The 144179-nt window shown below is 46.6% G+C and overlaps 2 protein-coding genes across 2 annotated transcripts; both read right to left on the bottom strand.

The window, feature by feature from the left end:
• Positions 1-25897: 25897 nt before the first annotated feature.
• On the bottom strand, positions 25898-32895 carry LOC116988518 (interferon-induced very large GTPase 1-like). The gene has a single exon (XM_033045354.1). The coding sequence runs from the start codon at positions 32813-32815 to the stop codon at positions 25898-25900; it is 6918 nt and encodes a 2305-aa protein (XP_032901245.1). The 5' UTR covers positions 32816-32895.
• A 4-nt stretch (positions 32896-32899) lies between these two features.
• LOC116988584 (up-regulator of cell proliferation-like) lies at positions 32900-75351 on the bottom strand (the record flags this gene model as incomplete). Its single annotated transcript, XM_033045477.1, has 2 exons — positions 75108-75351; positions 32900-34464 (listed from the first exon to the last, which is right to left on the bottom strand). A coding segment is annotated over exon 2 (1161 nt), but the record flags the coding sequence as incomplete, so codon positions are not given.
• Between the last annotated feature and the right edge of the window lie 68828 nt (positions 75352-144179).

Here is a 144179-nt window from a genome sequence, read left to right on the forward strand (position 1 = left end):
GTAAACATCGAAAATATTGGGAATTATCACGTTTGCTCACTGCATTTCATCAAGTAAGGTATTATTTGTCGGTACACAAAATTGCTGGAGAAACTCAGCGGGTGCAGCAGCATCTATGGAGCGAAGGAAATAGGCGACGTTTCGGGCCGAAACCCTTCTTCAGACTCGATGAACTCGTAATCTCCTCAAGGTATTATTTGTGTTTTTTCTTGATTACTTTGGCTTCTAAAAATAATGCCTTACTGTTGATGAAATGCAGTGAGCAAACGGCCAATGTTTGCAATACAGTACAATACAGTTTATTTGTCACATTGCACATAAAGTGCAAGTGGAATGAATATGTCAGCAGCGATAAAATGATAAAGAGCACACACAAAAACACAATAAAAATTAAACATAAACATCCACCACAGGATTCATCAGTGTGGTGGAAGGCACACAATTTGGCCAGTCCTCCTCCATTTTCCCCCGTGGTCGGGACCTCAACCCTCCGCAGCGGGCGTCCAGATGGTAAGGACAAGGTACGAGTCCAGGTAAGTCCAGAGTCGGCTCTTCCCCACCGGAGACCGCGGCTTTAAGTTGGTGTAGGCCGCTGGCCGCCGGTCGAAGATTTAAAGTTCCCTCCACGCCGCAGCCAGAAGCACCGCAGACGGCAGGGCCGGCGGTCGAAGCTCCCCTCCTGGGGTGATGTTAAGTCCATACCACGCCCGCGGTAGAAGATGGCCGTGGGCCGGTGGTGGAAGCTTCTTCTTACCCCGGGTCCCCCCCCCGAGGGATCCCGGGCTGTAGAAGCCGCGCCAACTGGAGCTGTGCAGACTGCGGCTTCAGGCTGCCGGCTGCTGCGGGCCAACGAAACGGAGCGCTCCCCCCCAGCGAGGGTTCACCTGCTCCATGCTGACAATCCACGCTGCACCCGCCGCTGGAGCCCCGAGCACGTCTCCGGGAAAGGCCGCGCTGATAGGCCACGGGGGAGGCGACCTGGAAAAAGTCATCTCTCCATGGAGGAGGCGACCAAAACGGTTTCCCCCTCACCCCCCACACAAAACACACAAATAAACATTAAAAACATACTTTAAAACATACTAAAAAAGTTGAAAAAACTAACGCGCTGCTGACAGGGCTGCCGCCATTGCAGCGCCCCCACCGACCGACCGACACTGCCAAGCACACTGTCTGTTGTTGTCCCTTAATAATAATAATAATGGATGGGATTTATATAGCGCCTTTCTAATACTCAAGGCGCTTTACATCGCATTATTCATTCACTCCTCAGTCACACTCGGTGGTGGTAAGCTACTTCTGTAGCCACAGCTGCCCTGGGGCAGACTGACGGAAGCGTGGCTGCCATTCTACGCCTACGGCCCCTCCGACCACCACCAATCACTCACACACATTCACACACAGGCAAAGGTGGGTGAAGTGTCTTGCCCAAGGACACAACGACAGTATGCACTCCAAGCGGGATTCGAACCGGCTACCTTCCGGTTGCCAGCCGAACACTTAGCCCATTGTGCTCTTCAGCTCTCGCATCTATCTACCATAATTTCTCCCCACTTTTGGAATTCTGAAGTAGGCTAAATGTCTCTCACGCTTATCCCGATTTCCATAATTATTTACAGCGCAAATTTGACAATTTCAGGCGGATTTAACGGGCCCACTACGCTGGAAACAATGGTAAGCGCCGACCTGCAGTTCATCGCGTGTACTCCACTTGGAGTAGCGTAGCAACAGTACGGGTCATGGGTCGTGACCCGATATGACACCTATTCCATTTCACCAGAGATGCTGCCTGACCTGCTGAGTTACTCCAGCATTTTGTGTCTATCGTCGGTTTAAACCAGCATCTGCAGTTCCTTCTTACACAAATCTACTTCGCCATTCAATGATTCAATCGTGGCTGATTGATCTCCCCCTCCCAACCCTATTCACCTGCCTTATCCCCATAACCCCTGACACTTGTACTCATCAATAACACCCGTACACATCAAGAACACTGGATGAGGTTTATAAGGAGTTTGACGCCAGTTTCCCCCACACACACACATACACGTGTAGGTAGTTTATTTATTTATTTATGTATGTATTTATGTGGTGATTTACCTCACTTCTCCCCCATATTGACCCAATCCCGCTGCGCTGCTGATTTACAACATTATTTACCTCAGGTCCGTCGGCAGCGACGTCACCAACTGCCGCTTCTCCGCCGCCATTTCCATGCGGTCGATGGGGAGACTCGGCCCGGGGCGGGACCGGGACTAAAGATCATAGAGCGGAGAGAGGGAAGGAACGGGCGATGTTTCAGGTAAAGATCTTGTAGTGAGTGAGTTTAGTATCTTTGGTTTCAGGGTCAGCAGCGGGACCGAGGAGCGGCCAATGGGAGCAGGTCCCGCCTCCCCGTGTGACGGACAGCGCCAACGGTCAATGGGAGCAAGTCCCGCCTCCCCCGGCCGAAGTCACATAGGACCAGGTCCCGCCCCCTCCTTGCGTCTGTCCCCCCCCCCCCCATGCTGAGCTGTCTCCTCCCATCCCCCCCATCCTCGGGCTCCTCCTCCTCCCTTTTTCCTTCCTTCTCCCCCCCCCACCTCCTATTAGTCTGAAGAAGGGTTGTTCAAAAGGGAACTGCAGATGCTGGAATATCGAAGGTACACAAAATTGCTGGGGAAACTCAGCGGGTGCAGCAGCATCTATGGAGCGAAGGAAATAGGCGACGATTCGGGCCGAAACACTTCTTCAGACTGATGGGGGGTGGGAGAAAGAAGGAAAAGGGGAGGAGGGGGAGGAGCCCGAGGGCGGGCGGATGGGAGGGTGGGAGGAGACAGCTAGAGGATTAAGGAAGAGGAGGAGACAGCAAGAGCTAGCAAAATTGGGAGAATTCAATGTTAATGCCATACGAACGCAAGGTCCCCAGACGGAATATGAGGTGCTGTTCCTCCAATTTCCGCTGTTGTTCACTCTGGCAATGGAGGAGACCCAGGACAGAGAGGTCGGATTGGGAATGGGAGGGGGAGTTGAAGTGCTGAGCCACCGGGAGTTCAGGTAGGTTATTGCGGACTGAGCGGAGGTGTTCGGCGAAACGATCGCCCAACCTACGCTTGGTCTCCCCGATGTAAATCAGCTGACATCTAGAGCAGCGGATGCAGTAGATGAGGTTGGAGGAGATACAGGTGAACCTTTGTCGCACCTGGAACGACTGCTTGGGTCCTTGAATGGAGTCGAGGGGGGAGGTGAAGGGACAGGTGTTGCATTTCTTGCGGTTGCAACGGAAAGTGCCCGGGGAGGGGGTGGTGCGGGAGGGAAGGGGAGAATTGACGAGGGAGTTGCGGAGGGAGCGGTCTTTGCGGAAGGCAGACATGGGGGGAGATGGGAAGATGTGGCGAGTGGTGGGGTCACGTTGGAGGTGGCGGAAATGGCGGAGGATTATGTGTTGTATTTGCCGGCTGGTGGGGTGAAAGGTGAGGACCAGAGGGACTCTGCCCTTGTTGCGAGTGCGGGGATGGGGAGAGAGAGCAGTGTTACGGGGTATGAATGAGACCCTGGTGTGAGCCGCATCTATGGTGGCGGAGGGGAATCCCCGTTCCCTGAAGAACGAGGACATTTCCGATGCCCTGGTATGGAATGTCTCATCCTGGGAACAGATGCGGCGTAGGCGGAGGAATTGGGAGTAGGGGATGGAGTCTTTACAGGGGGCAGGGTGGGAAGACGTGTAGTCCAGATAGCCATGTGAGTCAGTGGGTTTGTAATGTATGTCGGTCAGGAGTCTGTCCCCTGCGATGGAGATGGTGAGGTCAAGGAATGGTAGGGAAGTGTCGGAAATCGTCCAGGTGTATTGGAGTGCCGGATGGAAGTTGGTGGTGAAGTGGATGAAGTCAGTCAGTTGTGTGTAGGTGCAGGAGGTGGCCCCAAAGCAGTCGTCAATATAACGGAGGTAGAGGTCGGGGATGGGGCCCTGGTACGTCTCAAACAAGGATTGTTCAACGTACCCGACAAAGAGGCAGGCGTAGCTGGGGCCCATGCATGTGCCCATAGCTACTCCTTGTGTTTGGAGGAAATGGGAGGAGTCAAATGTAAAGTTGTTGAGGGTGAGGACCAACTCCGCTAAGCGGAGGAGAGTGTCAGTGGCTGGGTATAGGTTGCTCCTCTGGTCGAGGAAGAACCGGAGGGCTTCGAGGCCATCCTGGTGGGGGATGGAGGTGTAGAGTGACCGGACATCCATGGTGAAGATGAGGGGGTGAGGGCCCAGAGAATGGAATGCGTGGAGGTGGCGTAGAGTGTCTGAGGTGTCTAGAACATAGGTGGGGAGGGATTTGACCAAGGGGGATAGGATGGAGTCAAGGTCTGTGGAGATGAGTTCGGTGGGGCACGAACACGCAGAGACAATGGGTCTGCAGGGTGAGCCGGGTTTGTGGATTTTGGGGAGAAGGTAAAAACGGGCCGTGCGGGGCTGGGGAACGATGAGGTTGGAAGCTTGGTCGGGCAGGGCGTGGGAATTGATGAAGTCGGTGATGGTGCTAGAAATGGTGGCCTGGTGCTCGTCAGTGGGGTCATGGTCCAAGGGTAAGTAGGAGGAGGTGTCCGAGAGTTGGCGCGTGGCCTCAGCTTTGTAGAGATCGACGCGCCAGACTGCCACGGCACCTCCCTTGTCGGCTGGTTTGATGACCCAATCTGGGTTGTTGCGGAGTGATTCAATGGCAGTGCGTTCAGAGGGGGAAAGATTAGAGTGAGACAGGGGAGTCCCCCCCCCCACCCCCCATCAGTCTGAAGAAGGGTTTCGGCCCGAAACGTCGCCTATTTCCTTTGCTCCATAGATGCTGCTGCACCCGCTGAGTTTCCCCAGCAATTTTGTGTACCATCAAAGATTATATGTTCCTCTATAATCTTTGGGCAGCATCGATGGAGAGAAGGAATAGGTGACGATTCAGGTCGAGACCAAAGATCTTATACAGGTAGCGGGTCTTTAATCCACTATAAGATCTTTGGGTAAGACCCAGTGATAAGACCCACTGATAGAAAGCATCTCCATCTTCGTTGTGTCTCTAGAGGGTGATAGAGGAGGGACACCCTTTTCTGCGCAGAAATTTAATAAATGAGATAAACTTGTTTCTCTGACTTTGTCTCTGAGCATTTGTGAATTTGAATCTCACAACTTTGGGGGCTCGGTTTCCGGGATCAAATACTCTGGCCAGCTGACGGGAGTAGACGGACGAAGGGAAGGTGCACCCTGCTGAGTTCAGCGGTCTCAGACTCCTTGCTTGCCATCAGCTGTTTAAGCAGTAGTATCCGGACCACACAGAGACTCGAGAAACAAGTGATAACAAGTGGGAGTAGTTGGAAATTGAAGAAAAATCAATCGAGCAATTCCAGTGCACGGAACCCAGGTAGGAAAATGACTATTCAGTACTTCCTGGGCAATTCAAGAATATAAGACCTTGTACGGGCAAGGCAGGTATGATGAACACGGTATGATTTGTCAGCTATAAAAACCTGGATGCAACATAATTTCCTCAAACTCAACAGCGATAAGTCAGAATTCCTCCTCATAGGCTCCAAAGCCACACTCAGCAAAATCAATAACCCCACTCTCACCATCGACGGCACCACTGTCTCCCCATTTCCCCAGGCCCGCAACCTTGGCGTGATCTTTGATTCCACCCTCTCCCTTGAGCCTCACATCCGCCATGTCATTAAAACCTCCTTCTTTCATCTCCGCAACATCGCCAAACTCAGACCCTCTCTCACACCGCTTGCTGCTGAAAGACTCATGCATGCCTTCATCTCCTCCCGACTGGACTATTGCAACTCACTTCTCCTTGGCATCAGCTCCACCTACATCAACCGACTCCAACTGGTCCAGAACGCAGCCGCCCGACTCATCACCCACACCAAATCCTGGCATGTCATCACTCCAGTCCTCAAAAAACTTCGCTGGCTTCCCATCTCCCACCGGATCACCTACAAAATCCTGGTCCTCACCTACAAAGCCCTCCACCATCTGGCCCCCCCATATCTCACTGACCTCCTCTCCCCCTACCAACCCTCACGGTCCCTCAGATCCACATCAGCCGGTCTCCTCTCCATCCACAAGTCCAACCTCCGCAGTTTTGGGGACAGAGCCTTCTCCAGGGCAGCTCCCAGGCTCTGGAACTCCCTCCCCCAACTGATCCGCAATTCCGTGTCCCTCACCATCTTCCAGTCCCGCCTCAAGACCCATCTCTTCACCTCTGCCTATCCTTAGCCCCACGTCCCCGTCCCTTTTCATCTGTGCATTAATTGCCTCATACTGTGTTTTGTATTGAATTCTGTCTTTACTTTGTGTACTAGTCATGTCTCTACTATTAATTTCATTCCCCTTACATGTTTTTCATCTACATGCTCAATTTTTGTAAGGTGTCCTTGAGACTCTTGAAAGGCGCCCATAAATAAAATGTATTATTATTATTATTATGATGAACACGGTATTAAGAATAATGATAAACACGGTGTTAAGAAAAAGGGAGGGGAAAGGCTGTAGGCCAAATCCACGCATTATTCCCAATAGTCCGTTGGGGCAAATGCAGAGCCGCAGGGGGCCAAAATACCCAGGGAAGAGAGAAGCCAGGGGCCGGGGTGGATGAAGATTACCCGGCCACTAGGGGGCCAAAATACCCAGGGAAGAGGGAAGACGGGCCGGCCACCAGGATGGGGAGTCAAAAGGTCGGAAGGGAAAGAGAAAGAAGATCGGGAAAAATTAGACCCCTGAGGGAGGGACCTAGGAGAGGACCCCAAGGGGGAAGGGGGTTTGTTAATGTCCCCTTAACCAGTACCGAAGCGAGGAACTTCTGGAAGGAGATGAAAAAGCCTCCTTGAAGATCCTTTAGGTCTGACAAGAACAGTTAGATCAATTCCTTTGGCCAAACATTTATACATGGGAGGAGTTGATGGCCATCAAGGGTTAATCTCTTCACAGAAGGGAAAGAAAAAAAATTGAATAATCTATTTGAAGTAAGAATGGAACGAATGTGATTTGTATGTAAAAACCGGTTTGGAATGAAAGAGGAAGTTAATATATGTGATAATTATTTTGTTTATTGCATTTGTACATCACATTGTAAATGTTAGTAAAGTTAAAATAAACAAATTATAAAATTGAACACAGACGCCCCCCCCCCCATGGCAGAAACAAGAATTTCCAGTTAAAAATACTGCAAGCCATGGGGGATTACGAACAAACTGTAAAATTAACTCTTTGTATCCTCATAACCTGAAAAAGGGAAGTTGTAAAAATCAGCTTTTGATTTTCTTTTAATCTTTTCTTGATGTTCTTTTAGATTTCTTGTCAGTAAAGTTAATTTGGAAAATTGTTACTAGTGCTAGGAATTGGACATTTAAAATAGTGGTGAATATGGATTGAAATAATTGGAAATAAGTTAATTGATGAAACATGACCAGCTTTTATGGTTTGTTGTTTTACGGTAGACATTCAAGATGAGAAACACAGAAAGAGAGAGAGAGAGAGAGAGAGAGAGAGAGAGAGAGAGAGACACACACACACACACACACACACACACACACACACACACAGACACAGACACACACACAGACACACACACAGACACACATACAGACACACATACAGACACACAGACACACATACAGACACAGAAAGAGAGAGACAGACACAGAGAGATACAGACACAGAAACACAGAGAGGAAAGACAGAGACACAGTGAAGAGAGAGCGAGAGAGAGAGACAGAGAAACAGAAGTAGGAGACGACAGGATGACACAGATTACCCCTTTTGAGAGGGCTAAATTTTTTTTAAATAAATAAATAATAAAAATACCTCACCCTATATCCCTGATGGGGAAGGAAATGGATTAGCGCTTTGGAGGAGGAGAACGTGGGACAATTATTGGCCATGGAAGATTTGAAGGCACCATTGGTAAAAGCGATGGGAACCGCTAAGTGGCACATAAAGATGGATGATATAAACTTATACAGCCGGTCGGCAAAAGACTACAAACATTGCCGCCGCTCACAAACTTACCGGCAACAGCGCCACTGTCAGGTCAGCTGCCGTCACTGCAGCCTGACTACCGGCCACAGCACCATCTTCTGGTTGGATGCCGTCATTGCAGCCTGACTACCGGCCACATCACCATCTTCCAGGCGGATGTCGTCACTGCAGCCTGACTACCGGCCACAGTGCCATCTTCTGGATGGATGCCGTCATTACCCACTTAAGGTGAACCCCAAGGAACAAAGGGAAATACACAAGGAAAGGCAAATAATGTAGCCTATCCAATAAAAATATTAACGGCACCGCAAAAGGCATGACTTAAATAAAAATGTTGCATCAGAAAAAAAAAAAAAAGCTGACTACGCTTCCTCGCCAGGGCAGAGAGGGAGTGGGGGGTGGGCGGAGATGAGAGGGGTGGAGAGTTTGAGGTGTTGAGGGGGCGCGTCGTCAGACGTGAGGGCTGGTTCTTAAACGCAATAATCACTCGCTCCCTCACTGCAAGAAGACAGCGTGTTTTTTTTTCAAAGGCCTTGCGAGCAATGCGACTGGCAGTGTGTGTGGTTAGCAGCGGGAGGGATGTAGGGGGAGGCTCCCGGCTGCAGGATTCAGGCTTCAGGGCCTGAATAAGGGGGGGAGTGGTCGTTGGGAAAGAGGTGTGGGGAAGAGGAGGAGGAAGGGGAGAGAGGAGAAAGGGAGCGCGGAGTGGGGAGCATAACTGGCTGCGCATTGAAAGCCTGGGCAGCTGGTTGCGAGCAGCAAAGGCATTGTGAAGTCAGCAACTGGCCAGCGGCGACATTTGAAAAAAAACCAGCCAGTTTGGTGAACAATTTTAGTGAAAATATCGGGAAATGATTGACCAAATTTACAGAGGAGTGGATTTCTAAAATCATAAGATGAATCGCTACTGATATATGTAAATATTTCCTCGTTTCGATGTCTGGTTTTCGAGGAGATGTGAATCAAAGGAAAAGTTCAAGCAAGTATTCCTACAAGTAAACATCCAAGATCAGAGTTTTATAATGTAACTGGACCAAGGGGGGCCGTTGGTTCGCGTCCCCTCAATGCGCAGTTGCGGGGGGAGGGGGGGGGGGGGCTGCGACGTCACACACACACTACCAGCCCCCACACACACAGGGGGGAGGGAAGTGGGGGACAAAGAGGAGGGGGGGAAAGGGGGAGAGAGGGGAGGGAGGTGAAAGTGGGGAGTGGGGGAGATGGGAGTGGGGGGAGAAGGGGGAAGGAAGGGGGAGGGGAGAGGGGGAGATGGAGAGGGGAGGAAGGGGCAGAGAGGGGAGAGGGAGGAGGGGAGAGAGAGAGGTGTGGAGGGCTGAGAGAGGAGGAGGTGGGAGGGAGGGGAGAATTGAGAGATGGGGAGGGGGGAGAGTGGGGAGGGAGGGGGGAGAGGGGGAAGAGTGGGGAGGGTGGGGGAGAGGGAGAGGGGGAAGAGGGGATGGAGGGGAAGAAGGGTAGGGGAGGGATGGGAAGAGAGGTAGTGGGGAGGGAGAGGGGGAGGGGGTGGGCGTGGAGAGAGTGGGAGAGAAGGGGGCTGTGGGGGAGTGGGAGTGTGAGGGGGGCAGAGAGTGAGGGGGAGGGAGAGTTTGAGGGGTTGTCAGAGGTGAGGGCTGGTTCTTGAATGCATTAATCACTCGCTCCCTTACTTCAAGAAGAGAACCAGTCTTTTTTCAAAGGCCTTGCGAGCGAAGTGACAGGCAGCGCGTGTGGTTAGCAGCGGGAGGGAGGGGGCTGGGAGGTTCCCGGCTACAGGCTGAAGGACTCAGGCTTCAGGGCCCGAGTGGGGGGGGGGGGGAGTTGTCGAGTGAAAGAAGTGGAAAAACAGTCAGTTTGGTGAACAATTTCAGTGAAAATATCGGGAAATAATTGACCAAATTTACAGAGGAGTGGATTTTTAAAATCATAACACTAAGAAACACTAAGGGGCAGAAAACGCTAGTTGTACAGTCCACCCGACAGTAGTAGTGAAGTTGGGGTTGGCATCAAACAGGAAATTAGAAATGCATGCAAAAACGGTAAAACTGTTATAATGGGTGACTTCAATCTACATATAGATTGGGTGAATCAAATTGGCAGGGGTGCTGAGGAAGAGGATTTCTAGGGATGTATGCGGGATAGTTTTCTAAACCAACATGTAGAGGAACCAACGAGAGAGCAGGCTATTCTAGGCTGGGTATTGAGTAATGAGGAAGGGTTAGTTAGCAGTCTTGTTGTGCGTGGCCCCTTGGGCAAGAGCGACCATAATATGGTTGAGTTCTTCATTAGGATGGAGAGTGACATTGTTAATTCAGAAACAATGGTTCTGAACTTAAAGAAAGGTAACTTTGAGGGTATGAGACGTGGCAATTAATTCTTAATGGGTTGACGGTGGATATGCAATGGAAGGCATTTAAAGACTGCATGGATGAACTACAACAATTGTTCATCCCAGTTTGGCAAAATAATAAATCAGGGAAGGTAGTGCATCCGTGGATAACAAGGGAAATCAGGGATAGTATCAAAACAAAAGATGAAGCATACAAATTAGCCATAAAAAAACAGCCTACCAGAGGACTGGGAGAAATTCAGAGACCAGCAGAGGAGGACAAAGGGCTTAATTAGGAAAGGGAAAATAGATTATGAAAGAAAACTGGCAGGGAACATAAAAACTGACTGCAAAAGTTTTTATAGATATGTGAAGATAAAGAGATTAGTAAAAACAAATGTAGGTCCCTTGCAGTCAGAAAGAAGTGAATTGATCATGGGGAACAAGGACATGGCGGTCCAATTGAATAACTACTTTGGTTCTGTCTTCACCAAGGAAGACATAAATAATCTGCCGGAAATGGCAGTGGACATCAAATGGAGAAACTGAGTGAAATCCAGGTTAGCCGGGAAGTGGTGTTAGGTAAATTGAATGGATTAAAGGCCGATAAATCCTCAGGTCCAGAAGGCTGCATCCCAGAGTACTTAAGGAAGTAGCTCCAGAAATAGTGGATGCATTAGTGATAATGTTTCAAAACTCTTTAGATTCTGGAGTAGTTCCTGAGGATTGGAGGGTAGCTAATGTAACTCCACTTTTTAAAAAGGGAGGGAGAGAGAAAACGGGGAATTACAGACCAGTTAGTCTAACGTCGGTAGTGGGGAAACTGCTAGAGTCAGTTATTAAAGATGGGATAGCAGCACATTTGGAAAGTGGTGAAATCATTGGACAAAGTCAGCATGGATTTACGAAAGTTAAATCATGTCTGACGAATCTTAAGTAATTTTTTGTGGATGTAACTACTAGAGTGGACAGGGGAGAACCAGTGGATGTGTTATATCTGGACTTTCTGAAGGCTTTCGACAAGGCTTGACCCCTAGTTCTGGACCCCCCCCCAACATCAGGAACATGTTTCCTGCCTCTACCATGTCCAAACCCTTATTAATCGTATATGTTTCAATAAGATCCCCTCTCATCTTACTAAACTCCAGAGTATAAAAACCCAGCCGCTCTATTCTCGCAGCATATGACAGTCCCGCCATCCCGGGAGTTAACCTTGTAAACCTACACTGCACTCCCTCAATAGCAAGAATGTCCTTCCTCAAATTAGGGGAACAAAACTGCACACAGTATCCCAGGTGTGGTCTCACCAGGGCCCTATACAACTGCAGAAGGACCTCTTTACTCCTATGCTCAACTCCTCTTGTTATAAAGGCCAACATGTAATTCACTTTCTTCACTGCCTGATGCCTGCTGTACGTTAATTGATAGAAGAACAAGGACCCCCAGATCCCGTTGTATTTCTTCTTTTCCCAACGACACCATTTAGGTAGTAATCTGCCTTCCTGTTTTTGCTAACAAAGTGGATAACTTCACATTTATCCACATTAAACTGCCTCTGCCATGCATCTGCCCACTCACCCAACCTGTCCAAGTCACCTTGCATTTTCATAGCATCCTCTGAGGATCACACTGCCACCCAGCTTTGTGTCATCTGCAAATTTGCTAATGTTTCTTTGAATCCCTTCATCTAGATCGTTGATTTATATTGTAAATAGCTGCGGTCCCAGCACCGAGCCTTGCGGTACCCCACTAGTCACTGCCTGCCATTCCGAAAGGGACCCATTAATCCCTACTCTTTGTTTCCTGTCTGCCAACCAATATTCTATCCATGTCAGCACTCTACCCCCAATACCATGTGCCCAATTTTGCCCACAAATCTCCTATGTGGGACCTTATCAAATGCTTTCTGAAAGTCCCGGTACACTACATCCACTGGCTCTCCCTTGTCCATTTTCGTAGTTACATCCTCAAAAATTTCCAGAAGATTAGTCAAGCATGATTTCCCCTTTGTAAATCCAAGCTGACTCGGACCGATCCTGTTACTGCTATCCAAATGTGCCGCTATTACAGCTTTTATAATTGACTCCAGCATTTTCCCCACCACCGATGTCAGGCTATCTGGTCTATAATTCCCTGTTTTCTCTTTCCCGCCTTTCTTAAAAAGCAGGATAACATTAGCTATCCTCCAATCCACAGGAACTGATCCTGAATCTATTGAACATTGGAAGAAAATGGGTTAATTGTGGACAGTCAGCGTGGGTTTGTATGCGGCAGGTTGTGTCTTGCTAAACTACTCAAGTTGACCAGAGTAGGGGAATCGAGGACCGGAGGACATAGGTTTATGGTGAAGGGGAAAAGATTTAATAGGAATCTGAGGAGTAACTTTTTGACACAAAGAGTGGTGGATGTATGGAACAAGCTTCCAGAGGAGGTAGTTGAGGCAGAAACTATCCCATCGTTTAAGAAATAGTTAAACAGGTACATGGATAGGACAGATTTGGAGGGATATGGATCATAGAAACATAGAAAATAGTTGCAGGAGTAGGCCATTCGGCCCTTCGAGCCTGCACCGCCATTCAATATGATCATGGATCAAATGCAGGCAGGTGGAAAAAGGGTGACCAGATAGAGAGGGTGGGACACCTCAGTAATCAAAGCAGTCAACTCTGTGTGGAGCCACAGGAGATGGGCAAGGTCCTCAATGAGAATTACTCAATGAGAAAAACAGGAGGATGGAGGAACTTGGAGCAGTAAATGGAAGTGCCTTGTGAGCAGTCAGTGTTATGGTCTAAGAGCTGGTGATGGTACTATGGTGTATGAAGGTAGACAAATCTCCAGGGCCAGATCAGATATATCTGAGGACATTGTGGGAAACTAGAGAGGAAATTGCGGGAGCCCTGGATTACATTTTTACGAGTTGTCTTTAAATATAGGAGAGGTACTGAAAGACTGGAGGGTTGTGTCTCTATTGAAGATTTGCTGCAGGGCAAATGCTGGGAAGCCAGTGATCTTGTGGGCTGTAGTTGGAAAGTTACTAGAGGGTATTCTGAGGGATGGGATATACATGTATTTGGATGGACAAGGGCTGGTTAGGGATAGTCAGCCTGGTTTTGTACCATTTGCTTGAGTTTTTTGAAGAGGTGACCAAAAAGTTTGATGAGCTGTAGATGTTGGATATATGGACTTCAGCAAAGCATTTGACAAGGTTCCACATGGTAGGCTGCTCTGGAAGGTTAGATCGCATAGGATCCAAGGAGAGACAGCTGTATGGGTAGAAAATTGGCTTCATAGAAGATGGAAGGCTGCTTCTCGGACTGGAGGCCTGTGAATAGTAATGTGTCTCAACGGGCTGGGCCCGTTACTGTTTGTCATCTATATCAAAGATTTGGATGAGAACACATCTGGCAAGATCAGCAAGTTTGCTGATGATACAAAAGTAGGTGGTTTTGCAGGTAGTGAAGATGGTTGTCAAATATTGCAGCAGGATCTTGATTGATTGGCCAGGTGGTGGAGGAATGGTTGATGGAATTTAATACAGAGAAATGTGAGGTGTTGCATTTGGGGGTCTAACATGGACAGGACCGACACAGTGAATGGCAGGCCTCTGGGAAGTGTGAGGGTGGAGTCGCAGGTAGATCGGGTGGTCAAAAAATATTGAGTACTGAAGTTAGGAGTTAATGTTGCAGTAACGATACGATAGAACTTTATTTATCCAAGGAGGAAAATCAATCTGCCAACAGTCATAAAAACATAATATGCATGAAACATGAAATTAAAGTGACAAGTGAAAAGGATTGGGGATGTGCAAAGATTGGGGAAGGGGGAGAGTCAGTCTCGGTCTCAGTCTACCCCACGACAAAAGGGCGAGGAGTTGTACAGTTTGATAGCCACAGGGAAGAAGGATTCCCTGTGGCATTCTGTGTTTGTCCAGGATGCTCCAAAGATTGAGGAGCATCCTCCTCTCCATGACCACCACCCATGAATCCAACTCCACCTCCAGGATGGAGCCAGCCTTCCTGATGAGTTTGTTGATCCTATTGGCATCTGCAGCCTTCGCCCTGTTGCCCCAGCACACGGCATCGAAGAAGATGGCACTGGCAACCACCGATTGATAGAACATCTGCAACATCTCACTGCAGACATTGAAGGAGCGGAGCCTTCTCAAAATGTACAGCCAGCTCTGTCCCTTCTTGTACAGGGCCTCAGCGTTCCTGGGCCAGTCCAGTTTACTGTCCAGGTACACTCCAAGATATTTGTGCTACCTGGTAAACTGCATATCCACACCATTGATGGAGACAGGGGACAGGGTGTTCCTCTCCTCCTAAAGTCCACCATTAACTCCTTAGTCTTGTCAGTGTTGAGCTGCAGTTATATAAGAGGTTGGTGAGGCCACATTTAGCATATTGTGTTTAGTTCTGGGTACATGATTATAGGAAAGAAGGTCAAGCTGGAAAAGGTACAGAGAGGATTTACGAGGATGTTGCCAGACTTGAGAGTCTGAGCTATAGGGTGAGATTGAGTAGGCATGGACTCTATTTCTTGGAGCGCAGGAGGATGAGGGGTGATCTTACATCGGTATACAAAGTCATGAGAGGAATAGATCGGGTAGATGCACATTCTTGCCCAGAATAATTCTTGACAAGAGGACATCAGTTTAAAGGTGAAAAGATTTAATAGGAATGAGAGGGGTCAATTTTTCATACATAGGGTTGTGGGTGTATGTAACGAGCTGCCAGAGGATGTAGTTGAGGCAGGGATTATCCCAACATTTAAGAAGCATTTAGACAGGTACATGGAGAGGACGTTTGGAGGGATATGGGCCAAATGTTGGCTGGTGGGAAGAATGTAGCAGGGACATGTTGGCCGGTGTGGCCAAGTTGGGCCAAAGTGTCAGTTTCCAAGCTGTGTGACTCTGGGACACAAGGGCCAGATTTATAAGAATAGATTGGGCAGGCTAGGACTTTATTCCTTGACTTGTAGGAGGCTGAGGCCTTATGGAGTCATACAGCCAGAAACTCATGCTACTCTTTGTTCTCTGTGGCTCCACATGTCTGGTCCCTCTTTGTTCTTTCGGCTCCTACCCCCACCCGCCACGCCAGGACCCTCTTTGTTCTCGGCAGCCCCCAATGTTGGGTCCTGCTCTGTTCTCGATGGCTAACGGGGCTGACGCGGCCCGTCCTTGACTGACCTCCAGCACTCACCGACCGCCGGGGCTGCTGTGGCCCATCCTTGACCGACCGACCAACCGCAGGCATTCATGCAAGCGACGGCTCTCCGACACCCCTCCACTCTCACCGATGTCCCTCCTCACTCGACCGCCGGGCTCGTTCTTAATCACGGGAGCCACCGGCCGAGTCTGGCCTTAATCGACTCCGCGCCAGCCGGGAGCTCTATTATAACCTCTCCCTATAGCTCAGATCCTGGCAACATCCTCATAATTAGATCGTGATATTGTATAGGTGTCAAAATCATGAGGGAATTAGACAGGGTGAATGCCGTCTTTTACCCAGGATAGAGGAATCAAGATCTGGAGGAGGTAGGTTTAAGGTTAGAGGGGTAAGGTTTAATAAGACTACCTTTTCACTCAGAAGGTTGAGGATTATATAGAACAATATTGAACTTCCTGAGCCTTTCATAGAACAGTACGGATTATTTCATAGAACAATCTGATTCATTTTGTGATTCGTATCTTATTCTAGGAATTCACTGTCATTTCATTTAAACAACTTCCAATAATCCTATACCCTTTCTTAAACAAAGTGACCATACCTGTTCTATACAATTATAACCACACTCCTTGATACCTTTGTGTAGTGGCCATTTGGCCTGTTTTGCATGTCATTGATGATGGCATGTGCCTTTAAATTTTAGACTGCCCGTTGTATTGTGGGTGGGATTTATGACGTGTTTTTGGGCGTGTTTGGAGCTTAAATGCTTGCGCAGAAGTTTCGTTTTTAGCCCGGGTCACGTAGAAGCCCGGGTCGGGGACAAATGACAAGGGGACCCGGCTTGGGGGAACTGTGGGAGATGGCAACAAAAGAGGGAGCCGGCGTGCTTTGTAACTTTGTCAGCAATGTAGGTGGCCGCTATTTGTATACATAGTGTATGCAAACAAAAAATCTCACTGTACCTAGTCACATGGGACAATAAACTATTCCTATTCCATCCGAGTCAGGCAGCATCTCTGGAGAAAAGGAATAGGTGACATTTCGGGTCAGAACTATTCTTCAGAGTAAACAGGGATGCAACAGATGGCCTCAGGGAGGGTGGAGTCCATAATGGCCCATTGTTGGCCGGGTCCTCAGGGTAGAAACCCGCGGCTGAGGCCCGGATCGGCACCACGGAGGCGTGAAGTGGGGTGGCGCCAGCGGTGAGGCCTCGCAATGATGGGGCCTCAGCGGAGGTGAAGTCTCGTGGTGGCGGTGATGCCTCGAAGGTCGACGGTCGATGAGAGTGAGGAGGACCACTGTGAATGGGGGGTGGAAGAACAATGGAGGACTCAGCGTGAGGGAGGGGGGGAGGACAATGGACAATTGGGGGGGGGGGGGGACAAATGACAAGGGGACCCGGCTTGGGGGAACTGTTGGAGAGGGCAACAAAAGGGGGAGCCGGCTTTGTAACTTTGTCAGCGACGTGGGTGGCTGCTATTTGTATACATAGTGTATGCAAGCAGAAAATCTCACTGTACCTAGTCACATGGGACAATAAACTATTCCTATTCCATCCGAGTCAGGCAGCATCTCTGGAGAAAAGGAATAGGTGACATTTCGGGTCAGAACTATTCTTCAGAGTAAACAGGGATGCAACAGATGGCCTCAGGGAGGGTGGAGTTCATAATGGCCCATTGTTGGCCGGAGAAGACGTGTTAATGACAAGGTTACATGGGAAGCAAAAAGTGGAACTAGTGGGATAGACAATAGTTGCATGAGTAGGCCATTCGGCCCTTCGAGCCAGCACCACCATTCAATGTGATCATCCCCAATCAGTACCCCGTTCCTGCCTTCTCCCCATATCCCCTGACTGCGCTATTTTTAAGAGCCCTATCTAGCTCTCTCTTGAAAGCATCCAGAGAACCTACCTCCACCATCCTCTGAGGCAGAGAATTCTACAGACTCACCTCTCTGTGAGAAAAAGTGTTTCCTCGTCTCCGTTCTAAATGGCTTACTCCTTATTCTTAAATTGTGGCCCCTGGTCCTGGACTCCCCTAACATCGGGAACATGTTTCCTGCCTCGAGCGTGTCCAAACCCTTAACAGTCTTATATGTTTCAATGAGAAACCCTCTCATCCTTCTAAACTCCAGAGTGTACAAGCCCAGCTGCTCCAATCTCTCAGCATATGACAGCCCCGCCATCCCGGGAATTAACCTTGTAAACCTACGCTGCACTCCCTCAATAGCAAGAATATCCTTCCTCAAATTAGGGGACCAAAACTGCACACAATACTCCAGGTGTGTTCTCACTAGGGCTCTGTACAACTGCAGAAGGACCTCTTTGCTCCTATATTCGATTCCTCTTGGTATAAAGGCCAACATGCCATTCGCTTTCTTCACTGCCTGCTGTACCTGCATGCTTACTTTCATAGACTGATGTACAAGGACCCCCAGATTCCGTTGTACTTCCCCTTTTCCAAATTTGACGCCATTTAGATTTAGATAAGATGACGAGGGGAGGAGTATGGGGGGGTGGGGGGAATGCGGGAGTTACTTGAAAGTGCAGAAATGAATATTCATACAGCTGGATTGGAAGCTGCCCAAGCGAAATATGAGGTGCTGTTCCTTCCATTTGCATGTGGCCTCACTGTGACAGTGGAGGAGGTCCAGGACAGAAATGGGTCAGTATGGGACTGGGAATTAAAATGTTTGGCAACCGGGAGAGCACATAGGTCATAAGCCATTTGGACCATCAAGTCTACTCCACCATTCAATCATGGCTGATCTATCTCTGTTCCAACCTCATTCTCCTGCCTTCACCCCATAATCTGTGAGAGGCCAAGTTCGACTAAGTATGTGTTCAGTGAAATGATCATCAAGTCTATGCTTGGTCTCATTGATATAGGAGCGCACACATAGGGCAGAAATGAGGATTAATATAGCATTATTATAAAGAAGCTGCAGTTGAAGTGCCTTTGCACATCAAGCTATGTGATTGAAGGCTAATGGTGGAATTAATGAGATGGGTCCCCACTGGTCCACATGAACATGATGGGCTGATTGGCATGTCGTACGACAAGAATCAAACTAATTATGAACGTGTGAATTAATACCAAGCAATATTTATTATTTTAAGTGTGTATAAAATAAAATACATTTCTTAGCTGCGGCCAAATTAAATAAGCAGCGGGCTGGGACGTTCCCGACAAACATGCTCAGTTCTCCCACCACCGTCTTCAGCGGGACCGGGAACGCGCCCGAGTCTCGCCGTCGGTGGGACCTCGCACCACGGCTCGGTAGACAGAGTAACCGGGAGGGAGCTGGAGTGCGAGGGACTGGTAGGAGGGTGAACCACGGTAATGCCTCCAGTGCCTTCAAGGTCGGCTGCAGGTGTCCCCAGGCCACAAGGATGGTGAGGGGAGGAGAGGGGATGAGGGAGATAGAGAGGAGAAGAGGGATGGGGGGGAGGGGGTAGGTGAGTGGAGGGGGAAGGGAGGCGAGGTTCAGTGAAATTGGTTTGAGGGAACTGCTCCAGTATATCAAGCTCACAGGATGACCACATGTAATAATGCAAAATGAATTTTATTGTGCAGTTGTATACGTGACAAATAAAGCACTATTGAACTATTTAAAATATCATTTCTTTCCAAGCTCCATTGAATGACACTGTGCACTACTGTTTTGAAGGAGTGAGGGAGAGCATGAGGGGAGGGAATGAGGGGAGGGAGTGAGGGAGGGAGAGTGAGGAGGGGAGGGGCAGTGAGGGTATGTGAGGGGGAGGAAAGGGGTGGGTTGGGGTAAGGATGAGGAGAGTTGGGATGAAAGGGTGGGAGTTTAAGAAAGGCAGTAGAGAGAACTCAGGGAATTCTAGGCCTGTGAGTCTCGGGCAAACTATTGGAGAAAATTAATTGAGATAGGATTTATTTTCATTTTGAAGAGAATGGGCTAATTAGGGATAATCAACATGGCTTTGTAATCATAGTCATATTCGTAATTTATGAGCCACGTATGTTTTGCAACATACGAGGAATTTGATTTGCCATACAGTCATACCAATAAAAAGCAACAAGACACACAACTACATAAAATTTGGCATAAACATCCACCACAGCGGCTCCTCCACATTCCCCACTGTGATGGAAGGCAATAAAGTCTTATCTTCTTTTCTCTTTTTCTCCCGCGGTGGGGGAGTCGAACCATCCAGAGTCGGGGCGATTGAAGGTCCCGCAGCCAGTGATCGAAGCTCTCACGTTAGGGCAGTCGAAGCTCCTGCGTCTTGGAGCTCTCTAAAAGCGCTTTCTCACGGGGCGACTTGATGCAAGATGTAACCAGAGTGAAGTGGTCGTGGTCTAGCACGATATCACACGATATAACGGGGGGTAGATAAAGAGTTCCCACGGGTACTCGGCATTTCTGTTATTTGTGCGAGTGACTTGTCCGTCTCCCGAGCTTTCCCGTTAAATCTTGAATGAACATTGTGAATCCCCATTCATAAAAGAGAAGGTAATTGCGCAGAAGGGTTAATAATTGACAATCTGCTGCTGCCTGCCCGCTGAGTTAAAAAGTTCCCACGGTCACGATACACAGTGTATCGTGAGTCTTGCGTGGGAACTTTTTAACTCAGCGGGCAGGCAGCAGCAGATTGTCGCTCCCTTCAGTTTCACCCCACCTACACCCCTCTGCTTCCCGGCCATGTGTGTGACCCCTTCCCTCCCCTCTTCAGCTCCCCGCCCATTGCACCGGCGCGGGGGCTTTGCACTGTCTTCAAGTCGGCGATGCCAGCAGGTCAGTGCCTGTCACCGGAGACGTCAGGACCAACGGGACACCGACCCCCAGGCCCACTGCAAGCACTGAGATCCCAGAGACCCACAGCCAGCAGCAGCGCAGCCCCATTCCAACTCCAGAGGAACACGCTCCCTGTAGGGACAGAAGCTGATGGTGTGCAAGGTACGTCTTGTTCTTGGGGTTGCGGATGAGGGGGCGCAGCTCGGGCTGTGACGTCTCCGGCCACCCCCCTGTACAGGAGCTGAGACTGGGAACTGTGGGGTTGTTTGCAGTTGCAGAGGGAGGGGGCAAGGGCGGTACAGTTCACAGTCTCAGCTCCAGTCCAGGGGGGTGGCCGGAGACGTTAGGACCAACGGGACACCGACTGCAAGCACGGAGATCCCAGAGACTCACAGCCAGCAGCAACTAGCATAGCCCCGCTCCAACTTCAGAGGAACCCGGGTTGCGGATGAGGGGGCGCGGATTCCTCTGGAGTTGGAGGGACAGGGAGACACAGCGGCTTTTGAGAATGGTGGGCAATCACATCCAAAGTTCTGCCCACACAGTCAGTACACCTCTCCTACACTTGTCTCCTGCACTAAGATCATCTCGCAGAGAATGATCCCAGCCTAACAGCATGTTCATTCCAGATTACTCACCTTCTGTCCCCTCTGTCCAGCTTCCGGGTTTACCGTTCGCAGGAGTTCCCACGGTAACCGCAAGAGTTATTACGGATATCACACGGATATCGCACTGGCCACTACGTTCATATAATGTTTCAATGTTCAACCACAAGTGTACAAGTCACTCTTGGAGAAATTCAAGCTTGCTTGAATTTTCTCCCGAGTCACCAAGTTACACGATTACCTGCCGTTAGCGCCACGGTGGTCCACGGTGGTCCACGAAGCCGTACTGTTATCGCACGAGGTTCCCACGATGTTAAACTCTGGTTAACTCTTGCGTCAAGTCGCCCCGTGAGAAAGGCCTATAAGTCGGTCCCTAACTACGGAGCATGAGCTCACGATGTTAAAGCCTACAGGCTCCGGCAGTTGGAGCTTCCAAAGGTTAATTCCTGACAGGGATCACAAGCACCGCGATGTTAAGTCCGCAGGCTCCCGCGGTTGGAGCTCCCAAAGACGGTCTCCAGCAAGAGGCGGCCAGCTCCACCACGGTAGGTCGCAGTGTGTACATGGAGAAACGACTTGGAAATATTCACATGTCCGTTGAGGAGAGATGAAAAACATTCCCCCACACCCCCCGCACATAATACAAAACTAAAGATAAACTAAAAAATACATTTTACAACAAACTAAAAACAACAAAGAAGGAAATAGATGAGACAGACCGTTGGCGAGGCAGCCATCATTTGTGCCACCTGGTGTTCCTCAGGACGCGTCTTACTAATGAGCTTTTTGAGGTGGTGACGAAGGAGATTGATGAAGGTAGGGCAGTGGATGTTGTATACATGGATTTTAGTAAGGCTTTGGATTAGTTCCTCATGGTAGGCTGATCCAGAAGATTCAGATGTGACGGTATTCACAGTGACTTGGTCATATGGATTCAGAACTGGCTTATTCAGAGAATTCAGAGGGTTGTGGTGGAAGGTAGGTATTCCGACATGAGGTCTGTGACAAGTGGAGTTCCGTAGGGATCTGTGCTGGGACCTCTGCTGATTGTGATCCATATAAATAATGGCGGCTTGGTGGTGTAGTGGTAGAGCTACTGCCTTACAGCCCCAGAGACCTGGGTTAGATCCTGACTACGGGAGCTAGTCTGTACGGAGTTTGTACGTTCTCCCTGTGACTGGCATGGGTTTTCTCCAAGATCTTAGGTTTCCTCCCACATTCCAAAGACGTACACGTTAATTGGGTTGGTATAAATGTAAAATTGTCCACAGTGTGTGTAGGGTCGTGTTAATGTGTGGAGATCGCTGGTCGTTGGGATCCAGTGGGCCAAAGGGCCTGTTTCCGTGCTGCATCTCTAAACTAAACTAAAATGACCTAGAGGTAAATGCGGGTGGTTTGTGAGTAAGTTTGCTGATGATACCAAATTTGGAGGAGTTGCAGACAGCAAGGAAGGCTGTCAGAAGATGCAATGGGATATAGATCAGCTACAGAAATGGGCAGAGAAATGGCAGATGAGGTTTAACCCGAGCATGTGTGAGGTGTTGCACTTTGAGAGGTTGAATGTAAGGAAAGTATACAGTTAATGGCAAGATTCTTCAACAGCATCAATGTGCAGGGGGATCTTGATAAATAGGACGTACATGATAAATGGTAGGGAATTGAAGAATACAGTTGCACAGAGGGATCTGGGAATAACCGTGCATAGTTCCTTGAAGGTGGAATCTCATATAGATAGGGTGGTAAAGAAAGCTTTTGGTATGCTAGCCTTTATAAATCAGAGCATTGAGTATAGAAGCTGGGATGTAATGTTAAAATTGTACAAGGCATTGGTGAGACCAAATCTGGAGTATGGTGTACAATTTTGGTCGCCCAATTATAGGAAGGATGTCAACAAAATAGAGAGAGTACAGAGGAGATTTACTAGAATGTTGCCTGGGTTTCAACAACTAAGTTACAGAGATAGGTTGAATAAGTTAGGTCTTTATTCTCTGGAGCGCAGAAGGTTAAGGGGGGACTTGATAGAGGTCTTTAAAATGATGAGAGGGATAGACAGAGCTGATGTGATCAAGCTTTTCCCTTTGAGAATAGGGAAGATTCAAACAAGAGGACATGACTTCAGAATTAAGGGACAGAAGTTTAGGGGTAACATGAGGGGGAACTTCTTTTCTCAGAGAGTGGTAGCGGTGTGGAATGAGCTTCCAGTGGAAGTGGTGGCGGCAGGTTCGTTGGTATCATTTAAAAATAAATTGGATAGGCATATGGATGAGAAGGGAATGGAGGGTTATGGTATGAGTGCAGGCAGGTGGGACTAAGGGAAAAAAGTTGTTCGGCACGGACTTGTAGGGCCGAGATGGCCTGTTTCTGTGCTGTAATTGTTATATGGTTATATGTTATATGGTTATCTTGGAGTCCAAGGTCATAGTTCACTGAAGGTGGCAGCACAAGTAGATAGGGCGGTAAAGAACACATACGGTATGTTTCCCTTCATTGCTAGGGGTATTGAATATAAGAGTCAGGAAGTCAGGCAGTTGGACATTTGGGGTATTGCCTGTAGTTCTGGTCACCCCGTTACAGAAAAGATGTGGAGGCTTTGGAGGGGGTGCAGAGAAGGTTTACCAGAATGCTGCCTGGATTAGAGTGTTTCAACTACAGGGAGAGGTTGGATATACTTGGATTCATCAGTTCACAAGTTACAGGAATAGAATTAGGCCATTCTGCCCATCGAGTCTACTCTGCCATTCAATCATGGCTGCCTCTTAATCCCATTTTCCTGCCTTCTCCCCATAACCCTTGGCACCCGTTTTAATCAAAAATGTGTCCACCTCTGCCTTGAAAATATTCACTGACAGCCTCCACAGCCCTCTGTGGAAATGTTCCACAGATTAACTACCCTCTGGCTGAAGAGGTTCCACCTCACTTTTCTAAAAGAGCTCGCTTTAATTCTGAGGCTATGACTGGTCCTAGACTCTCCCGCCAGTGGAAACATCCTTTCCACATCCACTCTATTTCTGCCTTTCACAATTCTGTAAGTTCCAATGTCCCCCACCCTCAATGTTCAAAACTCCAGCGAGGGGAGGCCCAGTGCTGTCAAACGCTCATCATATGCTAACCCACTCATTCCTGAGATCAATCTTGTAAACCTCCTCTGACTCTCTCCAGAGCCAGCACATCCTTCCTCAGATATGGGGCCAAATTTGCTCACATTTTCCAAATGCAGCCTGACCAGTGCCTTAAAGAGACTCAGCATTACAGCTCTGTTTTTGTATTCCAGTCCTCTTGATATCAATGCTAACATTGAATTTGCCTTCATTAGTACAAATTAACTTTGTGTGAATTCTGCACCAGCACTCCCAAGTCCCTTTCCACGTCCGATTTCTGGATTCTCTCTTCATTTAGAAAATAATCTTATCCTTTATTCTTATTACCAAAATACTTGACTCTGCACTTTGCTACATTATATTCCATCTGCCACTTCTCTGCCCACTCTCCCAACATGTCCAAGTCTTTCTCCAGAGTCCTTGCTTCCTCTACACTGCTGGGCTCCACTTATCTTGGCATCATCTGCAAATTTGGCCACAAAGCCTTCAATCCCCTTATCCAAATCATTAATAAACCATTGTTTTCTCTGCAATGTCGGAGGTTGAAGGGAAGTATATAAAATTATGAGAGGCATAGATAGGGTAGACAATCACAACTATATTCCCAGGGTGGAAATGCCCAACCCCAGAGGGCGTAGCTACAAGATAAGAGGGGAAATATAATAGAGATGTGGGGCAAGTTATTTTTACACAGAGGGTGGTGAGTAGCTGGAACGTATTGCCAGGGTTGCTGGTGGAGGCAGATACGATAGTGATGTTTAAGAAGCTGATAAATAGGCACATGGATTTGCAGGAAATGCAGGGTTATGGAGGCAGATGAAATCAGTGTAGCTAGGTTCCCTGTTTGGCACAAACATTGTGGGAAGAAGGGCCCGTTCCCGGGCTAATAATGGGAAAAAAGCTCATACTTAAATTCTGGAAAAATGCGCCCACACCAACAATAAAAATGTGGATATCAAATATGTTTGAAACATTACATCTGGAAGAGATGAGATTCCTCTTAGCAGATAAAGCAAACCAATTCCAAAAGACGTGGTCTACGTTTATGGACCTATTACAAGCATGAGGTGCAATAGTAATTTTTAAAAATAAATAAATAAATAAATAAATGGTATCAGGACCTGGCATTGGGAGATAAAACAACAAAAACAGACTTGGTTGGTAGTCTTTCTGCGGAGTTTAATGTTATAATAGAGCGATTGTCCTTACTTTCTTTTTCTTTCTTTTCTAGGGTCTACTTTCTTACTTTACTTCCTTCTCTAACTTCTTTTCTAAGGGGCTTTCTTTTCCCAACACTCTTCTGCACTTCACAACTCTTGCGCACCTTCTTTACTTTCCTTACTTCTATCTTTTTCTTAAAGCTTTAAAAAAAAAAAAAAAAAATGAAGCGGTACAAAAAATGTATTAAGATATATGTGTTGTGTGTTATTGTAATTTACCGTACTTCTAATAAAAAAAATAAAAAAAAAATAAATAAAAAAAAAGAAGAAGGGCCCGTTCCTGTGTTGTCCTGTTCTATGTTCTTATAAACCACAAACAGCACGGATTTCTGGGGCACACCACTAGTCACAGGCCTCCAGTCCATAATACAACCTTCCACCACCACCTCTGCTTCCTTCCATGAAGCTAATTCTCTGTCCAGTCAACTGGCTTTCCCTGGATCCATGCGATCTAACCTTCTGGAGCAGCCACTATGCGGAATCTTATCAAAGGTTGGCTGAAGTCCATACAGACAAGGTCTACAGCTTTGCCCGCATCCTTTTTGGTTACTTCTGCAAAAGCAATTTTAATAAGCAATTGGTTGAAATTCTCTGCTCTGCTAATTGTTTTATGATTCATAATCAGATTTGAATTTTAATGTTGTGTGATTTTCTCTGCCATTTCCTTTATATTGACGTAGTTTGTCCATTTCTACCTCAAACTGAGTGATGTCATGTAAAGGCACCTCACCAAGACTGAATGTTTGTGTTATACGTCTTATTCAGATCTTCCCTCACTTCATCCCAGTCAATGTTCCAGGCTTCATCGATATCTGCAGGTTTTACTCCATATTCTTCAGCAAACAGATCATTGAAATTGTAGAAAACCTTCTTCCAATAGGATGCTGCCTGTGCAGAAATTTCCTGCTGGATGGTCCAGGATTTGTAGTAATCATTGACAGTTTGATAATCCTTGTAGGGTTTCAATTCCCAATTTGTGTCGTTATTTTTAAACGATCCATTCCCTGTGACTGAAGCTGTGCAGACGGCAGTTACAAGATGTTCACTTTCTATGGAGTGGTAGCCATTGAGTCCTCTAGGTCTGTGCTGCTTACAAGAGTGCTGTGAATGTACCGGGGTCTCTGAATCACAGAAAACCCCACAGAAAGGACATTTCTTAGTACAATTGAATAACCCTTTGAACAACTCATCCCTGGGTTTAATGGATAATTCTTCAATCTTTGCTTGGACATCCCAGCTTGTTACCTCACTGAGGAATCTCTGCTCCACCTCTTCAATAGATGGCAGAACTGCTTCTGCCCATTTCTTGCCATCACCGTCACTGTGAAACATAACGAGTTTCATTTCATCTTTGGGCATTGAGATCCTGGTCTTTAACTTTTCAACAAACATGTCCAGGAAGCTCTGAACATTTCCAGCAAAGTTGTGCTTCACTGCATCCTCAACAATCTCTTTAGCTTGCCCAGTGATCTGTGTGAGGATTCCTTTAGCCAGACGGGTAAACGTGCTCTCTCCATCACGTTGTGTCGTGCAGTGTTCAATAACCTGCTGATGGAGCCAGTCTTTGGCCAAATTCTCAAGGTCAGTGATATACTGGTGATAGTCATGAAATGTACCCCTTTGTTTCAAGTGCACCAGGAGGGCCACAGTGAAGTTGTTGCGGAGACTGTACTTGCTCTCAGGGTCATTTTGTTTCATATCATCTACGATGTTCATACTGAGAGCCTTGAGGGTGGCGTCTCTGAGAGCTGGCAAGAAACAAGATTGTGCAAACCGTTCGGCTTGTCTCTGGTTCTCATCCTGCTCTGTGTAAATATCAATGAAGAGATCAAAGTATTGACCCTTCATGTTTTCCAGTCTTTGCCGCGGGTCGTGTTTCTGGATGAACCTCGTCTGCATCTCTTGGAATCTTGGTACAGCGAAACCACACAGGCGAAGTTTAAACTCAGCCCTGAATTCCTCACTCATTGTGAAGTTTGGGTGGGAAATATTGTTAATTTTCTCCTGTATAATATTCAAAAGTTCAATACAATATTTATTGTCATAATCCATGTCCATTTTTGTGATGTCACTGATCTGTTTCCTGCATTCAAGCTCGAGGGACTGTGTTATTATTGCTGCCTGATTAACATCTGATTGGTTGGCGGACATACTGACTGTTTTAGCACGTCTCATCCATGTCGTGTTGATGTGTTTCCCTTCAATTTGAAAGAACCGGGTTCCCTGTTTACAGAGAGGTTTTCTTTTGAGCATTTCATTAATCACCCTCCCTTGAGTTGCTGTGTCCTCTCTGAGAAGTTTTTCAATCTCCAGTTCAATGTTTCTTTCTCTACAGGGCTGATAGTCCAGCTGTGACAGTGTGTCTTGCCACATCTTTCCAAAGGCAGTTTGCAGTTCCTTGTCACCCAACACCTGATTTACCCCTTTACACTTTAATAAAAGCTCCTTGACCTGTTGTTCGATCTTCTTGTGAGATTTATTCCAACTATCATCCACTTCCTGCAGTCCCACACGTCTGTTCACGGCATCCTTACATCTCTGCATTGAATCGTCCTGAAGCCGTCTGCATAAACTGGAGATACTGAGCTTGAATTCCTCCCTGTATTTCTCCATCAGCTGCACGTTATCAGCCCCACTTTCAAACAGAGTTTTTAGTTTATCCAGAGTCTCACCCTCCCTTTTGTTAATCTCCTTCATGATCTCATGTTCCAGTGTTTGGAGCAGTAGGTTGAGGTCACCACTGGCATTGTTCACTCTGTTTTCAGCCTCGTTTCCCCAGGAGTGCGTGAATTTGCGGAGCTCCCACTCCCAGTCCTTGTACTTCACAGAGAGCTGGTTGTAAGCCTCTGCGAATAGACTGTTCTGGAAGCTGAAAATGAAATTCTCATGTTTCACCTGCTCCCAAAGGCCAGTCATCCATTTGGTAAAGTCTGTGATTGTGAAAGCTCCTTGTTCTAGTTTCCCTTTGAGTAAACATTGAATGAGACTCTTCTTCAGTTGGAAGACGTGTTCACTGTAGCCAGTGTTGACGGCAGCCATTGGGGGTGTACCTTGCCACAGACCAGGGATGTACCAGTTGTCCTTGTCAGCATCATAGTCCATCACATCACGGAACGTAACTCCCTCCACCTTCTCCAGTTTTGCTGCAGCCTCTGTCATCTTATCCAACTGTTCCAGCAGTTTCTGACGGCCTCTCAGATTGTGATCATGTGCACTCACATCTCCAACATTCTGGTGGATAAATATACACTTTGGTCTTTTCCCCGTCAGTTTCATGCGGAGTAAGGAATGAATGACAATCTGTAAAATATCTTTCATCTCTGCGATGTTTTCCATGCCTATGTTTACCAATGTTATGTTGCTTAATCCCACCACGAATGTTGCCAGCTCATTGTCGTGTTCGTAGCTGTCTGTTAGTGTTGCAAGTTCTGGAGCTCTCAGCCCCTCCGTGTCAATGACCAGGATGAAGTCACAGCCCAGCTCCTTCGCCAGGCTTCCCGTGACCTTCATCAGCTGCATGTAGGCCCCTCGAGTACATCGGCCGCTGCTCACAGCAAACCGCAAACAGAACATTGTATTGAGGAGCGTGGACTTGCCTGTGCTCTGAACTCCAATCACTGTCAGCACAAACACTCGGGAAGCACGTCCCACCTTCTCGGCCACTGCTTCCAGTACAGCAGTGATCCATGAAACAGGAACGTTGGAGACGTCTCCATCAATGAGCTCCAGTGGGAACCCATCCAGCAACAGTTCAGCAGCAACACCCGGTAACTGAAGCACATGTGGGTGGATCTGTGTTTGTTGCTTGATGTTGTGTTGTGTCACTGAGAATTCATAAACCTGGCCCAGTTCCCTCATGAAGTGCTCAAGTCCCAGGGAACTAGCAGTCATCTTCTGATCCATGTCCTTCAGCTCCTTGACCTTCTGCTTTGAGTGTTTGCTCAGTTCTTTATAATCCCAGCGCAATCCTGCCATGATTTCCCTTGATTTACTGTCCAGCATCAGCTTCAGCCACTGCAAGGAAATGGCCCTGTCATCCCCACCAGGACAGGTGAGATGGTCAATGAATATCTGCATCTCCCCCGACAGGCTCTGTCTGAGCTGAGCTTCCCGGATTCTTTTCTTGTCTTGGTCCAGTTCGTGGTTATATATCTCTGTGGTTCTGTTCCCACGGAGTTTCATCCGAGACTTCTCTTTCTCAACTTTAGACAGCCTTTGCCAGGGCTCTCCATGAAAGGGCAGCACTCTCTTTTTATACCCAATGATGTCTGCAGGGTCAAGACTGTCCAGTATATTGGTCAGGTCCTTGGCCCGTTGTATTTCAGGCTGATGTTCATCGACCTGAATCCCACTTTCTCTCGCAATGTCACCCATTTGTTCCAGACTCAGGAAGCTCTGGTCCCTGTCACTCATTAGAATCACTTGATTAACCTGAGAACGAAGTTTTTCCACAAGTTCGGCCTCATTTACATTTGTCCGAACAATGCATTGTTGAGGTTTTAACTTCAGATCTTTGAACAGTTTCTTTACCTGGTCAGGGGTGATGTGTTGCTGACTGATGTAAGTGTTCACTATCAGAAAGAGTTTTGCCGGTGACTGTGCGAGAGAGGTGAGGAATTCTCTTTCCTTCTCACCGATAACGTCAATGAAAACAAAGAGAGCAGCAGAGACTTTTGCCAGAAACCGAGTGTGTCCCTGGTAAGTTTCAGCATCACCTCGGAGGTTGATGAATGCAGCAGCCTCCGGGAAAATGTTTGTGTTGTTCTTCCCAGAAGGTAGATACCAGCTGATCTCAGCCATCCCATCCGATATCTCACGGGGCACATTCCCACATTTCATCCCGGAGTGCAGGAAGATGTTCTGCTGCAGCTGGGTCTGGCTCAAGGTGAGATTGAGGAGTTTGGATTTGGACACCGTGCACCTTCCGAGTCTGAGGAAGGAGACAGTTGGCACGGGTGCTGTCACGATGGGCATCTCCACAACGGGGCTCCTCCCTGTGCGAGAATGTGGGCACCACATTTTAACAATGGGCCTCATGGCCCAGAGGAGAAGGGTGGCACCAGGTCCTTCCATGGGTCCCCTCACCTTGTCCCTGGGGTAACTGTGCCCTTCTGGCAGCAGAAAGGGTAATGCAAGTTGGCATAGAGACATCTTCAGCATCAGTTCCTGCTGGAGAGAGTAGTTGGCACAGAGGAAAATGGCAGCAATGATATCCAGAGGATTAATCCGAGAATCTCCTGGCCCTTGTGCTTGAAAGAAATAGCTGAAATCTTCTATGTCTTCTTCGTTGTCTTTTGAAGACTGAGCAGGCGGCCATTCAGGATTCCTCGCCAGTGAATTAGCTGAGAGGATCATTTGGAGAAATCGCCAAGGAAGATCTTCTGGTTGAGTTGGTTTGCTGTCGTCCAGTTTATCCCAGGATACCTCCCGCATGGACGTCAGTGACAGTTTGTGAGGATAATGATCCTGTAAACCCAAATCCTTCATAAGTTGTAGTGGTCCCCGATTTTCATCCTGGTTATTTCCAGCTGGTGGAACACCAATCATTCCCTGTGGCAGACCTGGTGAATGCCGGTGAGATGGATCCTCTGACTCCCTGATGTCTCCAGGTTCGGCCACTCTCTGTGGTTTGGACATCAAGTCCTTGGCCCGTTGTATTTCAGGATGATGATCATCGACGTGAATCTCACTTTCCCTCGCAATGTCACCGTTTTGGTCCAGACTCGGGAAGCTCTGGTCCCTGTCCCTCATCCATGTTACTTGTTGTATTAGAGAATTTAATTTTTCTACAAGTGTTGCCTCACTTACATTTGTCCGAGAAACACATTGTTGTGGTTGTAAGTTTACAAAGTTATTTCCAGCTGGTGGATCACCAGCCATTCCCTGTGGGAGACCTGGTGAATGCCAGTGAGATGGATCCTCTGATTCCCTGCTGTCTCCAGGGTCGACCTTTCTCTGCGGTTTGGACATCATGTTCTTGGCTTGTTCTATTTCATGATGAAGTTCATCTTCCGGAATCCCATTTTCCCTCGCAACGTCACCCGTTTGCTCCAGACTCGGGAAGCTCTGTTCCCTGTCATTCATTAGAATCACTTGTTTTATCTGAGAATGAAGTCCTTCCACAAGTTCAGCTTTGTTTACATTTGTCCGAACAATGCATTGTTGAGGTTGTATCTTCAGATCTTTGAACAGTTTCTTTACCTGCTCAGGGGTGATGTGCTGCTGACTGATGTTAGTGTTAACTATCAGAAAGAGTTTTGTCGGTGACTGTGCGAGAGAGGTGAGAAATTCTCTTTCCTTCTCACCGATAACGTCAATGAAAATAAAGAGAGCAGCAGAGACTTTTGCCAGAAACCGAGTGTGTCCCTGGTAAGTTTCAGCATCGCCTCGGAGGTTGATGAATGCAGCAGCCTCCGGGAAAATGTCCGTGTTGCTCTTCCCAGAAGGTAGATACCAGCTGATCTCAGCCATCCCATCCGATATCCTACGGGGCACATTCCCACATTCCATCCCGGAGTGCAGGAAGATGTTCTGCTGCAGCTGGGCCTGGCTCAAGGTGAGATTGAGGAGTTTGGATTTGGACACCGTGCACCTTCCGAGTCTGAGGAAGGAGACAGTTGGCACAGTTGCTGTCACGATGGGCATCACCATATCGTGGCTGCTCCCTGTGGGAGATTGTGGGCACCACATTTTAACAATGGGCCTCATGGCCCAGAGGAGAAGGGTGGCACCAGGTCCTTCCATGGGTCCCCTCACCTTGTCCCTGGGGTAACTGTGCCCTTCTGGCAGCAGAAAGGGTAATGCAAGTTGGCACAGAGACATCTTCAGCATCAGTTCCTGCTGGAGAGAGTGGTCGGCACAGAGGAAAATGGCAGCAATGATATCCAGAGGGTTAATCCCAGAATCCCGTGGCCTTTGTGCTTGAAGGAAATGGATGAAATCTTCTACGTCAGCTTTGTTGTCTTTTGAAGACTGAGCAGGCGGCCATTCAGGATTCCTCGCCAGTGAATTAGCTGAGAGGATCTTTTGGAGAAATCGCCAAGGAAGATCTTCTGGTTGAGTTGGTTTGCTGTCGTCCAGTTTATCCCAGGATACCTCCCGCATGGACGTCAGTGACAGTTTGTGAGGATAATGATCCTGTAAACCCAAATCCTTCATAAGTTGTAGTGGTCCCCGATTTTCATCCTGGTTATTTCCAGCTGGTGGAACACCAATCATTCCCTGTGAGAGACTTGGTGAATGCCGGTGAGATGGATCCTCTGACTCCCTGCTGTCTCCAGGGTCGGCCACTCTCTGTGGTTTGGACATCAAGTCCTTGGCTTGTTCTATTTCAGGATGATGATCATCGACGTTAATCTCACTTTCCCTCGCAATGTCACCCTTTTGCTCCAGACTCGGGAAGCTCTGGTCCCTGTCCCTCATCCATGTTACTTGTTGTATTGGAGAATTTAATTTTTCTACAAGTGTTGCCTCACTTACATTTGTCCGAGAAACACATTGTTGTGGTTGTAAGTTTACAAAGTTATTTCCAGCTGGTGGATCACCAGCCATTCCCTGTGGGAGACCTGGTGAATGCCAGTGAGATGGATCCTCTGATTCCCTGCTGTCTCCAGGGTCGACCTTTCTCTGCGGTTTGGACATCATGTTCTTGGCTTGTTCTATTTCATGATGAAGTTCATCTTCCGGAATCCCATTTTCCCTCGCAACGTCACCCGTTTGCTCCAGACTCGGGAAGCTCTCTTTCCTGTCACTCATTAGAATCACTTGTTTTATCTGAGAATGAAGTCCTTCCACAAGTTCGGCTTTGTTTACATTTGTCCGAACAATGCATTGTTGAGGTTGTATCTTCAGATCTTTGAACAGTTTCTTTACCTGCTCAGGGGTGATGTGCTGCTCACTGATGTGAGTGTTCACTATCAGAAAGAGTTTTGCCGGTGACTGTGCGAGAGAGGTGAGGAATTCTCTTTCCTTCTCACCGATAACGTCAATGAAAATAAAGAGAGCAGCAGAGACTTTTGCCAGAAACCGAGTGTGTCCCTGGTAAGTTTCAGCGTCACCTCGGAGGTTGATGAATGCAGCAGCCTCCGGGAAAATGTCCGTGTTGCTCTTCCCAGAAGGTAGATACCAGCTGATCTCAGCCATCCCATCCGATATCTTACGGGGCACATTCCCACATTCCATCCCGGAGTGCAGGAAGATGTTCTGCTGCCGCTGGGTCTGGCTCAAGGTGAGATTGAGGAGTTTGGATTTGGACACCGTGCACCTTCCGAGTCTGAGGAAGGAGACAGTTGGCACGGTTGCTGTCATGATAGGCATCACCATATCGTGGCTGCTCCCTGTGGGAGATTGTGGGCACCACATTTTAACAATGGGCCTCATGGCCCAGAGGAGAAGGGTGGCACCAGGCCCTTCCATGGGTCCCCTCACCTTGTCCCTGGGGTAACTGTGCCCTTCCGGCAGCAGAAAGGGTAATGCAAGTTGGCACAGAGACATCTGCAGCATCAGTTCCTGCTGGAGAGAGTGGTCGGCACAGAGGAAAATGGCAGCAATGATATCCAGAGGGTTAATCCCAGAATCCCCTGGCCTTTGTGCTTGAAAGAAATGGATGAAATCTTCTACGCCATCTTTGTTGTCTTTTGAAGACTGAGCAGGGGCCCATTCAGGATTCCTCGCCAGTGAATTAGCTGAGAGGATCATTTGGAGAAATCGCCATGGAAGATCTTCTGGTCGAGTTGGTTTGTTGTCGTCCAGTTTACCCCAGGATACCTCCCGCATTGACACCAGTGACAGTTTGTGAGGATAATGATCCTGTAAACCTAAATCCCTCACAAGTTGTGGAGTATTCAGGTTTTCAGACCAGCTATTTACAGTTGATGAAACACTCGCCATTCCCACTGACTGGGTGAATGTACTTCCTGGGATCTGTATGCTCTTTCCCAGAGAGGTGGTTCTTGTCCTGGAATTCCCAGGATGTCAGGGTTCCTGTCTTGTATATTGCAGTTTGCTGAATCTTCACCAGTTGTACGTTTCTGTCCCAGTATCTACCTTGAGGTCTGGGCTCCTATTCCACAATATAGCACGGTGCCTGGACACTGGCCCAGGATTTTTCGAGTTGCCCGGTCTTCTGTCCCGGGATATTTCACAGAGCTCAGACTACCAAGTTGTGATGTGTTGGAGTGCTGGAGTTCCTATCCTGGGATCACAGGGCTGGTCACTTCTTTGGCTCTGACTGACAATCCTCTTGTTGTCCTGGTGTGTTTCAAGTACAGTCAGTGTGTGATCACCGTGGGTACCTGGAATTGGTCACCAGAATTATACATGATCTTGGAATTGGATTATTATTGTCACATGTATCGAGATACAGTGAAAAACTCTGCATACTATCCAGTCAAATCATACCATACATGATACAATGAAGCCTTACAAAGTAGCACAAAATTAAATATACCAGTGTAGAATGTAGTCTACTGTGTTACAGTTACAGTGAAAGTGCAGATTAAAAAGTGCAAGAACCTCAATGAGCTATTGTTGTTGGTTTATTTATTATTCCTGTTGTTAGATTGTGAGATTGGGATTATCCCTATTTTATGGGAGGACCATTCAACAAACTGACAGCAGCAGGGCAGTAGTTGTTCCTGAATGTGCTAGTGTGTGCCTTCATGCTTTTGTAGTCTCCGCCTGACGGAAGAGTGGGAAAGGAGGGAATGACCCTGGTATGAGTGGTCTTTGATTATCTTGGCTATTTCCCTGAGGCAGCGTGAAGTGTTAATGTAGACCATGGGGGGGGGGGGAGGGAGGGGGGGGGAGGTGAGTCTGGTCTGTATGTCTGTGTGATCGATTGAACATTATCCACAATTCTCAGCAATATCTTGTGGTCTTGGGCAGAAAAGTTTCCAAACCAAGTCGTAATACATTTGGATAGAATGCTTTCAGCTAGGTATCTTTTTTTTAGACCATATCTAAAGGATTATGTACAAACCTCGTGCCCTTACTTAATGAAAGGTGCACTTTCTATAGAGGGAGCGCATTGGAGATTCTCCAGACAGTTTCCTGGGGTAAAATCAGGGAATCCAGTAAGTGCTCAGGGGTTCAGGCAGTGTCTGTGGAGAGAGAAACAGAGTCCAAGTTTCAGGTTTACACGGGTTTGTCACATGAGGAGAAATAGAGTAAAGCTGCCCTCTATTCTTGGTGTTCAAAAGACTGAGCAATCTTGCAGAAACTTGTGAAATTCTGCCAGGCTTGATAGACTTAACACAGGGAGGAGGTTTCTCTTGGCTGTGGTATCCAGGGCCAGGGGCACAATCTCAGGATAAGGGTGGGCTATAAATGATCAAGATGAGGCTGGGGGATCTTCAGAGTTATCAACCCCAGAATTTTCTGGAGACTCAGTCACTGAGTTCATTCAAAACAGTGATTGATTGAATCCTACAGGCCAAGGGAACTAAGTCAGCAGCAGTGGTGAGTGAGGTGGACCTGGAAGAGTGGATCTGGAGAGACGGATGCATAAATAGATCTCACCCAGCTCCCGGAGACCAGCAGCAGAGCTGGAGGGGATGTCACAAATCAGACAGTGATGCCTGGCAGTGATGGCAGTGACATGGTGAGTAACAAATGTGGATAGTTCTATCTCTGCTTCCTACCATCATTCACTAATGTAAGAGTAAAGGTAGGGGTGGTAAATTGTAACAGGTAAAATTGAGAGGAAGGTGGTTAGTGTAATCAGCACTCTAAATTAAAGTGAGTGACAAAGGGCTTAGTCCAAGGAGTCCAATGGTCATCAATATGTGGGTAATCGGAAATTTCCAGTTTCCTGTTGGCCATGTATGCAGGAGGGATGACCCGCTTCAGCCCCTGACTCAATGCATTGGCCATTTGAAGTCATAGATTCATAGAGCTGTAAGACACAGAAACAGGCCATTTGGATGAATTCCACCATGTTGCCCCACCAAGCGAGTCCCTCTTGCCTGCTCTTTGTTGATATCCCTCCAAATCTTTCCTATCCATGTACCTGTCTCAGTATCTTTGAAATGATGTAATTGTACCAGCCTCCACTTTTCCCCCTAGCAGCCAAAAAATAGACAATAGACAATAGGTGCAGGAGTAGGCCATTCCGCCCTTCAACGTGATCATGGCTGATCATCCCCAATCACTACCCCGTTCCTGCCTTCTCCCCATATCCCCTCACTCCGTTATTTTTAAGAGCCCTATCTAGCTCTCTCTTGAAAGCATCCAGAGAACCTGCCTCCAGCGCCCTCTGAGGCAGAGAATCCCACAGACTCAACGTTGTCTGTGAGAAAAAGTGTTTCCTCGTCTCCGTTCTAAATGGCTTACTCCTTATTCTCAAACTGTGGCTCCTGGTTCTGGACTTCCCCCAACATCGGGAACATGTTTCCTGCCTCTAGCGTGTCCAAGCCCTTAACAATCTTATATGTTTCAATGAGATCCTCTCATCCTTCTAAACACCAGAGTGTACAAGCCCAGCTGCTCCATTCTCTCAGCGCACCACCCCTATGTGGAATTAATGCCCCTCGGATCCCTTTTCAAATCTTTACCCATTCACCTTGGACCTGTGCCCTCTAGTTTTAGAATCCCCTATCCTGGTCAAAAAGGCTGGATTTTTACCTTATCTATACCACCCCTCAGCCTCCTGCACTCCAGGATAGACAGGCCCAGCCTATCCAGCCTCTACCTAGCACAGTATTTGTGATATCAGGTATATGTGAGGATATTGTAGGAGGCTAGTGAAGAAATTGCATGAGCTCTGGCTGAGACATTCGAATGAATCATCATTAGACACGGGTGAGGTGAGGAGACTGGAGGGTGGAAAATGTTATGCCTCTATTTAAAAAGAAGTGTGAGGAGGAACATGGGAACTATAGACATCTGTGGTGGACAATTCACTGGAAAGTCATAGTGTCATACAGCACAGAAACAGGCCTTCGGCCCAACTTGGCCATGCCAACCAAGTTGTCCCATCTACACTGGTCCCCCTAGCGTGCATTTGGCCTATATCCTTATAAACATTACCTATCCATGTACCTGTCAAAATGTCTTAAATGTTGTAACAGTACCTGCCTCTACTACCTCTTCAGGCAGCTCGTTCCATACACTCACCACCTTGTGTGTGAAATCGTTGCCCCAGATGGTCTTCCCTGATGGTCAGATGAGGAGAAGGGGAGGTGCAACGAGACCTTCGTGTGCTTGTACATCAGTCACTGAAAGTAAGCAGGCAGTGAAGAAAGCTAATGGCACTAAGCTGTTGGTCTCCTAATTTGAGGAAGGACATTATTGCTATTGAGGGATGCAGCATAGGTTCACCAGGTTAATTCCCGGGATGGCGGAACTGACGTATGATGAAAGAATGGGTCGTCTGGGCTTGTATTCCATGGAATTTAGAAGGAAGAACGGATATTATAGAAATATATAAAATTGGAGGATTGGACAGGGTAGATGCATGACAAATGTTCCCGATGTTGGGGAGTCCAGAACCAGGGGTCACAGTCTAAGGATAAGGGGTAGGTCTTTTGGGACTGGGATGAGGAAGAACTTTTTCGCCCAGAGAGTTGTGAATCTGTGGAATTCTCTGCCACAGAAGGCAGTGGAGGCCAATACATTGGATGTTTTCAAGAGAGAGTTAGATTAAGCTCTTAGGGCTAAGGGAATCAAGGGATATGGGGAAAAAACAGGGACGGGGTACTGATTTTGGATGATCAGCCATGATCATATTGAATGGCGGTGCTGGCTCAAAGGGCAGAATGGCCTACACCTGCGCCTATTATGTATGCTTCTCGTGGACTGTCTCAGGGATAGAGCCAGACAGCTATTTGTGAGACACAATCACACACGTACATGCCAATTATCCAGAACCAACCCTTGACCATCTAAATACATGTATATCTTAACCCTCAGAATGATCTGAGTAACTTTCCAACCACAGGTGTTACTCACTGGCATATAGTTCCCACGCTTTTCCTGCAGGCCTTTTTAAATAGAGGCACAACATTTTAGCCCCTCCATTCTTCCAGCACCTCGGCCGTATTTAATCATATCTATCTATCCATCTATATATTAAAACTCTGTGTGTGTATGTGTGTGTGTGTGTGTGTGTGTGTGTGGGTGTATGTCAGATTCGATTTTCAGATATTTTTTCAGATTAGATTTTTAGCCTTTGATTCCTTGGTCCGCCAAAACCACATGCAGAAACTCCGACATTTTTTCCATTTGGTTAGCGATTTCACTGTTACATTCGCTAATCCACTCATTATATTTAGACATTTTTTTGTACACAGCCAGAAGTGCTCTGTCTTCATATTTACCCATGATGTCAGAATTACATGCAGTGGGGATACATCTGTTAGTCTCTAGATTCATGAAGGGAGTTTTTAATTTCAATCTTCCCAAGCCCAGGTATTCAGTTATCTGGAATGTGAGCGAAGTTCTAATGCTGCTTCGCCAGTGGGCTCCTGTCACAGTCCTATCTCTAGCCAAACTCACCATGAAGGTTGTCATGCTTATGGCGTTGGTATCAGCCCAACGTGTGCAGACATTACAGATGCTGCGGCTAGACAGGATGAAGGTATCAGCAGATGCCATCACTTTTTATGTTTATGATCTGCTCAAGCAGAGTAGAATAGGGGTGACAGGGTGTAAGATTATCTTTTCGGCATCCCCAAAGAATTCCCGCCTGTGTTTAGTGTCATGTTTGTCCCATTACATTGAGGCTACCAGAACCTTGAGGGGAACAGAGTCAGCGTTGTTCATAAGCCACAAAAAAACGCAGAGTAAGGTGTCGGTACAAACTATCTCAAGGTGGCTAAAACAGGTTCTGGTAAATGCTGGGATTGACACTGATAATTTTAAATCTCATTCCAACAGGGCGGCATCAACTTCAGCGGCCAAGGTGGTGGACGTTCCTATAGACCATATCTTCGCGGCCGCAGGATGGTCCAGTGAACTGATGTTCCAAAGGTTTTATCATAAGCAAATTACAAGGCTGGGGGTTTTTGCCGATTCTGTTTTAAGTTCAGTTATATAGTTTCCTCCTGGGATAGAGGGGTTACTATTGTTTTCTTTGTAAATAAACCGTTAATTTGTTAAAGCAATATTATGGTTGATGCATTATTGATTATTTTAATTATGTTGAGTCAATCAATGCAGTGAGAGGCCGGGATTTGAATCTGTGGCATGATATCACAGAGCTTTGAAATCTTCACGTAGTCACTCACGTGACTCGGAAGTAAAATAGTAAGATAAGTAACGAGAACTTACCAGTTTGAAGTTTGATCTTTATTTTATGAGGAGTTACGATGAGGGACTACGTGCCCTCCACTCCCAGCCCTCATTAATGTTATCTGGTAGTTCTAGTCTTCTTTTATCTTACTATTATACTTCAGTCACAATTACCTGTGATTTCACACCGCTGCTTTGAAGATTGACGCACGTGCGGCTGAACGGGGTCCTTCACGTAGTCCCTTATCGTAACTCCTCAAACTGGTAAGTTCTCATTTAATCTTACTATTATATGTCCTATCAAAAAGGCAGACAGGTGGGCAGAGGGGGTGGGGTGGCTCTGTTGGTAAGGAATGAAATTCGGTTCCTTGCGAGGGGTGACATAGAATCAGAAGATGTAGAGACATTGTGGATAGAACTGAGAAATTGTAAGGGCAAGAATGGGCCTATCCCACAGGCGATTTTTTTAGGCAACTGCGGAGACTTTAAACTAGAACGGTTGGGGGGAGGGCCTCAAATAGAGAAAGCTAGTAGACAGTGTGTGAGGCTGGAGACAGAGAAGGGAAGCACACAGACCCAACATGTAGGGGGGAAAGCAGAAAAAAATAATAAACAGAGAATAAGAGCTGGTGGGGTTCTTAAATGTGTGAGCAGAGAGACAGAGGGGTGTAAAATGAGGGTAGAAGCAATAGTTAGCTAGGTGAAAAGTAAAATGGCAGGCTGACAAATCCAGAGCAAAAAAAAAAAGGGCGACCAAGGCTGGGAGATGAACATCCAGGGATATTCAATATTCAGGAGGGATAGACAGAAAGGAAAAGGAGGCAGGGTAGCGTTGCTGGTTAGAGAGGAGATTAACGCAATGGAAAGGAAGGACATTAGCTTGGAGGATGTGGAATCGATATGGGTAGAGCTGCGAAACACTAAGAGGCAAAAAACGCTAGTGGGTGTTGTGCACAGGCCACCTAAGAATAGTAGTGGAGTTGGGGATGGCATCAAACAGGAAATTAGAAATGCGTGCAACAAAGGTAAAACAGTTATAATGGGTGACTTCAATCTCCATATAGATTGGGTGAATCAAATTGGCAGGGGTGCTGAGGAAGAGGATTTCTTGGAATGTATGCGGGATAGTTTTCTAAACCAACATGTAGAGGAACCAACGAGAAAGCAGGCTATTCTAGACTGGGTATTGAGTAATGAGGAAGGGTTAGTTAGCAGTCTTGTTGTGCGTGGCCCCTTGGGCAAGAGCGACCATAATATGGTTGAGTTCTTCATTAGGATGGAGAGTGACATTGTAAATTCAGAAACAAGGATTCTGAACTTAAAGAAAGGTAACTTTGAGGGTATGAGACGTGAATTGGCCAAGATTGACTGACAATTGATTCTTAAAGGGTTGACGGTGGATATGCAATGGAAGGCATTTAAAGACTGCATGGATGAACATTGTTCATCCCAGTTTGGCAAAAGAATAAATCAGGGAAGGTAGTGCATCCGTGGATAACAAGGGAAATCAGGGATAGTATCAAAACAAAAGATGAAGCGTACAAATTAGCCAGAAAAAGCAGCCTACCAGAGGACTGGGAGAAATTCGAGAATCCAGCAGAGGAGGACAAAGGGCTTTATTAGGAAAGGGAAAATAGATTATGAAAGAAAACTGGCAGGGAACATAAAAACTGACGGCAAAAGTTTTTATAGATATGTGAAGAGAAAGAGTAAATGTTAAAACAAATGTAGGTCCCTTGCAGTCAGAAACAGGTGAATTGATCAGGGGGAACAAGGACATGGCAGACCAATTGAATAACTACTTTGGTTCCGTCTTCACTAAGGAAAGCATAAACAATCTGCCGGAAATAGCAGGGGACCGCGGGTCAAATGAGATGGAGGAACTGAGTGAAATCGAGGTTAGCCGGGAAGTGGTGTTAGGTAAATTGAATGGATTAAAGGCCGATAAATCCCCAGGGCCAGATAGGCTGCATCGCAGAGTACTTAAGGAAGTATCGCCAGAAATAGTGGATGCATTAGTGATAATTTTTCAAAACTCTTTAATTTCTGGAATAGTTTCTGAAGATTGCAGGGTAGCTAATGTAACCCCACTTTTTTTAAAAGGGAGGGAGAGAGAAAACTGGGAATTACAGACGTTAGTCTAACATCGGTAGTGGGAAAATGCTATAGTCAGTTATTAAAGATGGGATCGCAGCACATTTGGAAAGTGGTGAAATCATTGGACAAAATCAGCATGGATTTACAAAAGGTAAATCATGTCTGACGAATCTTATAGAATTTTTCGAGGATGTAACTAGTAGAGTGGATAGGGGAGAACCAGTGGATGTGTTATATCTGGACTTTCAGAAGGCTTTTGACAAGGTCCCACATAAGAGATTAGTATACAAACTTAAAGCACACGGTATTGGGGGTTCAGTATTGATGTGGATAGAGAATTGGCTGGCAAACAGGAAGCAAAGAGTAGGAGTAAACGCGTCCTTTTCAGAATGGCAGGCAGTGACTAGTGGGGTACCGCAAGGCTCAGTGCTGGGACCCCAGCTATTTACAATATATATTAATGATTTGGACGAGGGAATTGAATGCAACATCTCCAAGCTTGTGGATGACACGAAGCTGGGGGGCAGTGTTAGCTGTGAGGAGGATGCTAGGAGGCTGCAAGGTGACTTGGATAGGCTGGGTGAGTGGGCAAATGCATGGCAGATGTAGTATAATGTGGATAAATGCGAAGTTATCCACTTTGGTGGCAAAAACAGGAAAGTAGACTATTATCTGAATGATAGCCGATTAGGAAAAGGGGAGATGCAATGAGACCTGGGTGTCATGGTACACCAGTCATTGAAAGTAGGCATGCAGGTGCAGCAGGCAGTGAAGAAAGCAAATGGTATGTTAGCATTCATAGCAAAATGATTTGAGCATAGGAGCAGGGAGGTTCTACTGCAGTTGTACAGGGTATTGGTGAGACCACACCTGGAGTATTGTGTACAGTTTTGGTCTCCAAATCTGAGGAAAGACATTCTTGCCATAGTGGGAGTATAGAGAAGGTTCATCAGACTGATTCCTGGGATGTCAGGACTTTCATATGAAGAAAGACTGGATAGACACGGCTGGTACTCGCTAGAATTTAGAAGATTGAGGGGGGATCTTATAGAAACTTACAAAATTCTTAAGAGGTTGAACAGGCTAGATGTAGGAAGATTGTTCCCGATGTTGGGGAAGTCCAGGACAAGGGGTCACAGTTTAAGGATAAAGGGGAAATCCTTTAAGACCGAGATGAGAAAAACATTTTTCACACAGAGAGAGGTGAATCTCTGGAACTCTCTGCCACGGAAGGTAGTTGAGGCCAGTTAATCGGCTATACTTAAGAGGGAGTTAGATGTGGCCCTTGTGGCTAAAGGGATCAGGGGGCATGGAGAGAAGGCAGGTACAGGATACTGAGTTGGATGATCAGCCACGATCATATTGAATGGCTGGCGGTGCAGGCTCGAGGGGCCGAAGGGCCTACTCCTGCACCTATTTTCTCTGTTGCTATGACTGTCATAGTTGTAGCAGGTCACTGAAAAACCAGCGATTGGAATCCCCAGGAGATAAAATTTGAAATTGTCTAAAAAAGAATCACCAATTTAACAACAAAGTAAAACAGGAGATGCTATTGTTGTCAGGATATCAGGGGTTAAAACTGGCATGCAACAAAGGTAATGCTACGGTGGTTTGGGGAGATTTGAAGAGGCAGGTAGACTGGTAAAATCAGGTTCATAACTGGACCGCAAGAAAGGGAGTTTGTACAGTCCCTCCAAGATGGATTCTTAGAGCAGCTTGTACTGGAGCCTGCCAGGGAGAAGACAATTCTGGAGTTACTGTTGTCCAATGAGTCGGATTTGATAAGGGAACTCGAGGTAAAGGAGCCATTAGGAGTTAGTGACCATAATATAATAAGTTTGAATCTACAATTTGAAGGAGATGATAAAATCAGAAGTGTCAATATTGCAGTTGAACAAAGGGAATTATGGAAGCATGAGGGAGGAGCTGGCCAAAGATGACTAGAAAGTGACCCTAGCAGGGATGACGGTGGAACAGCAATGGCAGGTATTTCTGGGAATAATCCAGAAGATGCAGGATCATTTCATTACAAAGAGGAAGAATGATTCTAAGGGGAGTAGGTGGTGACCGTGGCTGACAAGGGAAGTCAAGGACAGTATAAAAATAAAAGAGAAGATGTATAACATAACAAAGATGAGAGGGAAGTCAGAGGATTGGGTAACAGTTCAATCGGATGGGGCCACTGGGGTGGCTGCCTCGCCAGCAGCTGTTAGCCTTTCACCCTTTTTGTTATTTTTAGTGTGTCTAAATGCATGTTTTAAATGTTTCTTAGTATGTCTTATGTGGGAGGGCGGTTGGGGGGAATAGGGGGAAACCGTTTCTCAGTCACTTAGCGGGACGGAGATGCGTCTTTTCTCCGAGTCGCATCTTCGCCCCCCCCCCCCCCCCCTTCGCAGCCTACCAACTGGATTGGTGCGGCCTTTCCTACCGGAGACCGGCCAGAGCTTCAGCAACAGGCGCAGCACTGAATTATCATTGAGGAGCGGTTGTTGGAGCTCCGGAGTGTTGGGCCTGCTGACTTTAACACCATGGAGCTGTGGTCTGCGGGCGGTGCTGACTTTCACATTGCGGAGGCCTGGGATCTTTTGCCGGGGATCGCCAGGGTTGGAGCTCCGCCCAGCTCGGCCTGTGGACTTCGGAAGCCGCGGTATCCGGTAGGAAGCGGCTGATTCGGAATCTCAAAGCCACAGAGTGTGTTCCGATCCGTTCCGACGCTGGAGTTTTGATCATCCCGGCGAGAGGGCCTGTACATCGAGCCGTCAGTAGCGGCGACTGCGAAGGGTTCAAAGGCCCTGACCACGGGTGTACAAAGGAGGAAGATGACTGAACTTTATTGCCTTCTGTCACAGTGGGAAATGTTGATTCCGATGTGGTGGATGTTTATGTTAAACACTATCATATATTGTGTTCTTTTTATTTGTATGGCTGTATTGTAACTCAAATTTCACTGTACCAATTGGTGCATGTGACAATAAATGTGAACTTAAACTTTTAAAGATCAACAGAAGGTAACTAAAAAGGCAATAAGGGGAGAAAAGATGAAGTACGAAGGTAAGCTAGCCAAGGAGGATAGTAAAAGGAGGATAGTAAAAGCTTCTTTAGGAATGTGAAAAGGAAAAGATTAATTAAGACAAATGTGGGTCTCTTGAAGACAGAATCAGGTGAATTTATTATGGGGTACAAGGAAATGGCAGACGAGTTGAACAGGTACTTTGGTTCTGTCTTCACTAAGGAAGACACAAACAATCTCCCGGATGTACTAGGGGACAGAGGATCTGGGGTGACAGAGGAACTGATGGAAATTCACGTTAGTCAGGAAATGGTGTTGGGTAGACTGACGGGACTGAAGGCTGAAACATCCCCAGGGCCTGATGGTCTGCATCCCAGGGTACTCAAGGAGATTGCTCTAGAGATCGTGGACGCATTGGTGTTCATTTTTAAATGTTCTATAGATTCCGAATCAGTTCCTGTGGATCGGAGGGTAACTAATGTTATCCCACTTTTAAAAAAAGGAGGAGAGAAAGCAGGGAATTATAAACCAGTTAGCCTGACATCGGTAGTGGGGTAGGTGCAGGAGTCAATTATTAAATTTGTAATAGCGGCACATGTAGCATCAGAGTTGTCTTCGTGGGCAACTTTAACTTTGCCAACAAAGATTGGGATTTTGTTAGATGTACACAAGGTTTCTTGAAACAGTATGTGGATAGTCCAACCCAAGAAGGGAACATGGAGTCACGGACATACAGCACGGAAACAGGACCTTCTGCCCAATTCATCCATGCAGACCAAGATGCTCCATCTATGCCAATCCCATTTGCCTACTTCTGGCCCATTATCCCTCTAAACCCATCCTATCCACGTACCTGTCCAAGTATCTTTTTAATGCTGTTATAATACCTGCCTCAGCTGCCTCCTCTAGCAACTTATTCCGTATACTTGCCACCCTTTGAGTGAAAACGTTGCCCCTCAGGTTTTTCTAAAAATGTGTTTTCTAAATGTTGGTATATCCGATCCCTCAGAATCCCCTCCAGTAACTTACCCAATGCATACATTCCCAGGTGAAGGCCAAGACTGCTGTTTACAAGTCAAACAATTGTGATACGATCTTTGCAAAGCCATCTGTGACGAGGACTGAATACTATAACGGGCTATAAAGCAAAGCCAGGCATCATCGCTGGGATAGTGTGGCCCTCCGTGATGAACAATGCATTCTATGTTCGCTTTAAGCAGAAGGCCAACAGGTTGAGGACATCCATCCCACCAGACCCAAGTGTGCCTTTTCCCATGGCCACTGTTGGTGAAGTAAGATTAGGTGAACCCACGGAAAGCAAGTGGCCTGGATGGAGTCCCTGACCATGTCCTTAGGAACTGCGTGGAACAGCTAGCGGGAGTGTTCACCAACATTTTCTTATCTCTCCTACTCATTTCTGAGGTTCCCATCTGTTTCAAGAAGACCACTATCATCCATGCCAAAGGAAAGCAAGATCTCATGCCTCAAAGACACCCGTCCAGTGGCCGTGACATCCACCATCATGAAGTGCTTTGAGAGGATGATTATGGTACAGAATAAATCCAGCCTACCAAGCAACCTTGATCCACTGCAGTTCACCAACCACCACAACAGATCCATGGCTGATGCCATCTCCCTGGTCCTACACTAACCCATGCCGACCAAGAATAGAACTATGGCCACTGGTCCCAAACTGCTTCCCCAGTGACATCTCCGTCACTTGCCCTGCCCTATTTCACAAGAGTAGATCAAGCTCTCTCAGTTTCTCAGCTCTCTCCATAGTAGATAATCTATGCAGTACATGAATGTAGTTCCTGAACACACTCATCATTTCCACCCATCGATGCCCTTAACACTTTGGTAGTCCTAGTCTGTATTAAGAAAGTTAAAATATCCTATTATGACCAGTCTGCTGTTTATACAACTCTCCACAATCTCTTCAGATTCAGATCAGATTCAGATTCAATTTTAATTGCCATTGTCAGTGTACAATACAGAGACAACGAAATGCATTTAGCATCTCCCTGGAAGAGCTACATAGCAAATGATTTGAATAAATAATAATAAGTGTCCGGGGGGGGGGGGGGGGGGGGTGTTTGGCAGTCACCGAGGTACGTTGTTGAGTAGAGTGACAGATGCCGGGAAGAAGCTGTTCCTGGACCTGCTGGTTCGGCAATGGAGAGACCTGTAGCGCCTCCCGGATGGTAGGAGGGTAAACAGTCCATGGTTGGGGTGAGAGCAGTCCTTGGCGATGCTGAGCGCCCTCCGCAGACAACGCTTGCTTTGGACAGACTCAATGGAGGGGAGCGAGGAACCGGTGATGCGTTGGGCAATTTTCACCACCCTCTGCAATGCCTTCCGGTCGGAGACAGAGCAGTTGCCATACCATACTGTGATACAGTTGGTAAGGATGCTCTCGATGGTGTAGCGGTAGAAGTTCACCAGGATCTGAGGAGACAGATGGACCTTCTTCAGTCTCCTCAGGAAGAAGAGACGCTGGTGAGCCTTCTTGATCAGAGTTGAGGTATTGTTGGTCCAAGAGAGGTCATCGGAGATGTTGACTCCCAGGAACCTGAAGCTAGAAACACGTTCCACCTCCGTCCCGTTAATGTGGATGGGGGTGTGCATGCCGCCCCTAGACTTCCTGAAGTCTACAATGAACTCCTTGGTCTTCTTGGAGTTAAGGGCCAGGTTGTTGTCAGCGCACCATGCTGCTAAGTGCTGGACCTTCTCCCTGTAGGCCGACTGATCGTTGTTGCTGATGAGGCCAATCACCGTTGTATCATCTGCATACTTGATGATGGTGTTAGTACCATGTACAGGTGTGCAGTCGTAGGTGAAGAGGGAGTAGAGGAGGGGGCTCAGCATACAGCCCTGTGGAACGCCGGTGTTCAGGGTGAGGGTTGAAGAGGTGTGCTTGTCTAACCTAACAGACTGGGGTCTGTTGGTTAGAAAGTCCAGTATTTCTCAGCTCCACCCATAAACCAGGTTGTGCAGGACTCCCTCCCTCGTGGCCATCCTTGTCTCAAACAGATATACCATGCTGGTTATTGCATGGGTGTGGTCTCTCAAAGGGGAAAACACACATGTGGCACATCTGTAGCATTACAGCTGACTGCTGCACATAGAACATACAACACTACAGTACAGGAACAGGACCTTCGGCCCACACTATTTATGCGGTACATGACGGCAAGATCAACAAATCTCAGCTGCCTGCACATAATCCATATCTCTCCATTCCCTGCATGTGCCTATCTAAAAGCCTCTAAATGCTACCATCATTGCTGCTTCCACAAGCAGCCCTTGTAGCACTTTCCAGACACACACACCATCTGAGTAATAAACGTCCCACACATCTCCTTTATGCTTTGCCCCTCTAACCTTAAACCTCTGTCCTCTAGTGGGGGGGGGGGAGGGGGGGAGAGGGGAGGGGGGGAGAGGGGAGGGGGGAGAGAGGGAAAGGAAGGGAGAAAGGGGAGGGGGAGAGTGGGGAGGGGGGGAGAGAGGAGGGGGAGTGAGAAGAATGGGAGATAGAGGAGGCGGGATTGAGAGGACGGGGGGAAGAGAGAGAAGGGGGAAGAGAGGAGGGGGAGAGAGAGGAGGGGGGAGAGAGAGGAGGGGGGAGAGAGGGGGGGAGAGAGAGAAGGGGGAGAGAGGAGGGGGGGGAGAGAGGAGGGGGGGGAGAGAGGAGGGGGGGAGAGAGAGGAGGGGGGGAGAGAGAGGAGGGGGGAGAGAGGGGGGGGGAGAGAGAGAAGGGGGAGAGAGGAGAGGGGGGAGAGAGGAGGGGGGGAGAGAGAGGAGGGAGAGTGGGAAGAATGGGAGAGAGAGGAGGCGGGAGAGAGAGGAGGGGGGAGAGAGAGAGAAGGGGGGAGAGAGGGGAGGGGGAAGAGGGGAGGGGGGGAGAAGGGAAGGGAGGGGGGAGAGAGGGGCTGGGAGAGGGGGAGAGAGGGGAGGGGGAGAGAGAGGGGAGAGGGGAGAGAGGAGAGGGGTGGAGGGGAGAGAGGTGAGAGAGGAGTGGGAGATAGGAGAGGGTGAGGGAGGAGGTAGAGGGGGATAGAGGAGGGGAGAAAGGAAGGGGATGGAGGGCAGATGGGGTAGGGAGAGAGAGGGGCGATAGAGGGGTGAGAGAGGGGGTGGAGAGGGGAGGAGGCGAGGAGGGAGGGGAGAGATAAAGGGGAGAGAGGAGGGAGAGGAGGGGATAGAGAGGAGGGGGGAGGAAATGGGAGGGGAGAAGGGAGAAGGGAGGGGGAGGGGGAGGGGGGAAGAGGAGGAGCGGAGCCGGGCGAGTGTGCGGGCTGCGAAAAGCGGAGAGAGTCCGGGTAGAGAGAGAGAGAGAACTCTAGTACAGGGCCCGACTCTATAACAAAGCTCACGGCAGCTCTCGGGAGTTGTTGGGAAAGCCGAGCCGAGGCGCTAGCATGTGTCGACCTTTGGAAGCCCTTGGGATTTGCAGACAGAGCCCACTTGTTCATTCTTTCTGCATCTTTTGTACAACCAGGGGTGCGGGGGGGGGGGGGGGGGTTTTAACGTAACTCGCAGCGCATGCAAAAACAATGCTCAGCAGGCTATATTTTGAAAACTCTGCAAGGAGCAGAGGCATTGTGACATCATCCAGCTCATTAGATTTAAAAAAGATCTCAGATTTGTGAACAATTTGAAGAAATAAGTCGGGAAGTAATGAATCAAATTTTCAGATGAGGCGATTTTTGAGATCATGAGGTAGATCTCTACCGGAATATGTATTTTAACCGTTAGTGCGTTGGGTTTTCGAGGAGATGTGAATCACTGAAATAGACACAATCAAACACACAAGCAAACAAACAAATACGTAAACGTCCAAGATCAGAGTTTTATAATAATATCTATATTACTAAAAGTCTGTTCTTGACCGGTTTTGGCGAGCTGTGCTGCGATTTCCGAGAGAACATCGCCACCTACGGCCGTCATTTTTGGCCACCTCGCTCAGAGCCCCCCTCCGCCGCATATGTGCTGAGGATTTTTCCAGTCGATTAAAAATGACAGAGATATTAATGACTTTACAAAATTCTCCATTCTCTCTGCTGCCCCCGCTGGCGGCAGGGGGATGGACTATAAAACCAGGAAGTGGTGTGCCTCAATTAGTCTTCAAGCTGGAGGAAGGCAGAGGGTCTCGTTCTCTGAGCTGTGAATAACACTGAACACATGTGCACACAACTGGGAGTAAGTACCCTTAATGTGTTTGAAAATGAAAATATGGTTAAAGTAAAAAAGCACTGCCTGCAAATGGATGTTTGGGGGGTTTGGGTTGAAATAAAAAGGCACTCTCTCTCCCTCCCCTCTTCTCTCCTCTCCTCCCCCCCCCCTCTCCTCTCCCCCCCCCCCCTCACCTCCCTCCCCTCTCCTCTCCCCCCTCACCTCTCTCCCCCCTCTCCCCCTCTCTCCTCTCCCCCCACTCCTCTCCCCCCCTCCTCTCCCCTCTCCTCTCCCCCCCTCCTCTCCGCTCCCCCACTCTCTCTCTCCCCTCTTTTTCTCCCCCTCCTCCCCTCCATCCCCTCCCCCACCGTCCCTCCCCTAAACCCACCTCCCCTCCACACACCCCTACCCCCTTCCGTCCACCCTCCTCCCCCTCCCTGCTCCCCACCTCTCCCCCTCCCCTCCAAACCTAATCCCATTGAGATAATAATCTGCCCCCTTATTTTTGCCGCAAAAGTGGATAACCTCGCATTTATCTATATTACTAGACCAAGTGCAGACCCGTTGGGTCTGTTCCCCCAACGTGTGGTTGTGTGTGGGGGGGGAGGCAGCATGCAGCGTCACATACTAACTACCCCCCCCCCCCCGCACTCACGCTAATGGAGGGGAGGAGGGGGAGAAAGAGAGAGAGGGGGGGGAGAGTGGGGAGGGGGAGAGGGGGAGGGAGAGAGGGGGGGTGAGAGGAGGGGGGGAGAGGGGTGGGAGAGAGGGGGGGAGAGGGGGGGAAAGAGAGGGGGGAGAGAGGGGGAGAGAGAGGGGGAGAGAGAGGGGGAGAGAGAGGGGGGGAGAGGGGAGGGGGAGAGAGGGGGCGAGAGAGGGGGGGAGAGAGGGGGGAGAGAGAAGGGGGAAGAGAGAGGGGGGGAGAGAGAGGGGGGGAGAGAGGGGGGCGAGAGAGGGGGGGGGGAGGGGGGGAGAGAGAGGGGGGAGAGAGAGGGGGAGAGAGAGGGGGGAGAGAGAGGGGGGAGAGAGAGAGAGAGGGGGAGAGAGAGAGGGGGGAGAGAGAGGGGGTAGAGAGCGGGAGAGAGTGGGGGGAGAGGGGGGAGAGGGGGGGAGAGGGGGGGGGGAGAGGGGGGAGAGAGAGGGGGAAGAGAGAGGGGGGGATAGAGGGGGGGAGTGAGGGGGTGAGAGAGGGAGGGAGGGAGGGAGAGGGGGCGGGAGGGGGGGGGAGAGGGGGGAGAGAGAGGGGGGGAGAGGGGGGAGAGAGGGGGGAGAGAGGGGAGAGAGCAGAGAGGAGGAGAGGGGGGAGAGGAGGAGATGGGGGGAGAGGAGAGGGGGAGAGGAGAGGGGGTTGAGAGGAGAGGGGGGTGAGAGGAGAGGGAGAGGAGAGGGAGAGGAGAGGGGGGGGAGTGGAGACGGGGGGGAGAGGAGAGGGAGAGGAGAGGGGGGGGAGAGGAGAGGGGGGGAAAGGAGAGGGGGGAGAGGAACGGAGAGGGAGGGGGGGAGAGGGAGTGGGGAGAGGAGAGGGGGAGGGGAGGAGAGGGAGGGGGGGAGAGGAGAGGGTGGGGGGGGGGGGAGAGAGAGTGCCTTTTTACTTCAACCCAAACAACTATTTGCTGGCAGTGCTTTTTTACCTCTAACCATATTGTCATTTTCAAACCAAATTAAGGGCACTCACAGTGCTGTAGACATTTGTCAGTGTAATTCAAAGCTCTGGTTGAGGCACACCACTTGCAGAGACTGATTGAGGCACACCACTTGCAGAGACTGATTGAGGCACACCACTTCCTGGTTTTATAGTTGCTCCCCCTCCCTCCAGCAGGGGCAGCAGAGATAATGGGGAATGTTGTAAAAACATTAATATCTCTGTCAATTTTCATCGACAGGAAAAATCCTCGGCACGCACGTGGCGGAGGGGGGCTCTGAGCGAGGTGTCCAAAAATGACGGCCGTAGGTGGTGGCGTACTCTCGGAAACCGCAGCACAGAAAGCCGAAACCGGTCAAGAACAGAGTTTTTGTAATATAGATACTGCATCTGCGTCTGCTCACTCACTAAACCTGTCCAGGTCACCTTGCAACCTCCTAACATCCTCTTCACAGTTAACACTGCCACCCAGCTTTGTGTCATCCGCAAACTCGCTAGTGTTGCTCATAATTCCCTCTTCCAAATCATTAATATATATGGTAAACAGTTGCGGCCCCAACACCGAGCCTTGCGGCACTCCACTCGCCACTGTCTGCCATTCTGAATAGGACCCGCTCACTCCTACTCTTTACTTTCTGTCTGCCAACCAATTTTCTATCCATGTCAACACACTACCCTCAATACCCTCAGCCATGATCATATTGAATGGCGGTGCAGGCTCGAAGGGCCGAATGGCCTACTCCTGCACCTAATTTCTATGTTTCTATGTTTCTATACCATGTGCTCTAATTTTAGTCACCAGTCTCCCGTGCGGGACCTTATCAAAGGCTTTCTGAAAGTCTAGATACACTGCATCTACTGGCATCCATTCATGCATTTTACTTGTTACTTTATTGGGCTGAAGGTAGACACAAAAAGCTGGAGTAACTCAGCGGGACAGGCAGAATCTCTGGAGAGAAGGAATGGGTGATGTTTCGGGTCGAGACCCTTCTTCAGACTTGCCTAAAGGGTCTGTTACCGTGCTGTATGACAAAAATCAGGCCCTTTGGCCCACCATGTCCATACATCTTTGCCCATATATATTAATCCATTTGCCTGCATTAGATTTGTATCCTTCCATGCATTACATAGCAGAATCATGAACAGGACGTTCAAGATTGTAATCTCTGCATTGTTTCTGGTGTCACATGCTCCTGAATATAGGAATACATAGATAGGCCAGATGAATGTGTGGCCAAAGGGATGGTGTAGGAGGGAGGGCTTTGGATGTTGGGACATAGACATTTCTGGAATGGGTGCAGCCTATACAAGCAGGTCAGTTTGCACCTGAATGGGGCAAGGTCCAATATCCTTGCTGGCAGTTTTACCCCTATTTATTGTTGAGAAGGTTTGAAAGTAATTTGGTCGGGGGAAATGGGACTTAGACTACATGTGTGATTGAGGGTAAGTTTCAGTCAATTGTAGAAACACTAGGTCAGTCATTAGGTAGAACTGACATGGGAATGATGTTGTACATGGTAGGATGAGGTCAAATTACATCTTTTTGTAAAGATTCTGACCAGTAAAGCAGATTAACGTAACGCTGATCAGCATGTGGGTATATGGTATTTTTGCAATCACTGAGACATAGTTGAAAGACCAGCAACTCAATGTTAAAAGGTATAGAAGTTCCAGGCATGACAAGGGCAGTGTAAGAGGAGAGAGCATTGCATGATTTGTGAAGGACATCATCATTGCACTAATGAGGGAGGATGATTGAGCAGGCACTTCAAATGTAACAATATGGGTAGAGGTTAAAAAAGGGGAGTAGATTCCCAACAGTTAGCAGAAGATAGAGGAGCAAATATCAAGGAAAATTGCAGAGAGAAATTGTATTGGAATAATCGGAGATTTGAATTTTCCCAGTATTGTGGGATCATCTTCATGAGATAGGATTACAGACGGTAGAGTTTTTAAAGTGTATCCAAGAATGTTTTTTTTGTGCCAGAAGATAGATAGTCCACCTATGGATGGGGCCATGCTGGGCGTAGTCCTATGGAATGGTCAGATAAATGGGTGAATGTCAGTTGGTGACCACTTTGGCATTAGTGGCCGTATCTCAGTAAGTTTCAGTTTGGGTTTAAACCTCAGCAGAATCAGTTTGACTTCACAATCCCTCCCAACACGGCCGCTCTCACCGCTCACGCTCTGCCAGAAATAACATTGGAAGGTGAGTGAATTGAACACCAGAGACAGCACTGAATAAGTGTAATGCAGACCATTAGGGAGGTTTCACGGCAGTCGGGTCACGACCCATGACCCGTACTGTTGCTACGCTACTCCAAATGGATTACATGCGATGAGCTGCAGGTAGGCACTTACCATTGTTTCCAGCGTAGCGGGCACGTTAAAACCCGCTGAAATTGTCAACCAATCCATCAATCAATCAATCAATCAACCTTTATTGTCATCTTGCAAGCAACAGTTGTACAGTGCAAAATGAAAAGACGTTTCCCAGGGAATAGCGGAGCATCGCACATGAAATTTAAAACATTTCACACATAATAACACTAAAAACAATCCAGTCCCTGATGGAACAGTATAAATTGTTAAAAGCAGGTAAAACAACAACGTTAAAATACAGTTAAACCAATCATAAAAATGTCCGGGGCAGCTGATTTGAGTGGCCAGTGCCAGTTATTAAAGTGTCCGTGCCAAGCCTCAGAATCAGGTGACTGTGAGTACAGAGTGACTGTTTAGCAGCCTCACAGCCTGTGGCAGGAAGCTGTTTAGCAGTCTTGTAGTCTTTTTTGCGCTGTAAATAATTATGGAAATCGGGATAAGCATACTTCAGAATTCCAAAAGTGAGGAGAAATGACGGTAGATAGAAACGAGAGCTGAAGGGGGCAACAACAGCCAGAGTGCTTGGCAAACATTGGCCGTTTGCTCACTGCATTTCATCAAATAAGGCATTATTTGTGTTTTTTCTTGATTCCTTTGGCATCTAAAAAGTTTCAGAAGTGATATTCAAACTTTATTTTTAGACCCTTTAGAAGAAGCAATGTATATTAAGGCTGATTCACAAAAACTAATATCATACTTTTAAAATAATATATTAAATAGAGAATTACCCTCAACAGAAGCACTAAGAGAAGATTGGGAACATGAGCTAATGATAAAGATCTCGAAGGATAGATGGGAAAAGTATCTGATGAACCCACATAATTGTTCTATTAATGCAAGACATAATTTATTTCAATTCAAATTATTACATAGACTATATTATTCAAAAACGAGGTTGAATAAATTTTATCCAAACGTCTCTCCCAGATGCGATAAACGTTTGTTTCAAAACACTAATATAACACATCATTTGTAGGATGTACAAAGTTGAATAAATTTTGGAGCGATATATTTGATATATTTACAAAGCTTTTCAAGTCAAGAATAGAACCTCAAACGGAATGGATTATATTTGGAATAATAGTAGAAGATATCAATTTAAATAAAGAGCAAAAGGTTTTTTTTAATTATGGGTTAATAATTGGAAAGAAATTGATACTTAAATTTTGGAAAAATACAGCTATTCCAACTGTTAAAATGTGGATTAGGAACATGATGGACATAGCACGCCTTGAAGAAATGAGACTCCGACTAATAGATAAATATGACCAATTCTTAAGGAGTTGGTCTCCTTTCATCGACTTTTTGGAATCATGTGATGCAGCAGTTCTGTAAAGATTGCTGATTTCAGTTCATGACGTGGATAGATCTACATCTCCGAATAAAGATTTGAAAATTTCTCTTTTAAGGGGCCTTCTCTCCTATTTCCACTTTCCACTTTTTCTTTTTTTATATATGCACACTTCACGTTTTTCTATTCTCTACCATCTATTTTTCCTCTTTTTCCCCTTTCTATTGTTTTCTTTTTCTTGTCTTGCTTACCTCCTTCTCAAAACATAAAACTAGAGGTTGTACATAGAATGGATTACGGTATGACATAGTTTGAACCTAAAATTAGGTTCCACTGTACTGTTTTGTACTGTATTAACTTCTAATAAAAACCATGGTGATGGAGAGAAAGAAAAAAATAAATAAATAAAAAGTGATAAATCTGGCTGTAATTTTTTTTAATCGCCCATGGTTCTCGTGGATTTTTACATACAAAATGAAAACGCATCTGAAGAAAAATTTACAGCCAGATTTATCACTTCTGAGAATTTTTAGATACCAAAGGTATCAATAAAAAACACAAATAATGCCTTACTTGATGAAATGCAGTGAGCAAACGCGATAATTCCCAATATTTCCAATGTTTACTCGGCTTGTACAAGCTGGAATTCAGAAGAGTGAGGGGGGATCTTATAGAAACTTACAAAATCATCTTCACCATGGATGTCCAGTCACTCTACACCTCCATCCCCCACCAGGATGGCCTCAAAGCCCTCCGGTTCTTCCTCGACCAGAGGAGCAACCTATACCCAGCCACTGACACTCTCCTCCGCCTCAACAACTTTACATTTGACTCCTCCCATTTCCTCCAAACACAAGGCATAGCTATGGGCACACGCATGGGCCTCAGCTACGCCTGCCTCTTTGTCGGGTACGTTGAACAATCCTTGTTCAATACGTACCAGGGCCCCATCCCCGACCTCTACCTCCGTTACATTAACGACTGCTTTGGGGCCACCTCCTGCACCTACACACAACTGACTGACTTCATCCACTTCACCACCAACTTCCATCCGGCACTCCAATACACCTGGACCATTTCCGACACTTCCCTACCATTCCTTGACCTCACCATCTCCATCGCAGGGGACAGACTTCTGACCGACATAGACTACAAACCAACTGACTCACATGGCTATCTGGACTACACGTCTTCCCACCCTGTCCCCTGTAAAGACTCCATCCCCTACTCCCAATTCCTCCGCCTACGCCGCATCTGTTCCCAGGATGAGACATTCCATACCAGGGCATTGGAAATGTCCTCGTTCTTCAGGGAACGGGGATTCCCCTCCGCCACCATAGATGAGGCTCACACCAGGGTCTCATCCATACCCCGCAACACTGCTCTCTCTCCCCATCCCCGCACTCGCAACAAGGGCAGAGTCCCCCTGGTCCTCACCTTTCACCCCACCAGCCGGCAAATACAACACATAATCCTCCGCCATTTCCGCCACTTCCAACGTGACCCCACCACTCGCCACATCTTCCCATCTCCCCCTATGTCTGCCTTCCGCAAAGACCGCTCCCTCCGCAACTCCCTTGTCAATTCTTCCCTTCCCTCCCGTACCGCCTCCTCCCCGGGCACTTTCCATTGCAACCGCAAGAAATGCAACACCTGTCCCTTCACCTTCCCCCTCGACTCCATTCAAGGACCCAAGCAGTCGTTCCAGGTACGACAAAGGTTCACCTGTATCTCCTCCAACCTCATCTACTGCATCCGCTGCTCTAGATGTCAGCTGATTTACATCGGGGAGACTAAACGGAGGTTGGGCGATCGTTTCGCCGAACACCTCCGCTCAGTCCGCAATAACCTACCTGAACTCCCGGTGGCTCAGCACTTCAACTCCCCCTCCCATTCCCAATCCGACCTCTCTGTCCTGGGTCTCCTCCATTGCCAGAGTGAGCAACACCGGAAATTGGAGGAACAGCACCTCATATTCCGCCTGGGTAGCTTGCGTCCTGATGGCATGAACGTTGAATTCTCCCAATTTTGCTAGCCCTTGCTGTCTCCTCCCCTTCCTTAACCCTCGAGCTGTCTCCTCCCATCCCCCCGCCCTCGGGCTCCTCCTCCTCCCTTTTTCCGTCCATCTCCCCCCCACCCCCCATCAGTCTGAAGAAGGATTTCGGCCCGAAACGTCGCCCATTTCCTTCGCTCCATAGATGCTGCTGCACCCGCTGAGTTTCTCCAGCAATTTTGTGTACCTTCGATCTTCCAGCATCTGCAGTTCCTTCTTGAACAAAATTCTTAAGGGGTTGGACAGGCTAGATGCAGGAAGATTATTCCCGATGTTGGGGAAATCCAGAACTAGGGGTCACAGTTTAAGGATAAGAGGGAAATCTTTTTAGGACCGAGATGAGAAAATCATTTTTTACACAGAGAATGGTGAATCTGTGGAATTCTCTGCCACAGAAGGTAGTTGAGGCCAGTTCATTGGCTATATTTAAGAGGCACTTAGATGTGGCCCATGTGGCTAAAGGGATCAGGCGGCATTGAGAGAAGGCAGGGATGGGATACTGAGTTGGATGATCAGCCATGATCATATCGAATGGCGGTGCAGGCTCGAAGGGCCGAATGGCCTACTCCTGCACCTATTTTCTATGTTTCTATGTTTCAATGTTTACCAAGCACTTTAGCTGCTGTAGTCCCTTCAGTTCTCGCTTCTCTAGACCTTCATTTCGCTTCACTTTTGGAATGCTGAAGTTGGGAACGTGTCTCTCACACTTACCCCGACTCCCACAATTTGTTTCAGCGCAAAAATTCAACATTTTGGCGGTTTTTAACAGGTAGGAAAGTACGCGTTTCTAGCATTAATTGGAAATACAAGGATGGAATTAATGGGAAAGAGAGTATAGGAAAAGTTAAGAAAGACACCAGTATTAACGGGGCAGAAAGCTCACGAAGGGTTAGGAGAGTATGGCCAAATGAAATAGGAATCGATGTGAAAGGTGAGGTGAGTAATGGATTACAAGTATTATATATGAATGCACAAAGTATAAGAAGTAAAGTGGATGAGCTTGAGGCTCAGTTATTGATTGGTAGATTATGGCATTGTGGGGATTACAGAAACATGGGTGCAGGAGGATCGGGACTGGGAACTGAATATTCAGGGTTACATGTCCTATAGGAAGGACAGGCAGGTGGGCAGAGGAGGTGAGGTAGCTCTGTTGGTGAGGGATGAAATTCAGTCCCTTGCGACAGGTGACATAGGGACTGATGATGTAGAGTCGCTGTGGATAGATTTGAGGAATTGTAAACGTAAGAAGCCACTAATGGGAGTTATCTACAGGCCCCCAAACAGTAGCCTGGATATAGGGTGCAAGTTGCAGCAGGAGTTAAAATTGGCATGTAACTAAGGTAATGCCACTGTGTTTATGGGGGATTTCAATATGCAGGTAGACTGGGAAAATCAGGTTGGTTCTGGACTCCAAGAAAGGGAATTTGCAGAGTGCCTCCAAGATGGATTCATAGAGCAGCTTGTACTGGAGCCTACCAAAGGGAAGGTAATTCTGGATTTAGTGCTGTCTAATGAGCCATATTTAATAAGGCAACTCAAGGAAACGGAACCACCAGGAGGTAGTGAACATAATATGATAAGTTTTAATCTGCAATTTGAGAGGGAGAAGGTTAAATCAGAAGTATCAGTGTTGCAGTTGAACAAATGAGACTATGAAGGCATGAGAGAGGAGCTGGCCAAGGTCGACTGGAAAAGGATCCTAGCAGGAATGACGGTGGAACAGCAATGGCAGTCGACAATTTGTGTGTATAAGGATGGAGTTAAAGGGGAAGAGAGTACCGGAAAAGTTATGAAAGTCTCCAGAATTAATGGGTTGGAAAGTTCAAGAAGGGGTAAATGAATAAGGACAGGTGAAATAGGAACAGGTGTGGGAGGGGAGTTGAATACCAAATTAAAAGTGTTATATGAATGTGCGAAGTATAAGAAATAAAGTGGATGAGCTTGAGGCTCAGTTAGAGATTGGTAGGTATGATGTTGTGGGAATTACAGAGACATGGCTGCAAGAAGATCAGCGCTGGGAACTGAATATTCAGGTATATGCGTCATATCGAAAAGACAGACAGGGGAGCAGAGGGGCTGAGGTGGCTCTGTTGGTGAGGAACGAAATTCAGTTCCTTGCAGTGGGGTGACATAGAATCAGGAGATGTAGAGTCAGCATGGATAGAACTGAGAAATTGTAAGGGCAAAAAGACCCTAATGGGAGTTATCTACAGGCTCTCAAACAGTAGCCTGGATATTCAATTCAATTCAATTTCAATTCAATTCAACTTTAATGTCATTGCACAAATACTGAGTATGGGTACAACGAAATGCAGTTTTGCGTCAGTCCGTAGTAGTAGTTCATATAGAAATTTAAAAAAGAGAAGATACAGAATAATCAAAAATACAGAATAATTAAACAATGGGGACGGAAGGACCGGAGAAATCTATCGGCAGGACTCCGAGTTCAGCAATGTGATGGTATAATTGTAGAAGCTGTTCCTCATCCTGCTGGTACGAGACCTGAGGCTCCTGTACCATCTCCCTGATGGGAGGAGGGCAAACAGTCCATGGTTGGGGTGGGAGGGGTCTTTAATGATCTTCCCAGCCCGTCTCAGACACCGTTTTCGGTGGAGGGCATCCATGGCAGGGAGCGGGGCACCGATGATGTGCTGCGCGGTTTTCACCACCCGTTATAGTGCCTTCCTGTCCGCAACCGTGCAACTGCTGTACCATACTGTGAAGCAGGTGGTCAGGATGCTTTCGATGGTACAGCGGTAGAAGTTGGTCAGTATCTGGGGGGACACGTGGGCTTTCTTGAGCCTCCTCAGGAAGTAAAGGCGCTGCTGTGCCTTTTTGATCAGCTTGGAGGTGTTGAGGGACCAGGACAAATCCTCCGAGATATGTACCCCGAGGAATTTGTAGCTGGAGACGCGCTCCACCTCAGTCCCGTTTATATGGATGGGGGTATGACTGCCTCCTCTGACCTTCCTGAAGTCGACAATAATTTCCTTGGGTATAGGGTGCAAGTTGCAACAGGAGTTAAAATTGGCATGTGACAAATGTAATGCTACGGTTGTTATGGGAGATTGCAATATGTAGGTAGACTGCGAAAATCAGGTTGGTGTTGGAGCCCAAGAAAGGGAGTTTTTAGAATGCCTCTGAGATGGATTCTTAGAGCAGCTTGTACTGGAGCCTACCAGGGAAAAGGCAATTCTGGATTTAGTGTTGTGCAATGAACCGGATTTGATAAGGGAACTCAAGGTAAAGAAACCATTAGGAGGTAGTGTCCATAATATGACAAGTTTTAATCTGCAATTTTCGAGGGAGATGGTAAAATCAAGTGTCAGTATTGCAGTTGAACAATGGGGATCATGAAGGTGGATGAGTTGAATGTGCAGATAGCTATTAATGACTATGATATAGTTGGGATCACAGAGACATGGCTCCAGGGTGACCAAGGCTGGGAGATGAACATCCAGGGATATTCAATATTCAGGAGGGATAGACAGAAAGGGAAAGGAGGTGGGGTAGCATTGCTGGTTAGAGAGGATATTAACGCAATAGAAAGGAAGGACATTAGCTTGGAGGATGTGGAATCGATATGGGTAGAGCTGCGAAACACTAAGGGGCAGAAAACACTAGTGGGAGTTGTGTACAGACCACCTAACAGTAGTAGTGGAGTTGGGGATGGCATCAAACAGGAAATTAGAAATGCGTGCAACAAAGGTAAAAAAATTATAATGGGTGACTTCAATCTACATATAGATTGGGTGAATCAAATTGACAAGGGTACTGAGGAAGAAGATTTCTTGGAATGTATGCGGGATAGTTTTATAAACCAACATGTAGAGGAACCAACGAGAGAGCAGGCTATTCTAGACTAGCTATTGAGTAATGAGGAAGGGTTAGTTAGCAGTCTTGTTGTGCGTGGCCCCTTGGGCAAGAGTGGCCATAATATGGTTGGGTTCTTCATTAGGATAGAGAGTGACACTTTGAGGGTATGAGACGTGAATTGGCCAAGAGAGACTGGTAATTGATTCTTAAAGGGTTGACGGTGGATATGCAATGGAAGGTATTTAAAGACTACATGGATGAACTATAACAATTGTTCATCCCTGTTTGGTAAAATAATAAATCAGGGAAGGTAGTGCATCTGTGGATAACAAGGGAAATCAGGGATGGTATCAAAACAAAAGATGAAGCATACAAATTAGCCAGAAAAAGCAGCCTAGCAGAGGAGGACAAAGGGCTTAATTAGGAAAGGGAAAATAGATTATGAAAGAAAACTGGCAGGGAACATGAAAACTGACTGCAAAAGCTTTTATAGATATGTGAAGAGAAAAAGATTAGTTAAAACAAATGTAGGTCCCTTGCAGTCAGAAACATGTGAATTGATCATGGGGAACAAGGACATGGCAGACCAATTGAATAACTACTTTGGTTCTGTCTTCACTAAGGAAGACATAAATAATCTGCCGGAAATAGCAGGGGACCGGGGGTCAAATAAGATGGAAGAACTGAGTAAAATCCAGGTTAGCCGGGAAGTGGTGATAGGTAAATTTAATGGATCAAAGGCCGATAAATCCCCAGGGCCAGATAGGCTGCATCCCAGCATACTTAAGGAAGTAGCCCCAGAAATAGTGGATGCATTGGTGATAATTTTTCAAAACTCTTTAGATTCTGGAGTAGTTCCTGAGGATTGGAGGGTAGCTAATGTAACCCCACTTTTTAAAAAGGGAGGGAGAGAGAAAACGGGGAATTACAGACCAGTTAGTTTAACATCGGTAGTGGGGAAACTGCTAGAATCAGTTATTAAAGATGGGATAGCAGCACATTTAGAAAATGGTGAAATCATTGGACAAAGTCAGCATGGATTTATGAAAGGTAAATCATGTCTGACAAACTTATAGAATTTTTTGAGGATGTAACTAGTAGAGTGGATAAGGGAGACCAGTGGATGTGTTATATCTGGACTTTCAGAAGGCTTTCGACAAGGTCCCACATAAGAGATTAGTATACAAACTTAAAGCACATGGTATTGGCGGTTCAGTATTGATGTGGATAGAGAACTGGCTGGCAGACAGGAAGCAAAGAGTAGGAGTAAACGGGTCCTTTTCACAATGGCAGACTGTGGCTAGTGGGGTACGACAGGGCTCAGTGCCGGGACCCCAGCTATTTACAATATATATTAATGATCTGGACGAGGGAATTGAATGCAAAATCTCTAAGTTTGCAGATGACACGAAGCTGGGGGGCAGTGTTAGCTGTGAGAAAGATGCTAGGAGGCTGCAAGATGACTTGGATAGGCTGGGTTAGTGGGCAAATGCATGGCAGATGCAGTATAATGTGGATAAATGTGAGGTTATCCACTTTGGTTGCAAAAACAGGTAAGTAGACTATTATCTGAATGGTGGCCGATTAGGAAAAGGGGAGATGCAACGAGACCTGGGTGTCATGGTACACCAGTCATTAAAAGTGGGCATGCAGATGCAGCAGGCAGTGAAGAAAGTGAATGGCATGTTAGCATTCATAGCAAAAGGATTTGAGTATAGGAGCAGGGAGGTTCTACTGCAGTTGTACAGGGTCTTAGTGAGACCACACCTGGAGTATTGCGTACAGTTTTGGTCTCCTAATCTGATTAAAGACATTCTTGCCATAGAGGGAGTACAGATAAGGTGCACCAGACTGATTCCTGGGACGGCAGGACTTTCATATGAAGAAATACTGGATAGACTCGGGTTGTACTCACTAGAATTTAGAAGATTGAGGGGCGATCTTATAGAAACGTACAAAATTCTTAAGGGGTTGGACAGGGTAGATGCAGGAAGTTTGTTCCCGATGTTGGGGAAGTCCAGAACAAGGGGTCACATTTTAAGGATAAGGGGGAAATCTTTTAGGACCGAGATGAGGAAAACATTTTTCACACAGAGAGTGGTGAATCTCTGGAATTCTCTGCCACAGAAGGTAGTTGAGGCTAGTTCATTGGCTATATTTAAGAGGGAGTTAGATGTGGCCCTTGTGGCTAAAGGGATCAGGGGGTATGGAGAGAAGGCAGGTACAGGATACTGAGTTGGATGATCAGCCATGATCATATTGAATGGCGGTGCAGGCGCGAAGGGCCGAATGGCCTACTCCTGCACCTACTTTCTATGTTTCTATGGCATGAGGGAGAAGCTGACCAAAGTTGACTGGAAAGAGACCCTAGCAGGGATGACGGTGGAATAGCAATGGCAGGTATTTCTTGGAATAATCCAGAAGGTACAGGTTCATTTCATTCCAAAGAAGAGGAAAGATTCTAAGTGGAGTAAGAGCTGACCATGCCTGACAAGGGAAGTCATGGACAGTATAAAAACAAAAGAGAAGAGGTACTACATAGCGAAGATGAGCAAGAAGCCAAAGGGTTGGGTAACTTTCAAAGAACAACAGAAGGTAACTAAAATGGCAATACGGGGAGAAAAGATAAAGTATGAAGGTAAGCTAGCCAAGAATATAAAGGAGGACAGTAACAGCTTCTTTAGGTATGTGAAAAGGAAAAGATTAGTTATCACAAATGTGGGTCCCTTGAAGACGCAAACAGGTGAATTTATTATGGGGAACAAGGAAATGGCAGATAAATTGAACAGGTACTTTGGACACAAACAATCTCCCAGATGTACCAGGGGATAGAGGATCTAGGGTGACAGAACTGAATGAAATTCACATTAGTCAGGAACTGTGTTGGGTAAACTGATGGGACTGAAGTCTGATAAATCCCCATGGCCTTATGGTATGCATCCCAGGGTACATCCCAAGGAGGTAGCTCTAGAAAATGTGGACACATTGGTGATCATTTTCCAATGGTCTATAGATTCTGGATCAGTTCTCGTGGATTAGAGGGTAGCTAATGTTATCCCACTTTTGGAGAGAGAAAACAGTGAATTATAGACCAGTTAGCCTGACATCAGTGGCGGGGAAGATGCTGGAGTCGATTATCAAAGATGAAATAGCAGCGCATTTGGATAGCAGTAATAGGATCGGTCCAAGTCAGCATGGATTTACGAAGGGGAAATCTTGCTTGACTAATCTTCTGGAATTGTTTGAGGTTGTAACAAGTAAAATGGATGAAGGAGTGCCAGTGGATGTAATGTATCTGGACTTTCAGAAAGCCTTTGATTAGGTCCCACACAGGAGATTAGTGGATAAAATTAGAGCACATGGTATTGGGGGTAGGATATTGACATGGATGAAAAATTGGTTGGCAGACAGGAAACAAAGAGGAGGAATTAACGGGTCCCTTTCTGAATGGCGGGCAGTGACTAGTGGGGTACCGCAAGGCTCGGTGCCGGACCGCAGCAATTTACAATATACATGAATGATTTAGATGAAGGGATTCAAAGTAACATTAACAAATTTGCAGATGACACAAAGCTGGGTAGCAGTGTGAACTGTGAAGAGGATGCTATGAGGATGCAGGATGTCTTGGACAGGTAGGGTGAGTGGGCAGACGCATGGCAGATGCAGTACAATGTAGATACATATGAGGTTATCCACTTTTGTGGCAAGAACAGGAAGGCAGAGTATTATCTGAATGGTGTCAGATTAGGAAAAGGGGAAGTGTAACGAGACCTGGGTGTCCTTGTACATCAGTCATTGAAAGCAAGCATGCAGGTACAAAGGCAGTGAAGAAAGCAAATGGCATGTTGGCCTTCATAATGAGAAGAGTTGAGTATAGGAGCAAAGAGGTCCTTCTGCAGTTGTACAGAGCCCTAGCGAGACCACACCTGGAGTACTGGAGTATACAAGAGCAGCCCCGCCTGCCCCCACGGTGATATCACACTGGCCAATGAACTAAACACCTTCTTTGCCCGGTTCGATACTGGCAACACCACCAGGTGTGAAATAACCCCGGCCATAGCGGAGGGACAGGCCTTAACACTGAGCACTCAAGAGGTACAGTGCGCTCTGCGTAGGATCAATCCACGCAAGGCTGCAGGCCCGGATGGTGTACAGGGAAGAGTATTAAAGGACTGTGCTGGACAGCTGGCGGAGGTATTCACGAGAATCTTCAATCTCTCTCTATCTCTGGCAACGGTCCCCAAGTGCCTGAAAACAGCCACCATAGTGCCGGTGCCGAAAAAGTCCAAAATCACCAACCTCAACGACTACCGGCCGGTTGCCCTGACTCCAATCCCCATGAAGTGCTTCGAAAGGCTGGTCCTCTCCCATATTAAATCCAGCATCCCTGCCTCACTGGACTCCCATCAATTTGCATACAGGGCAAATAGATCGACAGAGGATGCCATCTCTCTGGCCCTTCACACTGTCCTGACTCACCTGGACAGACAGGGCACGTATGTGAGGATGCTCTTCATTGACTATAGCTCTGCATTCAATACGGTCATCCCCACCAAGCTCACCACCAAACTCCACCAGCTAGGCCTCAGCTCACCGATATGCGCTTGGATCCTGAACTTTCTCACGGAGCGACCGCAGGCAGTGAGACTGGGCCCGCACCTGTCCCCCACCATCACCCTGAGCACCGTCACACCACAGGGTTGTGTACTAAGCCCCATGCTCTACTCCCTCTTCACTCACGACTGTGTCCCTGCATTCGACACCAGCACCATCGTGAAGTTTGCAGACGACACAACAGTGATTGGGCTGATCACCAACGGTGATGAAACAAAATACAGAGCGGAGGTGCAGAACCTGGCGGACTGGTGCGCCAATAACAACTTGGCACTAAACACCTCCAAGACCAAGGAGCTGATTATTGACTTCAGGAGGTCCCATTCTGGAGAATACGCCCCAATCTCCATTTATGGGGAAAGTGTGGAGAGAGTGTCCAGCTTTAAGTTTCTGGGCACTCACATTTCAGAAGACCTCACATGGTCCACAAACACCGCCACGCTGGTCAAGAAGGCACAGCAACGACTGTTCTTCCTGAGGACATTAAAAAAGACTGGTCTGCCCCAACAGCTGCTGACAACGTTCTACCGCTGCACCACAGAGAGCATACTAACGTATGGCATCTCTGTGTGGTATCTCAGCTGCACGGAGGCGGAGAGGAGAGCTCTTCAGCGCGTCGTCAACAGAGCGCAGAGGATCATCGGGACAGAGCTACCAGCCTTGGAGGGCATCTACCACACGCGGTGCCTCAGGAAGGCCCTCAGCATCCATAAGGACTCATCACACCCCTGCCATGGTCTGTTTCAACTACTTCCCTCCAGCAGACATTACAAGGCCTTCTACGCCCGAACCTCCAGACTCAGGAACAGTTTCATCCCAAGAGCTATAGCGGCTCTGAACTGGCCCTAATGAGTGCCCCCCCACCCACCCCCTTTGGACAGTCTCCCTCAGATGGTCACGTCAATCAATTCAGCTTGTTTATTTATGTATTGTATTTATTTACCTTTCTTGTACATCAGTGGAGCTGCACACTAAATCTCGTTGCACTGACGTGCAATGACAATAAAAGATATATTATTATATTATTATTATTATTGTGTGCAGTTTTGGTCTCCTAATTTGAGGAAGGACTTTCTTGCTTTTGAGGGAGTGCAGCGTAGGTTCACAAGATTAATTTCTGGGATGGCGGGACTGTCGTATATTAAAAGAATTGAGTGAACGGGCCTGTATACACTAAAAATTTAGAAGGATGAGAAGGGATCTTATTGAAACATTTAAGATTAATAAGGGAGGAAACATGTTCCCGATGTTCGGTGAGTCCAGAACCAGGGGCTACAGTTTAAGAATAAGTGGTAGGCCATTTAGAACGGAGATGAGGAAAAACTTTTTCACCCAGAGTTGTGAATCTGTGGAATTATCTGCCTCAGAAGGCAGTGGAGGGCAATCCTCTAGATGCTTTCAAGAAAGAGTTAGATAGATCTCTTAAAGATAGTGGAATCAAGGGATATGGGGAGAAGGCAGGAATGGGGTACTGATTGTGGATGATCAGCCATGATCACAGTGAATGACGGTGCTGGCTCGAGGGGGCGAATAGCCTACTCCTGTATCTATTGTCTATTGCCTCTGTAACAGGTCCTGATTGTGAAGAAGACTCAATCAAATTGCTGCAACATTTGGCAGCAATAGGGCATAAAATATCCCAGGAAAAATTACAGTTCTGCCAGCCTAGAGTACAGTATCTAAGATTCCAGCTGCAGGAAGGCAGAAGGAAACTTGGAAAAGATAGAATAAAGGCAATAGAGAATGTTCCGGTCCCAAAGACAAAGAAGGACATTCTCGCCTTCTTAAGCATGGTGGGTTACTGCAGACATTGTATAAATGACTACAAGGAACTAGTGCAACATTGCGTTCAGCCACCTTGCAGACTGAGCCCTTCAGAGTAGAATGGACTGCAGAAAGAGACCACGCGTTTAGAAATCTAAAGAAACCTATGGTTACTTTTCCAGCACTGGGATTGCCAAATTATAAAATGCCCTTTCAACTTTATGTAAATGAAACAAAGGAGTTTGCAACTGGGGTTCTGGCTCAAGAACATGGAGAGGGAAAAAGACCGAGAGCCTATTATTCCTTGGCTTTACCAGTTGTAGTAAATGGCATGCCAGCCTGCTTGCGAGCTGTAGCGGTGACGGCTACAAAGATAGAAAAATCAATCCCCATCATTCTTGATCAATCGTGTGTAGTGACTGTTCCTCATGCCGTGATGTTACTATTGAACTCAGCAACTACACAGCAGCTAGAAGAACAGGATATGAAGTTACACAAAATTGCTGGGGAAACTCAGCGGGTGCAGCAGCATCTATGGAGCGAAGGAAATAGGCGACGTTTCGGGCCGAAACCCTTCCTCAGTCTGAGGGAAGGGTTTCGGCCCGAAACGTCGCCTATTTCCTTCGCTCCATAGATGCTGCTGCACCCGCTGAGTTTCCCCAGCAATTTTGTGTACCTTCGATATTCCAGCATCTGCAGTTCCTTTTTGAACAGGATATGAAGTTATCCTTTTATCACATCTGAACTATGCTTATTAGCGATCACCTGCTATCAACCTAGCTACCTTTGTACCACTGCCAGAAGAAGAATGTGACCATGATTTTCTATTGCTTGTAGAAGCCGCTGCCACTCCCTGGCTGGAATTACAGAGTCATCCGATTGATAATCCTGACCTGGTCCTATTTACTGATGGCTCTTCACACCGACCTAGCGATGACAGACTTTTAGCAGGATTTGCAGTGTTCACACCACACCAAGTGCTGGAAGCGTACGCTTTACCGTCCGCTCAGGCAGCTGAGCTGTATGCCCTGATTTATGCCTGCATATTGGCAAAAGATTAAAGTGCTAATATGTACACCGATTCTCGCTATGCGTTTGGGGTTGTACATGACTTTGGGCAGTATTGGAAAAAATAGAGGATTCATCACATCAACAGGAAAGACTATTAAGCATTATAAACTGGTTTTAAATTTATTGGATGCTTTACAATTGCCATGGCAAATTGCAGTTATTAAATGCGAGGCTCAAACATCATCGGATGATGATGTATGACAGGTCATCCGATTATCCAGCCAAACAGATTTCCCTGCGACAAACCCCACAAATACAAGCGGTTAATATTATGTCTGCAGCATAAAGAAAGCTTCCGGTTAGCATTGAAGTAATAATAATAATAATAATGGATGGGATTTATATAGCGCCTTTCTAATACTCAAGGCGCTTTACATCACATTATTCATTCACTCCTCAGTCACACTCGGTGGTGGTAAGCTACTTCTGTAGCCACAGCTGCCCTGGGGCTGACTGACGGAAGCGTGGCTGCCATTCTGCGCCTACGGCCCCTCCGACCACCACCAATCACTCACACACATTCACACACAGGCAAAGGTGGGTGAAGTGTCTTGCCCAAAGACACAACGACAGTATGCACTCCAAGCGGGATTCGAACTGGCCACCTTCCGGTCGCCAGCCGAACACTTAGCCCATTGTGCCATCTGTCGTCCCAGTAGCCCAATTACAGGATGCCCAGAGCCTAGCATCACTCCAGGAAAATAATTCCTGGAGCAAAGCAAGGTGTTATCAAGACCCCATTGTCTGGGTCCACCCTGATGGTCGGGTAGTTTGCCCCAGGAGCCTATTTTTGCCTCTGCCTCACCTAGCTCATGGACAGGCCTACATGAGAAAAGAGGGGATGGCACACGCATTGTCCCAGCAATGGTACGCACCAGGTATATCAGTCATAATTGATAAGGTTGCAAGAACATAAGGTGTGTCAACAAAATAATAGAGGGAAGACACCTGCAAAATTTGATCAGCTTCCATAACTTGAAATGCCTTTTGAGAATTTGCAAATTGATTTTGTACGTATGCCAGCAGCAAAGGGTTTTAAGTACATTCTGGTCATAGTTAATATATTCTCCAGAAGGGTGGAAGCACACCCCACAAGGAGGGATGATGCAAGGACGGTAGTCAATATTTTAATTAAAGAAATAATACCTAGATTTGGGATCCCCATGGGAATAAACAGTGACAGAGGAACTCATTTCACCAGTAAATTAGTTCAGAACTTGTCGAAGGCTCTTGGGTTCCAGTGGAAATTACACATACCATATCAACCACAGTCCTCAGGTAGAAGGAATAAATGGGGAAATAAAAGCTACTTCGGTCATGGGAAATGGGACTTAGACTAGATGTGTGATTGAGGGTAAGTTTCAGTTAATGTAGAAACTCTACATCAGTCACTAGGTAGAACAGACATGGGAATGATGTTGTACATGGTAGGATGAGAAGGTCAAATTACATCTATTTTGTTGTAAAGATTCTGACCAGTAAAGCAGATGAAAAGCAGGACTTCTAGGATGGTTATCTCTGGATTGCTTCCTGTACCTCATGCTGGTGAGGGCAGGAACAGGGAGATAGGGGATCTGAATGTGTGGTTGGGGGTGCTGGTGCGGGGTGCAGGGATTTAGATTTATAGACGACTGGGATCTTTTCTGGGGTTGGGGTGACCTATACAAAAGGGACGGGTTCCACCTTAAGTGGAGAGGGACCAAAGTTCTGGCAGGCAGGTTTGCTAGTGCTACACGTGTGGGTTTAAACTAAATGGCGGGGGTGAGGGGTTGACAAATTGGGAGTATAAAGATGGAGTTGAAGGGGAAGTGAGTACAGGAAAAGTTACAAAAAACTCCCAAATTAAAATGGGAAGAAAAGTTCGAGAAGGGATAAGAGAGTAAGGTCAGGGTCAATAGTGACCGGTGTAAGAGGGGAGGTGAATACCGAAGTCAAAGTGTTGTATATGAATGCGCAAAGTATAAGAAATAAAGTGGATGCACTTGAGGCTCAATTAGAAACTGGCAAGTATGATGTTGTGGGAATTATAGAAACATGGCTGCAAGAGGACCAGGGCTGGGAACTGAATATTCAAGGGTATACCTCCTATCGAAAATACAGACAGGTGGGCAGAGGGGGTATGGTAGCTCTGTTGGTGAGGAATGAAATTCAGTCCCTTGCGAGGGGTGACATAGAATCAGGAGATGTAGAGTCAGTATGGATAGAACTAAGGAATTGTAAGGGTAAAAATACCCTCATGGAAGTTATCTACAGGTCCCCAAACAGTAGCATGGATATAGGGTGCAAGTTGAATCAAGAGTTAACATTGGCATGTAGCAAAGGTAATGATATGGTGGTTTTGGGAGATTTCAACTTGCAGGTAGATTGGGAAAATCAGGTTGGTACTGGACCCCAAGAAAGGGAGTTTGTAGAGTGCCTCCGAGATGGATTCTTAGAGCAGCTTGTACTGGAGACTACCAGGGAGAAGGCCATTCTGGATTTAGTGTTGTGTAATGAACCACATTTGATAAGGGAACTCAAGGTAGAGGAGCTATTAGGAGGTAGTGGCCATAATATGATAAGTTTCAATCTACAATTTGAGAGGGAGAAGGGAAAATCGGAAGTGTCAGTATTACACTTGAGCAAAGGGGACTATGGAGACATAATGGAGGAGCTGAACAAAGTTGACTGGAAAGATACTCTAGCAGGGATGACAGTGGAACAACAATGGTAGATATTTCTGGGAATAATTCAGAAGGTGCAGGATCAGTTCATTCCAAAGAGGAAGAAAGATTCTAAGGGGAGTAAGAGGCAACTGTGGCTGACAAGGGAAGACAAGGACAGTATCTAAACATAAAAGAGAAGAAGTATAACACAGCAAAGATGAGCAGGAAGTCAGAGGATTAGGCAACTTTTAAAGAGCAACAGAAGATATCCCTAAAATATGGGGAGAAAAGATGAGGTATGAAGGTAAGCTAGCCAAGAATATAAAGGAGGATAGATAGTAACATCTTCATTAGATATGTGAAGCGGAAAAAATTAGTTAAAACAAATGTGGGTCCCTTGAAGGCAGAAATAGGTGAGTTTATTATGGGGAACAAGGAAATGGCAGACAAGTTGACCAGGTACATTGGATCTGTTTTCACTAAGGAAGACACAAACAATTTCCCTGATATACTTGTGGCCAGAGGATCTGGGGTGAGGGAGCAACTGAAGGAAATTCACATTAGGCAGGAAATGCTGTTGGGTAGACTGATGGGACTGAAGGCTGATAAATCCCCAGGGCCTGATGATCTGCATCCCAGGGTACTTAAGGAAGTGGCTCTAGAAATGGTGCACACATTGGTGATCATTTTCCAATGTTCTATAGATTCAGGATCAGTTCCTCTGGATTGGAGGGTAGCTAATGTTATCCCACTTTTTAAGAATGGAGGGAGAGAGAAAAAATGGAATTATAGACCAGTTAGCCTGACATCGTTGGTGGAGAAGATGCTGGGGTCAATTATAAAAGATGAAATAGCGGCACATTTGGATAGCAGAAACAGGATCGGTCCGAGTCAACATGGATTTACGAAAGGGGAAATTATGCTTGACTAATCTTCTGGAATATTTTGAGGATGTCACTCGGAAAATGGACAAGAGCCAGTGGATGTAGTGTACCTGGACTTTCAGAAAGCATTTGATAAGATCCCACATAGTAGATTACTGGGCAAAATTAGAGCACATGGTATTTGCGGTAGGGTACTGACATGGATAGAATATTGGTTGGCAGACAGGAAAGAAAGATTAACGGCTCCCTTTCAGAATGACAGGCAGTGTCTAGTGGGGTACCGGAAGGCTCGGTGCTGGGACTGCAGCTATTTACAGTATACATTAATAATTTAGTTGAAGGGATTAAAGGGCCGGTCCAATTTGGGCGACCTAATCTGCGAGTCCAGAAGAGTGTCTACGACCTTCAAGCTCCAGGGCACTCTTCTGGAAAACCTTGAGCTGGAACGACCGGCCACGTTGAAACCGAGATCTGCATCTACCGACCGCACACACACAAACACATCGTGAAGGTGGGGGTCAGGGAAAGCGGAGCAACGCTGTCTGCGTGATGAAGAGGCAGGTAAACGGCTGCCATAGTTACGGTAAGTCCTTTTAAAGACCGCGGGGGGGAGGGGGGGGGGGAAGAGAAGGAGGAGAGAATGGGAAAGAAGGTGGGACGAACGAGGGGAGAAGGGGTGAAGAAGGAGTGGAGACACTTTTAAGTAGTTTAATATAGTTTAGCGGGCATTTTACATTACCCGTAGGTCTTCCTAGGTCCTGAAACTCCAATGAGCTAATCAAAATGCCCAGTCAGTGAAGGAGATTGCCTACAGTTGCACTCGAGTGCTTGTAAGTAAATAGCGACCCCACTCCACTCCACTACGAGTTAAAAAGACCCATGCCGACCAAATTTTGCTCGCGGAAATTTTTTCAATATACTGAAATATTCTCCGCGACCTAGCTGAGGCTGCGAGTATTCGGGAACTTCCCTCGAGCATGAAAGAGAGTTCCAGCCACCTCATAGGATCTCCTAGGACCTCGTGGCAACCATGCTGCGAGTTTGAGTCCTGGGCAAACTCTTCTAAACTGTAGATTAGGTCGCCCAAGTGGGACAGGCATTTAAGATTAACAGTAGCAAATTTGCAGATGACACAAAGCTGGGTGGCAGTGTGTACTGTGAGGAGGATGCAATAAGGATGCAGGATGACTTGGACAGGTTGGGTGAGTGGGCAGATGCATTGCAGATGCAGTTTAATGTGGATAAATGTGAGGCTATCCACTTTGGTGGCAAGAACAGGAAGGCAGATTATTATCTGAACGGTGTCAAGTTAGGAAAAGGGAAAGTACAACACGATCTGGGTGCCTTTGTTCAGCAGTCACTGAAAGTAAGCATGCAGGCACAGCAGGCAGTGAAGAATGGCATGTTGGCCTTCATAACAAGAGAAGAGTATAGGAGCAAAGAGGTCCTTCTGCAGTTGTACAGGGCCCTAGTGAGACTGGCTCGAAGGGCCGAATGGCCTACTCCTGCACCTATTGTCTATTGTCGATTGTCTATGAAATTACTGCTGATGTGCATGAGGGTATGTTTAAGAATGAACTGCAGTTGCTGGAATAATCAAAGGTGGACAGAAAAGCTGGAGAAACTCAGTGGGTGAGGCAGCATCTTTGCAGCGAAGGACTAAAAGAAGGGTCTCGACCCGAAACGTCATCTATTCCTTCGCTCCATAGATGCTGCCTCACCCGCTGAGTTTCTCCAGCATTTTTGTCTACCAGCATGTGGGTATATGGTATTTTTGCAATCATTGAGACATAGTTGAAAGACCAGCAACTCAATGTTAAAAGGTATCGAAGTTCCAGGCATGACATGGCAGTGTAAAAGAGGAGAGAGCATTGCATTATTTGTGAAGGACATCATCATTGCACTAATGAGGGAGGATGATTTAGCAGGCACTTCAAATGCAACAATAAGGATAGAGGTTAAAAAAGGAGAGGAGTAGATTCCCAACAGTTAGCAGAAGATAGAGGAGCAAATATCAAGGCAAATTGCAGAGAGAAATTGTATTGGAATAATATTATAACCATATATGGTTATATGGCTATAATAGGGGATTTGCATTTCCCCGGTATTAAGTGGAAACATCTTCATGAGATAGTAATACGGAGGGTAAAGTTTTTAAAGTGTATCAAGAAAGCTTTTTGTGCCAGAAGATAGATAGTCCACCTATGGATGGGGCCATGCTGGGCGTAGTCCTATGGAATGGTCAGATAAATGGGTGAAGTATCAGTTGGTGAGCACTTTGGCATTAGTGGCCCTATCTCAGTAAGTTTATAAGTAGTTGTGGGAACATATAAGGATAGTCTGAGTTGAGGGAAGGCTAATTCCAAACACTGGACTATTCCTATACTAGATTTTTGTATGTTCTGTAATGAAATATTTAGACAGCACCAGGCAAACATAAAATCATAGACATGAAGCAGCTATTTGTAGGTAAACGTTGACACAAAGTGCTGGAGTAACTAATATCTCCAGGAATCGCAGCAGAAGAATGGAAACTGTAGGCTGGTTAATCTAACTTCAATGATTGGTAAGATTTTAAAGTCCATTACAAAAGGATGAGGTTTCTGAGTACATATCAGCACACAATAAAATAGGCCGGTCAACATGATTTTTGTGAAAGGGAGATCTTGCCTGACTAACCTTTTGGAATTCGCTGAGGAAATAAATAGCAGGATAGACAAAGAAAAGTCTGGATGTGGTTTACCTGGATTTTCAGAAAGCCTTTTGATATTTTGATAGGTGCTGCAGTGAGATTGCTAAAGAGGATGAGAGCCTAGGGTATCAGAGGGAAGATACGAGCATGGATAGCAGGTTGGCTGGATGGCAGATGGCAAAGATTGGCAATAAAGGATACTTTTTCTGGTTGGCTGTCAGTGACTAACGGAGTTCCTCAGGGCTCGGTGCTGGGGCCATCACTCTTCAAGTTGTATATCAATGATTTGGATGAGGGAATTGAAGGCTTTGTGGCCAAGTTTACAGATGATACAAAGATAGGTGGAGGGGCAGGTTGTGTAGAGAAAGCAGGTACTCTGCAGAACGACTTGGACAGGTTGGGAGAGTGGATGAAGTCCAATTCTCACCCAAGTCCACACCTTGACCTCAGCAGCATCAGTTTGACTTCACAATCCCCTCCAACACGGTCGCTCCCACTCTACCTGGCCCTCCTTCTATACCTCCGTCGTGACAATTCCACAGCCAGTCTCTGTCCCCTCTCTTGTCCTTACCTCTCACGAGAGTTGTGTCTGTGGCTCCGATCACACGATCTCACCGCTCACACTCTGCCAGAAATAACATTGGAAGGTGAGTGAACTGAATACCAGAGACAGCACTGAATAAGTGTAACACAGACCAATAGACAGCAAAACGCACAGTGACTGATTACCAGCTCCTTCCTTCAGTGTCCCGGACAGATGAGTGGCTGCTTCAGGTTGTCAGTGTGACTTCTGCCCAGGTTGTGCCTTGTTTTATTGAGAGCTTCAGTGTTTTCAGTTTCACCCCAACCACACCCTTAGCTTTTCACAGAAATCATGTGACTGTCTCTATGGGGAGAGGCTGGGGATTATTTTCATGGTTCATTGGAGGCTGAAGGGTGACTTTACAAAACTTAATAAAACCATGAGAGGCAAAGATAATGTGGATGGTCACAGCCTTTTCCCTAGTATTGGGGAGATCAAAACTAGAGGGCACAGGGTTTAAGTTAAGAGGGGGATGATTTAGAGGGCTAACTATTTCACACAGCTTTTCATGGGTGCAGATACCTGGTTAAGAGAAGGTGGCTCGCTGCTTCCCCCCTGTGATTCCTCCTGCTCTCTGACTCTACGACATTTTATTTCTGTTTGCTGTTACATTCTCCAAGTTAACAATGATTTATTCTGCATTTTCCTAAATCTCTATTCCTTTTGTCCTGCATTCACACCTTACACTTCCGTATCTATGTATCTCCCATTCCCCTGATGTCAGACTGAAGGAGGGTCTCTAGCCAAAACGTTACCCATTCCTTCTCTCCAGAGATGATGCCTGTCCCGCTGAGCTACTCCAGCATTTTGTGTCTATCTTCAGTTTAAACCAGCAACTGCAGTTCCTTCTACACAGGTAAATTACAGAATGGGAATGGTTGTTGAGGTCAAAATGATGTTGTTGAAGTCATAGTATGGGTTTTGAGAGTGTCAGCCTTCAGTGAGGAGTGACCGCGTAACTCAGTTACTCAGTGGGTTACAGAGACTGAGGGTAAAGGATACCATAGCTGGAGAACATTGAACAGTACAGTACAAGAACAGGTTTTTCTGCCCTCAGTATCTGTGCAAACATGATGCCAAGACTAATTCCGATCTATCTGCACATGACCCATATCCCTGCATATGTGCCTAATCAAAAGTCTCCAAAATGCTGCAATGGTATCTGACTCCACCACCATCTTTGCTAGATAGGGCTCTTAAAGAGCTAGATAGGGCTCTTAAAGATAGTGGAGTCAAGGGATATGGGGAGAAGGCAGGAATGGGGTACTGATTGGGGATGATCAGCCATGATCACATTGAATGGCGGTGCTGGCTCAAAGGGCTGAATGGCCTACTCCTGCACCTATTGTCTATTGTCATCCATGGCAGCTCGTTCCAGGCACTCATCATCCTCTGTGTAAAACAACCCCTCGCACAACACCTTTAAGCTTTCCCCTCTCACCTTCAAGTATTTGAATTTTCCATCCTGGGAAATAGATTCTGACAGTCTACCCGAACTATGCCTCTCCTAATTTGATATACTTCCATCACCTCTCCCCGCAATCTCTGGTGCTCCAGAGAAAGCAGCCCAAGTCCGTCTAACCTCTCCCTGTAGCTAATACTCCATGGTCCAGACATCATTCTGGTAAACCTCCTCTGCACTCACTCCAGTCTTTATATCCATCCTGTAATGGGATGACCAGAACTGCTCAGGTTACTCCAAATGTAGCCAAACCAAAGTCCTATAAAAGTGCATTATAACTTCCTGACTCTTACACACAATGCTCCAACCTATTAGAGCAAGCGTACTATAGACTGAGGATAAATATGTCATTGATACGAGTAGTTGCAAGATGGTCATGCCAAGGATACAGGCAGGTTTCAGGCAGAAAGTACCAGGAATGGGAGTAAGCAGTGAGGACCCCTGTAGCCATTCCTCTCGACAACAGATATGGCCTTAGGATACTGTTGGTGGAGATCACCAGACAGGGGAGTGCAGCAGCAGCAGTCAGGTCTGTGGTGTCCAGACTGGATCTGAGGCATAGTGGGGAAGGATGAAATTAGGCAGAAGGGATGAGGCCCTGCAGAATGAATACAGGGAGTTAGGCAAAAGGTTAAAAAGCACGACCACAAAGATAGTGGAGGTGGCCCGTGGTAGGCGGTGATAGCATAGTTGTACAGTCTCTTTAGACTTATGGATGGGACTTAGACTTAGAAAAACCTATGGATGGGAGAGATGAAGGTGGAGAGGTTGTTACTCACGAGCAGCCCCACTCTCAGCCGCAGGAGCTGGATTCCAGTGGCACGGTTAAACGTTATGGCTGGAAACTCCCTTGGCTGCGCTGGATGGCCATGTCTTCTTTCATGTTTGACGTGCCCTTTGCACTCCACAGTGCATTGCTGAGCCGCCCTCTTGGCCATTGAACCTTCCAGTAGATTTCCTCCCCCCAATCCGCCAGAACAGACTTTGCATGCTGGGTTGAGCAAGTCCATAAACTCACTGAGGGTCTGAGACCCGTCAGCTACCCTCGCCTGGTTTAGCACATCAGCCGAAGCGGTTTTCCAGGGTGTGGCCACTGCCGCATCTAACAGCTTCTTGCAGCCACAGGTGAGAGCTGGGTGCCAGGTGGTGACCATAGGTAGACAAACTACCCTCAAAGCACCACGACATGTCCCCTATAAAAGTTGCTACCTCTCGTTGAGCACTCCCACAGAGGTAGTAATCTCTGCATTACTCCCAATGCCATATGCTAGTGAAGGTAGGAAGGGGAAGTAAGGACAAGTGAATGCATGACTGAGGAGACGGTTCAGCGGGCAGCCATTTAGAGGATTGTACCATTGGGATCTGTTCTAGGGCAGAGGTGACCTGTACAAGATGGATGGGTTACAGCTGAACTGGAGAGGGACCTCATGCTGGGCAGATTTGCTAGTGATATTCGGATGGCTTACACTGAATTACTCAATTTACTCAGTTTAGTTTAATGTCACGTGTACTGAAGTACAGTGAAAAGCTTTTGTTGCGTGCTAACCAATCAGCAGAAAGACAATACACAATTATAATTGATCCATTTACAGTGTATAGATACATAATAAGAGAATAACATTTAGTGCAAGGTAAAGCCAGCAAAGTCCGATCAAAACTGATGATAGAACTGGGAAGGGGGAGTGGGAAAGCTAGGGCTATTTGAAGTTACAGGTCAATTTTCGTAATGCTGGGGTGCAAGCTACCCACGTGAAATATGAGTTGCTGTTCCTCCAATTTGCGCTGGGCCTCACTCTAATAATGGAGGAGCCCATGACAGAAAGGTCAGATTGGGAATGATAGGGGGAGTTAAATTGCTGAACAACCAGAGATCAGGTAGGTTAAGTCGGACTGAGCGCAGGTGTTCAGCGAAACGATCGCCAAGCCTGCGCTTGGTCTCACTGTTGTACAGAAGTTGACACCTGGAACAGTGGATACAGTGGATGAGATTGGAGGCGGTCCAAGTGAACCTCTGCCTCACTTGAAAAGTGGTCCTTGGATTGAGTCATGGGGTGAGGTAAATGGACAGGTGTTGCATTGTGGAAGTTAATAATGATTTACAAATACAAAATGGATTCTGATGAAACTAAGACAAGCTATAACCTTCTTCTATTAAATTGCAAGGTCAGCGAAATGCACTAACCTTTGCTTTCAGTACATTAACAAAGCTAGCAGACTGTTGATGTTCCCTTTCCAAAAACATAAGTGAGATAGCAAGTACAAGTTTCATGAATGTCTCCTCTATAACATAAACATAGGAGAAAATTCAGACTAACCCATATCCACAAGATTATGATGTGCGTCATCAGCAGAAAAAAACAAAATGCTTGTTCTGCAGAAATACAACCTTCTTCCTCTGTCAGAAGAACCTGTCAATCGTCTTATGCTGTCAATCTTTAGGATCTGTTAATCTTAAGTAGCAAGAGGCTATGCTAACCTTTATAGATAACGTATTGCTGAATCGTCGATTATTGGAGTATGTATATGTAATTCGATCACTGTCCCTTTGTGTGGGGATAAGAACTCTGTATAGTCTGTAATCTGCACACTGTTACCACACCCACCTGGCGAAATAAAGAATGTACTCCTTGATCACTGATTTTATTTGCATTTCTGCCTGTTTAAGAATATTGAACCACAACATTGGCGTAATTGGCAGCTCTTGCGATTGCGCTGAAGACTCTTACTCAGAGGCTACAGCTTGGCCGGGGTCTCGAAGGGGGAAGAAAGTGCACTATCAGACCCCTTGATTCTGAAGTAGCCAAGAACACTGTTGTCCTTCGTCCGAAGTGTTCTGATTCCTGCCAAAATCTTTCAGAATAGACAACGCAAGGTAAGACAATTTTTGGGATTGTTGACTCAGACTAAGTAGGCTGTCTGTAGTATTAAGCCGAAATACTGAGCAGAGAAATGGGATATGCTCTGGATTGAGTGAGTTCAGACTAAGTTGGCTGTCTGCAGTATTAAGCCGATATATTGAGCCTAGTAATGGGGTAGGCTCGGGAAAAGAGGAATGTGAGAGCTTCGGTATATGTGGGAGTTCCGGTACGTGGGAGTCTCTGTACCGCATATATGTTATTTGGATCCAGGGCAAACGTAAAGATTGCATAATGTATTCAAAAAACAGAGAGAATATGGTTGGCCAACATAATATTAAACAATTGGTATGTAAAACTGGAAACCTAAGCAAAATAACCCCAGGGACCCCTTGTCTGACACATCGACTTTGTTTACAGAGAGAGGGGGGGATAAGGAACAAATTCAGAGAGAGAAATAATTGGAAATAGTGTAGAATACCTCCCCCTTGCACTGGTCATCCGGTCATTAACAGCAGGAGCTACGACACTCAGATCCCGTGAAGAGGAAGGGGATCCAGTATGCCTATAGGGAAGGGCACCCCCAGAAGAATGAAGAACTGATAAGGAAGATGAGGAAGAAGAAGAGAGAGGGCTTAAGGCAGAAGAGGAAGAGCAGTGAGAGAGTTAAACAACACAGAGCCCCAGGAAAGAGAAACAGCAGATAAATAAGAAGATTGAAAAGATAAAGCAGGATGTCGAGCTGGTGGCTTTCGAGGCACTGTACCTTAACTACCCCGCAAGGATCAAGGATGCTCACTTTTGCCCCAAGAACTTTAACATTTTGCAGCCAACAGTCGGTACAGTTTAAAACAAACTTGAAACAAAAGACTCTGACCTGTTTGAAAAACAGAGCTCATCTCCCTGGTGTAGATCGAGGGGAAAGTCTGAGTAATCGGGCAAGTGTCAGGTGTGGCAAGACCCTATATGACAGAGAATCAAACCAATCCCATTTCTGGGCCTGGTTAATTTCTACCGGCAGTGGATACATTGGTGTCTCCGCCAGGGCACAACAGCAATTTTACTTTGGAGTCACGTGAGTGACCACGTGAAGAGCCCGCCAGCCCGCATGCGCATCATTACATCTAGCGCATGGCACAGCGACTGGCTGGCAGGTGCGCTTCTCCTTCAGCGGTAAGTTTAAAAATCCTACAGGTAGGTTTTAAACTTACTTTTCAGGTTGTCCTTTGTTGCAGAAAACTCTTCTCACAGAGTTTCCTGTGGAATATTGCATACGGTAACCCGGTCGGACCGCGGGGAAACCAATTGGACCGCGGGGATGCCGGCTACAGACCGCGGAAATGCGGGTAGCGGGTGGCCGTCGGGGTTGCTGCTCGAGTCGCTGAGAGTGCGGTCAGCGACTCCCCAGGGTTTTTTTATTTGGGCCGCGGGGTTCTTTAGGGGTGATGCAGGCTACGGCCCGCGGTAGAGTGAGTAGCCGGTGGCCGTCGGGTTTACTACCCGACTGGCTGACAGTATGGTCAGCGACCCCAACTTCGGCAGCCCAAAAGGAGTGAAACTATGTGCAGTCAGAGAGGCCTGGGCTGGTCGAGGCCGGCAAGGAGGGTTCCCCTCTGTCATTATGGTACGTTCTCGAACGTTCTACCCATCCTGAAATGGTCCACGGAGCAGGGCCATATCAGCGCAGGTTCTCGGGGGACTACGGCAGCGCCTGTGTTCAGGGCTGCTTTCAAAACTTCCCTCAGTGGAGAGGAGTGCAAGGACCCCAACCCCGGAAGTGTGTCCAGGGCACATTCTACATTTGTGAATTAGATTCAGAATACCCGGGGGGGGGGGGGGGGGAACAGAGGTCCCCTCACGTTACTAACGGCAACATCACCCTTACGTCTCCTATGGCAGTAGTTTTTCTAAAGCTGGTAGCAGCCAGGGAACTGATTCTGTGAGCAGAGGTCTTCAGTCCCAGGCCCAAGCTGGCCTTCAGGGGTAATATACTATCCACGCACCTCGGCAGTTCTACCCTCCAAATTAAGGACGGGAATGGTAACTACATCAGGGGCCTTTGGGCTTACCTCAAGCCCACTGGTATCTATGCAGGTACGTGAGTCTGGGTTCCGAAACATGGGTTGTGTGGTCTAGTTATAGTGTATTCTTTTAAAGTATGGCTACAGGGTGGGCATTTATTTAGTTGCCACTAGGCATAACCTAGAGCTAATTTTATTTTCACTTACACCAACAAATTGTGTGGTAGAATCGGACCTGCCATGGCAGCCTAGATCACTGGCTTGGAAAGCCTTGTTGAGCTATACCTATCAGTCACCTGTGCGAGCCACACATGGTGGCGTCATGGTAATTCCGCTCATTAAGGGACTGTGGAAGATCCTTGCCCTAAATGCCGACATTCATATGTAAAGTAATCAAATCTCTGATTTGACTGTGATGGGCGTCTTCATTCATGTAAACGTCTTTGCCCATGACAAATAACTGGCAGGTTTTGTTCCAGCATTTCTCACACTATGTCGGATGTACGGGAGCCAGAGGCGCTCCAGTCCTTCCCTGTATACTGCGTTAGCATCGGAAAGGAGCAGGATTCTGAGTCACTAGCATGTGCAGCTTGTTTGGGGAATGAGATACCAACAGAGCATCGATTTGTACAGCTAGTCCTGGCGGCTGCTGAATGAAGCAACCTGACAGCCCCAACTCAGAGTGAGTGCCAAGTCTTGGGCATCTATGTCAGACAAGATTGCGATTCGTCGCAGTCAAAGAACGCTCCATCTAAAGGCATGTCAGGCAGTAGCTCCTGGTTCAGGGTTGCAAGTTCCTCCCACTCAAATGACGGAGTGGTAGAGAGAGAGCTACAGGCGTATGCACATGTGCCTGAAGCAATGCCTGGTTCAGGGTTGCCATTCCTCCCACTGGGTTGAGCGCAGTGACGACAGATGGCACAATGGGCTAAGTGTTCGGCTGGCGACCGGAAGGTGGCCGGTTCGAATCCCGCTTGGAGTGCATACTGTCGTTGTGTCCTTGGGCAAGACACTTCACCCACCTTTGCCTGTGTGTGAATGTGTGTGAGTGATTGGTGGTGGTCGGAGGGGCCGTAGGCGCAGAATGGCAGCCACGCTTCCGTCAGTCTGCCCCAGGGCAGCTGTGGCTACAGAAGTAGCTTACCACCACCGAGTGTGACTGAGGAGTGAATGAATAATGCGATGTAAAGCGCCTTGAGTATTAGAAAGGCGCTATATAAATCCCATCCATTATTATTATTATTAAAATACATGCACACATGCCTGAGGCAGCTCCTGGTTCAGGTTGCATAAGTCCTCCCATTCGGATGTATAAAGGATGAAGATGGAGCCATATATATTATAAGACCATGGGAGATGGAGTCGCAAAACATGCTTGGTACACAGGCATGCACAGACAAATTGAGGAGACGCATGGTGACACCTGGTTCAGGTGCAATTACTCCCACCCAAAGAGTGTCTAAGGTTAGTATGGATTACCTCCAAACAGGAACCCGAATATGACTATGTGCTGGGGTCCCATGCTTAATACATAATGCACAATCACATGAGGGGAAGTGGTATGCTTTGCCTGTAAAATTGCTGCTCCGTCAGAGACGGACTAGCCACTACAAGAGAAGTTGGCCAGCAGCATCAGCGATCTAATGGACATTACAACATGAACAGAGTCTGCGAATATAATTTAGCTGGAAATCCAGCAAAGGTAAGGGACCTGGAGTTAGAGACGCTGGTAAGTAGGTCTCGTTATTTACCTCCATGAAAGTTCACTATGGTGGACGAACAGAATTCAGCATTGTTCCACTAACTTTCGTCAGAAAATCTTCAGTTATATTACAAACTGATGTGAGTGCTCAAGATGGGAATTTACTAATACCATCTCTAGTTACAGAGGTGATGGGATTTGCATGAGTTACCTGTTCTCAGTTCTATGGTATCAACTACCTTTAGACAATAGGTGCATTCTATGGGTTAGGGTTTTGCGAATATGCATAATCAGCATGCTCAAGTCCAAGTTGATACACTTTGGCCGTGTCATATGTCAATCACATGGGTGCAATCAAGTCAAATTATCTGGGGATAGTTTACCTAATCTCATTTGGCACTGGTGTATCATCACGTAAAATCAATGTCAAAACAGAATGGATGTTGGATCACTAAGTATTTAATGACTTGGTAACTCATTGTACACTAAAGATCGAGATGTTGCATCCAGGCTCAATCACCAGTAGAAATATATATATATATGTGGCATGGCAGTGGCAATAGATGCATTCTCGCTACACTGGGGAAGTTTGTCTTCCTCCATTTTGCCTCATCAGTCGGGTCTTGCAAATATTCAGTAAATCCCGCTTCAGGCTTTTGTAGTGAATGGCCTATGCAGCCATTGTTTCCGCTGATGTTGGGAATGATATAGAACCTTATATGGTTAATTCTAACATAGAATTGCCGGTTCAGCCCGTGACTCGGGCCACCATCCAATGCATGAAATAACCAATTCATTGACATGTATATGGCACGGATAACTGACGACTGGGAGTTCAAATTCGAATGGGTCTTTGACAAAAGATAAGTTATAGTGCCATTAACTGGGCCATACGTACCTTCTCATCATATTTCTGCTAGGAGCTGGACCCACTCTGTTGGGTCTCACCCTCTGATATCCAGATTCATGAAGGGTATCTTCAACTCAAACTTCAACTTCAACTCAACCTCACAGGCTCAGACACGCAGAGATATGGGATGTTAACATTGTGCTGACGCCGCTTCACCGGTGGGCTCCAGTTTCATCCCTGTCCTTGGTCAAACTCAATTACAAGTGGTTATGCTCATGGCACTGGGTCAGTGTAACGGGTCCATTCATTGCGTAACTGGACAGCATGGTTACATCTGCAGGCAATAACAATTTGTGTTCATGGCTTAGTCAAGCAGAGCAGCCAGGGGCATCAGGTTTAACTGAATTTGGGTTTACCGAATGGACCTTTGGTTGTGTGTGGTCATATCTACTACTATACGTGAAGGTCACTTAGAGCCTTAGGGGCACTGATCTAGCAATGTTTGTTAGTTACATAAAACTCATAAGAAGGTATCAGTACAGACCATCTCCAGGTGGTTAAAGGGGTTCTGGCTTGTGCAGGAGTGACTCTGACATTTTAAATCTCTCTCCAACAGGGCTGCAACAATTCAGCGGCAGGGGTATGGATTTCTGCTGTGCCACATCCTAGCGTCTGCAGGATGATCAAATGATCGATCTTTCCATACATTTTATAACAAACACATTGCCAGGCCGGGGGTATTTTCCAACTCGATTTTAAGTTCTGTCTATAGTTTCCTCCCGGATGACAGGGGTTACTATTGTTATTACTTGTTCATAAAATAGCATCAGCATGTCTATATCTATGTCATGTCTGAATGCATGATTATGTTCACTCATCCTTGGTCAATTGATGCAGTGAGTGACGCATGGACTCGTGTCCACAGCGTGAAATCACAGAGCTTTGAAATCTTCACGTAGTCACTCACGTGACTCCGAAGTAAAATAGTAAGATTAAATGAGAACTTATCATTTTGAAGTTTGATCTTTATTTTATGAGGTGTTACGATGAGGGATTACGTGCCCTCCACTCCCAACCAACCCCTCCTCATAAAAGTCAGCTTGTAGCTCTAGTTTCTCAAATCTTACTATATTCAGTTCATCAAGGGTTCGTCTAGCCTGTCCAGGGGTTGGACAGGCTAGATGCAGGAAGATTGTTCCCGATGTTGGGGAAGTCCAGAACAAGGGGTCACAGTTTAAGTATAAGGGGGAAATCTTTTAGGACCGAGATGAGGAAAACATTTTTCACACAGAGTGGTGAATCTCTGGAATTCTCTGCCACAGAAGGTAATTGAGGCCAGTTCATTGGCTATATTTAAGAGGGAGTGAGATGTGGCCCTTGTGGCTAAAGGGATCAGGGGGTATGGAGAGAAGGCAGGTACAGGATACTGAGTTGGATGATCAGCCATGATCATATTGAATGGTGGTGCAGCCTCGAAGGGCCGAATGGCCTACTCCTGCACCTATTTTCTATGTTTCTATGTTTCTAGCAACTGTTAACTGTGATTTCACACCGTTGCTTTGAAGATTGATGCGCATGCGGGCTGGCGGGCTCTTCACGTAATCCCTTATTAGTCCAAATGAAGTGGAAAACTGCTCAGTATGTTCACGGGTGGCAGTATTTTTCATGTTTGCAACAGTTTTAAGTCACATGACTCCCCTTTATGGCCTCTGCCAGCCTCGTGGCATCACCTTATTTGTTCAGACTCATTTCATTTTAACAAAGTGAAACCAAGGAAAAGTGAACTCAATTCTCAGAGACCACTCCTCAAAATAAGAGATACATATAATACACAGGTCACACAATTTATATAAACAAGACACATTGTTCCCATTATAGGGAAGAATGTTATCTCTAAAACGACATGTCTAAACAGGGTCTAATGTTTATAATCCTAATTAAAACACAACATACTTCACAGATGGTCTCATTACAAATGACATAATTACAGTAAAATTAACTATGTACTAGAAACATTAAATGTATAAGATTAGTTTATCTCTACAAATTCCACAACGATTTGTAAGTTAATTCCAAGTACACACACCCTAACTCCAAATACATAGGGGTCGTATAAATGTCAACCTTGATTAACGATAAGTGTTTTAGCCAAGCTCACATTTAGCTTAGTTCTGACTTACACCCTCCCCCTCCTGTTATCTCTAGAGGAAAGGTGTTTCAATCTCGATGCAGGGGGCCCTTTATGGCTCTGTTTTCCTCACTAATAGTATTACACAGAGCAAATGGAAGGTTACAGCTCCAGACTCCAATCACTGTTATCTCGGAGCAAAGTCGCCTTCTCAGTCATCTATAAACATAAGAAATCCAACAGACAAAGGTCACATAACTATCACCCGAACACCTTTCCCCTTGTAACTTGTAATTTATTTATTTATTTAGGGACAGTGCATATTAATAAACATTTACATGTAATACGCAAGATTGTAGCCAGTAGCTAATTTCCATCTTTAGTCCCTCTGGTAAACAAGGTAAACAAGGTAAACACATCACAACACAATCAATCAATAAGAAAAGAGACAAAACAAAAGACAAAAACAAAACAAGGCTGGTTTAGCCTGCAGTCATAACATAGAATAAATAACAAACACTCAACACAGTTTAAAGTCCCAAAGTCATTGTCTCTTCCCTCCTTGCTCTCCCTCTGCGCTGAGGCAATCCAAGCCTCCGATGTTGTGACACCTCCAGGTGATGGTAGGTAAGTCCCGCGGCTGAATCCGTGCTCTGCAAACGGGCCGGTTCAAACTCCGCGGCCCGAGGCGGTCGAAGCTGCCGAAGCTGCCGTCCTCTAGTCCAGCGGACGCAGCTGTAGTTGCGGGAGCTCCGGAAAACAGAACTCGAGCTCCCGATGATGTCGTCCACTGGCCCGCGGCCGAGCCTCCGAGGCTCCAAAGTCGGGTCGGAAGTTGGGTCGCACCGCAACCACAGCCCCGAAGTCAGCGTTGGTAAGTCCTGGCTCTGCCTCCGCAACCTCGAGGTCGGTCGCAGTTGGAGGCCGCCAGCTGTGCGATAGGCCTCAGCGCAGACGGACACAGAGACGGGGGATACGGCTGGAAAGGTCACATCCCCCCCCGAAGGAAGAGTCAAAAAACATGTTACACCCACCCCCCCACACATACACAACTAAATAAACCAAAATAAACTGTAAAAACGGGACAAGAGAAAACAAAAAACAGAAAAGACAAACGGACTGCAGGCGAGCCGCAGCTGCAACGCAGCACCGCCCTTCATGCGAACCTGCTCCCTTGCACACATGTCTTATCTCTTATCTGAACATAAGTATAATTAAACGTAGCAAAAGACTCAATCACAGAATCCATTATGTTAGAGGCGCCTTGCTACCTTAGACCAGTATAAACAGTCATAAACCCTGAGCCTTATGTTACACCAGAGCTCAGGAATGTGCCATCAAGAAAGAGCACATGGACTGTGACCTCGAGAAAGAGGCCCCACTGACAAACTATTTTTCAAACAAGATTATACAAGATAAATTTAATATAGAAGATAATATATGCTATATATCCCCCATTTAAGACCAACAGGGGGGAAGTCCAGAACTAGGAGGTCACAGTTTAAGGATACGAGGGAAGTCTTTTAGGACCGAGATGAGAAAATCATTTTTTACACAGAGAGTGGTGAATCTGTGGAATTCTCTGCCACAGAAGGTAGTTGTGGCCAGTTAATTGGCTATATTTAAGAGGGAGTTAGATGTGGCCCTTGTGACTAAAGGGATCAGGGGGTATGGAGAGAAGGCAGGGATGGGATACTGAGTTGGATGATCAGCCATGATCATATCGAATGGCGGTACAGGCTCGACGGGCCGAATCGCCTACTCCTGCACCTATTTTCTATGTTTCTAGGTCTCATAGAAATAGAAAACCACAAGCTGCACACAACGGTCGTCAAATTAAACTATGACTAGCCCAAATTTCAGGGTCCTTATTTGTAATGTTCAGCGTTATAGTGTTCTTTCTCTGGAATCCTGGATAACTGGGCCAAAAACCTACCCACATTATACTAGGGTGGGGAAAACAACCCAGCACCCCTCACAGTCTGTAGTTTAATATTTCTTTGGTGTGTCTTGCACATCTTCATAGTATTCTATCCTCGGGGTCTGCTTCTGTGGGGAACGAGATTCAAGTTTATCCTGGATCAACGAAAGCTGCTTGGCAGTGACTCTTACTAGAAAACACTTAATACAGGGTAAGACACAATATAATACAGCAATAACCACCAGCAACACAGCTCCAATAATCATCCCCAACTTAGTCAGCCATGCTCCCCAACCGCCTAAAATATTTTCCAGCCAACGAAAGACGACTTGTCCAAAACCCACATTCTGCTTGATCTTTTTTCTCAGATATCTCAACTTATCTATTGCTTTAGTGAAAGACGCCTCTGGGCTAGTATTGTTAAGGGGCTGTCCCACTGTACGAGCTAATTCAAAAGTTCTCCCGAGTTTCCCTGATTTGGAGAATTACGGTAATAGCCGCTCGTAGGTACTCGGGGCTCTCGTGGACATTTTTCAACATGTTAATTAAAAGCCGCTAAGAGACATCCTGAGCTCCGACGGACCCGCAACATACATTCTACGTGCTTACCACGAGTTAGATTTTTTTTTAAACTCGTGAAAGCTCTTGAATTAGCTCATACAGTGGGACAACCCCATTAGGTATGAAGGTGCAGCATTGTTCCCCAAACAAGACACATACACCCCCTTTTTCTGCTAATAGCCAATCTAGTACCTGCCTGTTCTGCCATGCCATCTTACTAGTGGCATCAAGCTGGTCCCCTATGGCTGATAATGCATCCTCAGTATAATTAATAAACCTCTACTAGTTATAATAAATATAGTTGATCCAATTTACATTTTTCGCAGGCGTGATCCAAACAAGTATTGATTCTAACCCGGCAATAATCTCATGCCTAGCTTTAAATTCATTGGGGATTCCTCTTGGTTGCCCTATTCTATCTATATAAACTCCTTCAGGAGGGTTTCAATGGCTCTCTTCCTACGGGTCTTTGCAAAAACTTCTTTTCTGATTCAGATTCAGATTCAGATTCAACTTTAATTGTCATTGTCAGTGTACAGTACAGAGATAACGAAATGCAGTTAGCATCTCCCTGGAAGAGCGACACAGAATATGATTTCAATAAATAAATCTATTTACATGTATACAGTCATAGTGTTTTTCCTGTGATAGGAGTGTCCGGGGGGGGGGGGGGGGGGCACCGAGGTACATTGTTGAGTAGAGTGACAGCTGCAGGGAAGAAGCTGTTCCTGGACCTGTTGGTCCGGCAACGGAGAGACCTGTAGCGCCTCCCGGATGGTAGGATGGTAAACAGTCCATGGTTGGGGTGAGAGCAGTCCTTGGCAATGCTGAGCTCCCTCCGCAGACAACGCTTGCTTTGGACAGACTCAATGGAGGGAAGCGAGGAACCGGTAATGCATTGGGCAATTTTCACCACCTTCTGCAGTGCTCTCCGGTCAGAGACAGAGCAGTTGCCATAACATACTGTGATACAGTTGGTAAGGATGCTCTCGATGGTACAGCGGTAGAAGTTCATCAGGCTCTGAGGAGACAGGTGGACCTTCTTCAGTCTCCTCAGGAAGAAGAGACGCTGGTGAGCCTTCTTGACCAGAGTTGATGTATTGTGGGTCCAAGAGAGGTCATCGGAGATGTTGACCCCCAGGAACCTGAAGCTGGAAACACGTTCCACCTCCGTCCCGTTAATGTGGATGGGGGTGTGCGTGCCGCCCCTAGACTTCCTGAAGTCTACAATGAGTTCCTTGGTCTTCTTGGCGTTAAGGGCCAGGTTGTTGTCAGCGCACCATGCTGCTAGGTGCTGGACCTCATCCCTATAGGCCGACTCATCGTTGTTGCTGATGAGGCCAATCACCGTTGTATCATCTGCATACTTGATGATGGTGTTAGTACCATGTACAGGTGTGCAGTCGTAGGTGAAGGGGAAGTAGAGGAGGGGACTCAGCACACAGCCCTGTGGAACGCCGGTGTTCAGGGTGAGGGTTGAAGAGGTGTGCTTGTCTAACCTAACAGACTGGGGTATGTTGGTTAGAAAGTCCAGTATCCAGTTGCAGAGGGAGGGGTCGATGCCCAGGTTACCGAGTTTGGTGATCAGTTTAGATGGTATAATGGTGTTGAATGCTGAGCTGTAATCGATGAACAGCATTCTTACATAAGAGATGATTTTATTTAATATTCTAAATCGTCTTTCACCCATACCTGAAACTGTTAGTTTTCATGAAACTATGTCACCACATGAATCCAAGAAATCAATAAATGGGGACCAACTCCTTAAGAAGCAATTTCTATATCTGACGGTGGTTCAGGATAGGGTTCTCAGACTCGTGTGAAATTCCATAGTGTGCATCTGTTTACTTGAACCATCCCGTGTGTTTATCCTGCTGCCTTAAGACAATGTACTGGACATTGAGGCCTGACTACCCAGTGTGCTATACTTTGCAAGAAAGCTGCGCAATGTGTATAGTTATGAGGCTCTGGTACAGCCAATGTTTTCCTGTGGCCTTAGTGCATATTATGCATTCTGGTACTTTCAATGTCTGTGCCGTATATTGTGCCCACTCATACCAATCACATGTGACCGCTCTGGACCATTCGGCTGAGCTATTGCCATTCCCATCCCCCAAGATCTCTACAGCCTTGCACCTGGTCCCCTAATCAGTCCCCTGAGGTGGCAGAGTCACTCGGCCATGTTGATGGTCTCCAGATCTGCGTGGAGAGGGACAGTATGGGCATTACCCAGTCCACCCCTACCCGCAGTATCAGGGGGGGGGGGGCGGAGAATCGTGAGTGATCTCATTTACAGCAGCCTCAGAGTCACTAGTGTCTCCCAAAACCTCACTTACTATCTGATTAAAGCTTTGCTCTTCCCTCACTTCTTTGTCCTCCTGTTCACTTACCTGAGGTGCAACAACAGCTGACTGAAATCCAGATGCTATTTTAGCTGCTTCGTCTGCAGTGTGATCTCCCTTTATGATCATGTCGTTTCCTTTCTTATATGCCTGGCATTTAATGACAGCTAGTGCTCTTGGCTTCATTATTGCCCTTATCGGGTCTGTAATTTACTGATAACTTTGCATGGGGTCTCTGTTTCTTTTCTTAAAGTAGGTACGTTACAAAACTTACCTTCAGCGGCGCTGCAGTTCTGCCACTGGCCGTGTGCACGACTTTGGAGCCTTTGAGGGGGGTGGGCGGGATTAAAATGTCGTTTTCTCCTGCCTGTCCGAGATATATTTTCTCGGGCTACCACCTAATGCTGAATAATCGTCCCGACTGCCGTTCTTGGAATTATTTTTTTAAACCGCGGGACAATTTCAGCGCAAGAGTAAAATAAAAACTACTTCTAACGCCGACAACGAGACGGATCTCACGTACGGGACAAAACATAAGGTAAGTCGTTTATTTTACATATAAACTTGCTTAGGATTGCTTTAATCAAAATTTCATCAACGAAAATGTGATTATGTAAATATATGAACCAGCAATGTTTTTCCTGTCGATATGGGGTTTAAATTCACAGCAACCGCAACGTTCCAATTGATCGTGTTCCACAAAAACCCACTCGCAAGATGATTAAAATGGCCATTAATTTGCGGGAATTAACCACAAAATTACTTCCATTTGGCCTATAAATTCATGGCAATGAGATTTAAAAGTCAGAATCAAGTACACAGGACAAGATGTTAAGAAGTCCCTTGTGTGATTGTTATTTGGACACTTACGCTATTTAAAAATGTTAACCTTTTCTTAAGAAATGGATAGATGTTTAGATCTAGTAATTGAATTTTGTAATTAGCTACAATTAGGTAACTAACTAATTATATGCTTTAATTTCAGGTCATTCAAGTAAGATTGTTTTATATTTGTTCCAGAATGCTTCAATCTATAATAACTGAAAATTTCATTCAGTTCTCTTAATTTTTAAGAAGTTATGGGCTTTTGATTGTCCTCGATCACAGCTTTTGAGTTAAGTCAATGGAAAAGCAATAGGGAACAAGATGCTAATTTCAGAGTATGAAAATGGCCATAACCTTTTTAATACTGAAGATATGAAAGTGAATTGTCAAATTAAACTTCTTTTTATGCTTTATCTGATGGGATAAATTGCAGACTTGATTTTTAAAATCTCAAAATGTTGTAACATTGCTACTTAAAGCCTCTCTGTTTCCGTACTGCTCCAAACATGTTACAGACCACGTGTGCATATGCTGAGTCTGTATAAACATCAACTTTCTCACCTTCCCTCATGTCACATGCTGCTATTAAAGCCTTAATTTCTGCCAACTGAGCTGAGCAAGATTGCGGGCAAGCTTCCAATTTAATTATCTTAAACTCTGATTCGTCCTGTAGCACCACTGCAAACCCTGCATGATTGCCATTATGATCCCTATAACAAGAACCATCCACAAACAAGACCTTTGTGTCCTTATCATTCAATAGCTCTGACTGTAAAACATTTCTCAGACTTGTGTGTCCTGCTTCCTTCATTATTTTCCCGAATGGCATCACAATTTCAACATACTTTCCAATCTAGTCTAAAGTGTATCCTGCCATTCCCAAGAACGTTATCATCTGTCCTACTGTCTGAGGTTTGGGAGCTTTAATTATTGCCTCAACCTGATCCTGCGCTATAGCTTTTTCTCCTTTGGATGTAACTCCTCCTAAATATTCTACCTGCTGCTGACAAAACTGCAGATTCTTCCTGGATTCTTTGTGACCTCCTACAGTGGCTTGCAAAAGTATTCATACCCCTTGAACTTTTCCACATTTTGTCACGTTACAACCACAAACGTAAATGTATTTTATTGGGATTTTATGTGATAGACCAACACAAAGTGGCGCATAATTGTGAAGTGGAAGGAAAATGATACATGGTTTTCAAATTTTTTTACAATTAAAAAACTGAAAAGTGTGGAGTGAGGAGGATCTATGCAGAACCTCAACTCTGTGCTGTCCTTTTTCTCCATAATGACCAGCCTGCTACACCACTCAGTTGGTTCCTTGACTTTAGTCAAGATGTCCTGCTCAACCAGTTTCATGAGACCATTCATGACCTTCCCTTTCATGGCTACATGTACCGGCTTTACAGAACACTGTGATGGGGTTACACTCTCCGACTGCATTACCAACTTGAACTTGGCTGGCAGTCATCCCCGGTCTTTAGTTGTCAAAGACATCTTTGTAGCTCTTGAGTAATGATTCAGCCTCACTAACAGCATTCAGGCTCTTAAAATTCTCATAGTGAACCATAATGAGATTCATCTGTTGTGCAGCTTTGTCGCTCAGGAGCGGTGTGAGCCAGCCTTCCTCTACCGCTATGAAGTGAACACGGTACTTCTTGTTGTTAGTCTTGTTCCAGAGTATGACTTTCGTCCTACCTTCCGTCAGCAGGTTGGATCCGTTGTACATCTTTAAGACGATTTTCTCTTGTCTAATGTCCTCTTTCATGGGTACAAGATCCTTGGGAATCACATTTTACTTCGGAGTCACGTGAGTGACTACTTGAAGAACCCGCTCAGTGCGCAGGCGCGGCATTACGCCAGCAGTGCAACAGCGGCTGCAACGGGAGTTAGGCGCTCCCGCTATAGAATGAAACGGACAGTCATGTGAGTACCCTGAGGTCGGGTCTCTATTACAGGGGAGCCTTTTTTCTGCTTGTGTTTTACAGGCAGAGAAAAAGGCTCTGAAACAAAACTGTCCCCCGTTTGAGGAGGAACATTTTCCGTCGGGGAGGGGTGCAGCAACAGGCGGTAGGAGCGACCCGGTGTTCCGCTATTCCCCGACACCGTGCCGAGCCCAGCCCACTAGTACCTGAGCAGCGGGCTGGATGCATAGCCACCCGAAGAGGCAACCGGCGGGTGTTTTCCCGATTTCGGACGGGACGTCTCTCCACCCGCACGGGGGGAGAGAGAGCCGCCTGAGCCGCTGGAGCGGCTCTCGGAGCAGGTGCCTGCGAGACGTGCTGCTTGAGGGGCGCTCTCGCTTCTACAAGGCACAAAAGCTCTAGAAGAAGGCGGTAGGAACAATTACCGGGCGCTCCGCTATCCCCATCACCGCGCCGAGCCCAGTCACGCTAGTGCCTGAACTGCGGGCTGGATGTTTAGCCATCCGAAGAGGCATCCGGTCGGTGGCGTCCGATTTGTCGGACGGGGACATGTCTCCACCTAAACGGAGGAGAGACAGCCGCCTGAGCTGCATCCAACAGCTATTGGAGCAGCTCCAGCGGGATGCGCAGAAAGAGCGCTCTCGCGGAGGGAGTTCAGGCACCCCCTCCACAGTGTTTCATGCACTGCCCTCTGCTCCCTCATTACTGGAGGCTAGCATTGGTGACCAGGGCTGGGCTGGTCTGGAACAGGGGCTGGTGGACGAGATCGGGAGTATGCAAGGGGTGCAGGATCAGGAAGAGCTGCTGGGTGTGGTGGACCGCTATGTAGCAACCCCACGTGCTGGAAGACCGCTGGAACCGAAACTGGCGGCCAGCATAAATCATCTTTCGAATAAGCCCTTGCAGGAGAAGGTGCTTTCTGAGGCGCTAGATCTTTACATAAATTAAAATTAAATTTCTTTATTTATATAGCACATTTTTAGTCAACTTGCATTGACCCCAAAGTGCTTCACATAATTACATTCACACACACAGGCAAAGATGGGTGAAGTGTCTTGCCCAAGGACACACACAGGCAAAGGTGGGTGAAGTGTCTTGCCCAAGGACACAACGACAGTATGCACTCCAAGCGGGATTCGAACCAGCTACCTTCCGGTTGCCAGCCGAACACTTAGCCCATTGTGCCATCTGTCGTCCCCTATAGCACCAGAGAACTGTGAGGCCCTAAGAGTGCTGACTGTGAACAGCCAAATCTGGGGGCACGTGGGGTCACACATTCGTAACTATGAACTCAAGCTACAGCAGATCCTAAGGCCCCTGACGTCGGCCATCACAGCCTTTGCTCGTTCTGTGGACAGCACGGACATGGATACCTGCCAGTGTACTGCCATTGATGTGGAACACTCAGTTTGAGATTAACAACTTCCGGCGGGAAATCATAAGACCTGCCCTCAATCCCAAATTTGCTGGGTTATGCAAAGCCCCAGCTGCAGAGACGGACGCTCTGTTATTCGGGAAAGACCTCACCAAAAAGGTAAGGGACATCCTGCCAGCATATAGAGTAAAGGGTTCTTTACTAACAGGGGGGAGATTACACTTGTTCAAAGAAGCATGGGGTACTGTCACGAGTGACAACTATATACTCAACAGCATTAGTGGATATAACATACAATTCATGTCAGAAAAATCGTCGCCAGTTCAACATTGGCCCCAAAGGGTATTTTCTCCCTCCGTCAAAGAGAAACGTGAGGGACAAGCTGAACTGGTGAGACTTATCACAAAGGGGGTCATCGAAAAGACCAAACATGAACCTTTGGAATTTGTATCGAATATATTCACTAAAACCAAAAAAGATGGTGGATGTCGCATCATCATTGACTTAACACCACTAAATAAGTTTGTTAAGTATATACATTTCAAAATGGAGACATTTGTTACTGCCAAACAACTGATTTCCAAAGGATACTTTATGGCAAGCATTGATCTTAAAGATGCTTACTATCTAGTACCCATACACAAGGATCATCGCAAAGTTGTTCGGCACGGACTTGTAGGGCCGAGATGGCCTGTTTCCGTGCTGTAATTGTTATATGGTTATATGGTTATACCTAAAAATTTATCTGGATGGGACAGCAATTGCAGTACAAAGCATTGCCCTATGAGCTAACTTCAGCCCCAAGATTATTCACCAAAATATTGAACCCAGCCATGGCAATACTAAAAAAACAAAAACATATTGTCATGGCATATCTGAATGATATTCTGATAGTAGGGAAATGATGGAATTGGCTGTGGCAGGAGTATCAGCTACAAAACAGCTCCTCAAAACTCTGGGGTTTGTCCTACATCCAGATAAATCTAAGTTGAAGCCATCCACTATCATGGACTACCTGGGCTTCACAATTAACTCAGTCCATATGACTGTTGCCTTGCCAAAGGCAAAAATGGTTGAATTAGCACAATCATGCAACAACTTGATGGTCAACGAGCGACCAACTATTCGACAAGTAGCAAGAGTAATTGGGAAAATGGTAGCAGCATTTCCGGCTACACAATTTCGGATCTTTGCACCAATTTACAGATAGCAAAGGTACAGGTCACTATGATCATGTCATGAAATTACCCACTGAAGCAATATCAGAGCTATAGTGGTGGGCAGAAAAAGTTTGGCATAGTTTCAGCCCTATCTTCATCACTAACCCTACTTTAGTTATTCAAACAGATGCCAGTGCTCAAGGCTGGGGAGCGACTAACTCCATATCCAGCACAGGTGGTAGATGGACTAACCTAGAGCCATCATTACTACTTACACTGGGCATTAACTATCTAGAGATGTTGAGCGCCTTTTATGGTTTAAAAGCATATGTATCTAATATGCAGCACTTGCATGTTCGGTTACAAATTGATAAATACTACGGTGGTGGCTTATATTAACCATATGGGTGGCATAAAATCATTATCATGCGACAAATTGGTCAACATGATTTGGCAATGGTGTGTCGAAAGACATATTTGGCTATCAGCTACTTACCTACCAGGTAAGCTAAGCACCCATGCCATGAGAAAATTAAACGCCTGGGTTGCAGGTTTGAACAGACCTTACCTGGAACTGGGATTGTCCGAACAAACCATCACCACCATGTCGGCATCCCTTCGAACATCCACCAAGAGGCAGTACTTAACCAGCATCAAAAAATGGGAGAAGTACTGCCAGGAAACAGGGACAATGTATGCAACAGCCACAGCCACCAACGTACTGGAGTTCCTGGCCTATCTACACCACGATGAAGGGATCAGCTACAGTGCCATCAACACAGCGCGGAGTGCTCTTTTCTGCTTATCTCAAACCAGCGCCAGGACAACAGGCGATGGGATCCCATCCACTGGTAGTAAAACTGATGAAGGGCATTTACAATATCAAGCCCTAAGCCCAGGTATACCCATATTTGGGATATCAGTGTGGTCCTGACATATCTCAGGGAATGGCCACCAGCCAGATCCCTCGGCCTCGAGCAAGCTACACTAAAGACGCTCATGTTGATGGCACTTGTATCCGCTCAGAGGGTCCAGTCACTACACAAGTTGAGGCTGGACAACATGGTGACCACCCCAGATCAGATCACATTCATCATACAGGGTCTGGTGAAACAAAGCAGGCTAGGAACAGCTAATCCAGTAGTGGTATTCCGGGCCTACCCACCAGAGCCACGGTTGTGTGTCGTGACCCATCTACAACATTACATAGACACAACCCACACTATCAGAGGGAGTGAAAAAGCCTTATGGGTCAGCCACAAGAAACCTCATGGCCGGGTAACGAGCCAAACCATTTCAAGATGGCTCAAACGGGTACTGAAGGCTGCCGGAATAGATACTAATACATTTAAGTCTCATTCCACTAGGGCAGCATCTACGTCAACGGCCGAGAGAATGGACGTACCGATTGACCATATTCTGAATACAGCAGGATGGTCGAGGGAAACGACATTCAGAATTTTATAACAAGCCGTTGACGAAACCTGATTTATTTGCAGAGAAAATATTACAAGCTGCAAATATTTATTTTAAGCCCGGGGGAGCAATTTATTTTGTTATTGTTAAAAAATACCTTTTTTGTTTCTCGAAAAAACAGATTCATTGGTTGATTACGATAACACTTCCTCCCTCAAGAACTTCGGCATAAAACTGTTACACGGTTTGAAATCACAGAGCTTTGAAGTCTTCACGTAGTCACTCACGTGACTCCGAAGTAAAATAGTAAGATTAAACGAGAACTTACCAGTTTGAAGTTTGATCTGTATTTTATGAGGAGTTACGATGAGGGATTACGTGCCCTCCGCTCCCACCCTCATTATATGGATCAAACTAATAAACTGATGTCTCCTTGTCTTTACTATGTTTACTTCAAATAACTGTGTCTATCTGTGATTCCACACCGCTGCTTGGAAGTATGCCGCGCCTGCGCACTGAGCGGGTTCTTCAAGTAATCCCTCATCGTAACTCCTCATAAAATACAGATCAAACTTCAAACTGGTAAGTTCTCGTTTAATCTTACTATTAACACTGGCACCAGAGTCAATCTGAACCTTGATGGCTTCTGTGCATACCTACATCTCAGCGAATAGGCCTGAAGAGGAATTGTTTCCGGCTGCATTAACCTCAATGCACCTCACCGACTGTGTCGGAAATGGACGGTGTGTCAGATGACTCTACAAGCTTGTGCAGACCCCGTTTCTGCGTGTCTCCTTCTTCTGATTGCAGCAGCAGGCGAAATGGTTTTGTCGTCCGCATCTGTTGCAGTCCTTCCCATAAGCTGGGCATTCCTCCATCCTGCGCTTGTGCATCCTTGCACAGAACTTGTACTTGACTAGTCCCTGATTCTTCCTCTGCGAAGGAAAATCAACCTTCTTTTCCATCGGTTTGAATCGTTCCACCTTGTGCATTGTCGGCTCTTCGCTAATGACCTGCTTTCTTGTCGCTGTTACCTCCAAGGATCTACATATGTCCACAGTCTCCTGCAGTCAGATTCCTCTTCTGAAGGAGTGTCTTCCAAGTTGACTGGTCTGCAATACCAATGACGATGCATTCCCAAATTTAGCTGCCTTTCAGGCAATCACAGAATTTGCATGTCTTAGCAAGCGCCTTCAGCTCTGCAACATACGATTCAATGCTTTCCCCTGGTTTCTGGCCTCGTTTATTGAAAACAAATCTTTTATACGTTTCATTCGTCTCTCCTATGATGATGGTAGATATCTTCTCAATGACTTTCACATCCGTTTCATCTGATACCGTTTCAAATGTCAGGGTATTGAAGGTTCGCAGTCCTTCCGGTCCAACAGTATGCAGGAACACTGCTTTTTGATACTGTTTCTCCTTCATATCCAGTTCTGTTATCACTGCATAATTTTCATACATATGTTTAAACAATTTCCACTTCCACCCTGTTCTCTATGAGCTTTAGATTGGGTGGTGGAGCCACGTGGAAAGATGGACTGGTCTGCGCCATTTTGATATATCAGAGTATCCCCATGCTCTTAATAGCTTATGTTATCTTTAAGCAGTCTCCCACAGCACGTCATTTCAACCCTCCACACCCACAGCACTGATTTACACACTGTGTGTGCTCACTGACCTGCAGGCCATTCCACTCATGCAGTCTGGCTGCTGAGCGTTGAAACACTGATTCCTGAAAGCTTTTCAAAGCATTTTTGCTAATCATCATAGCATCCATTTGATCCTCAGATCTTCACTTTCACTGCTGCCACCATGTTTTGATATGTGTCTGCTTACAAAATAGGTAAAACTAGCACATATTAGACGGAGAAAGATGGCTGCACACACACTCGTGTTGGGATAAAAAGCAAGAATGATTTATTTCCAAATCAAAGGTCACTGACTGATTTACTGAGCATGTGCAAGAACGAGTACAGCTCATACACATAAATTACATGGATATTGTCACTGAGGGCCCAGATGATTGGAACATTGCCAATATTACCCCGCTGCACAGGAAGGGAGCAAAGCAGAATAGTGGGAACTATAGGCCGGTTAGTCAGACTTTGGTGCTTGGTAATATTTTAGAGTCCATTATAAAGGATGAGGCTACAGGAGGGACTCAAATAGAGAAAGCCAGTAGACAGTGTGTGAGGCAGGAGGCAGAGAAGGGAAGCTTAAACTTAAAACAGACCCAACATGTAGGGGAGAAAGAAGAAAAATATAATAAACAGAGAATAAGAGGTGGGTTTCTTAAATGTGTCAGCAGTGAGACAGAGGGGTGTAAAATGAGGGTAGAAGCAATAGGTAGCAAGGTGAAAAGTAAAAGTGGCAGGCAGACAAATCCAGGGCAAAAATCAAAAATCAAAATCAAAGAGATAATATATATAAGCATCTGGATAAACAGGGTCTGATTAGGAACAGTCAACATGGATTTGTGTCTGGAAGGTCATGTTTGACTAATCTTCTTGAATTTTTTGAAGAGGTTACTAGGGAAATTGACGAGGGTAAAGCAGTGGATGTTGTCTATATGGACTTTAGTAAGGCCTTTGACAAGGTTCCTCATGGAAGGTTGGTTAAGAAGGTTCAACTGTTGGGTATAAATGCAGGAGTAGCAAGATGGATTCAACAGTGGCTGAATGGGAGAAGCCAGAGGGTAATGGTGGATGGCTGTTTGTCGGGTTGGAGGCAGGTGACTAGTGGGGTGCCTCAGGGATCTGTGTTGGGTCCTTTGTTGTTTGTCATGTACATCAATGATCTGGATGAAGGTGTGGTAAATTGGATTAGTAAGTATGCAGATGATACCAAGATAGGGGGTGTTGTGGATAATGAAGAGGATTTCCAAAGTCTACAGAGTGATTTAGGCCATTTGGAAGAATGGGCTGAAAGATGGCAGATGGAGTTTAATGCTGATAAATGTGATGTGCTACACCTTGGCAGGACAAATCAAAATAGGACGTACATGGTAAATGGTAGGGAATTGAAGAATACAGTTGAACAGAGGGATCTGGGAATAACCGTGCATAGTTCCTTGAAGGTGGAATCTAGATAGGGTGGTAAAGAAAGCTTTTGGTATGCTAGCCTTTATAAATCAGAGCATTGAGTATAGCAGCTGGGATGTAATGTTAAAATTGTACAAGGCATTGGTGAGACCAAATCTGGAGTATGGTGTACAATTTTGGTCGCCCAATTATAGGAAGGATGTCAACAAAATAGAGAGAGTACAGAGGAGATTTACTAGAATGTTGCCTGGGTTTCAACAACTAAGTTACAGAGAAAGGTTGAACAAGTTAGGTCTTTATTCTCTGGAGCGCAGAAGATTAAGGGGGGACTTGATAGAGGTCTTTAAAACGTTGAGAGGGATAGACAGAGTTGATGTGGACAAGCTTTTCCCTTTGAGAATAGTGAAGATTCAAACAAGAGAACATGACTTCAGAATTAAGGGACAGACGTTTAGAGGTAACATGAAGGGGAACTTCTTTACTCAGAGAGTGGTAGCGGTGTGGAATGAACTTCCAGTGGAAGTGGTGGAGGCAGGTTCATTGGTATCATTTAAAAATAAATTGGATAGGCATATGGATGAGAAGGGAATGGAGGGTTATTGTATGAGTGCAGGCAGGTGGGACTAAGGGAAAAAAGTTATTCGGCACGGACTTGTAGGGCCGAGATGGCCTGTTTCCGTGCTGTAATTGTTATATGGTTATATGGTTATATAGTTGGGATCACGGAGACATGGCTCCAGGGTGACCAAGGCTGGGAGCTGAACATCCAGGGATATTCAATATTCAGAAGGGCTAGACAGAAAGGAAAAGGAGGTGGGGTAGCGTTGCTTGTTAGAGAGGAGATTAACGCAATAGAATGGAAGGACATTAGCTTGGAGGATGTGAAATCGATATGGGTAGAGCTGGGAAACACTAAGGGACAGAAAACGCTAGTGGGAGTTGTGTACAGGTCACCTAACAGTAGTAGTGGATTTAGGGATGGTATCAAACAGGAAATTAGAAATGCGTGCAACAAAGGTAAAACAGTTATAATAGTAAGATTAAACGAGAACTTACCAGTTTGAAGTTTGATCTTTATTTTATGAGGGTTTACGATGAGGGACTGTGTGAAGACCCACGTTCAGCCCCTTGCGTCAATCTTCAAAGCAGCGGTGTGAAATCATAGGTAATAGTGACAAGTATAATAGTAAGATAAAAGAAGAGTAGAACTACCAGATGACCTTTATGAAGGTTGGGAGTGGAGGGCACGTAGTCCCTCATGGTAACTCCTCATAAAATAAAGATCAAACTTAATTTAATCTTACTATTTTACTTCGGAGTCACGTGAGTGACTATGTGAAGATTTCAAAGCTCTGTGATTTCATGCCGCAGATTCAAATACCGGCCTCTCAGTGTATTGATTGACTCAACATAATTAAACAATCAGTAATGCATCAACCATAACATTGTTTTAACGAATTAACGGTTTATTTTAACAAAGAAAGCAATAGTAACCCCTCTATCCCAGGGGAAAACTATATAACTGAACTTAAAACAGGATCGGCAAATACCCCCAGCATTGGAATAGGCTTATGATAAAATCTTTGGAACATCAGTTCACTGGCTTATGAACAACTGGCTTATGAACAACGCTGACTCTGTTCCCCTCAAGGTTCTGGTAACCTCAATGTAATGGGACAAACATGACACTACACACAGGCGGGAATCCTTGGGGTATGCCGAAAAGATAATCTTACACCCTGTTGCTCCTATTCTACTCTTATTGAGCAGATCATAAACATAAAAGTTACTGGCATCTGCTGATATCTCCATCCTGTCTAGCTGCAGCATCTGTAATGTCTGCACACGTTGGGCTGATACCAACGCCATAAGCATGACAACCTTCATGGTGAGTTTGGCTAGAGATAGTACTGTCACAGGAGCCCACTGGCGAAGCAGCATAAGAACTTTGCTTACATTCCAGATAACCGAATACCTGGGCTTGGGAGGATTGGAACTCCCTTCATGATTCTAGAAACTAACGGATGTGTCCCCACTGAATGTAATTCTGACACCATGGGTAAATATGAAGACAGAGCATTTCTGGCTGTATTGATCGCACTATAGCTTAACTTTTGATCAAAATAGAGATTTGACAAGAACTCTAGCACATCTGGGATGCCTGCAGTTTGAGATGTTCTGCTTTTGGGTACTATCCCTCCAGGACGCAGTGATAACATCCACGGTGCGATCGGATAGTCCTCTCCCCAGGTATGGTCTCCTTAGAATCTGTAAATTAACAGATCAATACGATCATGTAACGGATGCTAATCCCCAGTTACTAGATTCACTAGTAGATTTTTGTGTTTGGGAATAATCATGTTAGGCTCAGTAGCCATCTCCAAAACATGAGCATACCATGTCTGAGAAGGCCAGTCGGGTACCACCAATACTCCTGAAGCGGAGTCCTGCTTGATTTTATGCAGGCATCGACTGACGAGGCAGAATGGAAGAAATACATATGTAAACATTCCACCCCAGTGCAGCGAGAACGCATCGACCGCTGCTGCCCCAGGATCTGGTTCCCACAAAACGTATTTAGCCAACAGGTGGCTAAGTCTGGATACAAACAAATCGATATCTGGCATCCCAAACTGAGGAACCACATTTTCAAATATATCATGGTTCAACATCCATTCTATGTTTTCATTGAATTGTCGTGATCTTGTGTCTGCGACTATGTTGAATCAACCTGGTAAATGGATTGCTGAAATCCAAATGTTTCTGTCAATACACCAGCTTGCGACAAAATCCGTGAGCTAGGCAGGCACCCGCTAACCACACTCCAGCGGTCCTCCAAACATTTCGTCATGGGTCGCCTCGCCTTCACCTTACTTGCTTTCTGCATCTTCGAACTCCAAAACAACCACCAACACAGAAAGCGACCTCAAGACTAAGTTTTCCACTTACCTCGAGGTGTTTTAAACTTACCGGCTGGAGGAGCTCTGCTGCTCCAACCGGTCGCCTGCACCTGTGCATCTGACGTAATGACGCACGTGCGGCTGAACGGGGTTCTTCACGTAGTCACTCACGTGACTCCAAAGTAAAATGTGTGAATTCAATCTACATATATATTGGGTGTATCAAATTGGCAGGGGTGCTGAGGAAGAGGATTTCTTGGAATGTAAGCGGGATAGTTTTCTAAACCAACATGTAGAAGGACCAATGAGAGAGCAGGCTATTCTAGACTGGGTATTGAGTAAAGAGGAAGGGTTAGTTAACAGTCTTGTTGTGGATGGCCCCTTGGGCAAGAGTCACCATAATATGGTTGAGTTCTTCATTAGGATGGAGAGTGACATAATTAATTCAGAAACAAGGGTTCTGAACTTAAAGAAAGGTAACTTTGAGGTTATGAGACGTGAATTGGCCAAGATAGACTAGCAATTGATTCTTAAAGGGTAGTCGGTGGATAGGCAATGGAAGGCATTTAAAGACTGCATGGATGAACTACAAAAATTGTTCATCCCAGTTTGGCAAAAGAATAAATCAAGGAAGGTAGTATATCCGTGGATAACAAGGGAAATCAGGGATAGTATCAAAACAAAAGATGAAGCATACAAAAGAGACAGAAAAAGCAGCCTACCAGCGGAGTGGGAGAAATTCAGAGTCCAGCAGAGGAGGACAAAGGGATTAATTAGGAAAGGGAAAATAGATTATGAAAGAAAACTGTCAGGGAACATAAAAACTGACTGCAAAAGTTTTTATAAATATGTGAAGAGAAAAAGTTTAGTTAAAACAAATGTAGGTCCCTTGCAGTCAGAAACAGGTGAATTGATCATGGGGAACAAGGAGATGGCAGACCAATTGAATAACTACTTTGGTTCTGTCTTCTCTAAGGAAGACATGAATAATCTGCCGGAAATAGCAGGGGACCGGTGTCAAATGAGATGGAACTGAGTGAAACCCAGGTTAGCTGGGAAGTGGTGTTAGGTAAATTGAATGGATTAAAGGCCGATAAATCCCCAGGGCCAGATAGGCTGCATCACAGTGTACTTAAGTACACAGAGTAGCCCCAGAAATAGTGAATGCATTAGTGATAATTTTTCAAAACTCTTTAGATTCTGGAGTAGTTCTGAGGATTGGAGGGTAGCTAATGTAACTCCACTTTTTAAAAAGGGAGGGAGAGAGAAAACAGGGAATTACCGACCAGTTAGTCTAACATCGGTAGTGGGGAAACTGCTAGAGTAAGTTATTAAAGATGGGATAGCAGCACATTTCGAAAGTGATGAAATCATTGGACAAAGTCAGCGAGGATTTATGAAAGGGAAATCATGTCTGACAAATCTTACAGAATTTTTCAAGGATGTAACTAGTAGAGTGGACAAGGGAGAACCAGTGGATGTGTTATATCTGGACTTTCAGAAGGCTTTCGACAAGGTCTCACATAAGAGATTAGTATACAAACTTAAAGCACACGGTATTGGGGGTTCAGTATTGATGTGGATAGAGAACTGGCTGGCAGACAGGAAGCAAAGAGTAGGAGTAAACGGGTCCTTTTCACAATGGCAGGCAGTGGCTAGTGGGGTACTGCAAGGCTCAGTTCTGGGACCCCAGCTATTTACAATATATATTAATGATTTGGACGAGGGAATTGAATGCAACATCTCCAAGTTTGCGGATGACACAAAACTGGAGGGCAGTGTTAGCTGTGAGGAGGATGCTAGGAGGCTGCAAGGTGACTTGGATAGGTTGGGTGAGTGGGCAAATGCATGGCAGATGCAGTGTAATGTGGATAAGTGTGAGGTTGTCCACTTTGGTGGCCAAAACAGGAAAGTAGACTATTATTTGAATGGTGGCCGATTAGGAAAAGGGGAGATGCAACGAGACCTGGGTGTCATGGTACACCAGTCATTGAAAGCAGGCATGCAGGTACAGCAGGCAGTGAAGAAAGTGAATGGTATGTTAGCATTCATAGCAAAAGGATTTAAGTATACGAGCAGGGAGCAGTTGTACAGGGTCTTGGTGAGACCACACCTGGAGTATTGCGTACAGTTTTGATCTCCTAATCTGAGGAAAGACATTCTTGCCATAGAGGGAGTACAGAGAAGGTTCACCAGACTGATTCCTGGGATGTCAGGACTTTCACATGAAGAAAGACTGGATAGACTCGGCATGTATTCGCTAGAATTTAGAAGATTGAGGGGGGATCTTATAGAAACTTGCAAAATTCTTAAGGGGTTGGACAGGCTAGATGCGGGAAGATTGTTCCTGATGTTGGGGAAGTCTGGAACAAAGGGTCACAGTTTAAGGATAAGGGGGAAGTCTTTTAGGACCGTGATGAGAAAAACATTTTTCACACAGAGAGTGGTGAATCTCTGGAATTCTCTGCCACAGAAGGTAGTTGAGGGCAGTTCATTGGCTATATTTAAGAGGGAGTTAGATGTGGCCCTGTGGCTAAGGGGATCAGGGGGTATGGAGAAAAGGCAGATATGGGATACTGAGTTGGATGATCAGCCATTATCATATTGAATGGCGGTGCAGGCTCGAAGGGCCGAATGGCCTACTCCTGCGCCTATTTTTTCTGTTTCTATGCACTTAGAGGTTTACAATAAAATAGGCCAAAGTCAGCATGGCTTTGTGAAGGAGAGGTCTTGTTTGACAAATTTGTTGGGATTCTTTGAAGAAGTAAATAGCAGGACAGACTAAGGAGAGTCATTAGATGTTGTTTACTTAGATTTTCAGAAAGCCTTTGATAAGATGCCACACGTGCTAAGGAAAATAAGAGCCCATTGTATCAAAGGGCAGATACTAGCATGGATAGCAGGTTGGCTGGATGGCAGAAGACAAAGAGTGGCAATAAAAGGGGCTTTTTCTGGTTAGCTGCCAGTGACTAGTGGAGTTCCGCAGGGATCGGTGCTGGGGCCGCTACTCTTCACATTGTATATTGATGATTTGGAGGAGGGAATTGAAGGCTTTGTGGGAAAGTTTACGGATAATGCGAAAATAGGTGGAGGGGCCGGTAGTGTAGAGAAAGCAGGGACTCTGCAAAAGGACTTGGACAGGTTGGGAGAGTGGGCAGAGAAGTGGCAGATGGAATATAGTGTAGCAAAGTGTGGAGTCGTGCATTTTGGTAGTTGGAATTAAGGTTAGACTATTTTCTAAATGGGAAGAGAATCCTGAAATTGGAGGTGCAAAGAGACTTGGGAGTACTGGTGCAGGATTCCCAAAAAGTTAATCTGCAAGTCGAAACGGTAGTAAACCAAACTCAATGCTAACATTTATTTAAAGAGGGCTTGTATACAAAAACAGGGATGTAATGTTGAGCCCACATTTGGAATATTGTGAGCAATATTCACAGCTGGCGCTGGAGAGAGTCCAGAGGAGGTTTACAAGAAAGATCCCAGGAATGATTGGGTTAACCTCTGATGACCATTTGTCGGCACTAGGCCTGTACCTATTGGAGTTTAGAAGAATGAGTCAGGACCTCATTGAAACATACAGAATAGTGAAAGGCTTTGATAGAATGGATGTGGACAGGGTGTTTCAACCAGTGGGAGAGTCTAGGACATAGGTCTAGGTCATAGCCTCAGACTAAAAGGACGTTCTTTTAGGAATGTATCTTGTATTTTGTATCTTGAGATGAGGTAACGTTTCTTTAGTCGAAGGGTGGTGAATCTGTGGAATTCTTTGCCACAGAAGGCTGTGAAGGCAAAGTCAGTGGATATTTTTAAGGCAGAGATAGATTCTGGATTAGTACAGGTGTCAGAGGTTATGGGGAGAAGGTAGGAGAATGGGGTTAGGAGGGAGAGACAGATGAGCCATGATTGAACGGGCTGATGATCTATTTTTACACCTATTCCTTATGACCCTATGACTAAGAGTCATGACTGGTGCCAGGAAGAGGGAACCTCACATCATAGAAATGAATAGATTATTGTAAATGATGATCTAGGGAATCAAAGAGTGGAGTATAAGGAAAGAGAGGAGCCGCTGTCTCCAGCAAGAAGTTGCCGTTTCAGAAACTGCAAGCCGCTGAGAATGTTTTTTCCGTTCTGACGTCGGATTTTCGATCATCCCGGCGAGAGGGCCTGAACTTCGGGCCACTGTAGCGGCGGCTGTGGAGGGCTCGAGGCCCTGAGCACGGGTGAACAAAGAGGAAGATGAGGAAGATGACTGAACTTTATTGCCTTCCCTCACAGTGGGAAACGTTGATTCTGCTGTGTGGGGATGTTCATGTTAAATTCTATCGTGTGTTGTGTTCTTTATTCGTATGGCTGTATGGTAACTCAAATCCCACTGTACCAATTGGTGCATGTGACAATAAATGTAAACTTGAAACTTGAACTTGAAGAGTTAACTAATGATTTCTTGGACAATGATGCCAAGAGCAGAGGTACAATGACTCAGTGATTGATGGTGTGGTGAAGAAGTTATGACAAGGTATAATTGCGTGAAGGACAACGGGCATTGAATAGATTAAACAATCATCTGCTGATCTTGATCACCTGCTGACTTGCACGTACACATTAGGTATTAACAGTTGATAGACTTTTTGAACCTGGACTTTGGCAAGGAGGGGGAGTAGATACTAGTGCCGGGAAGAGTCACGCCACAGTCATTGAAACTGCAAGTCCCTGATGAGCAGATTGGGTGTGAGCGTGTTACTGTATCAATGTGAAGTTGCTTCTCAGTAATAAATTGGATTATTTCATATAAAGTGCGTTTGATTCAGATTCAACTTTAATTGTCATTGTCAGTGTACAGTACAGAGACAACGAAATGACTTCTTTCTTTGAGACATATACTAGATCCGTGGAACCTGTAATATTTTACACAACACTTACTAAACTCTTGTGTAGCTGTAATGTAACATCCCAACTCCTGATTGGTGTAGGCAAGCATGCCAAATGCCGCCTTCACCATCTGTCTACCTGTGTCACCGTTTTCATGAAACTATGTACCTACACCCCTTAGTATCTGTTCAAAACTCTCCCCAACACCATTTACTGTGTAAGTCCTACTCTAGTTTAGCCGACCAAAATGCAACACCTAATATGTCAAAAGGTCATGTGATTAGGCCGTGAAATAATAAGTGAAAGGATTAGGCCATTCAGCCCATCAAGTCTGCACTGCCATTCTATCATGGCTAATCATTCTAAATGGTCAGCTAGACATAGATCACAAGACCTACACCAACCCCAAACCAATTAGGAGCAGACGAGGGCATTCGATCCAATTTGTGGTCCCAGCCACAAAGACAGATGTATACAGCAATTCGTTCTTCCCACGCACTATTAAAGCATGGAATAATCTCCACCAAACCACGGTTGCCCAGCCAGATGCAACTAAATTTAAAGTGGCACTTTCTTCCCAATAACCCTTTCTGGCTTAACCCCTCCCTTCACCACCTCAAGTTTAAATTCCAGTTGGAATATTTTGGAGGACCAAGTAACCAAGAACCAAGAACCAAGAATCTATCTCTCCCTCCTAAACCCATTCTCCTGCCTTTCACCCCATAACCTCTGACACCCGTACTAATCAAGACTCTACCTATCTCTGCTTTAAAAATATCCATTGACTTGACCTCAACAGCCTTCTGTGGCAAAGAATTCCTCAGATTCAACACCCTCTGACTAAAGAAATTCTTCTCATCTCCTTCCTGAAGGAACGTCCTTTAATTCTGAGGCTGTGACTTCCAGTCCTAGACTCTCCCACTAGTAGAAACATCCTCTCCACATCCACTCTATCTAAGCCTTTCAGTATTTGGTGTAGAAACACAGAATATAGGTGCAGGTGTAGGCCATTCGCCCCTCCGCCCCGGCACCACCATTCAATATGATCATGGTTGATCATCTAGAATCAGTACCCTGTTCCTGCTTTCTCCCCATATCCCTTGATCTGTTAGGCCAAAGAGCTTTATCTAAGTCTCTCTTGAATACATCCAGTGAATTGGCCTCCACTGCCTTCTGTGGCAGAAAATAGTAAGATTAAACGAGAACTTACCAGTTTGAAGTTTGATCTGTATTTTATGAGGAGGAACGTTGAGGGAATACGTGAAGAACCCCGCTTACGACGCATGCGTGTCATCCTTCAAAGCAGCGGTGTGAGGTCATAGAAACACTATAATGACCTAATATAGTAAGATTATCAAAGAGATACCAGTTTAAGATATGACTAATCGAGGGTGGGAGCGGAGGGCACGTATTCCCTCAACGTTCCTCCTCATAAAATACAGATCAAACTTCAAACTGGTAAGTTCTCGTTTAATCTTACTATTTTACTTCGGAGTCACGTGAGTGACTACGTGAAGACTTCAAAGATCTGTGACCTCATGCCGTGGAACGAGTCCATGCTTCACAACTGCCTTGGTTGTGGGGAGAATAATAATAATAATAATGGATGGGATTTATATAGCGCCTTTCTAATACTCAAGGCGCTTTACATCGCATTATTCATTCACTCCTCAGTCACACTCGGTGGTGGTAAGCTATTTCTGTAGCCACAGCTGCCCTGGGGCAGACTGATGGAAGCGTGGCTGCCATTCTGCGCCTACGGCCCCTCCGACCACCACCAATCACTCACACACATTCACACACATTCACACACAGGCAAAGGTCGGTGAAGTGTCTTGCCCAAGGACACAACGACAGTATGCACTCCAAGCGAGATTCGAACCGGCTACCTTCCGGTTGCCAGCCGAACACTTAGCCCATTGTGCCATCTGTCTGGTCATACAGTATGTTACAAAGACAGAACAATAAAATTCTCGCTCGTTGCAGCTTTACAGGCCCATTAACACAATAACACACAACAAATCAACATACATTAATCAAAAATGCAATACATTACAAATCAGCAACACAAGAAAACCAGGCTGTAATAATGCCAACAGCGAGCTGAAATACAGAGTGCGGAAAGGACTCTGTATTTGTTATGTATTTGTTAACATCATTAAACATAATACGATATTGAAACCCAACTGTAAAATATTAATTCCAATCATTGCCCCTATTTATGCGGTGAATTATATGCAGAACTTAAAATTGTTTCTGCAATTCTTCCAGGTTCAATAACTGGTTTGTTATAAAGTCATTGGATAGTTTCCTCCATTGACCATTCTACTGTCTTGAGGGTTTTGTCCATTGGTACGTCCAGCTTCATAGCTGCCAATTTAGCTGCAGCCCTGATGGAGTAAGATTTAATTTCTCCTTAGAGTCCACTCCAGCCTTTGTCAGGACTAGCTTAGCCATTTAGAGATGATCTGGACTGTCACTGTTTTGAGTGGCTATTAGTAGCTGATAAACATGACATTTCTTCCCTCTGATGATCTAGCATACTTCATGTATGATAGTAAATGAGTTATAATACAGCAATGACCATCTGTCGTATAGGCTCTGTACTTTGTTTTTAGGCCTGCTGACCTCTGTCTGCCCGGTTTGACCCTTTGATTGATGTGACAGGTTTAATTCCCTGATGAAATCATCATGTTGTCCAGCCTTAGTTTCTGTAGTGACTGGACTCTTTGCGCCGTGACCAAAGCCATCAGCATGACTGTTTACATAGTCAGTTTCTGTAATGACAGAGCTGTAGCTGGAGACCAGTTTCTTAACTTGGTCAGTACAAAACTCACATCCCATATATGAATGTATCTAGTTCTTGGGGATTAATTTTAACATGCCCTTAATGAGTTTTGTTACCAGTGTGTGTGTCCCCACAGAATGTCGCTCTGTACCTTCGACAGGTATGTAGACAGAGCACTCCTGGTGCAATTGTGGTACTATGACTAAGCCTCTCATCGTAATGGAGGCTTGCCAGGAATTCCAGAACAGATGGCTGTTTATAGATCTGTGGGTGATAATAGTTATGAACGTACTTACTATTTCTAGAGAATACCAACTACTGTTGAGTGAGTGGACTGTCTGCGACCCGCTGAAAAGATTCCGCCTATGGTCCGTCAGTCCTAGGTGTACAAGAGGTGCTTTCAATTGTACAATAAACAGGTTAATATAGATAGTAACATGGGTAACTCTCCATGTTGCTAGAAAGAACCAGTAAGTTAGGTCTATGATGGATGGTGATGAATGGTTCTGCCTTCTACCACCATTGTTTATAATATGTTGTTTATTCTTATATGGCTGCAGGCAATATCATTTCGTTCAGACCTAAATGTCTGAATAAAATAAGAATTCAATTCAATTTACAAATAGAGTTGGCCAGATAGTCACGTGGTGTCGGTAAGTTTCTACCCATAGTTGACATACTACTCCCGGTGTCCATAAAACTGGTCACTGTTAATGTTAGGTTATGAACCATGCCTAACAAATGTACCCACATCTAGCGCCATAGTGGCGTCAGTCGGTTACTTCATTAGCCTGTCAGAATGACCCATAAATTGTTTGAATGACGCGTGACTGCGTTCAGTAATTAGATAATGTCTGATATTATATGGCTGGCACACAGTCCCTATGCCAATTCTACTAGCAGTCTGATGGATAGTTAGTTCCCTGCCAGTCTCCATTAAGGCTGTCCATATTACCAGCAAAGTCAGTGCCATGTGAACTGTGTTAGCAGTGAACCGCAGATGACCTGTAGTTTAACACATCTGTGGGTACCTCTAATTGGTAATCTAGCCAGCATATCTTGATACGATGCTTGCCAAATAGTACCCTAGGATCAATACAGAAGATGACACAAAGTTCCCATCTGAAAGAATATAAGTACGAAGTTCCATTAACCTAAGATGAAGTGGCAACCACCACTGATTATGATAAGGATATTTAGTACACGAATTTCTGTGATTCTTATTGGATGTGTCCATAACATCTATAATGTGTGTACGTAGTTTAATAATGCTTCAATTTGTTGCTTCCTTGTCTGAATGACGTTCAGTTCAGTACATGCTGAACTAAGGAGCAAGTAATGAATACCTCCACATTCTATATCAGTGGTTTGGGAGGTTCCAGGTTTGCATATAGGGCCAGTGCATCCTGGTGAACTAGTGTCATGTTTATTTCTAATAGTGCGGCCGTTAATATCCCGCTGATAGGACTTTAGAACTTTCTTTCGGTTCAATACCTTGTCCTGTTATGTTTTTGGTTACTGCTAAGACTAAAGGATCCAGCAGTCCAATACAATTCCTGATAGATAGCATTCCCATCTCAGGATTACACAGTAATGTCTGTTCCAGTAATGTCTGTTTCAGGGGAACAAAAGCAGACCTGTGAGTAAGGCTAACTGGTCAGATTTGAAGCCAGCATCCTGACCAACGTGTCTCCAAATACTTCAGTTAACACTGGCCACATTTAGAGCCCCACAATTTCCCGGAGGTAAATGTCTTGCCAACACCTCAGCAAAGGTATTGGCTTGCAGGTGATGTGTAGACATGTACTTTTATCCAACCGCTCCTGCCGACCTTCGTGCTCTCGGGCACTAATCGCACGCGGTTTTTGCCGCAGCCGGTCCCCATGCCTACGGGCACTGGTCGCTCCCGGCCGCCCCATATAATTGTGCCATTGCTCGCAGTCCCGGTACTCCCCGGCACCTGTCGCTGACGGCCGAACATGCTGCAGCCACTCGTACCGGTTTCCCAGCTCCGCGAAAGTGGCTGCTGCTGGCTGCGCTATATCCTGCAGCTGCTCATCCTTACTTCGGTATCGGTAAGTATTATCCGGAGGCTGTTTCTCCACATCACTTTCGCAGTGATGTACTTTGCGCTTTGCCTTCCCGCCCGGTCCAGGATTTGATTTTCCCGGCGCGGGGTTTAAATCCGGCACAGCTGATGTCTCCATACAAGTTGCCTGTGCCGGCGGCTGCTGCAGCAGGTCCCCGGCACCTTCGCCACTGACGTCCTGCAGCTTCTTTACAGCCTTTCTACGCGTTGCTCTGTCCATTTCCTACACAGGGTGAAATGCAGAGTCCACTTTCTCCCCTCCTTCAGGGTTATGTAAACCTGTGCCTTGGTCAGGGTCTGACCAAATTTGGTCCTACCCACTCTCCTCCGAGGAGTAAGAGATATCTTGCGGCCCCACACGGGGTACCACTGTGGGACTTACCTTTTGCCCACTGTGGCTAGCCTCCATATTTCTGGGACTGCCACCATGGAGGAGCTCCTCCAGCCGTTTTGGTGTGATTTGCACTCGCTCCCTTTCGGGAGATGGTGGTGCTGATTCTTTCTTTCTTCCACCCGTTTTGGTGTGATTTGCACTCGCTCCCTTATTGGGAGATGGTGGTGTCGACATTTGTTGCTGTGCCTCTCGCCCCCTGCTGCTCTGTCCGCTCGTGGCTGCTCCTAAAACCCCTCCAACCGACCCCCAGTGCGCACGGGCAGTTGGTCGCTCGCGGCTATTCAGAGTCGGACTCCTCAAAGTCAACGACTCTGATTATGCCTACCTCTCCCGACCAGCCGGGGCCGGCGCGGTAGCGAAGTTGGGAGCAAAAATCGGGAGGGAAAGTCGGGAGCAAAAGTCGGGGGGGGGGGGGGGGTAAGTCTGGCACAGCTATTCCCATTACGGGAGTTCAGTCTGTTGCTGCTGTCTGTCCCCCCCCCCCCCCCGCCTCTGCGGTGCTCCAGCGGGTCCAACGTGTACTCAGTGCTCTCGGGCACTGACCGCTCGCCGCTATTTTTAGACCTGCGGAACCCCTGTTAACGCGCCAGTTCCGCACCTTCCAGCCCCTCGGTCCCATGAATTATTAAATCCACTAAACGACTTGTGGGGCTGTTTCCGAGTTGTCGGGAAAACTGCTCCAGCGACCGTTGTCCTGGCGCTAAAGTCGGCTCCGTTCCTGTTTAAAAGCAATTAACGGGCCCCGGCCGCTGCTGGCTGCCTACAAATCTGCAGACTCTCCCCAGCCAGCTTCATCAGCCTTCTAGATAAAAAAGGGTAAGTAAAGAAAACGAAGTTCCCTTACGTTCCTGTTGCAGGTTCAACACCTGCCGATTTGGAGGAACGTCCTTCCTCCAGCGATGACGAGTTCGAATGCGTGGAGCGATATATGGCACGCATGCGTCGTAAGCGGGGTTCTTCACGTAGTCACTCACGTGACTCCGAAGTAAAATTCCACAGATTCACAACAGGCTGAATTTCATTTTCCTCATGTCAGTCCTAAATGACCTACCCCTTATCCTTAAACTGTGACCCTGGTTCTGGATTCCCCCAACATTGGGAACATTTTTCTTACACCCTGACAGACAGGAAGCAACATGTGAGGCTGGGAAAGCACATCTCGGACCCATAGACCCTCAGCATAGGAGTATCGCAAGGCTGTGTACTCTCCCCTCTCCTCTAACCTCTCGACACCAATGCCTGCACCTCCACTGACTCCCCTGTCAAGTGTCTCAAGTTTGCGGATGACACAACCCTGATTGGACTGATCCAGGATGGGGAGGAATCTGCCTACAGACAGGAAGTAACACAGCTGGTGTCCTGGTGCCATCGTAACAACCTGGAGCGTAATGCTCTTAAGACAGTTGAATTGATTATAGACTTTAGGAGAGCTCCTCCTCACTTCACCCCACTCACCATCAACAATACCACAGTCACATCTGTGGAGTCTTTTAAGTTCCTGGGAACCATCACCTCCAAGGACCTTAAATGGAGGGCTACCATCGACTCCACAGTCCAACAAGCACAACAGAGGATGTACTTCCTGCGGCAGCTGAGGAAGCACAATCTGCCACAGGCAATGATGGTCCAATTCTATACGGCCATCTTGGAGTCTGACCTCACCTTCTCCATCATGGTCTGGTTTGGCTCAGCCACCAAGCACGACATCCGGAGGCTGCAGCAAATCGTCTGATCAGCAGAGAAGGTTATTGGCTGCAACCGTCCCTCTATTGACAAACTGTACACTGCAAGGACCAGGAAGCGAGTGGATAAGATCATCTCTGCCCCCTCTCACCCTGGCCACGAACTCTTTGAATCACTTCCCTCTGGAAGGCAACTCCGGATTGTCAAAGCTGCCACAGCCAGACATAAAAACAGCTTTGTTTCCACGAGTAGTAGCTCTACTCAAATCTGTAGTCTCCTTTTGCTCTGGTATTTTATTTAATTCACATGTTTGATCGATAATGTGTTATTATTAATGTTTAATCTTTTATGTGTCATTCCTAACTGTCACTATATGTCATGTTGTCACTTGCGGGCGGAGCACCAAATCAATTCCTTGCATGTGAATACACTTGGCCAACAAACTTATTCATTCATTCATTCAATAGGACCTCCTTGCTCCTAAACACAAATCCTCTCCTTATTAAGGCCAACATGCCATATGCCTTCTTCACTGCCTGCTGTACCTGCAGGCTTACTTTCAGTGACTGATGTACAAGCACACCTAGGTCTCATTCACGTCTCATTTTCCTAATCTGACACCATTTAAATAATAATCTGCCTTCCTGTTCTTGCCACCAAAGTGGATAACCTCACATTTATCCACATTATACTGCATCTGCCATGCAGGGTGACTTGGATAGGCCCACTCACCCAGCCTATCCAAGTCACCCTGCAGCCTCAAGCATCCTCCTCGCAGCTCATACTGCCAACCAGCTTTGTGTCATCCTCAATCTTGCAGATGTTCCATTTCATTCCTTTGTCTAAATCGTTAATATATATTGTAAATAACTGTGGTCCCAGCACTGAGCCATGCTGCACCCATCTACACAATACAATACACAATACACAATACTATCTAGCATTGTCTGCCATTCTGAAAGGGACCCGTTAATTCATACTCTTTGCTTTCTGTCTGCCAACCAATACCATGTGCCCTAATTTTGCACACAAATCTCTTGTGTGGGTCCTTGTCAAAGGGTTTTTGAAAGTCCAGATAGATAGATAGATAGATAGATAAATACTTTATTAATCCCCTTATTCAGGGGAAATTCTGATGTCCATGCAGCACACTAATAAAAAATACAACACAGTATTCGTAAAGAAATTCAACACCAAAACATCCCCCCACAGTGATTCCCACTGTGGGGGAAGGCACAAAGTCCAGTCCCCATCCCCTTGTCCACCTTGTCCACCCAAAGTCGGGCCCAATTGAGGCCTCCACAGTCGCCGCCACGGCGCCCGATGTTCTCGCCGGGTGATGGTACTCCGGCGTCGGGAGAACCCCCAGCAGCTTGGTGTGCCAGGAACGGCCGCCTTCCCACCGGAGCCTGCGGCTTCCAAGCCAACAGACCACGCCAGACGGAGCTCCACACACTGGTGATCTCGGCGAGATGTTAGTTCAAACGTCGCAGCTGGCCGCTCCGCAAAACCGCGGCTCCACGATGTTTTCCTCGGCGGTCCCAGCATACTGGAGTCCCAGCGCGGCGACCCAGGAAAGGCATCGCCCGCTCCGCAATAGCGCTCCAGCGCTGCACTGCCGCCAAAGCCGATGTTCTGCGCCGCCGCCAACGTTCTGCGCCGCCGCCAAAGCCGATGTTCTGGCCAGGTCCCCTCAGGGAAACGTCGCTCCTGGACCCGCTGGTAGGCCGCGAGGACAGGTCGAAGACGCTGCACGGAGGAAGGCAACCCCTCCGACCAGGTAGGGACTTAGAAAAGCAGTTTCCCCCTTCCCCCCCACCACCCCCCACACACAAAAGATTTAGACCCCCTGACTGTACATTTAACGAACTCAAAATAATAAAAAAGAAGGGGAAAAAACGGACAGCTGCAGGACAGGCAGCCGTTCAGGACAGCGCCTCCTCCGGTAGATACACCCGGTAGATACACCACATCCACTGGCTCTCTCTATCCATTCTACTTGTTACATCCTCAAAAAATTCCATAAGATTAGTCAAGCACAATTGCCCCTTCATAAATCCATGCTGACTTTGACCGATCCTGTCACTGCTTTCCAAATGTGCTGCTATAGCATCTTTAATAATCGACTCAAGCATCTTCCCGACCACCGATGTCAGGCTAACTGGTCTATAATTCCTGTTTTCTCCCTCCCTCCTTTCTTAAAAAGTGGGATTACATTAGCTACCCTCCAATCCACAGGAACTGATCCAGAGTCGAGAGAACATTGGAAAATGATCACCAATGCATGTATCTGTATTAACTCCATCTGCCCTTCCTCAGTCCATTGGCCCAATTGATCAAGATCCCTTTGAAATTGTTGTCAACCTTCACTGTTGAACTGATTATAGTTTCATCTACATGCCTCATACATTGTTCTACAATCAGTCTGAAGAAGGGTCCCAACTTGAAACTATGAAAGAATGGGTCGGCTGGGCTTGTATTCACTGGAAATTAGAAAGACAAGAGGAGATCTTGTAGAAACATATAAAATTCTTAAAGGATTGTACAGACTAATATGTTTCCTATGTTGGGGGAGTCCAGAACTAGGGGTCACAGTTTGTTAGGCGCTTCCCCCTCCTGGTGAATGCTATGTACTTACCTTTCTCTGTTTCTCTCCCTGAGTACAGGCCTCATGGCTGTGAGTCTGGAATCGAGGGGTTAAAGGCTCCTGTACCCGATTGGCCAAGCTGCGTCAGGTGACGGGTGACTCATCTGAAGCATAAATACCAGAGCTTCCCAGGATTCTCTCTCTTCTTCGTAGACTCTGACTGATGAGCAGACTGCTGGTGTGAGCCGAGGAAATCCTGGCCACATGGCATAGAACTTTGTGTACTTTCACCATTCCTTGTTAACAGATATTGAATTGGGACGGATAAGGGCTGACCTTAGAGTTTTCGTGTATTTTGGTTTCAGGGTTGTATCTCTTTGGGCAGGTTTTGGAGTCTCCGGTTCGACGGCCCATTGCGGGGCTGGCTGGAGCATTGTTAAATTGTTTGTCAGTTTATCCATATCCCTGACTGGGTTGTTTAAAATCAGGTTTGGGTTTTGTGTTCCAAGGAATAATTAAAACTGTTTTTGAACTTGAACCTGGTTTTTGACTTGTGTTACGCGGCTCTGAAGTACTTGCATTCGGGAGTCGTAACAAAATGGGGGCTCGTCCTAAGTTTTGAGGACCCTAGACGTTTTTAGGGGGTTTATTTGGTAGGCTTCTGGACTGAGGAAGTCTGTGTGTTGTGAGGGAATTTTTTCTTCCCTGTTTGTGGTAGCATTAGTGCCCAAGTTTTAGCTGGTGGTTTGGTGCTACATTAGAAATGGAATTTAAGGTGAAAGAATTTGTTGAGGCTCCTAGTCGGGAGTTGTTTGATAGATGTACGAAGGAGCATTTGATTTTGCTGGCTGAGAACTATGCCGTGACTATTGACAAGCATTCAAAGAAACACTCCATTAAATCGGAGTTGTGGGCTGCGTTGGTGGAGGGTGGGGTTTTGCCTGGTGGTGCAGACAGTCCCCCACCTTCTGTTCAGCCAGTTCAGAACATGGAGGCCGTCATTAAACTGAAGGAGATGGAGCTTGAGTCACAGAGAATTGCCTCTTTGTCAAAAGAGAAAGAGCTCATGCATGTTCTTGAAATGAAACGGCTTGAGGAGGAAACCAAAAGGGCTGAATTTCAGCTGCGGGAAAAAGAAATAGATAATTCCCGGGTTTCTTCTAGGGAACGGGAGTTTGATATGAGCAAGAACATCCGCCTGGTTCCCCCGTTTCGTGAGGAGGATGTGGACAAGTATTTCACAGTGTTTGAACGGGTGGCTTTGTCCTTGAAGTGGCCTAGGGACGTGTGGACCTTGCTATTGCGGTGTGTCCTTGTGGGTAAAGCACGGGAGGTGTACTCGTCTTTATCTGTTGAAAGCAGTCTGGACTATGAGTGTGTGAAGTCTACAGTATTAAGGGCTTATGAATTAGTTCCAGAGGCGTACGGCAGAAGTGCCGGCGCTTTAGGAAGTTTGATAGTCAGACTTATGTGGAGTTTGCTAGGGAGAAGGAGGCACTTTTTGACAGGTGGTGCGCTTCTCAAGGAGTGAAGGATTTTGAGCTACTGCGGGCCTTGATGATTATGGAAGACTTTAAGAACTGTCTCCCTGAGAGGGTTACTACTTACCTTAATGAGCAGAAGGTGAATGAGGTGTCTAAGGCTACGGTGTTGGCAGATGAGTATGTATTGACTCATAAATCTGATTTTGTTGGGCGATCCTATAGTTTTGGTGCACGGCCGGTTGATCGTGGTGGTGTCGCCGGGGGCAGTGTCAAAGCTGTTTCTGTGCCTGCAAGTGGCAGCACGTTGATACAGGGGGAGGTCCGAGCTGATAAGGTTGACGGAAATGTGAGGACTAATGAAGGTCCTGTGTGCTACTATTGTAGAAGGAGAGGGCACATGTTAAAGTCGTGTCCCGTTCTGAAGCAGAAAAATGCAAAGCCTGTGGCTTTGGTGGGTGCACAGAAGGCACCTGTCGTACCTGAGGTGCCTGAGTCTGATGAGTGTAGGAATTATTCTGCGTTCATCATGAATGGTTTTGTTTCTCTAGAGGATGGGGGTGATAGAGTTCCAGTATCCATCTTGCGTGATACTGGTGCTACTCAGTCCTTTATATTGGATGGTGTACTGCCGTTTTCTGGGGAATCATCGGTTGGGTCAAGTGTCCCAGTGGTAGGATTCGGGATGGATGACATGGTAGTGCCTTTGCATACCGTGCGTCTCGAGTCCGAGTTGGTTTCAGGCCGGGTAACTGTTGGGTTACGGCCGTGTTTTCCCGTTGGGGGAGTTTCTGTGATTTTGGGGAATGACTTGGCAGGAGGTAGAGTTTTAGTCACTCCTGAGGTGACGGCTGTTCCGATGGTGCAGAGTCCTGATAGATTGGCTATGCAGCATCCAAAGGTCTTCGCAGCTTGTGCTGTCACGAGGGCTATGGCTAAGAGCCAGGCGAAGTTTGAGGATGTGGTGGACCTGAGTGAGAGCATTTTTGGGGATCAGGATGATAGATCCTGTGTTGTGAAGGGTGTTTCTCCATCTCAAGATGGGATAGTGTCTGGAAATGTGCCGGTGTCACTGTCACGTGACCGGCTGGTTGAGGAGCAAAAGAGTGATCCAGGTTTATCTGATCTGTTCGACTGCGCAGTGCCTGAGGGGGATATGGATTCCACAGCAAAGGGGTATTTTCTAAGGGATGGCTTACTGATGCGAAAGTGGTCTCCCTTGGATATATCTGGGCATGATGATTGGAGCGTGGTTGATCAGATTGTGATGCCTCGTCGGTATAGGGACGAGATACTCTGTTTGGCTCATGATGGTCCACTGGGTGGACATTTGGGGGTCAATAAGACGTATGACCGCATCTTACGGAATTTTTTTTGGCCAGGGTTGAAAAAGGACGTGAAACAGCACTGCAGGTGTTGTCACATTTACCAGGTGGCAGGAAAGCCGAACCAATCGATTGTTCCTGCGCCTTTATATCCAATCCCTGTGGTAGGTGAGCCGTTTGAGCGGATTCTAGTTGATTGTGTGGGCCCTCTACCTCGGACAAGGGTGGGCAACAAGTTTTTATTAACAATTATGTGTGCGACTACCCGCTTTCCGGAGGTGGTCCCTTTGCGTAGAATTACTGCCCCTGCAATTGTTAAGTCTCTCACTAAGTTTTTTTCGTTGTTCGGTTTGCCCAAGGTTGTGCAGAGTGACCAAGGTACCAACTTCATGTCGAAGGTTTTTGGTCAGGTAATGAAGTTGTTAGATATTAAGCATTGTTACTCCAGTGCGTATCATCCTGAGAGCCAGGGAGCTCTCGAGAGGTTTCACCAGACTTTGAAATCTATGTTGAGGACTTACTGCCTGGAGTTTGAAAAAGACTGGGATGAGGGAGTTCATCTAGTTATGTTTGCGGTGCGTGAGGTCGTGCAGGAGTCTTTAGGGTTCAGTCCTGCTGACCTGGTGTTCGCGCATACTGTACGTGGTCCGTTGAGGGTCCTGAAGGAGAAATGGTTGCAGGAGGATACAAAACGTAGTATTTTAGACCACGTCTGTACTTTTCGCTCTAGACTGAGGAGGGCATGCGAACTGGCAATGGGTAATCTTGCCTCTGCTCAGTCTAGGATGAAGGACTGGTTCGACAGGAAGGCTTCTAGTAGGAATTTTTCTCCAGGTGACAAGGTCCTGGTGTTGTTGCCTATTCCTGGTTCCAGTCTGCAGGCTCGGTATAGCGGTCCCTATCAGGTGGTTAAGAAGGTTGGTGAGAGGGATTACGTTATTGGTACCCCTGATCGGAGGCGTAAGACTCAGCTCTGTCATGTCAACATGATGAAACAGTACCATGAGCAGGAGCCTGTGGAGGTTGATGGGTCGGAGCTATGTCCTTCTAAGCCTGTTTTGGCTGCAGTGGTGCTGCCCCCTGACACGGGTGGTGATGTGGGGGAGGCACGGTTGTCTGTGGCAGTAACGCAGGGAAAGCTGAGTAACTCTGAGGCTTTGGAGACGCTTCCCTTGCGGTTGTCTCATTTGACTGAAGGTCAGCGGGGTGACCTGCTTGCTTTGGTGAAGTCAAATGTGTCACTGTTCTCGGATGTGCCTTCTCAGACGTCTGTGCTGCAGCATGACATTGACGTGGCCGGTGCTACGCCAATTAAACAGCATCCGTATCGGGTCAACCCTGACAAGCGTCATCGTCTAAGAAGTCAGGTTGACTATATGCGGCGGCATGGCATTGCTGAACCTAGTTGTAGCCCGTGGAGTTCTCCGTGTCTACTGGCGACGAAGGCTAATGGGGAGGACAGGTTTTGCACGGACTATCGGAAATTAAATAGTGTAACTAAGCCGGATTGCTATCCTCTTCCACGGATGGAGGATTGCGTGGATCGTGTGGGAAGTGCATCTTTTGTGTCTAAGTTGGACTTGTTAAAAGGCTATTGGCAAGTCCCTTTGACTAGGCGGGCGAGGGAGATCTCTGCGTTCGTTACGCCTGATGACTTTCTTCAGTACACGGTAATGGCATTTGGGATGCGCAATGCGCCGGCAACCTTCCAACGGTTGGTGAACATTGTATTGTCTGGTTTGTCCTTCTGTGAGGCATACCTTGATGATTTGGTTGTGTGCTCCAGGTCGTGGTTCGAACACATCGGTCATCTGAAGGAGGTATTTCATCGTCTAGCGGAGGCAAACCTAACGGTCAATCTGGGGAAGTGTGAGTTTGGCCAGGCCACGGTAACGTATCTGGGTAAGGTAGTGGGCCGGGGTCAGGTTCGCACTCTCAAGGAAAAGGTGGGGCATATTGTCGCATTTCCTGCTCCAACCTCTAGGACTGAACTCCGTAGGTATCTGGCTATGGTTGGGTACTATAGAGGATTCTGTCCAAACTTCTCTGCGGTGGCTGCCCCTTTGACGGATTTGCTGAGTCCGAAGGTAGCTTTTGTGTGGTCCGCAGAGTGTCAACAAGCCTTTGAACATACCAAAAGTCTTCTGGTGCGCGCACCTGTGCTTGCGGCACCTGATTTTGAGCGTCCATTTAAGCTGGCAGTAGATGCTAGTGATCGTGGGGTTGGTGGAGTTCTTCTACAGGATGATTCAGATGGGGTGGAGCATCCAGTTTCGTACTTCTCTAAGAAGTTTAATCGTCATCAGAAGTGGTACTCCATCATTGAGAAAGAAACCCTTGCGGTTGTAATGTCTCTGACTCATTTCGAGGTTTATGTTGGCTCCTCGAATGTCCCTGTCATCGTAGTCACGGATCATAATCCTTTGGTATTCTTGCAGAATATGCGGAATAAGAACCGGCGGTTAATGAGCTGGAGTTTGCAGCTGCAAGATTACAACTTGGAGATCAGGCATATCCGTGGCAAAGATAATGTATTGGCTGATGCAGCCAGTGATGTCTGTGCTACGGAATAGTTGCTGAAATTTGGTGGTGTTTTTTAGTTCATTTTCAGAAACTTATTCAGTATCTTTGGGTGGGGGTGTTAGGCGCTTCCCCCTCCTGGTGAATGCTATGTACTTACTTTTCTCTGTTTCTCTCCCTGAGTACAGGCCTCGTGGCTGTGAGTCTGGAATCGAGGGGTTAAAGGCTCCTGTACCCGATTGGCCAAGCTGCGTCAGGTGACGGGTGACTCATCTGAAGCATAAATACCAGAGCTTCCCAGGATTCTCTCTCTTCTTCGTAGACTCTGACTGATGAGCAGACTGCTGGTGTGAGCCGAGGAAATCCTGGCCACATGGCATAGAACTTTGTGTACTTTCACCATTCCTTGTTAACAGATATTGAATTGGGACGGATAAGGGCTGACCTTAGAGTTTTCGTGTATTTTGGTTTCAGGGTTGTATCTCTTTGGGCAGGTTTTGGAGTCTCCGGTTCGACGGCCCATTGCGGGGCTGGCTGGAGCATTGTTAAATTGTTTGTCAGTTTATCCATATCCCTGACTGGGTTGTTTAAAATCAGGTTTGGGTTTTGTGTTCCAAGGAATAATTAAAACTGTTTTTGAACTTGAACCTGGTTTTTGACTTGTGTTACGCGGCTCTGAAGTACTTGCATTCGGGAGTCGTAACACAGTTTAAGAATAACGGGTAGGCCATTTAGGACTGAGATGAAGAAAAATCTTTTCACCCAGAGAGTTGTGAATCTGTGGAATTCCCTGCCACAGAAGGCAGTGGAGGCCAATTCACTAGATGTTTCAAGAAAGAGTTAGATTTGCTGTTATGGCTAAAAGAATGAAGTGATATGGGGAAAAAAGCAGGAATGGGGTACTGATTTTAGATGATCCGCCATGATCATATTGAATAGGGCTTGAAGGGCCGAATGGTCTACTCCTGCACCTATGTTTCTATGTCTCTATGTTCTATGAAACGTCACCTGTCCATTTTCTCCAGAGATGACCCGCTAAATTCAACAGACCTTCCTTGCTCCCTGTGTGCCCACTGAACTTGATTTCATCACATTCCATACTGACTTCCAGCCTCTCACCTGCCTTGGGTGGGTCCTGCATTCGATCCCACTCCACTGCCAATTCCAAGCTTTTAAAATAAAGAAATTTTATCAGGCAACTGAATCATCCTAGCACAACCAGAGAGCAGTGCGGAACTACTATCTACCTCTTTGGCGACCCTCAGACTATCCCTGATTGGACTCTGTGTAGGAAAGAACTACAGTTGCTTGTTTAAATCGAAGGTAGACACAAAATGCTTGAATAACTCAGCTGGACCGGCAGCATCTCTGGAGATAAGGAATGGGTGATGTTTCAGGTCGAAAACCTTCTTCAGACTGATGTTAGGGGAGTGGGCGGGACAGAGATGGAATGTAGACGGAGACAAAAAGTTCCTGGGATGGGGCTGGTTTGGGTGAGAAGGGACGAGTTGACCAGGAAGTTGCGGATGGAACGGTCTCTGTGGAAAGCAGAAAGGGGAGGAGATGGGACGATGTGGCCAGGAGTGGGATCCCGTTGGAGGTGTCAAAAGTGTTGGAGGATTATATACGACAGCTGACGGGGTGGAAGTGAGGACAAGAGGAACTCTGTTGTGAATGGGGGGAGGGGGTGCAAGAGTGGAGCTGCGGGATATCAAGGAGACCTCAGTGAGGGCCTCATCTATAATGGAAGAGAGGAACCCCAGTTTCCTAAAGAATTAGGACATCTCCGATGATCTAGACTTCACTGGCATGTGGCATTGGGAATAATGTGGAGAGTGATCAGGGAGGGGTAGCAACTCTGATGGGAGACATGTCGTGGTGCTTTGAGGGTAGTTTGTCTACCTATGGTCCCCACCTGGCACCCAGCTCTCACCTGTGGCTGCAAGAAGCTGTTAGATGCGGCAGTGGCCACACCCTGGAAAACCGCTTCGGCTGATGTGCTAAACCAGGCGAGGGTAGCTGACGGGTCTCAGACCCTCAGTGAGTTTATGGACTTGCTCAGCCCAGCATGAAAAGTCTGTTCTGGCGGATTGGGGGGAGGAAATCTACTGGAAGGTTCAATGGCCAAGAGGGCGGCTCAGCAATGCACTGTAGAGTGCAAAGGGCACGTTAAACATGAAAGAAGACATGGCCATCCAGCGCAGCCAAGGGAGTTTCCAGCCATAACGTTTAACCGTGCCACTGGAATCCAGCTCCTGCGGCTGAGAGTGGGGCTGCTCGTGAGTAACAACCTCTCCACCTTCATCTCTCCCATCCATAGGTTTTTGTGCTTCTAAAGAGACTGTACAACCATGCTATCGCCGCCTACCACGGGCCACCTCCACTATCTTTGTGGTCGTGCCTTTTAACCTTTTGGCTAACTCCCTGTATTCATTCTGCAGGGCCTCATCCCTTCTGCCTAACTTCTTCCTTCCCCACTATGCCTCAGATCCAGGCTGGACACCACAGACCTGACTGCTGCTGCTGCACTCCCCTGTCTGGTGATCTCCACCAACAGTATCCTAAGGCCATATCTGTTGTCGAGAGGAATGGCTACAGGGGTCCTCACTACTTACTCCCATTCCTAGTACTTTCTGCCTGAAACCTGCCTGTATCCTTGGCATGACCAACTTGCAACTACTCGTATCAATGACATATTCATCCTTAGTCTATGGTATGCTTGCGCTAATAGGTTGGAGCATTGTGTGTATAAAGGGCCTGTCCCACTGCGGCAACCTAATTTGCGACTTTAGAACAGTTTGCCCTCGACATACTTGCAGCATGGTAACTATCCTACATGCTCAAGAATAGTCCCCGTGTACTTGAAGCCTCAGTTAAGTCGCAGCGTTTTTTTCAGCAAGCTGAAAAATGCCCGCGGTTAAAAAATGTCGCCATGGAAAAAAATAGTAAGATTAAATTAGAACTTACCAGTTTGAAGTTTGATCTGTATTTTATGAGGAGTTACGATGAGGGATTACGTGAAGAACCCGTTCAGCACGCATGCGCGGCATACTTCAAAGCAGCGGTGTGGAATCACAGATAGACACAGTTATTGAAGTAAACATAGTAAAGATAAGGAGACATCAGTTTATGAATTTGACCCATATTATTGAGGGTGGGAGCGGAGGGCACGTAATCCCTCATCGTAACTCCTCATAAAATACAGATCAAACTTCAAACTGGTAAGTTCTCGTTTAATCTTACTATTTTACTTCGGAGTCACGTGAGTGATTCCGTGAAGATTTCAAAGCTCTGTGATTTCAAACCGTGTAACAGTTATTACTACATCACTGCCGAAGTCTTTGAGGGAGGAAGTGTGTTATCGTAATCAACCAATGAATCTGTTTGTAGGAAAACACAATGGTATTTTTTAACAATAACAACAAAGAAATTAAATTGTTCCCCTGGGCTAAAATTAAATATTTGCAGTCTGTAAAATCTTTCCTGCAAATAAAACAGGTTTTGCCAAAGGCTTATTATAAAATTTCTGAACGGTCTTTCCCCCACCATCTTCCTGTAGCCAGGATGTGGTTTATAGGCACGTCCATTCTTTTAGCCGTCGACGTGGATGCTGCCCTGGTGGAATGAACTTTGTACATTTTAGTTTTTATCCCAGCAGCTTTTAACACCTGCTTGAGCCATCTCGAAATGGCTCGTCACCCAACCATAAGGTTTTTTATGACTGACCAACAAGGCTTTTTATCTCCCTCGAATATTTTGGTTGTGTCTATGTAGGATAATAGGGTCATGGCACATAACCGTGTTTCTGGCGGGTAAGCCCGGAATTCCACGACTGGATTAGGTGTTCCTGGTCTGCTCTGTTTGATCATTCCCTGGATAACGACAGAGATCTGGTCTGGAGCTGTGAGCATGGTGTCCAGTCGCAATAGGTGTATTGACTGGACCCTCTGTGCAGCTACAAGTGCCACAACATGAGTGTTTTGAGCATAGATGGTTTCAGGTTGAGGGATCTGGCTGGTGGGCATCCCCTGAGGTATGTCAGGACCACACTGACATCCCATATATGGGTGTACCTTGGTCTAGGGGTTTAGAGTTGTAAATACCCTTCATTAGTTTGACCACCAGTTAGTGGGACCCCATGGCCTGTTGTCCTGGAGCTGGTTTTAAATAGACAGGCAGGGCAATTCTAGCTGTGTTGATGGCTCTGTAGCCGAATCCTTCATCGTGGTGAAGGTTCGCCAGGAATTCCAGTACGTTGGTAACTGTAGCGGTTGAGTAAGTGGCCCCTGTATCCAAGCAGTACTTCTCCCATTTTTTGATGCTGGACAAGTGCTGTTTTTTAGTGGATGTTCGGAGGGATGCCGACATGGTGTCGATGGTTTGTTATGATAATCACAGTCCCAGAAGTGGTTTGTGCAGAATCTGCAACGCAGGAGTTTGATTTTCTCATGGCACGGGTGGCTTGTGCCCAACACTGAGAGAAGGCAGGTACGGGATACTGAGTTGGATGATCAGCCATGATCATATTGAATGGCGGTGCAGGCTCGAAGGGCCGAATGGCCTACTCCTGCACCTAATTTCTATGTTTCTATGTTTCTAACACTGGGTGTTAATAACTCTAGGTCACTGGGGAATACCATCGGAGTTTCAACAACTATGTCATGGAGTATTGGGAACTATGGCTGTATAGGCCAGTCGGGTACTATCAAAATACCTGAAGCAGAGTCCATTTGTACTGTGCGTAGTCCCCGACTGATGAGGCAGAAGGGAGGAAATGCATAGAAGAAAAACTTCCCCATTCCAGCGCGAACGCATCTACCGCTGCTGCCTCAGGGTCTGGTTCCCAAGCGACATACAAAGGTACCTGGTGATTTGGCCTAGATGCAAATAAATCGATATCTGGCGTGCCATATTGCTTGATAACTTTTGTGAAAAAAAATATATATTTTTGGGGTTTTAACATCTATTCGATGTTGTCATTAAATTTACATGATCTGGTGTCTGCCACTGTATTTAGCTTACCTGGAAGGTAAGTTACTGATAGCCAAATATGTCTTTGGACACACCATTGCCAAATTGTATTGACCAACTTGTCGCATGATACCGTTTTATGCCGCCCATATGGTTAATGTAGGCCACCACCGTAGTATTATCTATTTATAACCGTACAGGCAAGTGTAAGGCAAGTGTAAGGCAAGGCAAACATCTCTAGATAATTAATGCCCAGTGTAAGTGGTAACGATGATTCTGGGTTAGACCATCTACTACTTGTGCTGGATATAGAGTTAGTTGCTCCCCAGTCTTGAGCACTGGCATCTGTTTGGATAACTGACGTAGGGTTAATGATGATAATAGGCTGAAACTATGTCAAACGTGTTTTTTTGTTTGTTTTTTTTTGCCCACCACTGTAGTTCTGATATGACGTCAGTGGGTAACTTCATGAAACGATCATAATGACCTGTATGTCATTTTTGGTACAAAGGTCCGAATTATGTAGCCGGAAATGCTGCTACCATTTTCCCAATTACTCTGTTACTTGTCGAGTAGTTGGTAGTTTGTTGACCATTAAATTGTTGTACGATTATGCCAATTCAACTATGTTGTCTCTTGGCAACGTTACAGTCACATAGACTGAATTAATTGTGAAGCCCAAGCAGTCCATGATAGAGGATGGCTTCAACTTAGATTTATCTGGATGTAAGACAACCCCAGGGTTTCGAATAACTGTTTGGTAGCTGAACAGCTAACATAGTCAAATTCATGGTCTTGCCTACCATTTAGGATATCATCAAGATATGCCATGACAATATGTTTTTGTCTTCTGAATATTGCCAGAGCTGGTTTTAGTGTCTGGGTGACACACTTGGGCTGATGTGAGCCCATTGGATAACGCTTTAAACTGCTATAGCTGCCCCATCCAGGTAAATTTCAGGTATCTGCGATGATCCTTGTGAATGGTACTAAATAGTAAACATCTTTAAGATGAATGCTTGCCATGAAGTATCCTTTGGAATTTAGTTGTTTGGCAGTAACAACCAGTTCCATTTTGAAATGTATATACTTAACAAACATATTTAGTGAAGTTAAGTCAATGATGATGCGACATCCACCATCTTTTTAGGGTTTAGTGAATATATTTGATACGAATTGCAAGGTTTCAGGTTTCCCCATGACACCCTTTGTAATTATTCTCACCAGTTCAGCTTGTCCCTCTTGTTTCTTTTATGGAGAGAGGAAAAATACCCTCTGGGGTGAATGTTGACCTGGTGGCAATTTTTCTAGTATGAATTGTATTCACTAATGCCATTGAGTATATACTGATCACTCGTGATAGACTCCCATGTGTTAGTATTACTCTATATACTGGAAGGAACCAGACCCACCTACCTCCATGGTTATGGGTATTCTTCTGTTTCCTGCCGGTCCAACGAGTGTTGCACGTCGTCTGACGTGGCGGTGACGTTGGGGGGTGGCACATTTTCCATGGGGTCCGCTCTGGGCCCTGGTCTAAAGAAGACTTTCGGTGATAGAATGCGGACCCCGAGCTTTCATCAGTCCGATATGGTAGACGTTGACTGATGGATGCGATGGGGTGCTGCTGCATAGGAATTACTGTTTTTGGTTACTCGTCCCGGCCCTGCCCTCATGAGCCGAACGTTTTGTAAAACCTCTTGCATGTCCTTCATATGCTTTGTGAGGTTTTTGCCAAAGAGCAGTAGGTGTGGCTCAGTGGCTGGGGTCTTATGACTTGTTTACGAAGGTTGTGGTCATCTCCGTATTTGTCCATGGAACGAGGAACAAAACGATATGATGGCTTTCATCAGGCTTTTAACGGCCTCCTGCACGTGGGGTTTCCACGTAGCTGTCCACCACTCCTAGCAGCTCTTCCTGTTCCTGCACCCCTTGCATACTCCCGAGATCTTCAGCCATTGCCCCTGTTCTTGACCAGCCCAGTCCTGATCACCAAAGCTATCCTCTGGAAAGGAGGAAGCAATGGACAGTGCACAAGGCACTGTGGAGGGAGTGCCTGACCCCCCTCTGTGAGAGCGCCCCTCCTGGGGTGCACATCGCTGGATCTCCTGCTCCAAGAGCCGCTCCTTGCGGCTCAAGCGGCTGTCTCTCCCCCGCCTGGGTGGAGAGACGTCCCCGTCCGATAAGTCGGAGCCACCGGCCGGAACGCCTCTTCCTGGGCTTTCACATCCAGCCCGCTGCTCAGGCGCTAGCGGGGCTGGGCTCGGTCGCGGTGTCGGGGTAGCGGACCGCCCGGTAAGCGGTCCTACCGCCTTGTTGCTGCCCCCGCGAGATGAAACGCCCCTCCGTGGAGTCGAGCGTGGGGCAGGTCTGTTCAGGCGGCTGTCTTTCCCCCCGGGCGGGTGGAAAGACGTCCCGTCCGATAAGTCGGAGCCACCGGCCGGACGCCTCTCCCGTGGCGGTACTTCCAGCCCGCTGCTGAGGCGCTAGCGGACTGGGCTCGGCGCGGTGTCGAGATAGCGGAGCGCCGGGTAAGCGGTCCTACCGCCTTAATGCTGCCCCCGCGAGATGGAAACGCTCCTCCGTGGAGTCGAGCGGGGACAGGTCTGTTCTGTTGCTGCCCCCCCTGAAGGATGGCTCCTCCGTGGAGTCGAGCGGGGGACAGGTCTGTTCTGTTGCTGCCCCCCCCAGATGGAAGGCTCCTCTGTTGCTCTGCTGGACGAAATGGAGCGCAAGCGTGCTGAACAGGTTCTTCACGGAATCACTCACGTGACTCCGAAGTAAAATCAATATTTTTTTACTCGTAGGTTTAGTCAAGGTAGGTCGTAATAGGTCGGCCTGTTATTCGTAGATAATCGAAGGCAATCGAAGGTAATCGAGGGTAGTCGAAGGTAAAGCTCATTGAGAAAATAAAACAAAAAATAAAATAAGTAAACCGAGTCGTAATGTTAAATGCTCGCTAAACTTTACTAAAAGTTGTCTGGCTCCTTAAAAGTGTCTCCACTCTTTCTCCCCCCCTTCTTTCCCCCTCTCTCCACCCCCTCCCCTACGTGCTCTCTAAAGGACTTACCGTAACTGTGGCAGCCGTCTTTTACCTTCCTGTTCATCGCGGGTGTGAATTTCAGACAGCGCTCCCCCACTTTCCCTGGCCCCCACCTTTGCGATGTGTTTGTATGTGTGTGTGTATGTGTGTGTGTGTGTTTGTGTGTGCAGACGGTCGATCCGGCTTGCGGTTTCATCTCTGACGGTCAATCCAGCTCGAGCTTGAAGGTCGAAGACAGTCGCGTTAGTGGGACAGGCCCTTAACAGTCAGGAAGTTATAGTGCACTTTTATAGGACTTTGAGCAGATCTGGTCATCCCATTACAGGAAGGATATGGAGACTTTGGAATGGGTGCAGAGGAGGTTTACCAGAATGATGTCTGGACCATGGCGTATTAGCTACAGGGAGAGGTTAGATGGACTTAGGCTGCTTTCTCTGGAGCACCAGAGATTGCGGGGAGAGGTGATGGAAGTATATCAAATTAGGAGAGGCATCTATTTCCCAGGATGGAAAATTCAAATACTTGAAGGTGAAGCGGGGAATGTTTAAAGGAGTTGTGCGAGGGGTTGTTTTACACAGAGGATGATGAGTGCCTGGTATGCGCTGCCATGGATGACAATAGACAATAGGTGCAGGAGTAGGCCATTCAGCCCTTTGAGCCAGCACCGCCATTCAATGTGATCATGGCTGATCATCCCCAATCAGTACCCCGTTCCTGCCTTCTCCCCATATCCCCTGACACCGCTATCTTTATGAGCCCAATCTAGCTCTTTAAGAGCCCTATCTAGCAAAGATGGTGGTGGAGGCAGATACCATTGCTGCATTTTGGAGACTTTTGAATAGGCACATAGATATGCAGGGATATGTAGGAACTTGAGTGCAGTATGGTTCCTTGAAGGTCGAGTCACAGGTAGATAAGGTGGTCAAATAGGCTTTTGGCACATTGTTCTTCATCAGAGTATTGAATATAGAAGTTGGGAGGTCATGTTGCAGTTGTATAAGATATTGGTGAGATGGAAAAGATTGAATAGGAATCTGACGGGTAACTTTTAAGCACAAATTGTGGTGGATGTATGGAACAAGCTGCCCAATGAGGTAGTTGAGCCAGGGACTATCCCAGCATGTAAGAAACAGTTCGAGAAGTTCATGCATCAGATAGGTTTTGAGGGATTATGGACCAAATTCGGGCAGATGGGACCAGTGTAGCTGGGCCATGTTGACAAATGTGGGCAAGTGAGGCCGAAGGTCCTGTTTCCATGCAATATCACTCTATGACCCTAGCTTGAATGGGTCATAAGGTCATAAATGATAGGAGCAGAATTAGACCATTCGGCCCATCAAGTCTACTCTGGCATTCAATCATGGCTGATCTATCCCTCCCTCCTAACCCTCCTCTGCTGCCTTCTCCCCATAAGCTCTGACACCCATAGTAATGAAGAATCTATCTAACTGTCATAAAAATATCCTTTAAAATAAGAAATTCCTGCTCATCTTCTTCCTAAAGGACCGTTCTTTAATTCTCAGGCTATGACCTATAGTCCTAGACTCTAAAGGTACATCCTCTTATTCTGAGGCTATGGCCTCTGGTCCTAGATTCTCCCACTAGTGGAAACATCCTCTCCACATCCACTCTATCCAAGCCTTTCACTATTCTGTATGTTTCAATGAGGTCCCCCCCTCATTCTTCTAAACTCCGCGAGTACAGGCTCAGTGCCATCAAACGCTCATCATAGGGTAACCTACTAATTCCTATAATCATTCTTGTAAACCTCCTGTGGACCTTCTCCAGAACCGGCATATCCTTCCTCCTATATGGTACCCAAAATTGCAGACAATACTCCAAATGTGTCCTTTATAGAGTTTTACAGCGCTTTATAGAGACTCAGCATTACATCCCTGTGTTTGCCTTCCTTACTACCGATTCAACTTGCAAATTAACATTTTGGGAATCCTGCACCAACTCCCCTTATACCTCTGATCTCAGCATTCTCTCCCCATTTAGAAAATCGTCCATGCCTTTATTCCTACTACCAGAATTCATGACTCCACACTTTGCTACACTATATTCCATCTGCCATTTCTTTACCCACTCTCCCAACCTGTCCAAGTCCTTCTGCAGAGTCCCTGCTTTCTCTACACTACCTGCCCCTCCACCCATCTTCATATCACCTGCAAACTTGGCCACAAAGCCTTCCATCCCCTCATCCGAATCATTAATATACAATGTGAAGAGTAGCGTCACCAGCACCGAGCCCTGTGGAACGTCAGCCCAACTTGCCCATACTGGCCAAAAATGTTTCAGCTGCACCAGTCCTGAGGAAATATTATATAACTAGACCAAATGCAGACCCATTGGGTCTGTTCCCTCAACGTGCGGTTGTGGGAGGGGGAGGCGGCATGAAGTGTCACACACTAACTATCTCCCCCCCGCACTCACGCTAATTACCCCCCTTGATATTATATTAATATTATTAATTTGCTCCTTTTACCCTATAACCACCCTATCTACTGACGCATAGCCCCCAACGCAGTCACATCTAGAGAGGGGGGGGGGGAGTGAGGACAGAGAGAGAAGGGGCAGAGACAGGGAGAAAGACAGAGACACAGAGAGAGGGGCAAGGGGGATAGGGGGGTGGAGAGGAGGAGAAGAGGGAGGGTGGGTGAGGGGGGAAAGGTGGGGGAGGAGGGGAGGAGAGAGAGAGGGTGAGAGTGAGGGGGAGAGAGAGGGGGTGCTGAGAGGGGGGAGAGGTGGGGAGCAGGGAGGGGGAGGGTGGGGGGAAGAGGTTAGGGGGTGTGGAGGGGTGGGGGTTTAGGAGAGGGGGGAGGGGATGGAAGGAAGGAGGGGAGAGAGAGAGAGAGAGAGAGGGGGAGAGAGAGGGGGGAGAGAGAGGGTGTGCTGAGAGGGGGGTGAGATGAGGGGCGGGGGAGATGTGTGGAGCAGGGAGGGGGAGGGAGGATGGAGGGAAGGGGGTAGGGGTGTGTGGAGGGGAGGGGGGTTTGGGGCCGCTAATCTTCACATTGTATATTAATGATTTGGAGGAGGGAATTGAAAGATAAAAACATAGAAACATAGAAATTAGGTGCAGGAGTAGGCCATTCGACCCTTCGAGCCTGCACCGCCATTCAATATGATCATGGCTGATCATCCAACTCAGTATCCCGTACCTGCCTTCTCTCCATACCCTCTGATCCCCTTAGCCACAAGGGCCACATCTAGCTCCCTCTTAAATATAGCCAATGAACTGGCCTCGACTACCCTCTGTGGCAGAGAGTTCCAGGGATTCACCACTCTCTGTGTGAAAAAAGTTCTTCTCATCTCGGTTTTAAAGGATTTCCCCCTTATCCTTAAGCTGTGACCCCTTGTCCTGGACTTCCCCAACATCAGGAGCAATCTTCCTGCATCTAGCCTGTCCAACCCCTTAAGAATTTTGTAAGTTTCTATAAGATCCCCTCTCAATCTCCTAAATTCTAGAGAGTATAAACCAAGTCTTTCCAGTCTTTCTTCATAAGACAGTCCTGACATCCCAGCAATCAGTCTGGTGAACCTTCTCTGCACTCCCTCTATGGCAATAATGTCCTTCCTCAGATTTGGAGAACAAAACGGTACGCAATACTCCAGGTGTGGTCTCACCAAGACCCTGTACAACTGCCGTAAAACCTCCCTGCTCCTATACTCAAATCCTTTTGCTATGAAAGCTAACATACCATTCGCTTTCTTCACTGCCTGCTGCACCTGCATGCCTACTTTCAATGACTGGTGTACCATGACACGCAGGTCTCGCTGCATCTCCCCATTTCCTAGTCGGCCACCATTTAGATAATAGTCTGCTTTCCTGTTTTTGCCACCAAAATGGATAACCTCACATTTATCCACATTATACTGCATCTGCCAAACATTTGCCCACTCACCCAGCCTATCCAAGTCACCTTGCAGTCTCCTAGCATCCTCCTCACAGCTAACACTGCCCCCCAGCTTTGAAGGCTTTGTGGGAAAGTTTACAGATAATGCGAAAATAGGTGGAGGGGCCGGTAGTGTAGAGAAAGCAGGGACTCTGCAGAAGGACTTGGACAGGTTGGGAGAGTGGGCAGAGAAGTGGCAGATGGAATATAGTGTAGCAAAGTGTGGAGTCATGCATTTTGGTAGTTGGAATTAAGGCTTAGACTATCTTCTAAATGTAAGAGAATCCTTAAATTGGAGGTGCAAAGAGACTTGGGAGTACTGGTGCAGGATTCCCAAAAAGTTAATCTGCCAGTTGAAACGGTAGTAAACCAAATTCAATGCTAACATTTATTTAAAGAGGGCTTGTATACAAAAACAGGGATGTAATGTTGAGCCCACATTTGGAATATTGTGAGCAATATTCACAGCTGGCACTGGAGAGAGTCCAGAGGAGGTTCACAAGAAAGATCCCAGGAATGAGTGGGTTAACCTCTGATGACCATTTGTCGGCACTAGGCCTGTATTTATTGGAGTTTAGAAGAATAAGTCAGGGCCTCATTGAAACATACAGAATAGTGAAAGGCTTTGATAGAATGGTTGTAGAGAGGGTGTAGAAAGGACGTTCTTTTATACTGTTCCATCAGGGACTGGATTGTTTTAGTGTTATTATGTGTTAAACGTTTTAAATTTCATGTGCGATGCTCCGCTATTCCCTGGGAAACGTCTTTTCATTTTGCACTGTACAACTGTTGCTTGCAAGATGACAATAAAGGTTGATTGATTGATTGATTGATTGATTGATTGAATGTATCTTGTATCTTGTATCTTGAGATGAGGTAACGTTTCTTTAGTCGGAGGGTGGTGAATCTGTGGAATTCTTTGCCACAGAAGGCTGTGAAGGCAAAGTCAGTGGATATTTTTAAGGCAGAGATAGATTCTTGATTAGTACAGGTGTCAGAGGTTATGGGGAGAAGGTAGGGGAATGGGGTTAGGAGGGAGAGACAGATGAGCCATGATTGAATGGGCTGATGATCTATTTTTACACCTATTCCTTATTTTTCAAGATTCAAGATTCAAGATAGATTTAATTGTCACATGTGCCAGATGGCACAGTGAAATGAAAATCCCATACAGCCATACAATAAAAATAAAAATAAAGGACACAACACACTATAGAATTTAACATAAAACATCCCCACACAGCAGAATCAAAGTTCCCGATTGTGTGGGAAGGCAACAAAGTCAGTCTCTTCCTCCACTGTTCCCCGTGGTCAGGGCCTCCCCAAACCCTCCGCAGTTGCAGCTACGGGCGGCCCGATGTCCAGGACCGCTCGCCGGGGTGATACAAGTCCGACGTCGGGGCTGCGGGACGTCCTCAGCGGCGTGGAAACAGAGTCGGCCCCCTCCTACCGGAGTCGGCGGCTTCCAAAGTCCGCAGGCCGCGCCAGATGGAGACTGCTGCTGTAGACCCTCTGCAAGGCGCCCCAGGACTCCACGATGTTGTTCAGCGCCGCCCGCGTTGGAAGCTCTCCGCACCAGAGCTCCACGATGTTGGAGCAACGGCTCAACGCTCCGGTGCTCCAACCGGCGACCCAGGTAGGCATCGCCCGCTCCGCGGTGACTCCAGCGCTGCGCCGCCGCTGTAGCAGCCCTGGTCCGGTACTCGGTCCCCGATCCAGCTGGTAGGCCGCGAGGTGGAGGGCGAGGACGCGACTCGGAGAAATAGTCGCGTCCCCGCCAGGAAGAGACTGGGCAACGGTTTCCCCCTTACCCTGCCCCCCTCCCCCACATAGAAAAGTTAAAGTTTCCCCCTAAAACAGACTTTGGACTAACTGAAAAGTGCAGTGCAGCGCCCCTAGTGAATGACACTATGACCAAGAGTCATGACTGGTGCAAGGAAGTGGGAACCTCACATCATAGAAATGAATAGATTATTGTAAATGATGATCTAGGGAATCAAAGAGTGGAGTATAAGGAAAGAGAGGAGCCGCTGTCTCCAGTAAGAAGTTGCCGTTTCAGAAACTGCAAGCCGCTGAGAATGTTCTTCCCTTCTGACGTCGGATTTTCGATCATCCCTGCGAGAGGGCCTGAACTTCGGGCCGTGTAGCGGCGGCTGTGGAGGGCTCGAGGCCCTGAGCACGGGTGAACAAAGAGGAAGATGACTGAACTTTATTGCCTTCCCTCACAGTGGGAAACGTTGATTCTGCTGTGTGGGGATGTTCATGTTAAATTCTATCGTGTGTTGTGTTCTTTTTATTCGTATGGCTGTATGGTAACTCAAGTCCCACTCTACCAATTGGTGCATGTGACAATAAATGTAAACTTGAAACTTGAACTTGAAGAGTTAACTAATGATTTCTTGGACAATGATGCCAAGAGCAGAGGTACAATGACTCAGTGATTGATGGTGTGGTGAAGAAGTTATGACAAGGTATAATTGCGTGAAGGACAACGGGCATTGAATAGATTAAACAATCATCTGCTGATCTTGATCACCTGCTGACTTGCACGTACACATTAGGTATTAACAGCTGATAGACTTTTTGACCCTGGACTTTGGCAAGGAGGGGGAGTAGTTACTGGTGCCGGGAAGAGTCACGCCACAGTCATCGAAACTGCAAGTCCCTGATGAGCAGATTGGGTGTGAGCGTGTTACTGTATCAATGTGAAGTTGCTTCTCAGTAATAAATTGGATTATTTCATATAAAGTGCGTTTGATTCAGATTCAACTTTAATTGTCATTGTCAGTGTACAGTACAGAGACAACGAAATGACTTCTTTCTTTGAGACATATACTAGATACGTGGAACCTGTAATATTTTACACAACATTTACTAAACTCTTGTGTAGCTGTAATGTAACATCCCAACTCCTGATTGGTGTAGGCAAGCATGCCAAATGCCGCCTTCACCATCTGTCTACCTGTGTCACTGCTTTCATGAAACTATGTACCTACACCCCTTAGTATCTGTTCAAACCTCTTCCCAACACCATTTACTGTGTAAGTCCTACTCTACTTTAGCCGACCAAAATGCAACACCTAATATGTCAAAAGGTCATGTGATTAGGCCGTGAAACAATAAGTGAAAGGAATAGGCCATTCAGCCCATCTAGTCTGCTCTGCCATTCTATCATGGCTAATTATTCTAAATGGTCAGCTAGACATAGATCACAAGACCTACACCAACCCCAAACCAATTAGGAGCAGACGAGGGCATTCGATCCAATTTGTGGTCCCAGCTACAAAGACAGATGTATACAGCAATTCGTTCTTTCCACGCACTATTAAAGCATGGAATAATCTCCACCAAACCACGGTTGCCCAACCAGTTGCAACTAAATTTAAAGTGGCACTTTCTTCCCAATAACCCTTTCTGGCTTAACCCCTCCCTTCACCACCTCAAGTTTAAATTCCAGTTGGAATATTTTGGAGGACCAAGTAACCAAGAACCAAGAACCAAGAATCTATCTCTCCCTCCTAAACCCATTCTCCTGCCTTTCACCCCATAACATAGAAACATAGAAAAGGTTGATCATCTAGAATCAGTACCCTGTTCCTGCTTTCTCCCCATATCCCTTGATCTGTTAGGTCGAAGAGCTTTATCTAAGTCTCCCTTGAATACATCCAGTGAATTGGCCTCCACTGCCTGTGGCAGAGAATTCCACAGATTCACCACTCTGGCTGAATTTCATTTTCCACATGTCAATCCTAAATGACCTACCACTTATTCTTAAACTGTGACCCTGGTTCTGGATTCCCCCAACATTGGGAACATTTTTCTTACACCCTGACAGACAGGAAGCAACATGTGAGGCTGGGAAAGCACATCTCGGACCCATAGACCCTCAGCATAGGAGTATCGCAAGGCTGTGTACTCTCACCTCTCCTCTAACCTCTCGACACCAATGACTGCACCTCCACTGACTCCCCTGTCAAGTTTCTCAAGTTTGCGGATGACACAGCCCTGATTGGACTGATCCAGGATGGGGAGGAATCTGCCTACAGACAGGAAGTGTCACAGCTGGTGTCCTGGTGCCATCGTAACAACCTGGAGCTTAATGCTCTTAAGACAGTGGAATTGATTATAGACTTTAGGAGAGCTCCTCCTCCCCTCACCCCACTCACCATCAGCAACACCACAGTCACATCTTTGGAGTCTTTTAAGTTCCTGGGAACCATCACCTCCAAGGACCTTAAATGGGGGGCTACCATCGACTCCACAGTCCAACAAGCACAACAGAGGATGTACTTCCTGTGGCAGCTGAGGAAGCACAATCTGGCACAGTCAATGATGGTCCAATTCTATATGGCCATCGTAGAGTCTGGCCTCACCTTCTCCATCATGGTCTGGTTTGGCTCAGCCACCAAGCACGACATCCGGAGGCTGCAGCAAATCGTCTGATCAGCAGAGAAGGTTATTGGCTGCAACCGTCCCTCTATTGACAAACTGTACACTGCAAGGACCAGGAAGCGAGTGGATAAGATCATCTCTGCCCCCTCTCACCCTGGCCACGAACTCTTTGAATCACTTCCCTCTGGAAGGCAACTCCGGATTGTCAAAGCTGCCACAGCCAGACATAAAAACAGCTTTGTTTCCACGAGTAGTAGCTCTACTCAAATCTGTAGTCTCCTTTTGCTCTGGTATTTTATTTAATTCACATGTTTGATCGATAATGTGTTATTATTAATGTTTAATCTTTTATGTGTCATTCCTAACTGTCACTATATGTCATGTTGTCACTTGTGGGCGGAGCACCAAATCAATTCCTTGCATGTGAATACACTTGGTCAACAAACTTATTCATTCATTCATTCAATAGGACCTCCTTGCTCCTAAACGCAAATCCTCTCCTTATTAAGGCCAACATGCCATATGCCTTCTTCACTGCCTGCTGTACCTGCAGGCTTACTTTCAGTGACTGATGTACAAGCACACCTAGGTCTCATTCACGTCTCCTTTTCCTAATCTGACACCATTTAGATAATAATCTGCCTTCCTGTTCTTGCCACCAAAGTGGATAACCTCACATTTATCCACATTATACTGCATCTGCCATGCATCTGCCCACTCACCCAGCCTATCCAAGTCACCCTGCAGCCTCAAGCATCCTCCTCGCAGCTCATACTGCCAACCAGCTTTGTGTCATCCTCAATCTTGCAGATGTTCCATTTCATTCCTTTGACTAAATCGTTAATATATATTGTAAATAACTGTGGTCCCAGCACTGAGCCATGCTGCACCCATCTACACAATACAATACACAATACACAATACTATCTAGCATTGTCTGCCATTCTGAAAGGGACCCGTTAATTCATACACTTTGCTTTCTGTCTGCCAACCAATACCATGTGCCCTAATTTTGCACACAAATCTCTTGTGTGGGTCCTTGTCAAAGGGTTTTTGAAAGTCCAGATACACCACATCCACTGGCTCTCTCTATCCATTCTACTTGTTACATCCTCAAAAAATTCCATAAGATTAGTCAAGCACAATTGCCCCTTCATAAATCCATGCTGACTTTGACCGATCCTGTCACTGCTTTCCAAATGTGCTGCTATAGCATCTTTAATAATCGACTCAAGCATCTTCCCGACCACCGATGTCAGGCTAACTGGTCTATAATTCCTGTTTTCTCCCTCCCTCCTTTCTTAAAAAGTGGGATTACATTAGCTACCCTCCAATCCACAGGAACTGATCCAGAGTCGAGAGAACATTGGAAAATGATCACCAATGCATGTATCTGTATTAACTCCATCTGCCCTTCCTCAGTCCATTGGCCCAATTGATCAAGATCCCTTTGAAATTGTTGTCAACCTTCACTGTTGAACTGATTATAGTTTCATCTACATGCCTCATACATTGTTCTACAATCAGTCTGAAGAAGGGTCCCAACTTGAAACTATGAAAGAATGGGTCGGCTGGGCTTGTATTCACTGGAAATTAGAAAGACAAGAGGAGATCTTGTAGAAACATATAAAATTCTTAAAGGATTGTACAGACTAATATGTTTCCTATGTTGGGGGAGTCCAGAACTAGGGGTCACAGTTTAAGAATAGCGGGTAGGCCATTTAGGACTGAGATGAAGAAAAATCTTTTCACCCAGAGAGTTGTGAATCTGTGGAATTCCCTGCCACAGAAGGCAGTGGAGGCCAATTCACTAGATGTTTCAAGAAAGAGTTAGATTTGCTGTTATGGCTAAAAGAATGAAGTGATATGGGGAAAAAAGCAGGAATGGGGTACTGATTTTAGATGATCCGCCATGATCATATTGAATAGGGCTTGAAGGGCCAAATGGTCTACTCCTGCACCTATTTTTCTATGTATCTATGTTCTATGAAACGTCACCTGTCCATTTTCTCCAGAGATGACCCGCTAAATTCAACAGACCTTCCTTGCTCCCTGTGTGCCCACTGAACTTGATTTCATCACATTCCATACTGACTTCCAGCCTCTCACCTGCCTTGGGTGGGTCCTGCATTCGATCCCACTCCACTGCCAATTCCAAGCTTTTATCAGGCAACTGAATCATCCTACCACAACCAGAGAGCAGTGCGGAACTACTATCTACCTCTTTGGCGACCCTCAGACTATCCCTGATTGGACTCTGTGTAGGAAAGAACTACAGTTGCTGGTTTAAATCGAAGGTAGACACAAAATGCTTGAATAACTCAGCTGGACCGGCAGCATCTCTGGAGATAAGGAATGGGTGATGTTTCAGGTCGAAACCCTTCTTCAGACTGATGTTAGGGGAGTGGGCGGGACAGAGATGGAATGTAGACGGAGACAAAAAGTTCCTGGGATGGGGCTGGTTTGGGTGAGAAGGGACGAGTTGACCAGGAAGTTGCGGAGGGAACGGTCTCTGTGGAAAGCAGAAAGGGGAGGAGATGGGACGATGTGGCCAGGAGTGGGATCCCGTTGGAGGTGGCAAAAGTGTTGGAGGATTATATACAACAGCTGACGGGGTGGAAGTGAGGACAAGAGGAACTCTGTTGTGAATGGGGGGAGGGGGTGCAAGAGTGGAGCTGCGGGATATCAAGGAGACCTCAGTGAGGGCCTCATCTATAATGGAAGAGAGGAACCCCAGTTTCCTAAAGAATTAGGACATCTCCGATGATCTAGACTTCACTGGCATGTGGCATTGGGAATAATGTGGAGAGTGATCAGGGAGGGGTAGCAACTTTTATAGGGGACATGTCGTGGTGCTTTGAGGGTAGTTTGTCTACCTATGGTCCCCACCTGGCACCCAGCTCTCACCTGTGGCTGCAAGAAGCTGTTAGATGCGGCAGTGGCCACACCCTGGAAAACCGCTTCGGCTGACGTGCTAAACCAGGCGAGGGTAGCTGACGGGTCTCAGACCCTCAGTGAGTTTATGGACTTGCTCAGCCCAGCATGAAAAGTCTGTTCTGGCGGATTGGGGGGAGGAAATCTACTGGAAGGTTCAATGGCCAAGAGGGCGGCTCAGCAATGCACTGTAGAGTGCAAAGGGCACGTCAAACATGAAAGAAGACATGGCCATCCAGCGCAGCCAAGGGAGTTTCCAGCCATAACGTTTAACCGTGCCACTGGAATCCAGCTCCTGCGGCTGAGAGTGGGGCTGCTCGTGAGTAACAACCTCTCCACCTTCATCTCTCCCATTCATAGGTTTTAGTGCTGGAAAAAATCAATATTTTTTTACTCGTAGGTTTAGTCAAGGTAGGTCGTAGTAGGTCGGCATGTTATTCGTAGATAATCGAAGGCAATCGAAGGTAATCGAGGGTAGTCGAAGGTAAAGCTCGTTGAGAAAATAAAACAAAAAATAAAATAAGTAAACCGACTCGTAATGTTAAATGCTCGCTAAACTTTACTAAAAGTTGTCTGGCTCCTTAAAAGTGTCTCCACTCCTTCTTCAGCCCCCCCCCCCCTTCTCTCCCCCCCCCCCCCCCTTCCCCCCCCCCCCCCCCCCTCTCTCCCCCCCCCCCTTCTCCCCCCCTTTCTCCTCCCCCCCCCTTCTCCTCCCCCCCACCCCTTCTCCTCCCCCCCACCCCTTCTCCTCCCCCCCACCCCTTCTCCTCCCCCCCCCTTCTTCTCCCCCCCCCTTCTTCTCCCCCCCCCTTCTCCCCCTCTCCCCTCCGTGCTCTCTAAAGGACTTACCGTAACTGTGGCAGCCGTCTTTTACCTTCCTGTTCATCGCGGGTGTGAATTTCAGACAGCGCTCCCCCGCTTTCCCTGGCCCCCACCTTTGCAATGTGTTTGTGTGTGTGTGTGTGTGTGTGTGTGTGTGTGTGTGTGTGTGTGTGTGTGTGTGTGTGTGTGTGTGTGTGTGTGTGTGTGTGTGTGTGTGTGTGTGTGTGTGTGTGTGTGTCTGTGTGTGCAGACGGTCGATCCGGCTTGCGGTTTCATCTCTGACGGTCAATCCAGCTCGAGCTTGAAGGTCGAAGACAGTCGCGTTAGTGGGACAGGCCCTTAAGAGTCAGGAAGTTATTGTGCACTTTTATAGGGCTTTAGATAGGAACATTTGGAGTATCGCGAGCAGTTCTGGTCATCCCATTACAGGAAGGATATGGAGACTTTGGAATGGGTGCAGAGGAGGTTTACCAGAATGATGTCTGGACCATGGCGTATTAGCTACAGGGAGAGGTTAGACGGACTTAGGCTGCTTTCTCTGGAGCACCAGAGATTGCGGGGAGAGGTGATGGAAGTATATCAAATTAGGAGAGGCATAGATTGGGTAGACTGTCAGAATCTATTTCCCAGGATGGAAAATTCAAATACTTGAAGGTGAGAGAAGAAAGCTTAAAGATGTTGTGCGAGGGGTTGTTTTACACAGAGGATGATGAGTGCCTGGTACGCGCTGCCATGGATGACAATAGACAATAGGTGCAGGAGTAGGCCAT

The sequence above is a fragment of the Amblyraja radiata genome, chromosome 1 (genome assembly GCF_010909765.2).
Source record: "Amblyraja radiata isolate CabotCenter1 chromosome 1, sAmbRad1.1.pri, whole genome shotgun sequence".
In the NCBI taxonomy this organism is placed as follows: domain Eukaryota; kingdom Metazoa; phylum Chordata; class Chondrichthyes; order Rajiformes; family Rajidae; genus Amblyraja; species Amblyraja radiata.

Coding starts and splice junctions, on each gene's coding strand:
- LOC116988518 (XM_033045354.1), bottom strand. CDS start 32,815: ATGATGTCCAAACCGCAGAGAAAGGTCGACCCTGGAGACAGCAGGGAA.